Here is a 144,179-nt window from a genome sequence, read left to right on the forward strand (position 1 = left end):
GTCATTTAAGCATCTGCCTTCAGCTCAGGTCATGATCCCAGGGACCGAGGAACGAGTTCTGCATCAGGCTCCCTGCTCAGCGTGGAGCCTGTTTCTCCCTCTCTCTCTGCATCTCCTTCCACTTGTGCTTCCTTGTGCTCTCTCTCTCTCAAATAAATAAATAAAATCTTAAAAGAAGAAATTGACCAACTAATGTAGCTATTACCTCTGAGACCTCCTCTGAAGTTATACCAAAATCAGGATGCCAACCCTGCTTCTGCTGCTTCTGCCACAACCTCCTGTTGATGCCCAGGAAACTGCGGAACAGATCCTGGAATGCTGCTGCTCTGTGAAAGGTCAACCAACCAACCAGAGCAAGAGCAACAAGACTGCATTTCTGCCATCTTGCCAACCTTTGGAAATTACCAAGTAAAAGCAAGAAGGTGGCGTCCACCTCACATGCAAATGCCACACAAGTGAATCTAAGTGGCTGACTCAATTTGTACCCAGAGCCCTAGCTGCAAGAGAGTCTGGAAAAGAAAGTTCTTAGTGTTCCAAACTTGAAAAAGAGGAGGTAAAGTGAAACCAGAATGAGCAAATTCAGTTTCTAACACAGAAGAAGGGCACTGGGATTATTTCCAATTCTTTGCAATTGCAAAAATGCTATAATGAGCATCCCTGATTGTGTCCCCAGGTCTCTATCTAAAGAAAAGACTTATAACTGGAATTTCTGAGTCAAAGAGTCAAATGTATCATGTTTGTTAGCTCAGGCTGTCAAAATGATACTGCAGACTGAGTGACCTAACAGAAGTGTATTTTCTCACAGTTCTGAGGCCAAGAGTCCAAGATTAAGGTACTGTCAGGGTTTTGGTTTCTTGTGAGACTTTTCATCCTGGCTTGTAAAGTGCATCTTTCTCATTTCTAAGTGGCTTTTTCTCTGTACCCATGTGGAGACAGAGGATGCTCTGGGATGTTTTCCTCCTGTTATAAGGACAACAGTCTTATCAGATTAGGGCCCCACACTTGTCACCTCATTTAACCTGTATTACATCTTGATAGACCCTGTCTTCAAATATAGTCATGTGGTGAGGGGATGGTGGTGGGGACACACTTTAGCCATAACGTCTATGTACAATTGTTATTTGAGAAATATCACCAAATTTCTCTCCAAAGAAGTTTTACCAAATTTATCAAATTTTCCAAGCAATAAAGTTTGAAAAAGTAAACTTTGAGATCCTGCACAATTATATAAATAAAAAACTGGAACTTACTGTAAATTTTATCTATATCTTTTATCTTTGCATTTGAGTATCTTTTTATAGGCTTGAAATCAAGTTTTGTATATATTATATATATATATAAATCAAGTTATATATATGTGTATATGTGTGTGTAAATATATATATATGTATACATATATATATATATTTGTGTGTGTGTGACACTAGAAAGGACTAAGTCAAAATGGCCAAGAAAACCTTTAAAGTTGAAGAAGAAAAAGAACTTATAGGTCATCATGTGGAATAGATTTACTCAGGATGAGTGTAGGATTCTGAGTATAAAGAAAGGCAGGGGACCTGATGCCAAAAGTGTTATATATTAAAAGGAGCAATAGAGAAGTAAGTAGATGGTGTTACCAAGAATGGGGGAGAGTATGCTGTATCCAAATGGCAAACACCTCAATGGAGTTTGATATGCAAGATCACATAGTGAACAAATACTCTTTAGATTCTTAGGAAAGATGGTATGCCAGGGTTTCTACCTTCAAAGGCTGCATGGTCAGGTGGTTCACCGATATTGTCATTCTTTGGATGTAGCCGTTTGAAAGAGAGAGAAGCATTTTCACTTTAGATTTCTACATATAAAATTCTCATTATCTTTTTAAAACAAAATAAAACAAGACAGTTTTACTCTGTAAGCTCAAACTTCTATAAAACATTTTGGAAGCAATATTCTGCCTTGTAATGACAACTGCAGTATTTTCAAGAGGAGATGGCTGAGGTTTTAACAGACTTAAACTCAGGTTTAAGAACCTTGAAAACTGTTGCCTCTGTTCTCAAAGTATATTAAATACTAACTGCACATTTTCTTTTTCCTGAAGATATTAAATGTGGGAGTTTCAATGTACTTCTTTTCTTTTATATATTTATTTTGCATCATCATTATTTACAACCCAGTAGGAATTTTAAAGAGTTGATTATTTTAAATAAGAACACTTTAAAATTTTTAAAGTATCTAATGTAGATATTTTAAAATATTTCTCCAGGCCAAAGTGTTGATCCTAAGTCCCGATACACAGGAAATTGCTTGACAAGTTCCTTTTTGAAATAAAAACACAATTTTAATTAAGAAAAATCAAAGAAATAGAAGCTTACCCTGGGATCATGCCACATTACAAAACTCATATCTTCCAAAGTCTGCATCATAATGAAAAGGGGTGAAAACTACTCTTGCTCTGAGCAGTTTTTTGATTTTTTTTTTTTTTTTACTTTTTGTTATTCACAGAAAGTGAGCATTTGAGACAACTTCCAGAATAACTGCATGAGCTCTGCAGACCTGCTTCCCCACTCCTGAGAGACAACTTTAAATGGTAACTCACCTAAGGGCATGTAGGAAATGCAGAAACATTTATTCAAGAAAATCTAAAATCTGTCAGAACAGTGAGAGTCTGTTGCACTTGGGACACAACCTCCTCTCTCTCTTTTCTCCCTCCCACCTCATGGTGTTGGAAGCTCTATTCTGTATGAGTGTGTACCTCAGAAGACAAGAATCCCTCTTTCCCCAGCTACAGTTAAGATCTTGAGTATCTCCCTGTGAAGGACAGGCCACCAGCATTTCCATTCCTCCCCTCCCCTTGCTCATGTTCCAGAGGTTAAATCTGAGATACAGTCATTGTATGGGGGTCCTTCCCTCCACCCAGCTCCCACACGTAGGGTGGAGGCTCTGCTGGTCAGTAATACTGGACTGTGATAATCCTCCTGTGGCTTAGACATAGAACAGAAGTTTCACCCCCAGAAGACAAAGACCTCATTATTCTTTCAATCCATAAGAAACAGCATTTGAGAAAATCCAAAACACATTCATGATTTAAAAAAAAAAAAAATCCAACCAACTAGAAACAGAAGGGTATTACCTTAGCCTGATAAAGGACATGTATTAAGACCACACAGCTAACATCACACTTATTGGTAAATTTTGAATTCCTTCTCTCTAAAATCAGAAACACAACAAGGATGTCTGCCGTCTTGCGTCTAGACAACACACTGCAGTTTCTAGCCAAGTCAGTTAGGTGTGATGGATGATTTTATGTGTCAGCTTGCCGGGCCATGAAGTGTCCAGTTATTTGGTCAAAAATTATTCTGTGTGTGTCTGTGAGGTTGTTTATGGATGAGAATCACATTCACATTTGTAGACTGAGTAAAGTAGATTGCCCTCTGTAATGTGGATGGGCCTCATCTGATCAGTTGAAGGCTTGAATAGAACAAAGGACTAAGTAAGAGGGAAATCCTCCCAGTGGGCAGAACTTCAAGCAGTGCAGCTGGTCATTCATTTTGCCTGAAAGGAGCAATGGCCAGGGATGTGATTATATTCCAATTTGTTGCCTCTGGCTAGTGGTTTAAATGGTCAGAGACTTAGAATGAAGTTGATTAGAATATTGATGACAAAGAAATTTGGAGAGAAGATACGTTGCCAGACCTCTCTGAATGGGCAAACTAGGTAAAGATATTTGTGTCCCATCTAAATGCTCACCAAATGGTGACTTAGCAGAGGACGTTTTAACAATCAAATGGACAAGAATGGCCATTCTGTAGTTACCAGTCAGCCTCTTTCTTTAGTCACCCTTGTCACCAAGGAGAAATTGGACTGACAATGGAGGTAAGGAAGAATGTAAGTGGAATACAAGAGATCCCTTAGGACTTCTCAGCATTGCCATGCTCTGTGGTTAAGACCAGTGGCCAACTACAGCAACCTAAATGAGGCAGGACTAGTAATGGCCCAAACTCTTCAGAAATGAAGATTTGGGTCACTCCATCATGTAAAGAACTATGATCAGCTGGGGTGCTTGTTGAAGGCAAAAGGAATACCGAATGAGTTACAGAAGATAGTAGTTATAAGTATCAGCTATGCTCACACGATCTGTTACAGAAATGAAGATTCTAACTGACATGAGTATTTCACCCTTATTCCTTGTTCTGTTTTGGATATATATGTATGTGTGTGTGTATGTGTGTGCATGTATATACATATATAAAAGAATAAAGATGTTTGCCATTTCTTTACTCTCTTATTTCCTTATTATATAACACAAGATGTATTGACTTTATATCATAGTAGTTAAGCATTATTAATTTTACATCATATTATTTACATCATGGAATATCACAGAAAAGAGTAAACATCACCCAAAGACTTTACCTCTTTTTCTGGGAGAGGGACATTTTTGGTTGTATGTAAGACAGTTGTAAAATGGTGGGTGGAATTATGACCTTGTTATTTCTTGATTTGGATATGAAGTATGCCTTAAAGAGATGTGAATGGGGCCGTGTCTGGGTGGCTCAGTCAGTGAAGCATCTGCCTTTGGCTTGGTCATGATCCCAGGGTTCTGGGATTGAGCCCATATTGAGCTCCCTGCTGAGTGGGCCTGCTTCTCCCTCTCCCTTTCTCCCTCTCCCCCAACTTGTGCATGCTTTCTCCCTCTCTCAAATAAACAAATAAATAAAATCTTAAAAAAAGAGAGACAGATATGAATGGGTGTTAAATTGGCAAGGAATGAACGTGTGATGGTTAATTTTATGTGTCCTATTGACTGGGCTATGGGGTATTCAGATATGAACTTTAACATTATTCTAGATGTTTCTGTGAGGGTGTTTCTGGATGAGATTACATTTGAATTTATATACTGAGTAAAGCAGATTGCTCTCCCTAATGTGAGTGGGTCTTACCCAATCAGTTGAAGGACTTAAAGAAAAAAAAGTTGAGTAAGCTGGAACTCCTGCCTGACCACCTTCAAGCTGGGACACTGGCTTTTTCCTGCTTTTGAACTTGAACTGGAACACTGGTTCTTTCTGTGTCATGAAGCTGCTGATCCTCAGGCTGGAACTATACCATGGGCTCTTCTGAAACTCCACCATGCTGATAACAGATCTCAAGACTTGTCAGCTTCCATAACTGTGTGAGGCAATTATTCATTATATCATTGGTTCTGTTTCTCTGGAGAACCCTGACTAATATAGTAAGCAAATGAAATAAAAGGAACTATATTGGAAACAAAGGTAAAACTCTCTCAATTTGAAGACAACTTGATTGTGCATATTGGAGATCTTGAAGAATTCACTAAAAAATATTAAACTGAATAATCAAGTCAATCAAGTTTACAAGGCACAAGATTAAAAAAAAAAAACTCAGGATGCCTGGGTAGTTCAGTTAAGCATCTGACTCTTGATTTTGGCTCAGGTCATGATCTCAAAGTTGTGAGATCAAGCCCTGCATCAGGTTCTGTTCTGAGCATGGAGCCTGCTTAAGATTTTCTCTCTTCCTCCCAAAATAAGTAAGTAAATAAATGAAAATTAAAATAAATAAATTTAAAAAGTCAATCATTATTCTATACAATAGCAATGAAAAATATGCAAATCAAATTAAGAACACAATTCCATTTATAGTATAATAAAGAATAAAATGTCTACAAGTAAATTTAATAAGAGAAATGCAAAACTTATTGCTAAAAACTATTAATTATTTTCATGGGACGCCTGGGTGGCTCAGTTGGTTGGACGACTGCCTTCGGCTCAGGTCATGATCCTGGAGTTCCGGGATCGAGTCCCACGTCAGGCTCCCAGCTCCATGGAGAGTCTGCTTCATTCTCTGACCTTCTCCTCACTCATGCTCTCTCTCACTGTCTCTCTCTTAAATAAATAAATAAAATCTTTAAAAAAAAAACTATTTTCAAAGAAATTAAAGAAGGCTTAAATAAATGGAAAGAGGGGCACCTCGGTGGCTCAGTGGGTTAAAGCCTCTGCCTTCAGCTCAGGTCATGATCCCATGGTCCTGGGATTGACCCCCACATCGGGCTCTCTGCTCAGCGGGGAGCCTACTTCCCCCCTTCTCTGCCTACTTGTGATCTCTGTCAAATAAATAAATTAAAACTAACTAACTAACTAACTAAATAAATGGAAGGATACTCCATGTTCATGAATAGATTTAATACTATTTAATACTATTATATGATTCCACTTACATGAAATGCACAGAACTAGGCAAATTTATAGAGACAAAAAAGTACATTAATTGTCATGGGCTGGGGGCTGGAGATAAATGGAAGTGCTTGCTAATGGGTGTACGGATATCTTTCTGGGGGTGATGGAAATGGTCAAAATGTGAATATATAAAAGCCATTGATTTTTATAATTTAGATGGGTATGTTATATGGTATATGAATCATATCCCAATAAATCTATTAATTTTTTAAAAAGAAAAAATATCTGAGTCTCACTTGTATGATATGGCATCTCTGTGTTCCATAACGCCTTCATTTAAGAGTTACCAAGCACATGGAGCACCTGGGTGGCTCAGTCAGTTAAGCATCTTACTCTTGATTTTGACTGAGGTCATGATCTCAGGGCCCTGAGATTAAGCCCTGCCTCGGGCTGTGCACACAGTGGGAAGTCTGCTTGAGATTCTCTCACTGCCTCTCCCCCAATCTAACCTTCCTCTTTTTTTCTCTCCCTTCCTATCTTCTTATCAGGAAGATCTCTTTCTCTCTCTTTTTAGAATGAATAAATAAATCTTTAAAAAAAAGTATTACTGCCTGATGATTCCCAGACCTGTACCCCTGGGGCAAATAATACATTATGTGTTAACAAAGAAAAAATTTAAAAAAAAATTAAAAAATTAAAAAAATATATTACCAAGGACATATGACCTATTGGAAAATTTTTTCTAAAGTTCCCTTAAAGAAAATCTTCAAGTGAACTTTTCTTCTAGAATTGAAATGAACTGAAGATAAATTCCCATTATGCTAGGTACCCCTTAAATGAAATTCCAAGATAGTAATGATCTGTCTAATGGGTCTGTCCATAGAAAAGGAGTATGGTAGATCTGAGAACTGAACATTTGTTAAAACATCTACATTTTATTTATTCATTTATTTTTAAGATTTTATATAATTATTTGAGAGAGAGAGAGAGAGAGATGAGCAGGAGTGGTGACAGGGATGGGGTGCAGATGGAGATGGTGAGACAGATGGAGCAGGGAGCCCCACATGGGGCTCAATCCTAGATCTTGAGATCATGACCTGAGCCAAAGTCAGACACTTAACCAACTGAGTCCCCCAGCCTCCTCAAAACACCAAAATTAAAAAAAAAAAAAAGTTTGGCAATAGTTTACTTTCTAAATCAGTTCATTCATCCAATTAATTAGGTAATAATTACTGAACAATTATCTCACAATGCCTGACTTCTTATGCCTCTTACCTTTGTATTCTAGTTATGTTAGTTAATAAGTTTGCTTCTTGTTTTCAATGTAAATAATTCCTACCTTTCCTGATGGGAAGATCATTGCTTTACATTCAACAGAAAAGCAGGCCATTATCAGTCATGGAATTATATGCATATTCCATGTCCTTTAGGTTTTGATGAGTTAAAGATGATTGGGAGGGAGACAAACCATAAGTGACTCTTTTTTTTTTTTTTGAAATATTTTTTATTTATTTATTTGAGAGACAGAGAGAGCATGAGAGGCGAGAAGGTCAGAGGGAGAAGCCGACTCCCCATGGAGCTGGGAGCCTGATGCGGGACTCAATCCCGGGACTCTGGGACCATGACCTGAGCCAAAGGCGGTTGCTTAACCAACTGAGCCACCCAGGTGCCCCCTTAAGTGACTCTTAATCTCACAAAACAAACTGAGGGTTGCTGGGGGGAGGGGGCTTGGATGAAGGCGGGTGGGGTTATGGACACTGGGGATGGTATGTGCTTTGGTGAGTGCTGTGAAGTGTGTAAACCTGGCGATTCACAGACTTGTACCCCTGGGGATAAAAATATACGTTTATAAAAAATAAAAAATTAAAAATAAAGATGTTTAATATCATGATGCCTTACTATTCTAACATATTTATTTGTTTCTTTGCCACAATAAATGACAGAGGACTTGAAATTGCCAGTGTTCCTTAAAAGTAAGGGAAACCTTAAAATCAAAAACCAAACCCATATATTCTAATCAAACCGCAAAGCATTATGTTACATTATGGGAACTAATCCACACATTACTACTTGGATGCCTAAGTGAAATTATGAAGAAAATACGGCAATCATATGCTACTGCTTACATTAATAACATTAATAGTAATGAAACAATTAAGATTTGTATATGTCTTTATTTCACAAATTATTTCACATATATTAGTTTCTTTGATCCTCGTAGCCTTTGAAGTATATACTAATTATCCCCACTTTGTAGATGAGAAAATTGAAGCTAATAATTTAAAATACTTGCTTGAATTTTTTAAGCCAGTAAAGAATTCTCTTTAAAGAACTGTACACTTGCAGAATAAATGGGTATTAATCACAGACTTAGGTTATTGCTTTCCATCACCTTGTCCTTGCCTCATGTTAATTACCCAGAATTAACCACATATAGGTTGTAACTGTCATTTGTGCTATTCATCAAGTATTTCTGACCCTCTGCCTCTTGAACACATGATTGTACTTCATGACCCCCTTGGGGTTAGATGAAACCATGTGACCAGTTCTGGCCAATTTGTTGTGAATGAAAGAAATACAAGTCACTTTTGCACCAGAAGAGATGGGATGGAAAGCCTACAGGTACATGGTAAGAATAGTTGATTCCATGTGCATGAGGTTATAATTTCCTTTGTTGTGAAAATAAGTTTTTTCATTTTGATCAGATGAAATGCTATGTGGAATGCCATGATGGTGAATAAGATACTTTGTGAAGTCCTCAATGATGGTATTGGCAAAAACAATGGCGGAAAGGAAAACTCATCCAGGATTTCTGTTTCAATGAGAATGAATCTCCACCTACTCCGTAAAAGTCATATAGCCAGTGTAATCAGCTTACCACCAGATGACTGGCTTGCCATTGCATATCACCAAAATGGTACCATATTGAGGATTGGATGTTGGTTTGTGCTTTTGGCAGATTAGACACTAGTCAGATCAGCAACACTAGTCAGGTCAGCTTTGGTAAAGTTATATCCATGTTATCAAACTATGCATAGATTCCATTCCTGCCACCATTGCCACTTAAGTTCAGAGGCCCATTAAGAAAGATGGCTAGGGAGAAAGGATGACTGACATTCCTAAGGTCTATAGTTTTTCTACCTGATCATTAAGAACCTCCTCTGCAATAGAGGTCCTTTGGTACACATTTCACATTCACCAATATTGTCATAGTCTGTGCCCCTTTGGAAAGTCCATGGACTTTCCTAAGCTCCCTTTACATCAGTTTTCTAATATTCTTTCCAAGTCCTTGACCATCTGACAAAACCATTTACAGCTACCCATGAATTAATACAGACTTGTATTTCTGGACATTTCTCATTCCAGATGTAGTAGATGACAGATGACCACATTTCATACCTGAAGTTCTGATCCCTAGGAGGATTTTCCTCTACCAGTGCTCTTTGAGTCACCCTTGAGTGGGGCTATAGTGTTGTAGCTGCTACTTTGAGGTACTACTAGATACTAGCACATCACAAAGATTCATCTGTAGACCAGACTCAGGATTGTTTTTCCTCAGTCAACTGGTTGTAAGGAGTTTCCCAGAATGCCATTTTTGTAGGTCTATCTCCTAGAACCATTCCAAGTACAAATTCTGTATTGTTCAAGGTCTAGTCAGGAGACAGGACCCCATGATCATTTAAAAAGGGAAAGTTTAATATAAAGCTTTATTAGAAAGAGATTGGTGTAAGGAGTGTTTCAAAGAATTCTAAAGTAAGAATAGCAGATAAAGATGTGACGGCTACCCTTAGGGTTGAGGTAAGTACCCAAGAAATTGTCCTCCACTATTAGGGCTAAGATTCAGATATCAGTGGAAAGAATACCACAGCGGCTTCCTAAATAGTGAAGTCAGCAAAGTGCTTCATCAATGGAACCTGCTGGAAATCCATGCTCTGGGAAGTACTAAGACTCAGAACTTGTTAGGCACCAAGAAAGGCTGCTGGATATTGTTGGAGTCAGGGACTTGAGAGATTCCCCTCTTTAGGAGGCTAGTGCATTTCCATATTTAGTTCAGACTGGGTCAGCTCTGGACTGGGTACAAGACAAAGGTCAGGGGACGGCAGACCTCTAGTGCCCCTGGTGTATGTCCATGCCTGGGACTGAGGAGAGGCAACTTAGCCTGGGGCCAGGCTCACAATGTCTGGGTTTCTAGACCAAGCCACCACAGCTGTATGAGTTTGATAGTGGGAAAAACACCATCAAAGCTCTGCCCTGCAGGAACCTTACACTAGAGAAACTGTGTAGGGTCTGAGTGAAGGAGGAAAATCAGCTCTCCACAGGACATTGGTAAGACAGCATACCAGAAGCAGGAAGAGGAGAAGCCTTTCTCCTCCAGTGCCCCTCCAGGCCCTCTACTGACGAGGCTTGACATCATGCTAGGTGGCAAAACAGAAATACTGAGAAGGCCTAATACCGTCATTCTAGAGCAGGCAACAAGAGTTGATCTGGAGCGAAGAGGCAAAATATTAACCATCAGCACAATAACTTTATTTTTATTTCTCAATTTTTAGTTATTTTTATAGCATCTTGTAGTTATTTTCACCCTTTATTTATTAAATAATTCATATTTTTGCATACTGCTTAAAGTTCTTTAGGCTGTAATCCTCTTAATAGTTTTATATAGTGATTCTGGCACATGATAGGTGGCTTTCTTGAACGTTTTTAACTTGCATTGTGATCTCCTCTGCAGTAGAGTTTTATCTGTAGAAACTCTGTCAGAAGTGTTTTGAAGAGAGAGTTTGTGTTCAGTTGTGCCAGAATTTTCAGAGATATATCATTAATTCAGAGACACTAGGAATTTTCTGAAGTGTGACTTCCTGGACCTTGGTTAGAATTTTGGGGGAGGGGGAGATAGCTTTCCCACAGGAGGCCCAAGTTTTGTTATTGAGTGCATATTTTACAAAGTTTCACTTCCTTTATTCTTTCATGATAATGCAAACTTTCAGATTACAGAGGCCAGTCCTCCCGGGGACAGTCAGAGCATCAGCTAATTTCAGTCTCATTCTCTCAAGAACCAAGAATCCCCAAATGTCCTTATTATTCGTCTTTTCTGCTTTTTTTTTTTTTTTAAGATTTTTAAAATTTATTTGACAGAGAGAGACACAGCGAGAGAGGGAACACAAGAAGGGGTAGTGGGAGAGGGAGAAGTTGGCTTCCTGCTAGAACAGAGAGCTGGATGCGGGGCTCAATCCCAGGACTCTGGGATCATGACCTGAGCCAAAGGCAGATGCTCAACTGACTGAGCCACCCAGGTGCCCCCTCTTTTCTATTTTTTTTTTAAGGCAACATACACAACACCGTCTTTCAGTGAACTACAAATTATACCACTTACTACTTACCTTGGATAAGTCACTAAAGCTCTCTATTTACAGAGAGGTAATGTTACAGAGGTAACATTGTCTGACTCAAAGGAAGTAAGAATTAGCTACTATTGATACTATTATCAATGAACTTGTGGAAACGGGATGCTCTGGAACCTGTGACAAGCTTTGAAAGAGAATCAAAACCATCAAGTTTTAAGGCAAAACATGTTGTCCTTTTTTTCACTTAGGAAACAAGCCCTTGGCTTGCTATGGGGTTTTAACAAATACTAAATACCTAAGCATGGGACATCATGTGAGTATGTGACCTGAGCAGCTCATCATGAAATAAGCACTATAAAATATTAACAAAAAATCATAAAATTAGATAAGCCTTCAGCAAACCATACTCATGTAGAAATGGTACATATAAAAATTAGTCCCCAAAGTATACATTGCATGAGCATTTGGCTCTTGCTACCAACCACAGGCATACTGTTGGGATCACACAGGGAGTTCTATTTGAGCAGTTAACTAGGGGTAAAAATTTCAAATCTGGGTTATAGATGGTCCTTTATCATATTCTGGAATCAGTGTACTTCTGTGAAAAAGGGCAATGGAATGGAGACATCCTCCCCCATGGTATATAACAATGCCCACTGTGCTACAAAGGAGGGAGGCTGGGATTAAGATTCTCTATTGCTCCAAGGACAGAGACTAAGGGTTGTTGGATGGGACTTAGAGGGTAACAGGTAGACTCTAGAAGTCAAGGTGTATGTGGCTTCTTGGAATGGTCCCAGAATAAAAGCATATTTGTAGCCCTGGCAGTGTTTTCCCAAAACTCCATTTGATGTATTTATCTGATCAGATAGTATGTTTGATAAGAATTCTTGCTCTGTCAATGCTAATACTATTTTGTTCCCAGGCACTCCTAAGCTTCTTCCACAGCCAGTATGGTGGGGATGATGTATGCTATGCACCAGCTTAACAACATGGTTTTCCCACACACTAAAGGACAACTGGCTACTTCCATGGCTAAGTGTTCATCTCACCACAGCTGCAAATACTTCTGGTCCACCTGCCGCCCATCTGGAGGATGCCATGATTTGTCCTTAATGACAAAGATACATTGGGTTTGCTTTTCCTGCTCAGTTTTTCCCAACAAGATCATCCATGAACTCACTAACTGGTTGCTTTCCCCTCAGATTTTACACATAACATTTTTTTTCTAATCAATTAAATTACTGTCCAGCAAAAAAAGCAAAGCCGTTGGGTAATATCCAAGGGGTGACCTGTCGTATCATGAATCCCATTACCAGAAACAGCTAACTTTATGGATGGCTGAATGTAATATTAAAGACTTGATTATGGCCTCAGGAGATCCCAACTGGAAAGGATGAGAGAGAGGAAGGTTTTTGACAAGATGTATGTTCTAAGAAACAAAATTTAATATATGATACTATTTATCCTATAATCAGAAAAAGAGTCTAGGAACCAAGGGGCAGGACTGGGTAGGCTTCCTCTTAATATTACACCTGTACTTAAAATTTTGAAGCATGCTGGTTGATAGGCTTTGGTACCCAAATAAGAATTCTCCCACTAAAGAACCCAGTGATGATCCCATTTAATGGGAAGTGTAGACTGTTGTGTGGCAGTTTGGGATTTTTCACGCCATTGAATAAGCAGGCATGGCATGCTGGTAATTAAATTCAAAACTTTAGTCCGTAAGTTGCAAAATATCAACAGGATTGTAGAACTGGAGGAGGAATAGACATATTAGACTTGGAGCTGTACCAGTCATGGATAGGTTTGGTTTTTCTTCCTTTGGGGAGTTAAGGACTATTCTCCCAAGTGCTTGAGGCATAACTGAACTATATTCTGCGGGAATGGACATGGGTGGGAGGAGAAAGTACATGAAGAAATATGATATTAATGTTAGGCAGTCAAAGGAGTGAATTCTGGTGGTAGGGATTTTTTTTTGTTGTTGTTCTTTTTTTCCTTCTGACCAGCATCAATATGGCCTTTCTATGTTTAGAAAATTCTTTGCCTTAGAAATCTCTGTGGGATTTGGCCAGGTGCACCAAGCAGATCTTTCCTCCGGGCTTTTGATACTAGAACTATTAACACTGGAGAGAGGACTGTGGGGCATTTTTGTGGAAGTAATAGCAGAGGTGCTTCTCTGTGGCATCCAGGGATCAGCAACGGTGGCAGCAGGGTCTGCACATGAGTTCTGTGGCATAGTTTTTTTCTGAGCCCATCTTTATGCTTTCTGGCAATTGTGTGAGTCATGGTATCCTTAAGCATTTCCTGGTTCAGACTGCAGTTAAAAAACCTTGAATCTCTCACTGGCCAGAATGAGCTTAGAGAGGAAATAAATAGTCTTTTAATAACTTGTATTCCTTTTAGACATTAGCACAGAGCCGTTTTAAGCAAGTATATCTGATACTGTGGCTTATTAATAAATAATGTGATCCTCAACCTTAAAATATGAGAGTTTGCTAAGAAATATAAGGCATTTACATGCAATAAATACAATCTATAAAACGACATAAAATTAAATGCTAAATTGGGAACAGGCAGTGTTAACTTGGAAAGTCTTCTAGAAAGAGATGGGACTCTTGTAAATTCCTGAAGGATGAGTAGGAGATGGTATTCTGGGAACCAAAAAGTATAGGAAGACTATATTCACTGGGCAGCTGACCAGCCTGACTTATGAAGTGCATATGTGAACTGAAAGCAATGGGAGGTACATCTGAATGGTTAAGAGGTAACATAATATTAAGGCCATATCCTCTAATCAGAAGTAGAGAAAAGCTCTATTTCTGCAAATATTAAATCTATCTTTCAATTTTATTAGAACTCTAAACATTGGGTTAAATATTTTGCCAGGAGTCAAGTCTGACTTAGCCTCCTCCCTACCTACGGGCAAACTTACTAGACATTCTTTCCAGGACCGATGAAGAAATGAGCTGGCTGGGACTTAGAGGAGTTAAATAATAAAACATGAAGATAGTCTCCAAATATATCAATTTGGGGTCAATTTTCCTTTTTTTTTAAACTTATTTTTTGAAAAAAAAATAATAAGCAGTGAAAAACTAATTATAGCTTGGCATTGGCCGTGCAAAGTTTGAAGATTATTTCTTGGTGGCCAGGTCCCCTCGCTGTCCTCGACTCTTAGACACATTTCTGCTCATTAACTTGAGGAAGACGTCCAGAAGTAAAGGCACATTTGAAAGTGGCTGAAAATAGTTTTTAAATACAACTTCCTTGGCTTGACAGTGAGATGACCACACGGTCCGGTCACTGGGTCAAAAATCAATTACAAAAACAGAAGGGAGCTTTTCAAGTCTTTTATTTTTGCATTAGCCTTGGTAAAAGAGGGACTCCAAAACCACAACCAAGAAGAAAAACAACCATTTAAAATACGGGAAATACAGTACTGGCTTTTTCTCTCGGCGGGATGGGTCGGCTGCCTTCCAGCCTGCTTGTGGATCCCCCCGAAGTTGACGGTTCGCTCTGTAGCTTCTGCCCAGACCCCCCGCCCCCGCGGAAACCCACGCTCGGCCGTCCCCGAGCCAGGGCAGGTGAGGACGCCCTCCTCCAACCTTCGCGCGCTCGGCTTTCCTCCCCCGGACAGCGGCCCTTTCCCCACCCTCGCCAGGGCCCACGAGCCCCACTCCCCGCGTCTCCAGCAGGCCGCGAGCCAGGTGGGGACGAGGCGGCCCCGCACTGGCCCCGCCAGTTCCGCGTCTGCGCAGCGGGCGAGGGGCTGGAGCGGGGCCGGCCGGGGAGGTGCAGGATGCGCGGGAGCCAATGGGCACGCTCGGGGGAGCCGGGCTGGCAGCCGCGGCGGGCCGGGCGCGCACTGTCGGGATGGAGGGCGACCGCCTGGCATCTCAGGCGCGCTCCTCCGGCCTCCCGGCTGGGGGCGCCACGGGGGAGAGCCCGGGGGTCGACGCCCCCCTCCTGGGCGGCAGCGGCTCTTCCGCCCTGCTGCAGGCCCAAGTGCTGGATCTGGACGAGGACGAGGACGACCTGGAGGTGTTCAGTAAGGTGAGGACGGCGGCGGAGGCGGCGCGTCCCGGGAAAGTTCCAAGTCAACTCCGGGAGTTGGCACCGTGGTGCGGCGGCCACCCCCAGCGCGCCCGGCCGGCCCCGGCGGAGGCTCCGAGCTGGAGGTGGGTGGGGTCTCCGCGGCCACCCAACCCGGGCAGGCAGCTCGCCGCACTCCGGGCTGCGTCCCGACCGGGCCGGGAACCGCGGGCGCGCCCTCCTCTGCACTTTGACCTTCCATTCCGCACGGCCGTGGCTTTGTGGAGTCGGCAAAGTTGTGATTTTGTCCGCTTTTTTCTCTTTCTCCTTTCCTGTCTGACGCGGACACCTCATCCGGACAGTTTCCAAGCGCGGGAGGCGGTGGCCCGAGAGTGCCCCTCCCTAGCCGCTTCTTTTCGAACGCAGCCAGCCCAGAATTCGGGGAGAGAGATCACCCTAGTCTAGAGAAATTATTCCTGATTTAGTGGTACTGATTGTGGGTTTGAGACTGAACTGATTGACACCGGAGGTGTGAGCCTTGCGCCCAGTGAGACCAGGTGGCAAGGAAGTCCCCTCTTCAAGAGCAAACGGGTCCTGTGTCCGGCAGGAAGCTCCTCGGCCGCGGAGTTGAGGATTTTTTCAGTGATCTATTGGTCCCCAACCCACCGCCAGCCGCTTTCGTTTTCCTTTCCCCGGGAAAATCCGGGACCAAAGGGCCCTCCTAACTTGCAGTAGAGTTGGAGAGAAATTCACTCGGGTTTAGTGGTAGACTTGTGGTGCCTGTAGACTGGTGGTTGTGATTTCTTTTTGGAAAAGGAAAATACCTTTCTTAGAGGGCTGTTAAAATGTCAACCCAGTTTTTTATCATTGCTGCTGGTAGAACACTCCAGATGAGAACAATGTATTAATTACTAAGAAGCCTGTGCAGTGGTTAAATGTTACCTTGAGGTGTTAGGGAAAGCGATCTTCCTAACTAGTGCTATTTTTTGGGAGAGTAAATTGGAGTTACAAAGTGAACAAGCATACTGTGACCCCGAAGAGGAGTGTGTAAAACTCCTTTCTCCCTTTAGGGTTAAATGAAATGGTAGGCGCAATCAGATTCTCGATGTTCAGACAGAGTAACAGTTTTGTGCTCTTGAGAAAGTTATTTGACCTTTCAATGTGTTTAAATTGTTAAACAATGGAATTATTTTATGTTCACTTGTAAAAAAATTAACACTGCCGTTTTATATTCCACACATACTTTATGTTCAGATCCGGGACAATTGGCCTATCCTTCACGTTGCCTTCTAAGATACCATTAGTCTTTGCATATTAGTGTAGGGTTCTGTGTTGTGAAACTTCCAGCATGGGGGAGGGAGATGGTTGGCTGGGAGTGGCAGCTGTGTATCAGAATCATCTAGGATTGTTTCAACCCAGTCCTGCTCTTTGTCCTTCCCCAGATTCTAAGAGTCCCAGTTCCCTCTTAAGAATCATGGTCTTAATGAGCTCCTGCCCAGAGGCAGATCTAAGATGAAGCTCGTGGAATGGGAGCTTCAGATGTTTATGGGCTTAGGCCTCTGGAAATGTTGAGAGTTACTGGGAATTGTGGATGTTCTAGGTGGGCAGGGAATGGCAGATCGCAACCAGAAGCATTTCTAAGTTAGCATTTCTGGTTAATTGCCTAAAGCTATGTCAGAAGAAAGGCATCTAGATCTCCGAGGCTTAGAAGAGTTGTTGAGATTTCTTTTCTCATTCTAAATTGGCATTTGTTTTTCTATTTGCTTTTGTTTTGTAAGTTTGGATTCTTTTTAAAAGTATGTCAACTTCAGCTCCATACACCATACACCTGGATCTACCCCACCTGTTCGTGCTTTATACCAACCTGTGTTAGACACTTGGAAAAAAGTTAAGAACCACGTTTATAGAGACTGGCCATGTAGATTAAGGTATATATGTAATGTTGATTAAGTCTGAAAAGGGTACTTGGAAAAATTTTAAGTTAGCTGCCTGCTTATAAGTTGAGTTTTACAACTATTAACCACAGTTAGTTAGACAAGCAGATTTAAGAAAGTCCTCTCCATTTGGCCTGCTCTCTCTACCACGCCCTTTCTAGCCTGCTGCTCTGTAGAACTTTCCCACTGACCCACAGTTTACCCAGGAGTACCTGAAACAATTACTTCTAAAGGATACTATTGCTACCCTCTAATACTTTCAGATCAACTACTTTAATATTCAGGCTAACATTTGTCTTATTCCCTTAGATTATTTCTGAATGTCTATCATCATAATCCCCTCCAGAAGCTTTTTAAAGAGTAGAATCTTTGGCTTATTATTAATTCTTTTCTTCCTATAGTATCTTATAAGTGCATGGCAAATACATGTGAAATACTTTTATGTAAGATATTGCACTGAGTGTCTGGAAAAAAAAAAGACATGATTCAGTTCTTGCTGTCAATCTTGGAGTCCAGGTGGAAGATGTGACAGAAACTCTAAATGGCAATATAAATCAGGAGAGATGCAAAACAAAACAAAGTATTGTTTGGAGTTTTCAGGTAATCCAGTAGGAGGAAAATGATACCAAATCTCAGGAGACTGTAGGGAATGCAAAGGATATTGATTAAAAGAGTAAATATAGATGTTGGAAGGTAGGAGAACATGACCAATGATTCAAAAACAGAAAAAAGAAAAAGGAAAAAAATTATAACAGTAGTGTAAGAATAGTGTTAGGACCGGGCCAAAATGTGGCTTGCAAAAAATTTAGAGAAGAGAGTCTGGTTTCTATTTAAAAAAAAAAAAAAAAAGGAAAAAAGTTCTTTTTTGAAAATAATATGTTAAAATAAAATAAATAGTCTTTATTTATTTTTTTAAAAGATTTTATTTATTTATTTGACCGACAGAGATCACAAGTAGGCAGAGAGGCAGAGAGAGAGGGGGAAGCAGGCTCCCCGCTGAGCAGAGAGCCCAATGTGGGGGTCGATCCCAGGACTCTGAGATCATGACCTGAGCCGAAGGCAGAGGCTTAACCCACTGAGCCACCCAGGCACCCTTGTCTTTATTTTTATTAAATACTGTAATGTGTAGAAGGAGTAGCAACTGAAACATAGCAAAGGTAACTAGGTCACAGTCAAGCAGTACAGTACCTATCTGGTACTGGGTAAATGACAGATCCTGTTATTGGTCTTTTTAAAAGGTATTCGAGACCATAAAATGAGATCTGTATCATCTAGTATAAACAAGTGATTTACAGATATAATTAACCTCCTCACCACTAGTCATGTTTGAAGGGATAGGGATTGTAGGCATGGTGCAACAAAACTAAGAAAAATAATTCTTTTTTTAATATAATGGACAAAAAAGTTCTGGAAGGTATAGGCAGGCTTAATTTCAATCTTCAGCAAAACTATCAAACCTATAAACTATTTAGTATTTTGTTTATAAACACTATGAAAAGAAAGAGGTAATCTGGTTTTGTAACAATGATAGAAAATAGTATGGTGATCAGTCAGAAATATAACAAGTATGTTTATTTGAACAATGCTTTTGAATCATTTTTGTGAAAAAGGTTATTTTCAAAAGAATAATAGAATTTAGTTGTTGAGATAGCCAGCTTTTATATATATTGATCTCTGTCGGTCTTGACATTATGATAGAGGGACATAATTGTACTATTCAACAATTATGTCAGATACTTAGTAGAAATATTGGAAGTTTAGTTATTAATTTTTCATATTTGTTCCCTTCACGGTCTCTGTTGGGTTCCTATTGTGTGTCTGTATCAGTCATGGCCCTGTTAAGAATCAGAATTCTCTATGATGACTTAAATGAAGAGTATTTAATGAAGAACTTCTTAACAGGATTTGGGACAGGGTTCAGGAACAAACAAGGTAATACTGAACTACTGAGAAACTTGCAGAGGCAAAAAAGCCATTGGCACCCAGAGTTTAGTGGGAAGAGAGTGTAACTGTATTACAGTGTTGCTGGAATCCAGGGAGAACTGGACCTGTAGATAAGGGGCCACCACTTCCACGGGAGCTGTACATACAGAGAGGTGTCTGTAGAGGAGTACCCCTGCCAGAAACGTGGTGCCAGAGTAAGAAAGAAATCGTATATTCCCTGAGCTCCTCTTCTGCTGCTCTTGGGTCTCCTGCTTGTTACCCCCTCCCACCCACCCACCCAAAGCGGCTCAGGTGATGTCATCCATAGTGAGAGGAGATGGTGGGAGCTGGGAGATTGGGGATAAAAAGACTAACTAGCACAATACATAGTACAAAAGTGTGGCAAGTAGCTTTGGATAAAGATAGACACATCTATATCTCCTGTCGCATATGCTCTTCTATACAGTGACCTGCCGCCTTCCTAACTAGAGGTGGGATCTCTTCCCCCTCCTTGAATCTGGCTGGGGTTGTGACTGCCTAACCAGTAAGTCTGGTGGAAGTGCAGCTTCCAGGGCCGGATGATCAAAGGCCGCCGTGCAGGCTGTGCTTTGCCCAGTGGGACACTGTACTGTTCGGAGCTGATAGGTAAGAAATGTCTGTTTGAAATCCTGGCTCCGCCGCTTCGTGGCTTGTTTCCTTGGGCAAATTACTTAACCTCTCAATGCCTCAGATTCTTCATCTGTAAAATGAGGGCAGATAATAAATATGAGAATTAAATGAGTTACTGTATGTAAAGAGCTTGTGAATAGTTGGTGGCCTTTAGCAAACACTCTTGACTGTTGATAGCTGTACACAGGTGCCTACTGCAGCAGCCACTAGCCACATGAAACTTTTGAGTGTGACATAGGCACACACATGTGTATACATACGTGTCTAATGTGTGCATGTATGAATATGTATGTATGTATATGTTGTGTGTGAGTATATAGTATGCAAGCATCTATGAATGTATGTGAATATTTGTGTGTATATGCCCAACTGTCCAACTCACTTAAAATCTAGAATGTGGGATTCCAGCAGTCAGGTCATGTGTTCTTTCCCTATCCATATCCTGATTCTGCCTCAGTGGGTTTTATTTTGACAGTTAAAAAAAGTGGAACCCATAAAGCAAAGTAAAGTAGGCCTGATCTAGGACGTTTATATTCTTTCCACTAGAGGTTCCACCATCTACCATCATAGCCCTCTTATATGTTAAGTACTCTTACATTCCTTCCAGAGGAGGAGGTGGAGTGAAGTAGAAAGAAAATAAAAAATCCTCAAGTTCTCCTTATGAGAGAGCATAGATGGTTGACAATAGAATTTAAATAAATAATGAAATTTCAAAGTAAGTTTAGGGAGACCTTGTATGGGACCATTATATGCATAAACATTCCTAACGGTTTTCAGGGACTGAAAGATCAGTGTACACAAATGACGTGATACTGAATCTAAATTAGCATCATATTTTCAAGGTCATGTGAAATATTAATTGTACTGTACTCTGAATTGTCCATGCCACTCCCAAAGTTTCATCCCTGTATGAAACTCTCTGTATTTTATTTTATTTTAAAAATGTGTTTATTTATTTTAGAGAGAGAGAAAGAGTGAGCATATATGCACAAGCAGGAGGGGCAGAGGGAGAGGGGAACAAAGAGCCAGATATGGGGCTCAATCCCATGAGCCCCTAGACCATGACCTGAGCCAAAACCAAGAGTTAGAACCCAACCCACTGTGCCACCCAGGCACCCTGCGTCCTCTGTATTTTAAAGGGGAATCAATTATATCAGAAAATGTCAAAGGGATGTCTCAGCTGCCAGTGCTAGTCCCTTGTTATTAATTCTTTGGAATGCTGTGTTGAGATTGAGCCTGAGATCTTGTCTGAGCTCAGCAGAAAGAGGGCTTGGATCCATCTACACTGCCCTGGAAACAGTCTTGCCACACATTTGCCCTTGTGAGGGAGAATAAACAAAGGGGTTTCACTGATGATATGTTTTGGCAACCATGACATATGAAGAAAGGCTGGGGAAACGCAAAAAGTAGTTTGGCTCAGAAAAGACTTGGGTTAATTCTTTATGAAGAGCTGTTATGATCTAGGTTGATTAGATGGTTGTAGTTTTGAAGGATGGAACTAGAATTGCTGGGTCAAAAAAATGAGGAGACAAGTTTTGGGTCAGTTTATGGAAGAATTTTCTAAGTGAAGGTTCCAAAAGGGAAAGGATTACTCAGCATGGTCATGAATTCTGTCACTAAAAATGTTTGAGCATGAGCCGGAAGACTGACTGTCCCAGAGGAGAGAAGGGTGTGGCGATCGGACTGTCCCTTTGCACTATTAAGAGGCTGTTACAAGCAGAATTTTAACTTATGCTAAATTTAACTACAATAGTAGTGGGAAGTCTTAATTAGATGGTCCTACTTGTCTCTTCACCTTAATTCCCAAATCACATTATCTTCTGCCATTCCCTAGTTTTTATACTTCTCTTCCCACATTGGTTATGGTTTCCGTTTACATCTCTGCTGATGATGTGACAACTCCTTAGAAAGCCAGGATAAAATGCTTAGTGTTACTTTCTGTTTATTCCTTCCACTTACTCTCCATGTGTCCGACATACCTAAGAAGTCCCCATCAGTTTACCTTCTTGGTATCTTCACTATCTATGCCTTCTTTCTGTTCCCAGAACAGAAAGTTGTTATACAGTTACTACTGAGAACCATTAAAATAGTCTCATAATAGTCTCATAAAGTCTCAGTCTTCTTATCTTCTGCCTCTAGTCTATCCCATATGCTCACAACCACACTGACGTTTCCAGAGCACACAGTTCTAATCATACGGTTGCATTTTGCATTCAAGACGCATGATCAGGCTACCTGCAGCTCTCCTGCCTCACCACTCTGTCGTCCGCAACCTTGGTCGACTGAGTCCGAGTCTTTGAGTCTGTTGTATCACCCGGGAGCTCACTAGCAACGCAGTCTCAGAACCCACTTCCCAGATATAATGAATCAATCTGTATTGTATGTTACCAGGAGTCTGCATTGATTTGTTTGCACCTTAAAGTTTGGAAGTACCATTCTAGAAGTACTGATCTAGGTTGGTTCACTTGTCACTACATGAGCTTGCTTCGAATTTTTCTACCTCTGTGTAGTTATTGTTGGGTTGACAAAGCAAATTCCTTTCTATTCCTTATGGCCTAATGTAAAACTGCCTCTTACCTAAGAGCGTCTTCATTCTTCAGCTAGAATTAATTTCTCCACTCTGTGCTCCCCATAATGCTGTTCTGAATCTTGTAATACTTACTACATTACCTTATGAATAGGTGTTTATTTCTCATCTTGATTGCTTGTCTATCTCCAATAGAGGAAACTTCTTGATGGTAGGAGAGTAGGAACTTTAAATATTTATAGGATAAATGTGTTATTGAGTGATATGGCCTATGATTTTTTTCTTGTGTATAGACCCAATTATTACGGTAATTTGCTAATGATCTGTTTTTGGTAAATTCAATTTGTATTGTGTTGGTCCTTCCTATCAGGATACTAAACCAAATAGAATTAAAACAAATTGGTCTTAATAAATGGTGAGTAAATGTTACTGCTAGATGACACAGGGCTATGTTGAATGTCAACCCTGGACAAAATCTCCTTTTTGAATTTTATTAGAAGAAATAAATGCAAAGCAAACCAAAACAAAGCAAGAACAAAACAACAACAAAACCCCCTCGAAGCCCCAAGGGAATCACTTAAGAACCTTTTTTACTAGGAAAAAATAACTTTTAGAGCTAATAACACCTATCTCAATCAAAAAGCTTGGTTGCAAGCAATGGAAACTAATTACAGCAGGAAAGGAATGAAATGGTGCATATTAGGTACTCGCAGAGTAGATGTGCAGGCTGAACATGGCAGGGGCAGAAAGGGATAAACATTAACAGAAACTATAGCCAATGTTGTATTTGGAAAGGGGATTGGATATTGTATAGTGAAAAGAAAAATAAAATCCATGAGAACCTTTACGAAAGTTTTTTATGCAGGCAACAGTATTTATTTATTGATCTGTGACAATGGGGAATATTATTAAAATGTTTTGGGAAAATGATGTCAAAGGGCACCAGATTTGAACATAATATACTCTAAAAATGTTTTATTGAGTTTTAAAGTTGCAATTTTATTTCTGCATCCTTGAGGTTCTGATAGAATGCTCTAGTATTAACTCTTAACTGGTAACCTCCTACATTTTTAGAAATGGCCAGTGTGATCAAAAAGAAACACAGATTCAATAGCTGTGTGGTTGTAGTGTTCAAAATTTATTTTATTTTAATATTTATTTGTATCCCACACTTTCCAAACAGGATATAAGACTAAAAGCTAAAGTAAACTTTCATAGTTATTCATTTTAGGAATGTATATTAAAGTTTTCTCAGTAAACAAGTAAAAATTTATATACTTGAAGGATTTTCTGTTTTAAATGGAATATTTTATTAACTGACACTGTATATACCAATCATGCTAGATAACACAGTTTTGTTAACTATAATATTAATAAAAAAGGATAGTCAGGAAATCAAATTTAGTAACAAATACTGACATAAAAATCAGTAAAATGCACAGAACAGAGGATTCTGTGCCAGTTAAAACCAATAGTTTTTAAAATTAAAACTGAATTATATGTATGCTTATATATATGTCTTTTATTTTGAAAATGCTATGGTATGGAATACTCTTTTTTACTTTTTAAAGTAACTTCACTGAGATATAATTTATATACTATAAACTTCACCCAGAAGTGATTTTTTTAATTAAATTTACTGAGTGGCATAACCATCCCTGTAAACAAGTTTGGGAACATTTTTATATCCCCCCCAAAATCCATCACGTTATTTATAATTAGTCTCTGTTTCACTCTCAGCCATGGACAACCTCTAATCTGTTATTTCTGTCTCTACAAATTTGCCTTTTCAGGAAATTTCATATAAATGGAATCAGACAATATGTGGTCTTTTGTGTCTGGTTTCTTTCATTTAATTAACATAATATTTTTAGGTTCATTTTTCCTGTAATTTTATTATTTTTTAGTCATGGCTCTAATTTTTTGGTATAAGAAATAGTTTTTATTTTGAAATGAAAAACAGAGCTTAATCATTTGAAATGAAATGTTAGGAATAGAAATCCTGTTTAATATTGAAATGAAAACCTTATTACACGTGATCAAAAACAAATGGTAAACTCTTTGGATAAGAATCTTCAAAATTGGGGAAAAAAATCCCTAATTTGTTCTTCTGCATTAACTTTGAGAAAGTTGTGTGTGTGTGTGTGTGTGTGTGTGTGTGTTCGTACACACATATATAAATATATATTTAATCTAATTGAACATCGAATAATATTTTCATCAGCTTTCACTATTTATGCTGTAATATAAGCAACAAGATCTCAGTGACTTACCTACAATAAAGGCTTATTTCTTTTTCATGAATCTGTCAACTGTAACTGAGCTATGAGTGTGTTCCATGTTTTGAGTCTCTTTCACATGTCTTCTTCATTCTGGGATCAAGACAGAAGGAAAGACCCCTAACTGGGACATGTGATTCCTCTGGCAGAGGGAAAAAAAATAGGAGCACTGGTGAAAACAGGTAATGGCTCCCAAATCTGCCCAGACACATGCCATTATCCAAACTAAGTCACTGAGCAAATCTATTGTGGTGGGAAGCTATTTTCCTTCCAGAAGGAGGCACTGAAAGTTACCTGGCATTTAACCAGGAGATATAATCCTCTCCTAGGGAGACAGAGGGCCACTGGGAATAATCATACCATCTCCCACAGTGGTCTTGTGGCAAAGCTAGAGGCAAATGACAGGGTAGACCTCTCTGAATAAGGAAAAACACGTTTTTTTTTTCCCTATAGGGTATTGAATACAAAAAAGAAAAGTTTTCACTAGGTAAGGAGCATAACTAAGAGAAATTCTGACACAGTAAATGGTAAAGTGAGTATTTTGTTGTTTATACCTTCACCAAAGCCTGTGTTTGTTCCCACCACTTACCACCTTTCTGGTCACTCCAACTTTCTGAGTCCTTTCCTGTCATAGGCCTCATTGATTCTCCAGATTGGATTCCTTTTCTCTTAGTGTCTTTTCATCACTGGCTCCTCTTTTTTTTTTTTTTTTGTAAGATTTTTAAAAATTTATTTAACAGAGAGAGGCACAACAAGAAAGGGAACACAAGCAGGGGGAGTGGGAGATGGAGAAGCAGGCTTCCTGTTAAGCAGAGAGCCCAATGTGAGGCTCGATCCTAGGACCCTAACATCATGACCTGAGCCGAAGGCAGAGGCTTAACCACTGAGCCACTCAGGTGCTTCTGCCTCCTTTTCAATATTACCTCCTGAAAGACACGTTCCCTGACAGCTTTATCAATTCTTTCTCCCTTCCTTAACCTTTAATCCCAGGAATCCCCCCCACAACACACACACTTTTATTTTGGAATTTATAAACTTGTTTATTAATACTTACTCAAATGTGGGATTTTCCTGCTTCATTCTCTATGTTTACTTGTATTTTATCTCCAACCCTCCCACTTAACTAAAGTATAAGCTTCATAAGAGCCAGGAAGCATGCCATCTTGGCTGCTGTTTAGCCCCAACCAGTGCCTGACACATGGTTGACATTCAGTGAACATTTGGAAAATGAAGTAAATCTTCTACACTGGGTTCTTTTTGTGTGTGCATTGGCTGGTGGTGATGGTAGTGGTGATTGGGTCTTGGCTCTACCAGTTGAGATAAGTGATTTGCGGAGAATTATTATGATCCCCATGCTACAAGTTTATCTATAAGATACAGATGATGATGATTGCACTTATTTCCCATCATGTTGTTGGCAGGATTAAATGAAGTAATGTAAGTGGATGGTGCTAAGGCACAGTCCCTGTCCCTTAGAAAATTTCAGTGTTTGCCATTATTAAGATTAATGTTTTTAAGTTGTAGGCTCATCCATTTTGCAATTTGTAATGAGATGGTCAGAGACTCACAAATATATTTGTTACTATATGGTTTTTACTTATTATAGAGAGTGCTACCAGAATTGGGGTATTGTCTCTTAAATGCTATATTATAGGCTTGATCATTTTATTATTCTTTCCTCTATTGCAGGCTTTGCCAATACTGTATTTTTTACCAATTGAAAATTTGTAATAGCCCTGTGTCAAGCAGCTCTCTTGGCACCATTTTCCTAACAGTGTTTGCTTACTTTGTGCCTCTGTGTCACATTTTGAAAATCCTTGCAATATTTCAAACTTTTTAAGCATTATTATATTTGTTACTAACCTGTCATCAGTGATTTTTGATGTTATTATTGTAATTTGTTTTGGGGTTCCAGGAACAACACTCGTATGAGATGGGGAACTTAATACATAAATGTTGTGCGTGTTCTGGCTGCTCCACTGACTGGTCGTTCCCCTATCACTCTCCCTTTCCTTGAGCCCCCCTATTTCCTGAGATGCATCAATATCGAAATCAGGCCAATGAATAACCCTACAGTAGCCTCTAAGTGTTAAAGGGAAAGGAAGAGGCATATGTCTCTCACTTTAAATGAAAAGCTAGAAATGATTAAGCTTAACAAAGAAGCATGTCAAAAGTCAAGATATTCCAAAACCTATGCCTCTTGCACCAAACAGCCAACCTCTGAATGCAAAGGAGAAGTTCTTAAAGGAAATTTAAAGTCCTACTCCAGTAAACATATGAATGATAAAAAATGAAACAGTCTTATTACTGATATGAAGAGAATTTTAGTGGTCTAAAGAGGAGATTAAACCAGCCACAATATTCCCTTAACCCCAAGCCTAAGCCAGAGCCAGGCCCTAACTCTTCAGTTCTCTGAAGGCTGAGAGATGTGAGGAAGAGGAAGCTGCAGGGGAAAAGCTAGAACCTAGCAGAGGTTGGTTAGTGAGGTTTAAAGAAAGAAACCATCTCCGTCATATAAACGTGCAAGGTGAAGCCACAGGTGCTAATGGAGATGCCGCAACAAGGTATCTGCAGGGTCTAGCTCAGCTCATTAATAAAGGTGGCTACACTGAACAACTATTTTCAATGTAGAAGACACAGGTTGTTATTGTTTTTTTTTTAAAGATTTTATTTATTTATTTGAGAGAGAGCATGAGAGAGGAGAAGGTCAGAGGGAGAAGCGGACTCCCCATGGAGCTGGGAGCCCAATGTGGGACTCAATCCCGGGACTCCAGGATCATGACCTGAGCTGAAGGCAGTCGCTTAACCAACTGAGCCACCCAGGCACCCCAGAAGAAACAGTTTTCTATTGGAAGAAGATCCTACTACGACTTTCATAGCTAGACCGAAGTCAACACCTGGCTTCAAAGATCCAAAGAACGGGCTGACTCTGCTGTTAGGGGCTCGTGCAGCTGGTGACTTTATAAGTCGAAGCCAATGCTCATTTACCACTCTGAAAATCCTAGAACCCGTAAGAATTACAAATCTGTACAAATCTGCCTGTGCCCCAAAAGTGGAACAACAGAGCCCGGATGACGAGACATCTGTTTACAACATGGTTTACCCAATATTTTAAGCCCACTATTGAGACCTCCTTCTCAGAAAAAATATTCTTTTCAAAATATGACTGCTCACTGACAATGTACCTTGTCACCCAGGAGCTCTGATGGAGATGGATAATGGGATTACTGTTGTTCTCACGCCTGCTAACACAACATCCATCTTGCAGCCTGTGGATCAACGAGTGATTTCTACTCCTTAAGCCTTATTATTTAGGAAATACATTTCATAAGGCTGTAGCTGCCATGGTGATGTATCTGATGGATCTGGGGGCCAAGAAAGTCAAAAACCTTCTGGGACGGAATGCCATTAAGAACATTCATGATCCAGGGGAAGAGGTCACAATGTCAACATGAACAGGAGTCTGGAAGAAGTTGATCCCAGCCCTCATGGGTGACTTGGCAGTCTCAGGACTCCAGTGGAGGCAGAACAGCAGATGTGGTGGAAACAGCAAGAAGACTAGCAGCAGCAGGGGAGCCTGAACATGTGACTGGATGGCTGTGATCTCCTGATCGAATGTTCATAGCTGAGGGGCTGCTTCTTACGGATGAGCAAACAGTGGTTTCCTGAGCTGGACTCTACTCCTGGTAAAGATGCTGTGAAGACAGTTGAAATGACAACAGAGGATTTAGAATATGACACACACTTAGTTGATAAAAGCAGCAGCGGGCTTGAGAGGACTGACTCCCATTGTGAAAGAAGTTCTGCTGTGGGTAAAATGCTTCAAACAGCATCATACTCCGCAGAAAAATTGTTAAAGGAAGAGTCAATATTTTCAGTAAATTTCAGTGTTGTCTTATTTTAAGAAATTGTCACAGCCATTCCAGCCTCTAGCTGCCACCACCCTGGTCAGTCAGCAGCATCAACATTGAGGCAAAACCCTCAGCCAGCAAAAACATTACAACTCACTAAAAGCTCTGGTGATGGTCAGCATTTTTTAGCAAAGAAGTGTTTGGTAATTAAACTATATGGACTGTACATTTTCTAGACATAATGCTATTGCACACTCAGTAGACTACTGTTTAGTGTAAACATGACTTTTCTATGTATTGGGAAACCAAAAAATTCATTTGAGTCACTTTATTGCAATATTCCCTTTATTTGGGTTGTCTGGAACCAAACCCTCAATATCTCTAAAGTGTGCCTTGTGTGTGGATATAGCTCCCCAGTTGAATGACTCATGATATGTAGTATTTGTCATGTTATTTGAAAGTGCTAGAGGAAAAGAATATTCCTGGTACAGCTGTTTTAACTATCTACTAGTTTTCTTGATATATTAGAAGTATGTATTAAGGCTCTTAGGAATGCTTTTAATGTTGTTGGTGTGGCTGATATCAGGACAACTCAACCTTTTCCCTAGAAACCATCTACAAAGATGAAACTTTGATTAAGGAGGGTAGTTAAAATTTATTGTGTGTCAGAATCCATTTTAGTCATGCCTGTTAAAGTGTACAGTCAGTTTGCTGTGCTCCTGAGGGACCATTTTTATTTATTTATTTATTTATTTTTAATTTTATTACATTCCTAAGTTGGGTCTGCAGTGTTGTCTGCCCCTAGAACTTATTTTCAACTTCTTCAATTCTGGTCAGAGTAATTCTTTTTCCTGGTTTGCCCCTCTCCTACTTAGTCGTCACTAAATCTAGAATAGGTAGTTATTCTACCTATTCTGGTTGATGTTCTACCTATTCTGGTCTGGTTCGAACTGGCTGATACTGTGTTTAATATGTGTATCCAGTACCCCAAACTCATTTTGAGGCAAGTTTAGTAGACTTGTCATTTGTGGATTTAACATTGAGGGCTTTAAATATCTTTGGCATGCAGTAACATGACATATTCGTGAAGCATACATAGAACTGTACCAGTGGTTTGGATGACACACCATGTGGGAGCGTTACCTGTCTTTTAGCCTTAACATTTTACTTTTTATTTACCTGTCATAGCTTACATATGCAGTGATATTTACTAAGGTGAATAAAAATATTAATGTGTGTGTGTGTGTGTGTGTGTGTCTGAGTATTAGAAAGCCCTTAAAAGAATACAAATGCTAAAAATCTAGAACTTACTTACTTTTGCCTACCTACAAACTGTCAATGGAACTTTATTTTTATTTCTAAGTTTTATGAGAAGACTTTAAAAGAAAATTACTGGATAGTTTTCAGTAATCCAAAAATATAACCTTATCCTCTATGAGCACACCTTTTATAACTTTTTTTGTTAAGATTTTATTTATTTATTTGAGAGAGTGAGCGAGGAAGCTAGCACAAGAGAAGGGGGGAGGCATGCATGAGCGGGAGAAGCATACTTCTTGCTGAGCAGGGAGCCCGACACAAGGCTCCATTCCAGGACCTTGGGATCATGACCAGAGCTGAGGAGAAACACTTAACAGACTGAGCCACCCAGGTGCTCCCCCTCCAAAGTTTTTAAGTGATTTTTTACTCTAGAGTATTTTCATACGTACAAAAAAATATACAGATCTTCCTTCACTTATGATGAGGTTACATCATATGATGGGGTAAATTGAAAATATTGTGAGTTGAAATACATTGAATACAACTAACCTACCAAACATCATAACTAGCCTAGCCTACCTTAAACATGATCAGAATATTTACATTAGCCTACAGGTGGGCAAAAATCATCTAACACAAAGCCTATTTTATAATAAAGTGGTGAATATCTCATTCACCTGAGATACTGAATTTGCTGAATATTGTCCTGAAAGTGAAAAACAGATTGATTTTATGTGTAGAGCATGTGTTAAGTGTTAAGTGTCTTGGCTGTTTACCCTCATGATCTCATGGCTAACTGGAACACTACTGTCCAGCAGTATGAAAGAATATTACGTAGCGTGTGTATCGCTGACCCAAGAAAAGATCAAAATTCAAAATCAAAGTATGGTTTCTACTGAAAGTGTGTCACTTTCTCACTATTGTGAAGTCAAAAATCATGAGTATTGCTATCTGGTTTAAAAAAAAATGTGGAGGGGGGATTAGAAAATACTCAACAGGGTTGTGGTAAGGTTTACCTAAGATATGCATACAAAGTCTTCAAGCAGATGATGTATGTATCACATTTATTCCTCTTTTTTTTTTAATCCTCTCCTTAATCCTCTGTGATCCAAGGTAAGATCTGACCTTTCTGCCAGACTACAGAGACTTTTTCTTTTAATATACCATGTTTTGGGGGGAGGTGGACAGAAGGAAATTTTCTGTCAGATAGAATGATGTGAAAAATTACATGATTAGTATATAGCTTTATAGTTCACAAAACCTGAGGTAGTCCAAGTACATTCAAGGCAACAAAGTTAGAAAATAGAAATGCTAGAAACAGAAAAGTGGATGAATCAATTATCATATATGCATACAAGGGGATATATCCTACATAGCCCTGGAAATTATGTCAAATAAGATTAGAGTGTTGTATGCCCCTTTATAGAACATGACATGGGCTGGCTTTTCCCCCAATCACATTTTCAACAGTGTTCCGCAGAAGGCCTTTCTGATTTTTTATTATTATTATAAGCAGGCAGATTGGAAGGAGCTGTAAACCAAAACACAGCTGGTATGTCTAAATTTAGGCCCATCAGGATGAGTATCCCTCATAACACAGTTTCTCAAACTCCTTCCACTTTAAGTTGCTTTTTTACCAGATGTCTCTTGGTGTGTGTGTTTCTTGCGCATCAGCAAATTTTATTTGCGTGGCCTTTTCATGCCACTCTTCTGATTTATCACACTTCTCACATTGATTTTTTTCCCCTCTACTTGTAAAAAGAAAATAGCTGTTTGTGCACAGATGGTGGGTATGATTTAGTATTATAAGAGTAATTCATGTTATATTTATGAGATGTTTCCAAGTAGCCTTTTAGTGGGAAGTATTCAGGAAGGACACCTTTTAGAAAGGTCGTCTCTCACCTTTTAACCTGTTTCTTTTGGTGTTTATCTCCTGAGTACTCAAATATTGGCAGGCCGTTGTTTGTTTTAAAATTCAGGGATGTTTTTTATTTATATCCATCGTAGAGCCTCGGAACCATCCAAGATCATTAAAGGAGGGAGGCAAAAGCATTTCTCAGAAATTACTGGAGCTGATTGTTAACCTGTAAGAAAATGAAGGAATGGAGGAGCAAGGATGCAATGCAGTAATCATATCATTCCCCCTTCCTACCATTCCACCCTTGCTTCCTTCCTTAAATTTTTATTGTGTGCAACTCTGTGTATAGAAATGCTGTCAGTGGGCGCCTGGGTGGTTCAGTGGGTGCCTGGGTGGGCGCTTGGGTGGCTCAGTGGGTTAAAGCCTCTGCCTTCAGCTCAGTTCCTGATGCCCGCGTCTTGGGATCGAGTCCCTGCATTGGGCTCTGCTCAGCGGGGGGCTTGCTTCCTCTTCTCTCCTGTCTCTCTGCTTACTTGTGATTTCTGTCAAATAAATTAAAAAAAAAAAAGAAAGAAAGAAATGCTGTCAGTTTGCCAGGGCTACTGTAACAAAGGACCGTAGATAAGCGGTCTGAAACCAGAGACATTAATTTATCTTTTTCATAGCTCTGGAAGCTAGAAGTCTGAAGTGCATGTGTCAGTGGGGTTGGTTCTTTCCGAGAGCAGTGAGGAAGGAATCTGTTCCAGGCCCCTCCACCTGGCTTGTAGATGGCTGTCTTCTCCTCATGTTTCTCAACATTGTCTTTCCTCTATACATGTCTCTGTGTCTAACTTTGTTCTTTTTATAAAGACACCGGTGGGTCATGTTGCATAAGAGCCCACCCCAGTGGCCACATTTTGGCTTAATAAACCTCTGTAAAGACCCTATCTCCAAATAAGGTCACACTCTGAGGTATGCGGTGTTAGGTCTCTTCAACATATGAATTTTGGAAGGACAGAATTTAATCCATAACAAATGCTTATTCTAAACCAAATGTAGCAACAAGGAAAACTTACACTTAATTTGTAATTGGTTGTGTCAATAAATTTCAGTGTCATGCTAACACAATTCTAATGTCCATTTAACTAAGTAAAGTCATTTAAGAGGTTTCTCTCATGATGGATGTGTTGGTTTGGAATAAGGGTAGAGGACAAAGACTTCTTACAGTAATCTGGCTTCACTGTTACACATTATATATTATGTTCACATCTGGGCTTGAAACCATCCCAAGATTTTGGTGTGTGTGCCTGTGTGTCTTCACTATGCTAGCTATAAGGAGGGTATTCAATGTTATTTAAGAAGTAGAGATCTACCACACAGATCATTTCCCTTCTGCTTTAATCTCTTGAAGAAAGAAAATGAAATGGTGTCCTTTCATTGTCTAGAAGACCAGTAGATAATGGACATCTATCCAAATGCTAAGAATGAATGAACATATAAATAAAGTTCAGGGAGGCGGGCAGGGAGAGAAAAAAGAGAGAGAGAACTAATGAGAGAAAGAAGCACATATTATTGTGGAGGTGAGACCTTTGTTTGGAAAGAACAAATTTTAATGATCCATTTCTCCTGAAAAGCATCCACCACAAAAGGTTAAATGGAGGGCTTTTTTGGTTAATTGCTTCTTTGGATCTTCTCAAACACTTATTTTCTTCTCTTATTCATGTCCAAATGTAAATCTTTTAAACATTGTCATTATATTTTCTTTCCCCTTTTTTGAAGTGAATATAAAAGTCTTTGGATAGTCAGTTTTATTGAGGTTTTAAGAATGTTTTTGAGTGATTCATAGTAATTTAAATCCTTCTACTGAATCTTGGATGTTGCTAAATTTCAGCCTGTAATTTTCTTCCTTTGCTCGATATCGAAGCATATTTTTGACACCACACTATGCTCATTGGAATTGTGAGCTTTTGTAAATTCATGCAGATCTTTCCCGCTCTACAAAAGGATGCATTTTAAGCAGAAGAAATAGAATGCTAAATTATGTAGTAGGTATAAGAAGTGGGCTGTGGTGAGTTAAGAGGGTGACTACAAAGAATACCAAAGCACATGGTTGTGTGCAGTGTCAGGGAAATTTAAAGTACCCGTGCCTGTCAAATTAAAATTTGTCAGCTTAAAAAGCTACTACAGGACCCCTCCCCCATCTGAAAGTAGAGCATTCCTACGAAATCTTTTGTAAGCTGAGATAGATTAAAGCGAAGAAGCAGTTACCATTAATCTATATGGAAAAAATTTTTAAGCTTTCCCAGACCCAAAACACAACCTCTCTTAGGCTTTTTCTGGCACCTTAAGATGCATTTTGCTAATGGATGCACAAAATAAATGGAGATAAAGCACTGATGTTCACAGACACAGTTCAAGCGGTGGAGTTTGAGGCCCTGATGCTGAGTGTAGTTCCTGGGGAAGGAGCTTGGTGGCGCCACTCTTACTGCGTGGGGTGCACCCCGCCTTTCTCAGGGTTGGCTGCAGAGCCTTCGCTGAGCACTGTTTTTGCTTTTCACCATTTTCCAGAAAAATGAAAATCTTTGGATTGCAAAAACAGATACTTAATGTAGTGAAGTGGCTGTACTATATACAATATATACTATACAGAGATATTTTTATACCTGCTGACTGCATATTTATTTGGAACCTCTAAATTACATTTTTAATGACTCCTTAGTGTTCCATTGTGTTAGCATTCCATAATTTATCTTGACAATCCAATTTCCATGTGATCCCAGGCATTTTAAAATTTCCTATTTAATTAAGCATCTTTGATCAATTAACAAAAAATATCAAATGTTATCCAGGGTCATTTGCCCAAATGGCCCTAGACAATTATTTTAACTTATTACAGTAATTCTTGCTGCCTTTGAACATATGCACAGTGTTGACATTAACAATTTTAATATTTTTCTCAGTAAATGTTTATTTTAGAATCTGGAAATGCAGAAACTCATAGAAAAATACTAAACTCAACAACCATCCCAACACCTGAAATAACTTCTGTTAACTTTTTTGGTATAGCTTATAAGGTTGTATCCTCTGTCTCTCACGCTTTTTTTCTCTTACCCTCTCCGTCTTAAACGCACATAAACACACATACACACCCAAGAATCTAATTGTACACAAATTTTATATCCTGTTATTTTCTTTTAATAATATACTGTGACCCTTTTTCCAACATACTGTATTCTGTTGCTTCTAGAATAATAATTTTAATCACTTTATTGTGTTCTATCACATGGATAGACTTTATTCTAGCCTATTAATAGGGAAATACCATAATTTATTTTGCTAAACTTTATGGCAAGATATTTATTGTCTCTTATTTTGTGTCTCATTAGTACAACTGTTATGTGTCTATTCCTTGGTTTAAATCATGCCTAAGTGTTTTTCTTTTCATAAATCATTTTGTAATCACAGCAACCTGAACCTTCTAAATTTAAACAAACCTATTGTTCTTACCTCTCACTTGGTGTGTCTTACCATAATATCTCTTGTATTATTGCATTGAGGGGTTATCCAAATGCTGCATTATAGTTCACAGAACTAACTTTTTGTGTGGGAAGAGCCTTAAGAATAGTGCTGTGGATATTACTGATGCTTCAAAAGGATTTAAGTTGATTTGTTTTCAGGGGTAAAATAAGTCAGTATTACGATTTCAGTCTTTTTTTCATTCCTAGTACTACAAAAGCATTCCTTCTCTTAAAATATTGGGGTTTTGCTACATTTTTATATACTAATAAATTTAGAAGTTGTACTGTTTTAGCCTTTGAGGTGGGAGAGATTTTGCAAATTTTCAACTCCAGGTCCTCAATTTAACCTTGAAAGGTTGAATTAATTGTTCGAAGTTATTTGCTTAGTCAGTGGTAGAGAAAGGACTAGAACCCACGTTTGAGCCTCCTCTGTAATGATTTTTTTTTTTTTCCATTTAGGACTGGCTAACTCTGTTGCTAAGTTATGATAGACTTTGTTGCTGAATTCATCTTTAAGTGTGTTGGTTAAATTTAATCTGTTCATAACAACAGACAAAATTTTTTATTCTAACATCTATACATATTCTTAATTTTGGAGGAAAAAAGTAGTATGTAAAAGAGAAAGCAGAGAGTTGGAAACATGTCATTTTTACTACTGAAGAAATAACTCAAATGTCATATTGATACTGTTAGTTTTATGTTTGCATATGAATAAAACATTACTGGTAGAATTTACTGCATGTTATCCTTTTGTTTCATTTAAAATTTTTTATTAAAAAATAACATGCAGCCCTTTCTTTAAAAACAAACTATTGATAGTGCCTGAGGAGGCAGTATGTCCAAAGAAGTAGCCAGTGGCTTTGAGTCTGAGGAGGGAACCAGTGTGGTTGTGAATGAGAACAAGACTGCTTTGGTTCATGGGGTCAGGGCTGAGAAGACAGTTGGCCTGGATGGAAGATTGGTTACATGGAGGGGGATTGAGCATTAATAAATATCTTCCAGTTACTGGGAGCCAGGCTTCTCTCTGCTGGAGAAAAGAGTTACAAATATGGAAAGAGGTAAAGCTGGAACAGTCAAATGGTGTCAAATTTTAACTGGAGGTATTGGTGTGAACTCATAGTATTTACTTTCTATCTGTATATCTCTAGATCCAGATGTGTATTGCATGTGTGTGTATGTGTATGTGTATTGTACATATATTTCCTATCATTCACATCTTGGTTTCCAAATTCCAGTTTCCTCTAGAAGGAACCAGAGTTTCTTAGAGAAATATCTGATTCTATAGCTGGGTCAGGGAAAATAGAAGATAAACCCGAAACATCTTGTTCTGCGAAGTTATGTTATGTACAGTGCTCAAGGAATAATGAAGACAAATCAAAAACACACAGATGCCCCTAAGGGGTTCCACTAGGCAGGTCATGGACACTTAACATCAAAATAAATTATGACATTAATGGATTATAACCTATTGAATAATATAGGAATCTGTGAGTCTATACTTATATAGTTAATTGTGTAAATAAATAAATACTCCTCATTCTCCTTAGGAGGAAACCTAGTGATAATGTCAAAATTGAAAAAAAAAAAAAAGGAATACATGTGTTATTTTGAAATAAGGAATGTAACAAGGAACAAAAACAGCTAATAGAGTTCTGAATTTGCTTCTGAAGAGTGTGAACTGGGAATAGCAATTCTGGAGCATGGGAAGCTGCTTTTAAATTTTAATTTGCTTTGTCTTATTTTAAGCTTTGTAGAATTATTTGACTTTTTAAAACTATACATATACTTTTTATTTTGAAATAATTTCAAACTGGGAGAAAAGTTGCAAGAATACCACAAAGAACCTAGATTTCCCAATGACTGCCATTGCACAATTTTCCTTTCTCTCTTTCTCTGAGTTAGTTGAATACATTGAAGACATGATATTTTATTATTCCTGAATTGGCCTGCATATTTTTTGAAAACAGGGACACTCTCCTACCAAAGTACGGTATACATACACAAATCAGGAAACTGATAATGACACAATACTACATTCTAATCCACAGACCCTTTCATATTTCTCCATTTGTCCCAATAACATGATCAGAGAGAAAAAGCAAAGGTTCTCCTTCTTTAGTATGGAACCCAATTCAAGATCACATGTTGTAGTTAGCTATTATGTATCTTTGGTCTTCTTCAGTCTGGAACAGTTGCTCATCTTCCTTTTTTCCATCAGAGGAGTTGAATTTTTGAAGCTATTTTATAAGCAATGTCTCTCCCTCTCAAACATACACAGTACCTGTATTTTTCTTCTGATCAGTATAATTATATCACCATTTTTAGTTAAATTCAGGATTAAGAACAATTAGTGGGTGTTCACAGTCAAGCCATATAGTGAACCAGGATTACGTTTTCATTCTTGTACATCTTTTGCTTTCTTGAGAGTTTATCATTCATTTATTCCTTCATTCATTAACTTCCTCTCCTTCCTTATCCCACACTCTTGCTTTTTGCCCATCCTGGCTTCTCTGCACCCATCTCAGTTCATCTCTAGAATCTAACATGACATGCTTCCTCTCATTATGTTTAAACATATCACATATTCTGTCACCTCCCTCTCTCCTTCCTCCTCCCTCCCTCTCTTTCTCTTTTTTTTTTCCCTCCCTCCCCCCTCCCTTCCTTTTTCTTCCTTCCATCTTTTTTTTTTTCCTTCCTTCCTTTGCTCACTCCTCTGGTCTTTCCTTCTGTCCCTCCTTCCTTCTTCCCTCTCTTGCTTCATTCTTTTTCCATTCTTCTTCTCCTTGCCTCCCTGGTGACTGTCTTTCTGACCAGGTCTGTATACGATTTCTCTAGTTCTGCTGTAAAGCTATCAATCTGGAACATTCCTTCACACTCATTTGAAGAATTTCTTCTGGTTCTCTTTTCTGTTGAGTCTGCTGTTTTTAGATTGTTTCTTCTTCTTCTTCTTTTAAAGATTTATTTATTTATTTGAAGGATAGGGGAGGAGCAAAGGGAGAGGGAGAGAGAGAATCTCAAGCACACTCTCTGCTGAGCACAGAGCCCTATTCTGGGCTTGATCCCACAACCCTGACATCATGACCTGAGCCAAAACCAAGAGTCGGATGCTCAACTGACTGAGCCACCCAGGCACCCCCTAGATCCTATTTCTTATTGCTCTGTGCCCTTATTTTAGAAAGTTAAAGAAGCTTCCAAAGAATGGGTGCACGGGAAGTCAGTTTTGGGTATCCTTTATATCTGAGATGGTTTTAATCTATGTATACTTGAATGACAATTTGCCTGGCTATATAGAGTTCTAGGTAGAAGATATTCTCTCAAAATTAGGAAGACGTTTTATTGTCATTTAGTTTCCTGTGTACCATTGAGAAATTTGGAGCCATTCTCAATCCTGAGAGTCCTGTTGTATTTTACCTATTTATATTCCCTTTGGAAGCTAAGATCTACTATGAAATGTCACAGTAGTAGATGGTTGCACAACACATCCTACCCCACCAAGACCCCATTCATTTTGAGGAGGTATGAGAGGCCCTGTCAGCCTGGAAACACTTCAGTTCAAAGCCCATTTTTCCTTCTTCATTTTATGAAGTTAGTTTTATTAAAGCACTGCCTGCCTGGATCCTGTAATTTTTAAAAACACTTCCTTCTCCTTTTCCATCTCTTGTTCTTGTAATTCAGCTTAGTTCTTGACTTCTAGCTTTCAAACTTCCTGTTGAGTTGTTATCTTATTATATTTCAATTTTCATGAGCTTCCTTTTTAATTGTCTTGCTGCTGTTCTCTGAATTTTTTAAGAATATAGCTCCTGTTTTTATTCATGAATTAGATATCATTCTTATCTCTGATGATTTCATCTATTTTTTGTAAGCATTTTTTTGTTTTGTTTTGTTTGTTTGTGAGTCTTCCACATCAGAGGCTTTCTGCGTACTTAAATATTTTGTAGTCTCTACATCAGGTAATAAAAAGTGGAGGAGATACTCAGCATGTATGGTAGGGGCTTCACTGCAGGGTGATTAGGCAGAGACCTGGCTAATGCATCAGGGATTGCAACAGTTAGTCTTCTCTCGGAATGGTGAAGGGAGAGGAACCCTCCGATCGCTGTGTGGAATTTTGCACATTGCTGCCAGCATCCTTGCGGCCAGCTGAGGGAAGAGGGCTGGCCATCTTCCCGTCTAGTCTACAGGACTTTCCATGGCTATCTCTTCCTCGATTCTGCTTGGCAACCTTGAATTCAGAGACAACCCAGAAAGTAAACTTGAAGTGGGATTTTAATAGGAAACAAGAGATAAAAATACATGTTCAATATAGCAGATCTAACCAGGAGTCCAGTCATCCTTTTTGTTCTTGATATATTTCATTAGTATTCATGGTTTCTAAGAAAAAGAGGATTTTAATCTATTTCTTCTATAGATGTTAATTTTTGAATGTGTTTTATTCCTCAGGATGCCTCACTGATGGACATGAATTCCTTCAGCCCTATGATGCCAACATCCCCTCTGTCGATGATAAACCAAGTCAAGTTTGAAGATGAGCCAGATTTGAAAGATCTCTTCATAACAGTTGATGAACCTGAAAGCCATGTTACTACGATTGAAACTTTCATTACTTACAGGATTATTACTAAGGTAAACTTTTAATGAACACTTTTTTGAATACAGTTGCTCTCTGAACTTTGGAAGTGCTTTTTGTTCACTATGACTCTCAACAGTACAGAATCTTAGCTGAATTGACTTATTTTTTTTCAACCATTTTAGGTAAGATATTGCATCTAATCTATCCTTCACTTGTTCTGTATGAAATTGGTGGAATTCAAATTACAGCAGTCACTCATCTTTTTAGCAGTTGAGCATCTTGAAATAAGAACATTTAGTTTTTAGTTTCAAAAATAATAAAGAAATATCTTTGTAAAGAAATATCTTTGGAAAAGAAGAGTCTCAGTTTGCTAATAAACAACATTTTGAAAACATGATACAGTATTTTGTTGTAGCATTTCTTTTGAGGATTACAAAATACAGCTTCATTTGTTTTCCAAATAAGAGCAAGTGGCTGCTTTATAAGATACTGTTAGTTGTCCAGTAATTAAAAGGCAGAGTAAATCTAGAACCCAAATTTCCTTAATCCTAAGAGAAGGCTGTGGAAAAGACACTTTACTTCTGACAGAATTAAACAACCAAACAGTTTAATTAAAAAAAAATTTTTATGTAATAGCAGCCTTTGAGAATTATATTCATAGGTTGTAACATTTTCTTTTCTTTTCTTTTTTTTTTTTTTTTTAAGATTTTGTTTATTTTCGAGAGAGAGAGAGAGTGGGAGGTGGGGGACAGAGAAAGAGTCAGAAGCAGACTTCCTGCCAAGTAGGGATCCTGATGCAGGGCTCAATCCCAGCACCCTGGGATCATGATCTGAGCCCAACGTAGACACTCACCAACTGAGCCACCCTGGTGCCTCTATAATATTTTCTTTATGAAACCTCACCCTAATCTCTTTTGTAGCTGAAAAGGGTTTGGACCATCTTCCTGTAATCACTTCTTCCAATGCAAACTCCACCTTGCTGCCAGTTAGTATTTCGTAAAAGTGTATATATTTTATCTCTTCACTCAGATTCTTAAAATCCTTCCTTGGTTCCTCATCTCCTGTACAACAAAGTGCAAATTCCCTTGAATGACATATAAAGAGCTTTTTAGTCTGATGCCAGCTTACTATATAAAGACTCATCTCCTAACTCCCCATGTTTAATACTCCTGGTCTCTACTCATCTAGAGCTGTTTTTGTTATCCGAATGCTATAGGGTATTTTCTTTTTTAAGATTTTATTTATTTCTTTGAGAGAGAGAGCAGGAGTGGAGTGGAGGAGCAGAGGCAGAAGATGACTCCACACTAAACAGGAAGCCCTACTGGGGACTCAGTCCAAGGATCCTGGGATTATGACCTAAGGCAGATGCTTAACTGACTGAGCCGCCCAGGCACCCTTCTAGGGTATTTCTTACTCTCATGACTTTGTATATGCTTTTCCTTGTTTGCTATGTCCTTTCTCTTCTAGAGGAAGAATGAACAACTGTTTATTTTTCAGCAACTCAAAATGATGCCTGCTCCACTCCCCAACCCCCTGCACCTGCAGGCAAGAAGTCCTCTTTCTTTGTCCTGTTTTCCCATGTTGTTCTAATTGAATTCTTAAAGAATGTAAAACATTGGAGTCATTATAGCAAAGAAATTAAAGGTCTATATTTAATCCTGCTAAGCCTCAGGTTTTTGTTAAGTCTATAAAACAGAAATGATAATCGAACTTGGTTCTGTAGAGTTGCTGTAAGAATTGATTTAGGATTGGTAATCAATGTAAAACACTTAGCAAAATGCCTGACACATAATAAATGTTCATTACTCTCCTATCTGTATGTGGGTAGATCACTATGTGTTACTTGCATTTATTCCAGGCAAGTCTGTGAGCTTCTAAAGAAGGTAATTGTATCTTAAGTTCTCCATATTTCCAAACACAGTCCTTTGGATATAGTAACTAAGCAATTTAACTTTTTGGTGCATGGATGAGTGAAGAAATTTATGGTATCATACTTGTATCAAGAGGCTACAGAGCAAGACAGCACGGAATTGAATCTTGATGACTCCCCTTTCTTGCTAGGTGTCTTGGGCTATTTAATTAACCTCTCTATGCTTAGTGTCCTCAGTTGTAAATAAGATCATGGTACTAACCCTGTAGGGTCTTTGTGAATATTTAATGTGTTTATACAGACATACTGCTAAGTATAGAACCAGATTTCTACTGGTATTACTATTTTAATTAGAAGCACCCATTGTTATCTTCTTTCCTAGCAAAGAATTTGTGCAGCTGAATTATTTTCCCATCATTATTGGTTTCTCTTAGACACTTTTTTAATAAGCCACCCTGTGAATTTTACTCTAATCAGAGACATATAATTCTGATGAGTTATCCAAAATTACATCGTACTTTAAATGTACTGCTCTTATAGTAGTAGTAATACTGATAATATCACAGTGCGTTTAACTAACACTTATTGTGTGATTACTTTGTGCTGGGCAATGTTTTAACCACTTTATACATATTAACTTATTTAAAGCTTAACAATGATCCTAGGACCTAGATGTGAGCTACCCCCATTTTGTGCATGAGGACACAAACCTTGCCAAAGGTTACACACCATAATGATTACCTGAGCTGGGATTTTAATTCCAGACCATTTACTTTCACGCTATATGGGTTTTCTGTTCTGTTTTTGTGCATCTCTGCACTGTTATGGCAAACTATCTTTCATTTCACTTTTATGAAATACACATTTATACAATACGTCCCTTTGTTCTACTTCTGATTGTTTTTACTATATCCTAGTATTTAGACTGAATCTATATATGCTAAAATATGCCTTATAGATACAAATACCTAAACATTTAGTAGATGAATATCATGTTATCAAATATAGTCTTTTCTATGTTATTCACTTATTATCATTTATTCACTTTCTCACATATTCAGTGAAGTTTTATGGAGTGCCAGTTATGTCCCAGGTACTGTGCTTGTGTATTGAGACAACACCAGCAATCAAGACAGACATACCCCTTGGCTTCATGGAGCTTTCAGCCTAGGGGGGTGATGGATATTCAACAATTACATGCTTAATTAATATAGTCATAAATGCTGTGAGAGAAAAATACAGGATTTTTTGAGCACAGGGACCCTGTCTAGTTTGGAGGTTCAGAGGTGGCTTCCCTGAGAAAGTTTTAGTTTTATGAAAATTTATATTTATGACATGAAGATTATAAGGGTGAAACACATATACATGGGAACCTGTGTACACTGACAGTATCCACTTAGGAGTACTTAAGAATGATCTGGCTATAAATAATGATGAGTTTTAGGAAGCCCACGTTCCTGGCATCTGTTCTCCTTGTGGGAAATTACCCTTTATTCTCCAGATTAGACTATCTAAAGTGACTGCTGTAACGTACTTTTTCTTTTGGAGATCAAGAGACATGCCTTCCTTTAATACATATAGAACAAGAGCAAAGATATTTAACAAGGGTCTTCTCCCTCACATCCTCATCATGAAGACAGACTCCTAAATGTCTCACCAGTGTGGAGTAGGTGTTGAAGGATATCCCTGATCCTAAGACTCATTTTCTCACAAAAACAATTTTCTGTATCCTCAGAGCCTAGAGTAACTGCTCTTGACCAAAGGTCAGTGTTTGTTGAATGAGTGCGTTTTGGGGTATACATCACATGAGTCCATTAGTCCTAATCTTCAAGTACTTAAGCTTTTAAGGTCAGATATAAAAAATTAAACACCATTTACGATATAGCTTCCATGGAAAACTGTATCCTATATTAGAAACATTATTTGTACTTCAGATTAACTTTTTGGAACACATGTTCTTTCTGAATTGGAGATCTGTCATCAAACCCTGTTATTCCTACAGTTGGGAAGCTACTTTCTATCTTCTAGTGGCCAAAATTGACCACTTTAGATAGAGCAATGATTTTGTCCCTGCTGTTGGGAAATAAACCATGATCTGAGCCCAGCTGAGAATACTTGTTTTCCCTTCCATATCTTATTCTTATAACTCTTTGGGAATAGAATAAATTCTTAAAGTAGCATGAAAGAACACACTGTACTTATCTTCTGTTTTCTTCTTCTGCTTTTGCAGTATGTTAGAAAACTCTTCTAAGTCAATGACTGAGTGATGGGGACAGAATCAACCAATTATTTGACTTGATTTTGCATCTTCCTCTTGCCAGAATTTATGTCAGATTGTTCTGTTTACTTAAAGTGTTGAAAATTCTTGAGGACATATAAAGCTCTTAACTGCCCAATTTTTGAGTATTTTAGTGTTGGTTATGCCAATTTATATTTTTGGAAATTGGTAGTAAACCTATACATATGTGCCATGCACAAGAAGGTGTTCAATAAGTATTTTTTAATGAGTGACTATAAACCATGTTTTGTGTGTGTATATATGTATGCATATGTGTGTATTTGCATATATATGTACACATACCAACTCGTATATATGTTTTTAAACTGTGTTTCTACTAGATTTAGTTTTCCTATTTTTACCATTTCCATAACTTGTACCCATAGTTAAGATTTCATAGTGCTTTGTGAACATTTAGTTCCTTAGACTTCTGCATCTCATTTACCTCCACTTTTTCCCAAGGAAATGTTTTGATAAAATATATTGTATGATATTCTAAACATTCATTTTAAAGGAGTAAACTTTGGAAAGTTTAACTTTTGTGAACCTTATTTCATGACAATTAAGACCGCATCTATGACTTGAACTACTTAATCCTACCATCGCATTCCTCTATATGGGTGACTGATATTTCTGGTGAGTGCGAAGTATGCATGCAGTGTGTTATTCCATCACCACTCCTCCAGGAAAATTTCAACCTTAATAATAATATATATAATTTTTAATATGCAAAAAGTTTAGTTAATACAATATTGTATGAGTGAGTGTGCATTAGATAATCATTTTTTATTTGGCTTGGGATTCATGCAGTGGAAATGAGGTTGATATTGTACCCACGTTCTTCTTGTCATATATGTTGGCATAGTTTTTTGGTTTGTTGAGAACAGATATTTTATTTTCTTAATTTTCAGGATTTTAGGCAAATAACTCAAAATCCCTTGAGAAATGACAGGAAGATTTTCTTTTCACATCAAATCCTCATTAATAACATTTTTTAAACAGTGGTAAAATCACTCTGTAAAATGTTAGAATTTTCATATACTAAAAGCAAATTTTACCAAAGCAATTCATTTGAGAAAATTCCAGGAAAACATTTTTTTCTCAGTTATTATTTTCCAAATTACAAAAATAGAACTTTCCTCAAATTCTGAATTCTAATCATCTTGAGAAAAATATATTTGAAACCTAAATTCAGAACACACTTTCTTGTTAGCAAAAAAGTCATGCCAAATATAATCATAGTTAAAATCTTGTGGAAGGCAGATGGCTGCTGTAAGACAGATTTTTCAGTTTGGATTTTAAATTTGAGCATGATGTTTGCTTTCTTTCTGGAAATACTGGAAAGTTTGCTTTGTTTCATCTGCTACATGAATTGATGATTACAAAAAAAGTACAGGCTGACAAACACTGAATAATTAGAATTTGTTAATTTTTCTTAGAGACCCATTTATTTCAGAATGTCTAAAATAACATTGGGCAAATGTCTCCCGTCTTATATTGCGTGTGCTGTTATTTTCTCCTTCTTTGTTCAGACTTCTCGTGGGGAATTTGACTCCAGTGAATTTGAAGTTAGGAGACGTTATCAAGATTTCCTTTGGTTGAAAGGAAAACTTGAAGAAGCACACCCCACTCTGATTATTCCTGTAAGTCTGCATTTTTTTTCCCATATGGTGGCTACCATTTTGTCTTGTGAATCATTAGAATGCCGAAAGGCTAATGTCAGACCTCTGAGTTCACTGAAAATCATTGATCTTAGAAACGTTTGCTCTTAAACATTCAATCTATGTACAGATTTGTTTTTCTAAACTGTTCTAAATATGTTAAGATTTTGCAGGTTTGGGTTCTGGCATTGTGAATCTTGGAATCATCACATGCTCGAATAGTCTTCCAGAAAGGAAGAGTATAGAATTCCTTATAATCTCAGGCCACATAATGCTTAGATACATCTTAAAAATTTTTTGCCTCAGCCATTGCCTGAGAAGTTTATCGTGAAAGGAATGGTGGAACGCTTTAATGATGACTTCATCGAGACACGCAGGAAGGCACTGCAGAAATTCCTGAACCGAATTGCTGATCATCCAACTTTAACATTTAATGAAGACTTCAAAGTGTTTCTTACTGCACAAGCTTGGGTAAAGAATTTTGATTTATACTCATATAATCCTTTTGTGTCTTTGTGTATAGCAGGTTGTACGCTTCCTCTTGTTTACTTTTATAAATCAGGCAGCAGCATCCTTGAATTGAGATAGACTATCAGACATTAGAGAGATATCCTTCAGATCTAACCCTGTGTCAAATTTACATGTAAACATCACAGACATCTTCTATCTTCCTCACATATACATATTCATATTTCTCTTGGTAGCTGGTTTTTTTAATGTCAGGGTACTCCTTGCATATATAGCTAATACTGAACACATACAAATATGTTTCCTTTGTAACTGGTTAGGACTTTTCAACTTAGGCTAAAAGTCTTTATTAAGTGGATAGATGGCTGGATGGATAGCCATATAGAAAATATGATTTTCTTATTTTTCTTTCAATTACCTAATGAAGGGGACTGTATCTATTTCTAATGCAGAAATTTATATATTCATCCTCTTTTTTCTTTTCACCTATGGAAATATAACTCACAAATAAGAATAATGGCTAGGGATATTGGTCAGTATTAAATGATTGCTGACCAATATTGAGTCTTATATCTCTCAGTTGTTGCCAAAGTGATAGAGGCTAGAAGGTGGTTCGTCTCAGTCTTGACAGATAGTACTTATTTGGAAGCCCTTTGAGACTTCTGTGAAATGAATTTGTGGCCTGACTCCAGAACCTTAGAAACTGCTAGAAACAGTCTCTGTAGTCACCATTCACAGTAATAGTTTGCCAGTTGTGACTTGCGCCATCTCTGATAATGTTGACTCTATCGAGTGACGCTGTAGCACTCCTGAGAGATGTGTTATCTGGTCAAGGGTGGCATCTGTCGTCGTATGCATGGAAAATCATATTGACTTGGAAGCAAACAGTTTTACTTTTTATGTATTCTTCTGTGTAAGACCTTCAGGAAGGAAGATCTGGATAAAGATAATATATTATTCAACATTTGGATAAATAGCAGTATTTTTATCTGTGGATTTGCTGGTCAGCATTATTATTTATAGATTTTTTTTTCTTGTGGGTAACCTTTTATTTGATCCCAAATCTGCATTTACAAGTGGTATAACCATCACAAAAATCCCTTCGTCTTCTTCCTGGTGTTCTTTTTTAATATGCTGTACTTCTAAAGGGTTACTTTTGTGTGGTGTCTCCTTTTATTGCATTTCTTCTTTTCGCAAGTCTGTAGCCCTCTCTCCCAGATTAACTGAGAAGCAGCTAGCTACATATATTCTTAAAAACTTTCTCTACAGCCTGCCAGATCTGAGAGATAGTGTCACAGTTTACCCAACTTCAGTTGATTGAAGAGCTATGGTCAGAGAGTATCTATTTACAAACTACTGTTTGTAACATTACATTACAAAGACAAAGCTAGTCAGTGCTTAGCAGTGAAGACTCTGGAATCAGACTGAGCCTTGTCCAGCACTTAGCTTGGACTTAAAGCAAGCCCCTTAACCTTCCTGTGCTTGTATATTCTTCTGTAAAATGAGGATAATAATAGAACCTACCTCATCGTATTATTGTGAGTTATAGATTTAAAAATGTGAATATAGTGCCGGGAACATCCTAAGCTCTCAATACATGTTAGCTATGATTATAACCAAAGAATTAATGAAATTTCCATTTTTTTTTTTCAGGGAGTAGTTGAGATCCTAAGAAATCTTCTCTCAATCATTTTTCCATTAAATTCCTGTTATAAAATATAGATTACATCTCCTGTTGTCCCCTTATCTTCTCCAGTATCTCTTTAAGCACAGTTCCCTCTGTTAAACCTTGTTCTTTTAAAGATCCATGCTGAGAGGAAGCATGTACACATGTTTTACTTGCATACTTTGAAAAGGAATATTATCAAGAAGAATAGACTTAGAGGAAGAAGTGTACCCCAATAAAACTCAGCTGCTTCAAACTACATTAAAAAAAAGTATATGAAACATTTTTATTCTCTATTCTTCTAATGAGATTTCCTTTGTTTGGTAATATTGGAATATTCGCCTCACCACGGATATTTCATTTGTTTGTCTGTCTGTCTGTTTCTAGGAACTCTCTTCTCATAAGAAGCAAGGGCCTGGATTACTCAGCAGAATGGGCCAGACGGTCAGAGCCGTTGCGCTGTCGATGAGGGGAGTGAAAAGCCGCCCAGAGGAATTCATGGAAATGAATAACTTTATTGAAATATTTAGCCAGAAAATAAATTTGATAGATAAAATATCTCAGAGAATTTACAAGGAAGAAAGGGGTATGTAGCATCCCTGGGGATGTGATCACAAAGTTGTTTAATTTCCAGTGGATCTTCCCATTTGCTGGTGTAGTAAAGCTACATGATGTTAGCATTTCTTTTGGGTTCTCTCTTGAGATTTCCATCTCTCTGCTTACAGCCCTCATCTCTTCTTGCATGCCCTTTGTTTTCTCCATTAGGGTCTTTCACATACTAATCATTGTTCATTAAATTCCTGGTCTGATCTCTTCAAGGTCCTTGCCATGTCTGATTCTGATGCTTGTTCTTTCTCTTTAAATTATCTTTTTCACCTTTTATTATGCCTTGCCATTTTTTTCTTTTTCTTTTTCTTTTCAATTTTATTTATTTGACAGAGAGAGAAGTCACAAGCAGGCAGAGAGGCAGGCAGAGAGAGAAAGGGAAGCAGGCTCCCTGCTGAGCAGAAAGTCTGATGGGGGACTCGACCCCAGGATGCCAAGACCACAACCCAAGCCGAAGGCAGAGGCCCAACCCACTGAGCCACACAGGCGCCCCATTTTTTTTTTTCTTAATAGCCAGATATAACACTGGGTAAAAGGAATTGCAATAAATAGGCCTTTAATAATGCACTAAGGCATGGGGAGGAGAAAGTTCCTGTAGTTTTAAATACAGAAGAGTTCTGTAGTTCTCACTATAGAAAAAGATGTTATACTTGAATGGTTCTATAGTTTTGTGATCAGGTCTCAGTCTTTTACAGAGCCTATGCCTCTGAACTGTGAATTTCACAAGAGTTTTTCAGTTTTTCCCTCCCTGCTTAGCTGGGACAGAACGGTCAGAGTGGGCTGGAGTTGAGTATTTCCCTTTTTCTGGTTAACACATTTCCTCTGAGGTCAGGCCTTTGTTGAGAAGAATGGAGTGCTCTGGCTATTTCAAAAGGGGTTCATTTTCCTCTACAAGGAGCAGGAGTAGTTTTTACTCAGTATCTGCCGTGGGGACCTAGTCAGTTGGTTTGAGAATCTCTGGATTGATGGCTTATGTTTTTTTATTTTCTGGGTCCCCCATTAAATAGTAGATTCCATCAGGACCAAAAAGGGAAAAGATTTATTTTATTTCTAGTATCTAGACAGTACTTAACACATAGTAGGTGCTCAACTAAAACCTGTTCAATGATTGAAAAAATAAATGAATTAATGTATCATTTGGTGGTAGGAGAATTTGCTTCATCAAGAATCGATTGGTTATTAAAAGAAATATAGAAAAAATTGTTATAGCTGAATGTACATTTCACTTTATCATTTTTTTTTCTGTATGCATTGGTACTTGATGATGTCATTATGGTAACTAACTGTAGTTTAATAATTTGAGACTTTTTGCTCTGCCCTTGTTATTTACCATTTGTCTTTTTCTTTTTCTTTTCTGAGATGCTCAGAAGGAAAGCTGGATTTTATGGTGAACTTCATAAATATCAGTTCTCATTTTCAGGGAGTAATTGCCACTGGCCCAAACTTGAGGGATTTCTTAGTCTTTCCAATGTGAAGCCCACTTGTCAGATTTTATTCAAAGTGATGGATTGTTTTCATTTGTAGCCTTGGGAGCCTAAACTATGTAGGACATTTCATTCATATTCAGATCATGAAAATTTGTGATCATAACTAGTGGTTTCTCTTAAAAAAATTTTTTTTTTTAATTCAAGTTTTGGGATGCCTGGATGGTTCAGTCTGTTTAGTGTCTACCTTTGGCTAAGGGTCCTGGGATAGAGCCTGGTCAGTCTCCCTACTCAGTGAGGAGTTTGCTTCTCCCTCGCCCTTTGCCCCACCCCTGCTCATGCACTCTCTCGAAGAAATAAATAAAATCTTAAAAAAAAAATTTTATTCACAAGTTTTTTCTTTGTTCTTATTTTCTTTTGTGTTCCCCAGTTTATTTGCCATTTTGTATTGACCACATGCCATGCTGTTTCTCTGTGCTGGAGGCTGAAGGTGGAATAGGATGGTACCTGTCCTTGAGCTTAGAGTCTAGTTGGGGAAGCAGATATATTAATAGATATTGCAGTGCAACTCATTAAGTGTTTGCTTACAAATGTGATCTGAGTGCTGTGTAAGCACAGTGTAGAATTTTAGGAAAGCTCTCTATATAAACATAAATATTGCAAGGTTTAATGATACACACTGATATATACAAAAATTGAGAAAAAGAGATAAAGGAGAACATTTTTCTTTGCTAGAAATATTAGATTAGTATGACCGTTACTTAAAGCGTAGGCCTAGATCAGGAGGGTGCAATTTGCAAAGTCTTAGTGGTCATGAAACTAATACCTTTATTCAGTGACAACTAACATTTCCACTGTTTTTAAATTTTTTTTAAAAAATATTTTTCAGTTTACTCGATCATAAAAACTTTTGATATTTTATTAAAACTTTTGATATTTTAATAGTTTAATTTAGTTTAATTTAATGTAATAACATATTTCAACTAACCCTAATGAGTAGTAAGATGATAAAATATAGAGAATTTCATCGTATGTAATAGATATTAGACAAAAAATTGCTCACTGCTTATACATTCTCTACCATAAAAAGCTATCATTGAAAGATGATAGTATAAAAGCAAAAATGTAAAAATATTCAGAATTTAAAATGAACTCCAAATTTTTGAGTTAATGGCTTGTCAAGTACCAAATAATCTTTTGTTGTTCATTCGTTCTCTCACTAATATGAAAATATTTATTGGATATACTGTGTTTCAGGCTTTGAGATAAAAGAAAATAATGAGACTCAGCCCCTGTTTTAAGGAGCATATGGCCTAGGACCATATGATTTATGCAAGCAATTACAATAGAATGGGATTATACAAGCATAAAATTATGATAGACATTAATAGAAGTATAAAATTATGATCGGCTCATTGAGGACAAAACGTCTACAAATCTTTTGGAACAGAATCAGAAGGAATTTATTTGTGCTAGGATTTAAAGGATTAGAAGTAGTTTTCCAGAAGGTAGGAATGCCAAAGGGCAAGGCAAAGGGATATGCGTAATGATTGAATGAGGAGAAATCATGAGCTATTCAAGAATGAGCAGTCATTTTGGCCTGAATCATAATAGCTGGATGTGGGGAGGCCACGCAGGGACTGATCATAAAGGACTTTCCAATTCAGTCAAGAGGCCTCAGTGTTTATATGTGATGACAAAAATTAAAAGAGGGAGAATATTTAGAAGTCCCTTTGCAGTTGTGTAGTTACAGATGCTGAGGAGCTGATGACAGTGGAAGCAAGAATAGATAGGTAGATAGATGGCTGGGTGGATGGGTGAATGGATGGATGGATAGATATTAAGAAATATTGGAATTGGTGATTGAGTAGCTCTGTGCAGGTATATGTACAGGATGATACCTGGATTTTTTGTTTAGCTCACTGGAAACAGTAACTTTACGTAGGACATGTATTCAGGAGAAGGGTAGAAAAGACAAGTTCATTTAGGTAATGTTGCCTATGAGACACTGAGGTGTAGTTGTTTTGGTGGACAGAGGTCCATGATAGGGAATGGTGATCATGTAATTTAAATTCCAAGCCAGGATACTTTGGGGAATGAAGAAGGATGCTGTTACTGATTACTCTTAGACAGTAGTCATTCAAGAACTGGCCTGAGTAGATGGGAATGACCTCTCCACTCAGTGAAAGATGATATCCATCTTTTTCTCTTCATTTAGAAGAACATAGGCACAAGGAGAAAAAGGACTTGCTTACTGTTTTTAATATAGGGGTTTTTAAAACTTCTATCCATTGAAGAACTTACTTTTTGTTTTTAGAATATTCTGATGAAATGAGAGAATATGGCCCAATTCATCTTCTGTGGTCAGCATCAGAAGAAGATCTGGCTGATACTCTGAAAGGGGTTGCCAGCTGCATTGATAAATGCTGTAAGGCCACTGAGAAACGGATGTCTGGACTCTCAGAGGCCCTGCTTCCTGTCGTACATGAGTATGTGCTTTATAGTGAAATGTTAATGGTAAGAAGGCCTCGTTGTAATTTTACCTTGGTCGCTGACCGGATTATAAGCGTTACAAAGGCAGTTTCTCTTTCTGTTGTTTCACCACTATCCTTCTGTCTTAGCAGAATGCTTTGCATATACAGATACCCCATAAATATTTGTTCACTATGTGAGTGAATGGATGAATAGAGTATGTTAATAAAAGGCAGAATACTCCAAAGCAACAATGATGTGTAAGATTACGCATAGATTTGAAACATCCTCAGTCAAGATTTACATAGAGAATATGATTGGCTTTTCCAAGCTTTTAAATTTTTACCTTGATATTTTTAGTGTTTTAGAAATATCTTTTCATGACAGAGTTGCTTACCCCTTACAGGTACGTTTGATTTTGCAATTTATTTATCATTATGTACAAAGTACTTGAGTGGATCTTGATATTTGTTCTGTTTTCTGGATGCTTCTAAAAAGAAATCGTTCAAGTTAAAATGATTTTCTTTTACCAGTTGCAAAGGCTTTTCTTCCTCTTATATCAGAGTTTTACATTTAACCTCCTCAATTCCAGCTAAGGTCTCCAGATATCTGGGATTTAGCAATTCTATCTGCAGAGCTAATGGTTTTCATCCTGTATTATCCTCTGCTCCCAGTACCTTGCACAAACTGGTGACCTCAGGGTTCTGGTGTTTCAGTGTGGCCATGGGGGAAGGGAGTCTGCTTACATTCAGATATATTGCATTTCTTCTGCCATTTCTGATTGGAGCCATGTTTTCATGTACTCTTGGTTTGGTGGTGGTGGTGGTGGTTGTTTTTAATTTCACCTCTGTCTTAGTAAGAAAAGGTCTCTTAGCCTTTCACCATAAGGTCTGCCCCGTTCGTGTTTATCACGTTTAGGTTCTTCTTTCAGAGTATTAAATATTCTGTAGATATTTCAAGTTGCTGCTGTTACTTGCCTTTTTAGGGGTCTTCTATCAACAAACCCTTCTTGCTTCCCAGAAGCCTCTAATGTTTCACTGTGAAGGAGTTTCCTCCTTGTCTCCATCAATCTCCTTGGCTACATTTCATTGTTTTGCTTCATTATTGATATCCCCCTTGTGGGGCTCTTCAAAGAGATCTGATTTGTATAATTAAAAATAGTATATTCTTCTCCCTTAATTAGATGTGGTTTTCTCTTTATCATGTCAAGATGAAAATTATGTAATTTAAGTCATGTATCATTGTAGGTGTGGAAAAATTATAATAGTAACCAGAAAGAATTATTTTATGGGTTCTCATTTGATTATATTATTTTGCAGACTCCAAGGGTATAATCAGTAGCACTTATGTTACAGTACTGGTCTGTTTTATACTGGAAGTTTTTCTTCAGTGTCAGCTAAAATAATGAAGTGCGTGCCTTGACAAAAGGATTAAATTTGTGTAAATTTACTATTTATCTTCTGAAGCAAACTCTTACTTCAACTATTTCTACCTATGTGAAGCCCAGTACTTCACATTTATAGAAACAGACCTTACCTAAATAAGACTAAATTGCAGTACATGTCATTTGGGTTAAAGAAAGGAAAGGGTTCCTGATAGTAATAGCAATGAAACATTGAAATAAATACAAAAGATATGTGATAATTAGCTGAATTTTCTATTGATTTCTTTGAAAATAGGAGAAACGTTCATCTCTTTTGAGTGTTTTAAGTAGTGTGTAATTCCACCAGGCTCAAAATTAGACTGAGTAATTTTCAGGATGCTTTTTATCCTTAATGCCTCTCAGTTCCCAAATACAATAGTCATCTTGTCTGGCCTCCATTTAACTGCGTTGTAGGTAGGCTCTTCCCTTCTTCTGAAAACCCCTGAAAGACCTGTGCCTCATTAAAACTCTTTTCTTGTATGTCCTGTGTTTCTACTCTTTCTGTTTGAGTTATTTCCTTACCTGGAGCTTGCTTTTATTTTTTCCTTAATCTGTTTAGGCCAGTTGTGTTTATTATCACAATTTTATTATTTAAACTAATACTGTGAAAACCAGTGAAAGATGAACACAAATAAAATGTGTCCTTGGGTCCATAATGCCTAAGTAGCATCTCTTGAAAGAAAAGTGAGTCATTCAGGGAAAGACATTGTAAAAGACTGGCAAGCATTAAAGGTGAATTCTGCACTCAGATTCCTTCACAAAGGTGTTTTAAAGTTTAAGGACACAGAAACATGACATCATGGTTATTCAAGAAAACAAGATGGAACTCTTCTCAGTCAGAGAAGAGACTATGATTTCTCATCAAAAGCTTGGCTCATTGATATATTTTATGCTAAAGCAAAGTCTCAAAATGTGAGTGTACACTTCAGTTTTCTGATTCCCCACTATAATTACCTATTTGATTTAACCATGCCTTTGGAATTGGTTAAGTGGGCTGCCAATTATTATAGACATTTTAGGTGACTGTCCCAGCCACTTCACACCATAGCATATACTCTCAGTGCTCTCACAGATTTTTTAGTTTGATTATTTGTTTTGGTTTTTGTTTGTTTGTTTGTTTTTGCTTTTTGAAGAACTGGGTATGTCTAGAGTGTTCCTAAAATACCTAACCCAGTAAGATGTGCATTGGGAAAGACGAATAAAAGATTTATGGAAAAAAGACCCTCTTAAATGCTTGTTTTCAGTTTAGCTCTTAGAGATTAAAAAAACTTTCTTTAAGTCATTGTATCCCCAAATGACTGATGATTTGGGGAATAGATGCTATTTATATTCTAAAGTGTATATTTTTTTATCATACAAGTATTATTAAACCTAAGTGCAACCTGTTCCATCCTTGTGTTTTAATATGAAGGGTGTTATGAAAAGGAGAGACCAAATCCAAGCAGAACTGGATTCCAAAGTGGAAGCTTTGATGTATAAAAAGGCAGATGCTGATCTGGTAAGTTTCGAAGTTTCTTCTTATTAGTCATATAGAATTCATTGGCTGAAATTTTTATTAGCAGTGTGGAATTCCATTGCATGCATGTTTTTAAGGATTCAGCAAATGATACTAAACTTTCTTCTAAAAATCGATTCTACATTGAGTACCCATTGAGTTGGCAAGCTAAACAGTGATGCTTTTCTGCTTTTCTATCTTATATTGTCTCTTATGATGAGTAAAGTACGAAGTTAATTTTTTTTTTTTTAAAGATTTTATTTATTTATTTGACAGAGAGAAATCACAAGTAGTCGGAGAGGCAGGCAGAGATAGAGAGAGAAGCAGGCTCCCTGCTGAGCAGAGAGCCCGATGTGGGACTCGATCCCAGGACCCTGAGATCATGACCTGAGCCGAAGGCAGCGGCTTAACCCACTGAGCCACCCAGGCGCCCCCGAAGTTAATTTTTTTTAATTAGAGTGTTAGAGGAAGGTATGGAAAGTACTTAGCATTGTTCCAGAAGGTTGGTTGACAAATCCATTTTTTGCGCGTTTTATAAGGTGTTAGTACAAAATAAGTCAGTGTTCCTATATACTTTTCCCTAGTTCTTGTAAAAAACTTTAGAGAGGAAGTGTCTTTGGTTTCATATTTCATCATTTCCTTGCAGAAGATTTTTATGGAAAATTTCAAACATAAAAAGTGATATAACAGGGGCGCCTGGGTGGCTCAGAGGGTTAAAGCCTCTGCCTTCGGCTCAGGTCATGATCCCAGGGTCCTGGGATCGAGTCCCGCATCGGGCTCTCTGCTCAGCAGGGAGCCTGCTTCCTCCTCTCTCTCTGCCTGCTTCTCTGCCTGTGATCTCCATCTGTCCAATAAATAAGTAAAATCTTAAAAAAACAAAAAGTGATATAACAAACTCGTATACCCATCACTGGGCTTCATTAATTTCCAACATTTTGGCTGCCTTTCTTCATCTGTCTCTTTCCTCACCTCCTTTTTTCTGAAGTGTTCTCATGCTGATTTGACATTATAGTATCACCCCCAGTATTTTACTATTTATAGTTTATTGTCTTTGCATATCTTCAGAGTATCATTTTGAGCCTGGAATTATTATTCTCATTTTAAAATTGAAGAAGAGGCTTTGAAGGTGGAGTGACTCTCCCAAGTTCATATAGTTCTCAAAGCAGAAGTAGGCTCAGAGGTGTTGGTATCACTTGTCTTCCTCAGACTGTGCTGCCTCCAAGAGAGCAAGTATAAAAGTGGGAAAAATTGTGAATTGCTTTGGTTAGCTTCTACTGAATTCTCTATGATCCTTTTTTAATGTAAGGATTTTGTTTAGTATTGAGTACAATATTGAGTATGCCTATGGCAGATGTGTGGGGAGCTCTTGAAACCCCCCATTAATACTAGTATCGTAGCCCCCATCCCATCCTGGTTTGGGGTCAGCCTCTCTCTTCTCAGCTTTAATGTCCTCCCTGACTTTAATCATCTAACAAGAGATATGATTTCATACTTACTGGTTTTCTTTGTAATCCTTCTCTCCCTCCCCACCTGTCATCTAAGCACCTGAAAGGCAGGAATTTTTTTATTTGATTCCTGAAGTGTTCTCAGCCCCTAAAACAGTGCTGGAAATGTGGTAGCCACTCAATAAATATTTAGTGAGTAAATGAATGAATAAAATTGCAGTGATAGCTCTGATTCACAAAAACATACTGAAGATTTAAAGCAAGAAGTCTCGATAAATTCAGACTTTGTGTAGAACATTGAGACTTCACCAAGAAGTGACTATGAATTATCCTCATCTCCCTTAAACTGTTTTTGTTTTTCAAACTCGAGTTCTTTCTCCTGGATGGAGAGTGAATGGGCAGTGGTGGACTGCAGTGGACAGAATAGGAGAATGGCATCTGAGAGAGAAAGTAATGGGAAATGTAAAGCCAGTGGAACTAATGCTCAATGGGGAATCATTTTGCCATTACCTCAAGATGAGAAAAAAGAGGAAACCCAAGGTTAACCTTTTCTTCACAGCAAGGAATGTGTGTGTGTTTGTGCGTGTGTGTGCGTGTGTGTGCGTGTGTGTGTGTGTGTAGATTTAAAGAGTCACTTGGAAAGAACAAAAGAGGGAGCACATGTACAGAAATTATAATTGTATCTTTTGAACTGTGGATTCTTTTTATTTGTTAAGTAATTTTTAAAGATACTGAAATTAGCAATTAGATAAAATTTTCCCTTGACTAAATACTAAATACTAAATACTAAATACTAAAGTACAGTATTTTAAAGTTTCAGGAGAATAGTTAAATGGCTTAAAAACCAAGCATCTGTTCAGAATGGTTTATATTCATATTTTAAAGTGAAAGGAAGAGTAATTGAGATTGTTCCAACCACAAAGATATAGGAAAAAATAGTTTGGGCCCAAATATGGCTAGGCTTTCCCAACTCAACTAAAAAAACACATTTTTTTTTTCATTTGACTTGCAAATATTTTGTCTTTTGCTCTATAAAAATTTCCTTGATATCTCATTATAACCTAATGATCCATCTGTATTTATGATTTCATTTTATGTGTATGTGTCATATCTACTATAAAGTATTTTTTACCTAGTTATCTGCTATGTTGTAAGATTGGAGAAATTTGAAACTTTAATTATCTGCATTATACTCTGTAAGATATTTTAAATTAAGATTTGAAACAGACACATTTAACAGACATTGCAAATGTGGTGGGTTTTTTTTTTTTTTGTTTTTTTTTTGGATACCCATCAAAACAAACAGATCCTTCCTAAAATGTATGGGGACTAATTTAATGATTTATGAATGGTACCGTTTACATTTTCACGCAGCTTATTTGTTTACAGACCTCACTTCCAAATCGCTATGTGTTATGACGGTATCTTTGGGAGAAACCTTCCAGGGTGACTCTCAAAATGAACCTGCCACAATTGGTCACAGAACAACCGGAGGGAAGTTGCTTAGAAATATGCAGGATAGGGTCACCATGGAAACGCGCCCTTGTGAGGTCCTTCTAAGGAGCCATCCTTTGCAGTCACCATGACGACCCTGGCAGAGAACTGAATATAGCAATCTAGCCTGGTTGTTTACCATGGCAACTCAAGCAGGTCCACTTTGGAGACAACCCTGGGGCCATTTCTATGGAGACCTGCTGAGGCTGCCTTTAGAGGCCCCATCAAAGTCACCTTTGGGTGGGATGCTATATGCAAACCCAGCAAAGCAACTCATAATGAAAAGGTCTGTGAAATTAAGCTTTACCAAGAAGGGCAAAAACTTGGAGAGTTATAATTATTGGGTAGAAATTAGCAGAGTTGTAACATTTCAGAGGTCCTTTTAGGCGTATCAGGTGATCATTATGTGGGCTTTGTGGCAAACGAAAACAAGGTTCTGGACTTCTACCTTGCCTGTAATTTTGTAAACTCTGTAAATGGACAATAGTATTATTTTTACTTTCTTTCATAACACAAATATGCCTACAAAAATTATGTGTTTTCCTGCAAACTAAAACAGTGCTTTAGAGTGAATTCTTTGATTATCGGGGTGGTTGTAAAGTGGCAGCTTCTTAGAGCTTGTGGTTTGTAGTTCTTATCTCATAACAATAAAGTTATTATATTAAGTTATTACCTAAACTCAGCAAAGACTTTCAGAATACCCATTTGAAGGTCAGTTCAGCTGTTTATCTATTTAGAGTTTTGACATTTAGGCTTTGAAATTAGGGAGACATAGGATCCAATTCCAACTCATCTCATTAAGTCTGTGACCTAGGGCATGTTTCCTCACTTCTTTTAGCCTTGTTTTATCATGTATAATTTGGGGGAAAATTATTAAAATCTTTCTAATAGATTTGCTTAAGGGTTAAATGATACAATGGAAGTAAGTTATTTGACTCCTAGTAAGCACTCAGTAGTTGTTAGCTGCTGGTTTTTTGATGACTTTATAGAAGTAATATTTGAGGTGGCTCATGTAAAATGACTTCAGAATCGTTCCTTGAAGAGCAGGGAGCGTGTTACATGTACAGCCAGTATTATGAAAAGAAGTAAAAGCTCAAAAAGCATGCTAAACTTAGAAAACTAGGTTGCTGTATAGAGAGCAGGTATAGGGGAGCTGAAGAGATGCATCTGTAAGGATACGCCACAGTCAGATAGGAAGGGAGCCTTGTTGTCTGGCAGGATGAGGACAATGGACTTGATCCTTTGGGCAGCATGGATCGAGTGGGAGCCTGAACTGAAGAAGTAGTAAGGGAGAGAGGGGGATAAATCTGAGAGAGCTGTAAAGTGGAAGATAGAATCTAGAGCAGTTAAAGAATGAAGGGAAGCCAGTGTTTCAAGTTGTTAGTGACTCTTTGCATCTCTGGTTTGCAGGGAGGGCAGATAATGAATGGCTTTAGAGACTGAACTGTAGCATATAAAATGGAGGAGAAAATGAGAGATGTGCAACTTTATGTCCTGATAAGATGACCTTTAAGGTCGAGATATTCAGTGAAACCTGCTGACAAATGTTGTTGAGGACCTACCATAAGAGAAACACTTGCAAGCAGTGGGGAGATGGCAGTTAAGAAAAGCAGACCCTCATTCTATTGGATGGAGACAAGAATAAACATTAATGAGTTAAAATTCAAGTTGATTGTCCTATAATGATAAGTGTGGAGAAGAGGGAGTGTTGGGGAGCAGTGAAGTTTAAAATAGGGGGTCAGAGAAGGTCTTCCCAAGAAGGTGATCAAGTAAAACCTGAAAGGGGTGAGGTCTTGAGCTACATAAATATCTGGGAGAAGAGCATTTCAAGTAGAGCCAGTAAGTACAAAAGGGTAAATATGCCTGTGCGGTTCAGAAAAAGCCTGGAGACTAGGGTTGCTGGCATGGAATGAGCTAGTGGAAGAGTTATAGGAAATAAGGTCAGAGGGTCAGATCATGCACTCTGGTCTGCGTGAAATAGGAAGAGAACAGTTGAAAGAGGAGTAACACCCATGAGATATAAGTTCTGAAACAATTACTGTGCCTGGGGAAGACAAGAGATGGTGCGTATGTGCTGGGTGCATGGGATAGGAAAACACCAGCTCTGGAGACTAGCTCTTAAAATCCACTGAGACATCAAAGCTTGGACCAGGGTGAAAGTGGTGTGAAGTGGTCAGATTCCAGATTTTTGCGAAGGTAGAGCTGTTTGCTATTTGGACATCTATGGATTGTGAGTGGGCAAGTCCGACTCCAAGGTTTTGGGCCTGAGCAACTGGAATTGGCCTGAATTGAGTTAGCAGATAGTATATAAAGCCATGAGATTTGCTGAGGTCACTAATAGATGAGAAAAAGAGAGGTCCCAGGACTTAATGGGACTGAGCCATGGCATATTCCCATATTAAAAACCAGAGAAGGGGGCTCCTGGGTGGCTTAGTGGGTTAAAGCCTCTGCCTTCGGCTCAGGGTCATGATCACAGGGTCCTGGGCTGGAGCCCTGCATCAGGCTCACTGCTCTGCAGGGAGCCTGCTTCCTCCTCTCTCTGCTTGCCTCTCTGCCTACTTGTGATCTTTGTCCATTGAATAAATAAATAAAATCTTAAAAAAAAAAAGAGAGAGAAGGATTAGCCGGTGGGGAGAAAGAAAGGAAATTTATACGCTTTGGCTGCTGGTAAATGATTGGACCAACACTATGAACTCAACAGATTTATTAAGGGTCATTCAACTTTTTAGCCACTTCTCCATTATGAGGCATTTATAAAAAGAGCTTGATACAGAATAGTTAAATAGAGATAATGAAGTACTTCGAGAAAAATCGAGGGTTGTATTATGTGCCCCAATAAAGAAGATGCTCAGTGAAATAGATACTGCTCCAAGTAAGAGAATTTCTGACTATGGAGATAAAAGTATAATAGTAACTGAGATTATGAGGAAAATTCAGATATTTGAGGGAATTGTGGTTTTTGCAGTTTCGTTATTAAGTTTTCAGAATCAGAGCTTCTGTTGGAGAATGCTTATTCACTTCGCTGCTTAACTGCAAGATAAGTCAGGTTCATCTGTTGTGCTAAATAATGCTGCATATCCATTTTATTTTTGTTTTTATTTTTGAATGGATGATTTATAGTTTTCCACTCAAAGCAGCATTCAAATATAAATGAATATGAATACATTTGACATTTAGCAATATGTGCATAGAGTCTGAGAGTTGGATCTAGATATAATGCCATAGCTGTTGAGCCGTGTATTTATGTGAGCAAAAAAAAAAAAAAATGCATTTTCATAAGATCATTATGATCCAGATTTGCATATAGCCACATTCAGTAGATGCAAACAGATACCAAATTTATTCAAGCTGGTCTTTGCTCTGTATGACTTGCTATTTTTGAACCACTATTTTACTCTTGTCCTCAAAGAGCGGCTATTAATCTTCAAGTGTTCTTAAAAGTGTACTAAATGCTGCACAAAGCGAGACTGGCTTTCTTCTAAGCTTCTAGGAAATGAGAGTATTGACATAACTTCTTTTTTTATGCGGTGGGGAGGGGGCAGAGGTCCCTTCTACCTTTTCTTGGATATTTATTGTCTTCCGTCTCTCCCCTGACCTTTTTACAAATTTATGCCTATATGCCTCATTCCTGTATTCCTGTATGCCTCATTTCTTAGTATCGGTTTTCCTCTCTCTGCTTTTTTGTCCGTTTGCATCTTTGTGTGTGTCTCTCACATACACACAGGTACACACATGTGCATGTACCACACTCATCCAGTGGTGAAGGATGTAACACTAGCCAGTGGAAGGAAAAGGGACTATTTTCTTGCATATTTCCTTTTATCCATTTATTCTAGAAGGCATCCAGCAGACTTTTCCTTGTTTTTCACAAGCCAGAGTTGTGAAAAGTCCGTGATTGAGACGGTTACTTAAAGTGGGAATGTGGCCATCAGAATTGACTTAGATAAGCCAACAGTATGCTCCGTGATACACATGCCAGAAGAAAACCAGGGCTCTTTCAGGTAGTAAGAAGGGGAGGGGAGAATGGATTCTGGGTGAACAACTAATAGACATGTGCCACAAATACACAGTGTAGCCCGTATCGGAGTAGTATACCACAGCTGGGGGGGGAGTTAGGGACGGCAGGGTGGGGGAGGCTACAATCCGAATGGCCCTCAGCAGCTTCTCCTCCCAGAACAGAGTCCCCTCAGAATTCCTCTCCCTCTATACCTTCACTGGCAGGCCTCTCATTCAGGGCATCATTGATTTGCGTGGGGGAGGGGGAAACCTGTACTCCTATTTATATAATCCTATAAAGGAGGCTAGTGGCTATTTAAGTCAATGGTAAATGTCATGTCTACCTTATGAGTAAGAGTCTGTTGAGTCTGGGATCTCCATCTGAAATTATACCATATTACTTTCCCCCCTCTAACATTTATTTTTATGTTCCTGGCACTTCTAAGTAGAGCCATCCCTGCAAAGTATTTCACACAGGGTCTCAAACCCAATTGCACAGCTGCATGTAATTTCAAGCACAGTACTGTGATCCTTTGTAATTTTAGGCAAGTTACTTATATCCTCCTTCTTTAATTCCCTCAACTGTAACAGTTGTGGGGAGTATCTTCCCCAGAGTGTTGTTAAATCAACATCCGAAAACTCTTAGTCCAGTGCCTAAATGGTGTTAGACCGTAAATATGTTTATGAGCAATATTAGAAGAACTTTCTTTGAAGTATGTATTGGATGTTTCATTATTCTGGAGCAGAGTTCAAGTATGGCTATAGTTTCACTTCTTGAACCTTCACAATGTCAAAAAATATGTATTTTTTAAAAAGAGGCAGCAGTTAACTTGGCTGAAAAGTGACTGTTCCCAGTGACCTCATCTAGCCACTCTAGGTAATTGACTAGATACTTTATTTATTTATTTAATATTTTATTTATTTGACAGAGATCAGAAGCAGGCAGAGAGGCAGGCAGAGAGAGAGAGGGGGAAGCAGGCTCCCCACTGAGCAGAGAACCGGACGCGGGGCTCAATCCCAGGACCCTGGGATCATGACCTGAGCCGAAGGCAGTGGCTTAACCCACTGAGCCACCCAGGCGCCCCTTGACTAGATACTTTAAAATGTATCTGAATTAGTACAATCAAAAAATTGTGTTTTGGACTGCAGAGGGTTATTGTAACTAAACTGTACTTTGTATTGTGCCATTGATTTATAATGAAGGACATTTTAAGAAGGAGAACCATAAATCCCTTTATGAGAAGCATCAACATCACTGACTACATTTTATTTTTCATTTATGAGGACTCTTGAGAAAAGTTTCATCTTTATGTCTCAGCATCAGCAATAGGATCTAATTTCTCCTGAGCCATTAGCTTTTTTTTTTCAGTATATACACATCAGGTTTTATGCCTGATCCTATCACACCCTTTACATCACTTCCTAGGCTATTAAGAACCCCAATTCAGATCCAGTTCTATGTGGCAAATAAGTGTGTCTTTTGTGTGTCACCTTCACCCCTGGCTTTAACCGTGTTTTTTCCCTACTCTTATTTTTCCTTTGCACTAGTGCCTTTATCAACTTATGAGGTTTAAGCTAGTTGTAGATTATAACTTTTGAGGCCATCTCAAATCTAATATGGAACAAGTGAGAAACAGCAATAAAAAGAATTAAACTATTTCAAATCAACTAAAAGATCAACACATTTTTTATAATATATTTGTGACAAGAAGCATTTTTTAGTCTATTTTTTTTTGGAACCGACGAACACTAGCACGTCTATTGAACGCTTGCTGGCTCATGTTAACTTTTACCAAGAAAATTAGTCAGGAGATATTTGAAGGTGAAGTCAAAAACTTGAATTACTTCCAGAAATTTTTACCTATGGAATTTTCTTAGAGAATGTATTACATTTTAATGTTTACTGTTTTGAAAAAAAAGAACACATAAACCTACAGTCTTGATGAATAAGGCTTGTGTATATTTGTGGTGGGTGAGGATAGAAGGAAGGAGGAGACCATGGAAGACCGTAAAAAAGCAGAGGCAGTGTAACATTGTGGTAGATGATTTTCTAAAGGAAGATTGTTAGCTCCCTGACTTTCTCTAGGAACATTTTCCCCCCACTGTTTTAACTGCAACAGAAAAAGTAACAAATGGATAAGTGAAAGAAGTGGTTTTACATTCTAGCCATTTCTTCTCGGGGATTTAAGAAATTCTACTAAGGGTGCCCTTGTGGATTTGTGGTTTGGTCTGTGGAGTTCTGCGCACCGTAGATATAATAGTTTGAATAGCTGTCCCATATAGAAACTCAAAATAGATTCAATTTCCTTTTAATTTGGACTTTTTGTTAATAAGAAATATGTCCTAAGGGCCTATCTTACATATCTCTTTCACTCCCGGCCCTGCCTGGGCACTCAATAAATATTTGATTATGCTTAGAGCAATAACACACTGAGAGTCTGAAGCCTGGAGAGAGCTTTGATTCACTTTTACTTAACTTGTGACCTTAATCAGACATTAATTATTCTTTACCCATGAACATGCAGAAATAATACTTACTTTGAAGAAAATTTTTTTGAAGATGAATTAATGTTTATAAATCTAGAGCTTGTGTCAGTAAAAATTTTGGTTAAGTTAGAGGAAGAAAGTATAAAAGAATAATATGCTAGGGAAGATATAATGGTACCATGAAACATGTTATTTAAAGTATGAATCATTTAAATAGGACTTCTAAAAAAAAAAAAAAAAAAACACTGTATTGCCACAAAGAAATTCAGTAGTTTTTCTTCTAGCACAGTGGTGGATCACTAAATTAAGTGCATTTTGATTTGTTAAATTTCTAGGTTTTGGAAAGGAAACATTTTTTCCTCTATTAAATCATAATCAATAGGGCAGTAAGTTTAGGGGGAGATAACCTGTCAAAGCACCATTCAACTTTCAAAGAGGTTCTAGACCCAAACTAGTGCTTTCCATTGTATATGCATATTTTGCATCTGTTTGGTACCTGTTGTGTGCCAGGCACTGTGCTGATCATTTGCATGTATTATTGAATGTATAATATTGTGAGGTCAGTAGTAGTTTATTCCCATTTTGTAGATGAGAAAATCGAGGCCTAGCTTGTCAGTCAGCCAAAAGTTATTAGCTTCTTCCTCCTTGTCCAAGCACTTGGCTATGGGGAAGTTGCAGGGATGGGGACCGAAAAAGCCCCTCTCCTAAAAGGTGATTATAGTCTACTTGGGGGATACTGAAAATAAAGGAAAAAGCAACAAATGACTATGATAATTTGATAAACAGATTAAATAAATTCAATAATAGTAAACTTAAATTAAATAATTTAATAAATAATGAAGAGACTAAAACTGGATGATGTGATAGAGAATGCTAGGAAGGGAAGGAAGACCTTTCTGAAAAGGTAACATTGAGGACAGGTGAAGGCTGATAAGGGGCATTCATTCCAAAGATCTGGACCCCAGTGTTCTAAGAAGAATCCATGCAAAGCTCTGAAATGGATATGGGCTCTGCATGTTCTGGGAGCTCAGTTACAGCGAGTGTAGCGGGAGTACAGAAGACGAAGGGGCAGAGGTTGGGGACGAGGACCGAGCAAGCTGGATAAGAACACGTAGGTCTTGGGTTTTATTCTAGTCGCTGTGGGGAGCTACTGACAAGTACCAAGAAGGGAAGACTTCTTGGTGTGGTAAATTGGGTGCTTTGAAGTTTGGTATTTTTTAAATCTTAATTGACTTATAGAAAATTGTAAGGACAGTTCAAAGATCTTTTTTTTACCCCCTTGAACCATTGGGAAGTCAATTACAATCCCTATACTTAGGACTCCTTGATGGTGCACGTTTCTTACACACAAGGATACTCTCCTACATAGCCATAATACAAATAGCAGTATGAATAAATTATCATTGGAACATGACTTTCATCTAATGCTCAGACACCATTCAGATTTTGCCAGGGTTCTGCAGTGTTATTGACAGCATTGAGTTACATGTCTTCTTCAGTCGGCAACAGGTCTTTCATCTTTCCTTGACTCTCATGACCCTTTCACTGTAGAGGCTAGTGATTGTTCAGAATACCTCCAATACCAGCTTGTTTGATTTGTTCCTTATGATTAGCTTTAAATTATCAATCTTTGACAGGAATATTGCTCAAGTGATGCTGTGATCTTCTCATTGATCTCTGTCAGGTAGCACAGGATTTTTATTTGGCCTGTTAATGACATTGTCCTCTTGGATCAGCTGACGAAGGTGTTGTCTGCCCAGCTTCTCTGCTGTAAAAATCAGTCATTTCCCTTTGTATGTAATAAACACTTTGTGCAGGACTACTTTGAGACTATATAATTCCACCATTACTAATCATACTCTAAACTTCCAATTGATTCATGTGTGTATGTGTGTGTTGTGTATGTGGTTGTGGTTTTCTGTTAGTCAGTAGCTCTATTACTATCCCTATGTATTTTGATATGCAAATTTACCCCAATTTACCTAATAAGGCAGTTTTCAAGCTTTTTTTTTTTTTTTCCTTTTTGACATGCTCCCATCATTGTTTCTCATACAACAAAATGTTCCAGGCTGTTGTACTTTTCTTGCCCTCAGTCCTTTTTCTAATAAGCCCTGGTTACTTTTAGTTGAAAAAACTATATTTAGAATACAGTATCTTGGCATATGGGCGCTTGGGTGGCTCATTCAGTTAAGCATCTGCCTTGGACTCAGTTCATGATTTTGGGGTCCTGGGATTAAGCCCTGCTTCAGGCTCTCTGTTCAGCAGATAGTCTGCTTCTCCCTCTCTCTCCCTCTGTGATCTCTCTCACTTTCACTCTCTCAAATAAATAAATAAAATCTTAAAAAACAAAAAAAAGAATATGGTATCATGGCATTGGGTATGTTTGTTGCTAGTGAGGTGTCACTAAATCCAAGGCCTGAGTGGATAGAGATAGGGAATATATCTGTGTGTAACCACACACACACATATTTATATCTGTATTTATTTGTCCAATTATATATATTAAAAATAGAATTCATACCAATGTCTCTAATTCAGATTCAGTGTCACAAGGCCTTGCTCCATTTTTAATTTGCTTATTTGTAGTTCTCTTTCTGACAATGAGAACCAGTGCCCATTATCCTTCATCAATCCTCTTTGATCAATCCTTTGTTTGTAACCAGTCTTACGTGGGTCTTGTCATCTTCTTTCCTACCTACCTTCTTCTTTCCTACCTACCTTCCTTCTTACCTACCTCACTCCACATGGGATTTTGTATCTTAAGCTTGGCCACACCCATCCAAGAGCATCTTTACACTCTAGAATTCTGTTTCCCCATGCCAGCCCCCCACCCCCCAGCTCCCACAATAAGGCTGGGTTTTAATTTTCCATTCCAGACCACTTTTTGCAGGGATTACTTTATCATCTTGCAAATGCTTTGGTATCCTGCTTTGGGCCACCCTTACCTCTCTTCCTCCACCAGCATGGACAGCCGCTTTGCTCTGCCCCACCAAGTAAGTTTCAGGACTGAATTGTTCAGGAAGAGAAAGGGAAATGGAAGAACTTGCAGTTGCTTTCAGATACCCACTCTGTTTCCTGCCTGGGAAACAAAAAGACCTGCTGAGTCCAGTACAATAGGAAGATGATGATGGCATAAACTAACGCAGTTGTCATGGAGATTTTGATATGAAAGGTTAAGCGATTTGTGCACAGTTAATGCAGCTAGTTCACCAGCAGACCAGACCTATAACCTGGCTCTACACACCCAGGTCTCTTGTAAATACCATTTTTTTTTCCCCTGATGGGTGGGCCAGAAGCCAAGAGAATCTGAAGACAAATAACAGTTATTTTCTACTACAATTAAAAGAGAAAGGAATTTTAGGAATTCAGTGCTTTCTCCTTTTATCCCCTCCTAAAAATCATATATAGAAATCATGATACTTTGGAAATTGCAACTTGAAAACACTTTGGAACATATAGAGTTGTTGATGATCTCAGAAACTTGAAATTCTTTTTGTCTTCTTTTAAGGAATTATGATATAGAATTTTATTTTACCAGGTCAGTATGTTATGCGAAAACTAACATGATGATGATGATGGTAACACTTAGTATTTCTTGAGTACTTTCTGTGCTTCTAAGTGCTGTCTGTGTATTATCTCATGTCTCACACCGTACAGTGAGGGAGGTACTCTTACTTCCTCATTTTACAAATGTGAAAACCAAGGCATAAAGTTCCTGACACAGTGTTGTACGTGTTGGAGTTATCGAAGCAGGACTCCAGAAAGTGTGCTATAAACTGTATTCCAATTAGATTAGGTTAGATATAAAACTGTATTCTAGGGCAACACGTGAAAAGATGCTTATCAACATTGCTTCAAGTAACTAATATCAATCAGTTAGAGTTTGCATGTGTGATAAATTCTATTTGCCATTTCTGCTGCAGAACATTAATGGTGATTTTGAAATCTTCCGTCACAGTGAACTGGCAGTTTTCACGGCATTAATTTTATAGTAAATTGACCTGCTTTGCTTATCTCTCACTAAAAAGAAGGTGTGAAATGAATTAAAGAGGCACAATTTCTTCCCTGATGTGTGTCAGTGGTTCTCAGTAGCCATGTGGCCTGAGAATGGGGTATGAGTTCAGGATCAATAGGGCATTTTTCAAAATATACAAACATGCAGATGTTCTGCCCTGCCAGGAGACCCTCTGATCTAGAAGCTTTTAATTTAAAATGAGTAAGAAAGAAGAAAGAGAAATGTGTTCAAAACAAATCTTTCATGTATTAAAAGAGCTGGCACAGAGTTTACACCAGGAAAATGCTGGACACCTTATGGAGAGTCCATAAATGAGGCTGTGGAAAGGGCGTGGACACATACATACCAGATACGGTCATCATGATCACGTGAAGAGATGCAAATGTGAATCCCCCAGGACACACGTTTCCCAATGACGATCACTCACAGACAAGGTTTTTGTCCAATGTCAAATTTTTAGTTATAACATTTAGATTAACTTAGTTATACACATTTAAGATCGCATGTATATATGAAGGTGCGGTTTTCTAATATTAAGTAATATTAGAATTAGTAATAATTAAATGAATTAAATAATATATTAGTGTAGAAGTATCACCTTTTTCCACTCACTTGCATCTTCAACATTTCTTTTGAGTCATGAGTCTCTTTTCATTGGAGAAGGTTATATTTTCATACAGTTCAATAATCAGGAAAAGGAGTCCAGATTCTTTATTTCTGTGCCTTACTCTTGAATCCTTACGTGATATGTCCCTACAGATATTATTTCCACCATCAGTACTCATTTAGATGACTTAAGAAACTTCAACATTTCATTTCTCCCCAAACATGTATACTTTTGATCTCTCATGTAAGAACTTAGCATGTTGTTTAAAAAAAAAAAACAACTAAACTAAACTAAAATGATTTGAATAGGTAATACCTTCACATGGTTCAAAATATATAAATTTTAAAACTCACATTTAGTAAGTCTTCTTCCCATCCCTGTATCCTTGGTCCGTCAGTTCCCACCACCCACATTACAAGTGCATGCTGTCGTTAGTTACTTTTCTGGCCTCCCGTGTTTCTTCATGGATGTACAACAAATACAAATATACATCCTAATTTCCCTTTTCTTAATGAATGTGGTAATATGCTATAAAGTTTTGGCACTTTGCTTTATTAATATAATACACTGTCTTAGACAGCATTATAGTCACTGGACTTTTATAGCTACATGGTATTCCATTGTATGAACGTATCAAAATTAACTTAACTCCTGCTCACACCTGTTTACTTCTAATCTTTTGCTGCTATAAACAACCTTTCCATGAATAACCTCATACAAGTGTTTTATAAATGCACCGGTAGATCTATAGAATAAATACCTAGAGGTTAAATTGCTGAATCAGAGGCTATTCAATTTTGAAATTTCCTTACTAAATGTGGAATCTTGGACAAAGGACAAAGGAGCTAACTTCTTGTCCTTGATTGAGTTTATTAGTTTGTAGGATAGAAATAACAGTACCTAGCTCACAGGGCCAAATGTGTTAATATATACAAGGTGCTTAGAATAGTGTCTGGTCCAGAGGAAGGTGCAAAAGAATTAGCTGTTGCTGTTATTGTTGTTGTTGTTGTTATTATTACCACCAAATTGCTTTCCCTGGGGAGAATTGTTTACATTCTCACCAGGATGTTTTTGATTGCCTGTTTATTCCTGTACCCTCCACCCTAGGCTTATCAGTGTTAAACTAGAATGCTCCCATCTGGTAAGTGAAGAGTGGTAGTTTTAATTTGTGTTTCTCTTATGATGAGTGGGATTAAGAATTTTTTTATGTTTAATTGTATTAAATTTACCTTTAATTTATGTAAAATAAATTCCTTTGATCCACCTGTTGGTTAAGCCCTACAACCGTACTGTTTCAATAATGAAGGTTTTAGAACGTATTTTATATTTTATGGGACTAGTCTATTTCCACTTGTTGCTCTTTTTGTCTATTTGCAGTGTTTTTAAAAGTAGACTTTAAAAATACTATTTGTAATGATCAATGATCAAACACTTGAATTATGAGTCATTTCCTAGAGATAATTAATGTGTTGTCATATTAAAAAAAAAACCTAATCCCATTAGTGGCCTATTAGTGGATGGATACATATCCAAAAGTACCATTAACTGAGTTTGTTTCAGGCTAATATTTCTCCCAATTTTTTTCATTTTTTTAATGAAAAATGAACTAATTCAGAAATATTCAATAATATGAGAGGCTTTTTAGGAAAACAGGAGCCAGTACTAAAGGATACCTGTGTAGGAGAGAACAACTAACTTATAGACTTGAGCATATCTGTTATTCCAGTTATATTAGTCAGAGCTTTCCAAAGCTGTGCTGAACAAGATAGTACCCACTAGTCACATGGGGCTATTCACAATTATATTTGGATTAGTTAAAATTAAATACAATTTAAAACTCAGTTCTTCGATTGAACTAACTGTATTTCAGGAATCATGTACAACTATTGCTACTATTCTGGGCACTCCAGAATAGAACATTTATGTCATCACAGAAAGTTCCATTGGCTAACTCTGTTTCAGAATATGTTACAAGAGCTGTTTTTTATGTATAGTAATTTGGTTGATTTGGTCAAAGAGGGAAGGTCATATCTAATGTAGGTTTTAAGTTTGGTAGAAATTCAGATGGAAAAGAGATGAATGTCTGAAGGAAACATCAAGAGAATTCACTTGACTAAATGTGTAATGTAACAATACTTAGCAAGATAACATGTAGTCACTAGACTTTTTGATCACATGCTTCATCACTTAAATATTTCTGAGCACACCACCTATTATATGTACATTTTAAATCCACAAATTATCAAGTCATACTACTAGACTCATGTATTTTTTTGTATTATAAACTATGCAAATAAGTTAAAAGCATTGAATAAGAATTAAATATAAGGTTGTCAAGAGATACATACTTCCAGTTATAAAATAAAAAAGTCATGGTGATGTAATGTTCAGTATAGTAACTATGGTTAACCACACTATATTATATATTTGAAAGGTGCTGAGAGAGTACATCTTTTTTTCTTTTTTTTAATTTTTTATTTTTTTTTTTTTATTATTTTTTTTTTTTTAAAGATTTTATTTATTTATTTGACAGAGAGAAATCACAAGTACACTGAGAGGCAGGCAGAGAGAGAGAGAGAAGGAAGCAGGCTCCCTGCCGAGCAGAGAGCCCGATGTGGGACTCGATCCCAGGACCCTGAGATCATGACCTGAGCCGAAGGCAGCGGCTTAACCCACTGAGCCACCCAGGCGCCCCAATTTTTTATTTTTTATAAACATATATTTTTATCCCCAGGGGTACAGGTCTGTGAATCGCCAGGTTTACACACTTCACAGCACTCACCAAAGCACATACCCTCCCCAATGTCCATAACCCCACCCCCCTTCTCCTAACCCCCCTCCCCCCAGCAACCCCTCAGTTTGTTTTGTGAGATTAAGAGTCACTTATGGTTTGTCTCCCTCCCAATCCCATCTTGTTTCATTGATTCTTCTCGTACCCACTTAAGCCCCCATGTTGCATCACCACTTCCTCATATCAGGGAGATCATATGATAGTTGTCTTTCTCTGCTTGACTTATTTCACTAAGCATGATACGCTCCAGTTCCATCCATGTTGTTGCAATGGCAAGATTTCATTTCTTTTGATGGCTGCATAGTATTCCATCATGTATATATACCACATCTTCTTGATCCATTCATCTGTTGGTGGACATCTAGGTTCTTTCCATAGTTTGGCTATTGTGGACATTGCTGCTATAAACATTCGGGTGCACATGCCCCTTCGGATCACTACATTTGTATCTTTAGGGTAAATACCCAGTAGTGCAATTGCTGGGTCATAGGGCAGTTCTATTTTCAACATTTTGAGGAACCTCCATGCTGTTTTCCAGAGTGGTTGCACCAGCTTGCATTCCCACCAACAGTGTAGGAGGGTTTTCCTTTCTCCACATCCTTGCCTGCATCTGTCATTTCCTGACTTGTTGATTTTAGCCATTCTGACTGGTGTGAGGTGATATCTCATTGTGGTTTTGATTTGTATTTCCCTGATGCCGAGTGATATGGAGCACTTTTCCATGTGTCTGTTGGCCATCTGGATGTCTTCTTTGCAGAAATGTCTGTTCATGTCCTCTGCCCATTTCTTGATTGGATTATTTGTTCTATGGGTGTTGAGTTTGCTAAGTTCTTTATAGATTTTGGACACTAGTCCTTTATCTGATATGTCATTTGCAAATATCTTCTCCCATTCTGTCAGTTGTCTTTTGATTTTGTTAACTGTTTCCTTTGCTGTGCAAAAGCTTTTTTTTTTTTTTTTTAAAGATTTTATTTATTTATTTGACTGAGAGAGGTCACAAGTAGGCATAGAGGCAGGCAGAGAGAGAGAGAGAGAGGAGGAAGCAGGCTCCCTGCTGAGCAGAGAGCCCGATGTGGGACTCGATCCCAGGACCCCGAGATCACGACCTGAGCCGAAGGCAGCAGCTTAACCCACTGAGCCACCCAGGGGCCCCAACTGTGCAAAAGCTTTTGATCTTGATGAAATCCCAATAGTTCATTTTTGCCCTTGCTTCCCTTGCCTTTGGCGATGTTCCTAGGAAGATGTTGCTGCGGCTGAGGTCGAAGAAGTTGCTGCCTGTGTTGAGAGAGTAGATCTTAAAAGTTTTCATCACAAGAAAAAAAATGTGTAACTCTGAGTGGTGATGGATGTTAACCAGACTTATTGTGGTTATCACTTTGACATATGTACAGATACTGAGTTGTTATGTTGTATACCTGAAACTAATATAATGTTATATGTCAGTTAAAAAGAAAAGATTTACATGCAGATGGAAGTTCCTTTGTGTAGCTCTGAGAGCTGTTTTCTCATGCACTGAAGTTCACTGGCCCATTTTGGAGTTAGGTAGTGTTTTGAGGGTTGGATCACAAGTTAGAGAACCCAGGTTTCAGAAAGAAGTTACAAAAAAAGTCACTGAGACCTCAAAAGCCTTACTTTTTTCTTGTTGGTAAAATGGGAAAAATAACGTTTGCCTTATAAGTGAGAATTAAATGAGATAATATGTGAGGTATTGTTTGGTTAAGCAATGAATAAAATAAAAGTCTCTTTTGACAGAAAATTATAGAGCCTATAAAGGCTTGTAAAAGACATGTTTAGATTTTGCATTGAAATAACTTTTAATCTCAGTACAACCTAATGATAATAAAGCATATTGCTTTACTAAGCTTAGATTATGCTTTTCAGAAACAAACACAGGAAATTATTACATTGGTCAAAGATCTTGATTTTTTTTTAATTTTTATTTATCTACTTGACAGAGAGATCACAAATAGGCAGAGAGAGGGGGAAGCAGGCTCCCCGCTGAGCAGGGAGCCCGATGCGGGGCTTGATCCCAGGACACTGAGATCATGACCTGAGCTAAAGGGAGAGGCTTAAACCACTGAGCCACTCAGGTATCCCCTTGACTTTCTTTTTAATATTTAAGGAGATACATCATTTCTTTTTAAAAGGTTTATTATGAACAAGACTCATGGAAAAACCTAGAAAGTGATAAATCCTCTTTAGTCCAATATGTATTTACTATACCTCTGTTGTACAGAAGATTCAAAGGAGATCACTACTTTTTAAAAAATAGGACCCTTTAAATAATTGGCTTTGTTGCCTCCAGTGTTACAGGAAATCATATTCTTTATTTGAGAGATGTTAGTGGTGCTGGAGATGCTGAATTGAAAGGTGATGTGTCAACTACATTTGTGGGTGTTTATGATTCAAATTGACATTTAAAAAAATGCATTGTGTTTTCCTGAACATGTTCCATTTGGATAATAAAATTACCAATGGGTTTCAGGGAGAAAGGTTTCTACTTTTTAAGAAATGTGTGTATTGTAAAGTATATAAAAAAGGTACTACTTAGTAATCATATGTATGCCTGAGCAGCATTGTATAATCAGTCATCTGATTTCTCCAGACACATCTTACCTCTCTCACGAATCAGAAAATAATATAATTTTATTGTTAAGAGCCCTCTTATCTCTCCCCTGCAATTTAATTAATACTTGTTAAGAAGACATAGCTGTCAGATTAGAATTGGATTTTTGAATTTTCTATTGTCTTCTGATGGAGTGGCAATCTAAATCTTTTTATTTAGGTATATTATTTTCAAGAACTTTTCGAAATGATAATTTCCCAGCTTTTCTGATGATGAAGAGAAATTTTTAGCATTTGAATAAATAGATTGAATGGTTGATTTTTTTTTCCATAAAAGGAAATAATAGAGAAGCCATTTTAAAAAAGAAAACAATGAAGATATTTTTAAGAAAGAATAGCTATTATTCTCAAATTGTTTTGTTCAAAATTTTGGTGATGTTATTACTTTAGGGTTAGGGTACCGGCTCATTTTAATTTTGTGTGGTATTTAGAAGTGTAAAGAAATAATCATTGGAAAGGCAGTAGGGAAAAAGGCCTAGATTCATTACTAATATTTCACTTTTCTAAAATCATCCCTCCATTCTAAAAATAATTATCAAATTCCCACCTAGTGTAAACATGGGGGGGATGTAAAATGGTAAAAAAAAATAGACACACGGTCCTCATGGTACAAACTTACATTTCAACATAGGAAATTTTTAAAAAAAGATTAACTATTGTTAATCAATGTTAAGGAAATGAACAGTGGTCTGAAATAGACAACAGCAAAAGAAGCCACTTTGTACATAAATATTCTTCTGGAAAAGATTATCTGAGAAACATATTTAAGCTGAAATTAGAGAAAAGAGAACTAGCTAGAAGATGTAAAATAGAATGATTTGTCAGATACTCACCATTCATTTAAGTCTTTTTGTATATCTCTCAATAAAGTTCAAAAATGTCTTTTCCAAAAAGTTCTTCTACATTTTGTGATAAATTTATTCCTGAGAACCTTATTTTTTGTGTGTATCTGAAATCATAAATCTAAAAAATTTTTATTTTACAACTTTGTATTTGGCTCGAGTAAAGAAATGTAATTCACTTGAGCATATTTATCTTATATCCAGCAATCTTCTAAATCAGTTTTAATTTTAATACTTTGTAGACTCTTTGAGATTTACTAGGTAGGATATCCTTCCTATCATGGGTGCATATTGATAGTTTTGTTTATTTTCTTGATATTTAATATTTATTCAACCATTATACTTTATATTTCTTTTTTTATTTCATTTCTTACTGAGCTGGCTAAAAAATGCATTATAATGTTATTAGTGATGGGACATTCTTCTATTATTCCTGATTCTACCATAAATGCTTTCAAGATTTTTTTCGTTAGTAATGATGATTGCTATCCCCCCCATTTTTAATCAGATTTATACAGTTCCTATTCTCCACGATAGGAAGTTGATTCATAAGTGAGTGGTGAATTTTATTAGATAGTTGTCTGCATCTACTCGTGTAAGTGTATGATTTTTCTCCATTATGCACTTAATGTGATAATTTACACTAAGAGGTTTTCTCACTTTAACCGTCATTGGATCCCAGGTAAATTCAACTTTACCATCGGTGGGTTTGGTTTTGACTTTGTTGTAGGACTTTTATATCTCTATTTATTATTTATTTATTTTTAAAAAAAGATTATTTATTTATTTATTTATTTGACAGAAAGATCACAGGCAGGCAGAGAGAGGGGGGGAAGCAGGCTCCCTGCAGAGCAGAGAGCCCGATGCAGGGCTTGATCCCAGGACCCTGAGATCATGACCTGAGCTGAAAGTAGAGGCTTAACCCACTGAGCCACCCAGGCGCCCCTATATCTCTATTTCTAAGTAAGAATGATTCGTCATTATCTTGTACACTTCAAACATACACAATTTCATTTGTCAATTACATCTCAGTGAAACTGGGGAAAGAAAAAGAATGACTTGTCATTACTATTGCTTATGGAGGGAGTATCAGTTTTTGTATCAAGTCTTTTTAACCTCAAAAATTATTCCACGTTGGACTGAGTTTTGTGATATTGCCATTACTTGTTAATGAAGAAAAAATTCTTCCAATAATGCTTTTGGAGCAGACCCCAAGAAGCTGTTTCATTGTTAGGTTAGGGACTTAGTCATGATACTGGAGAGACTCTTCAATTTTAATTGTGCTGCCTGTATGGTCTTACTACTGTGCTTGCAAATGGAGACAAGACAGGGTGAGGGAAAGGTGCGTTTACTTGCCACTAGTTCTAGATTATAATGTAAGAGATAAGCAATGAAAGATGGATGATTGAATAGTCAGCTAGGGTAATTCTTGGAGAGGTCAGTGAAATCGCCCCTAGACCGCTATTTAGCAGGGATAGACCACAGTGATTGAAAAAAGTTTGACTGGTATTTTCTCCCATCAGCCTGGCAGTTATTCCTAGAGAAATAGACTGTGAGGAAACTGCTTTCTCAGTCTGTAATTTTTATAAATGATACTTTGACAAAATTGTTGGTAATCATGGCAATTAACTCCTCTAGAATTACCATGCCAAAGTATATTAATTATTTATTAAATATATAGTTCAGCAGTCAAGCAGATTTGCTTCTAACACATATTTTAATGTAGTGTGTAATTCAAACATTTTTACCCTAAGAGTTTACTTTCTTCGATATAGAAAAGTTGGAAAGTATACCCCAGTCATCTGAGAAGGACCCATTAATTGCCAGTGGAAGCTGAACATTTTTTTAAGCTCTGACATTTTAAAGTTTCATTTGAGTATCACTATTCCATAATAGGTTTATGTTTGTATTAATTTAAAACTATTTGTATATGATCTCCATAAAATATCTATCCACATAAAATATCATAAAAGATTATGCCACATTTATTCATGACATTAGCAATAATTAATACTCAGGGCATCCCTGAGTATTAATGTGTATATAGGAATTCCAATTTCAGACACATAGATTAAGGCATTCCATATTGATCTCATCATGAAATTGTATCTGAACGGAGAACATTTTCTGACATTAGGTAAAGAATCTGTCTCTATGAAATCAGTATGCCAAAAAGTGAGTGAGAAAAGAAGGGAAGTATTTCACATGGGGGCACCAGTGCTAGCATGTCACTTGGCACAGTTAGAATTCAACAAGTAGCTGTTGACTGAACTAATGTATTTTCTAGGAACTAATAACTAATCTCTGATAAATAAGAAAAACTAAAGGCCGAAGAAAATGTTTGGAAATATGGCGGTCTTCTTAAGTTGCTGATCAGGTGTTGTTAGTTACTAGGAGGAGACTCTAAAGTGCCTTCAGAGTCAGGGGAGCAAAAGGTCCATTTGCATTTTTTGTTTTAGGATTTTATCATTCTGTGATTAACAAGATATGAATGTTCCTTGGTTAAAGTGGGATACTTTATTAAGATGAAATGGCAACCTAATTCTTTAAAATGGAGGTGATGCCTGGACTTTTTCTGATTTGGAGGGGTTCCTGATGGAATGGCCTTACATAGACATCTGGGTACCAACGCTCTCGGGTATATTGGGGCTTGTGGGGAAGCTTTCTGAGCTATTGATAGAGTGTCTCTTTGTTTCTTTTATGACTGTTGTTTCCTTTTTTATGCAGGTTCTCAGTAAGGATTCTCTAAGATAGTAAAAATGAGTGAGCTGGCAGACTCAGGACATTTCTGACACACCAGTCCTTCCATGGTCACTTTGGGGTGCCGCTCTAACCCTAAGGTGCACTAAGTGCTTAGTTCCAGGGTTTTTACCAACATATTATTCAAAGAATCCTATTAAGTAGGGACTTTCTCCTCATATTACAGAGGAGGAAACGTGACTATTAAGGAGCCTATTCTACATGTGTGTGATTGTGAAATTTTTAAAACTCGGGAAAACAGGAGGAGCCCAAACCAATGTATTAATGCCCTAAGGCAACGAAGAAAAGTAAATGTTACTTCTGCAGAGTGGAGCTGCCTCAGTGGACGGGACATGTGGAATCTGGGTCACAAAAGCATCTTGTCATTAGGATGTGGAGAACTTGTCACCGAGGCAGGCACACTCCAGGTACATGTCCTGCTTCCCACTTGCAGCAGATCCCTGGACATACAGAAATGTTCTGGAAATGAGGATATTCAGTGTAAATGACATTTGAATTACTTGTAAAATGTTTTACAGTTTTCTGAGGACCTTGAAAGCATAGTGCTATAAAATAATTTATCGAATCAAGAGATATGGCCAAAGAATGGAACCAGACTTATATATTCATATATTTAACGAGGAGGATTAGGCACTCATTTTATTGGAACAAGTGTTTTAATAGTTTTCAAATGAACCGCATCATTGTTTTCTGTTCTAGAAGAATTCTAAGGCAAATTAAGCATCATTAACATATTACACTAAAAACCTTGGTAATAAAGAGAAGTCTTGTCTTGTCCAGAAGCTAGGCAATGTGCATCAGCTGCACTGAGATGCAGAGCACTTCTCTGAGTGTTTTCCAGAAACATACAGCTCTCATTTTTTGTTATTTAAAATATTCATCTGTGTTTGCATATAATTAGCATTTCCCTATCACCTCCCTGGTTGCCCAAACCACCCAAATTACTACAGCAAAGTCACTTTCAGAGTTTCAGAGCTTGAGTGTGATCTTGAACTCCAAAATTTGTTTGTCGCCCTACATACGACTGAGTGGTTTTCAATGTTTACATAGAAGTGTACGTCCCTCTCTTTCTATAAGACTGTACCTGTCACTTTCAGGCTTTCATTTCCTATCTGGAACCTGTTCTTCCAGTTAATCTTCACAGCAAAACGGACTTTTCTCCCAATGCCCACGTATTGTCAGTTGACAAACCCTACTGATTCTGTCTCCCAGCATTTAAGTTTTCTCCTCTCAGTGACCCTGCATCAGGATTCTGATCGTTACTACTGTCCCTGGGTCCTTTCGGTTCCTCAGCCTCCTTCAGTGATTTTACTTGTCTTCTATTAAGGAAACCCATCAGGACCTGAAAACTACCAGCCTCTCCTTTCCTCATCTTTTTAAATTCCCCTCCTCATGCTCTAGGTACCAACTTTCACAACCCACCTATAATTTTTCAGATGCTCCCAAGTAAACATGCTTCTAGGGCTGTAAACAGCTATTTGCTTTACATAAAATGCCTTTATCTGGCATTTCTTTATCTTGTTGATTGTTTAATCCCTCCCTTTGGGTATGAGTCCCTCAGGGCAAGGTCAGTTTCTTGACTCTTCATACAATATCCTCTTTATTTCAGGTGTATATCATAGTGATTCAGTATTTTTATATACCACAAAGCAAGCCCCATGATAAATCTAGTTACTTACCATCTGTTACCACACAGAGTTATCACAATATTATTGACAGTATTCCTTATGATTTATTTATTTTATAGCTGCAAGTTTGTACATTCTACTCATCTTCACTATTTCACCCAACCCTCATCTCCTCCACCCCTCCACCCATGGCAACCAACTGTTTGTTTCCTATTTCTATCAATCTGTTTCTGTTTGTTTGTCTTGTTTTATAGATTCCACATATCAGTATTTGTCATTCTCTGACTTATCTCATTTAGCATAACACTTTCTAGGTCCATCTATTTTGTCACAGATGTCATGATTTCATTCTTTTTTTGTGGGTGAATAATAGTCCATTGTATATCTACACCACATCTTCTCTATCCATTCATCTGTATGTGGACACTTGGGTTGCATCCATTTATTGGCTACTGTAATTAATTGAACATAGGGGTGCATATATCTCTTTGAATTATTTTCATTTTCTTCAGATAAATACCCAGAGGTGGAGTTGCTGAATTATACAGTAGTTCTATTCTTAATTTTTTGAGGAATTAAAAATTTTTTGAGGGATCCGTAGTGGGTGCACTAATTTACATTTCCACCTACAGTGTTCAAGGGTTCCCTTTCCTCCACATCCTGGCCAGCACTTGTTATTTCTTATCTTTTTGGTGATAGCTATTCTGACAGATGAGAGAGGTCATACCTCTTGTTTTAATTTGAATTTCCCTGGTGACCACTAATGTTGAGCATCTTCTCATGGGCCTGTTGCCATCTATATGTCTTCTTTTGGAAAATACCTATCCAAGTCCTCTGTCCATTTTTTAATCAGGTTTTTTTTTAATATACATTGTGTATGCTCTTTATATATTTTGAGTATTAAACCCTTGATAGGTCTATGATTTGCATATATCTTCTCCCATTCAGTAGGTTGCCTTTTTGTTTCGTTGATTGTTTCCTTCACTGTCAGAATCTTCTGGTCTGATGGAGTTCCATGTGTTCATTTTAGCATTTGTTGCTCTTGCCTGAAGAAATGGGTCCAAAAAAATATGTTTATGATCAGTGTTAAAGAGTTTACTGCCTACTATTTTATGCTAGGAGATTTTTATAGTTTCAAGTTTATATTCAAGTCTTTAATCTATTTCGAATTTATTTTTGTATGTGGTGTAAGATATTCATCCAGTGTCATTCTTTTGCATGTGGCTGTCCAGTTTCCTCCATACTGTTTATTAAAGAAACTGTCTTTTCCCCATTGTATATTCTTGCCTCCTTTGTTGTATATTAATTGGCCATCTAAGGTGTGGGTTTATTTCTGGGCTCTCTATTCTATTCCATTGATCTATGTCTCTTTTTTTGCCAGTATCATACTGTTTTGATTGCTGTAGCTTTGTAGAATAGTTTGAAATCAGGGAGTATGACACTCCTGGCTTTGTTTTTGTTTGTTTTCCTTCAAGATTGCTTTGACTATTTGGGGACTTTTGTGGTTCAATACAAATTTTAGGACTACTTGTTCTAGTTCTTTGAAAAATGCCCTTGGCATTTTGATGGGGATTTTGTGGACTTGGGTGGTATGGACATTTTAATAAATATTAATTCTTCCAGTCCATGAGCATGGAATATCCCTATATTTATTTGTTTATTTCTTTTATAAGTGACTTACAGTTTTCAGTGTCCTGGTCTTTCACCTCCTTAGTTAAATTTATTCCTAGGTATTTTATTCTTTTGATGCAATTATAAATGGGATTATTTTTTAAATTTCCCTTTCTGATAGTTTGTTATGAGCATATAGAAACACAGTTGATTTCTGTATATTAATTTTGTATCCTAACACTTTACTGAATTTATTAGTTCTAATAGTTTTTTGTGGAATCTTTAGAATTTTCTATATATTGTATCATGTCATCTAGAAGTAGTGACAGTTTTACTTATGTCCAATGTAGATAGTTTTTATTACTTTTTCTGTCCTAATTACAGTGGCTAAGACTTCCACTGCTATTTTGAATAAAAATTGTATAGTGGGAAGCTTTGTCTTATTCCTGATCTTAAAGTAAAAACTTTCAGCTTTTCATCATTGAATATAGTGTTAACTATATTAACTGTGGGTTTGTCACATATGGCCTTTATTATGTTGAGGTACACTACTTCTGTATATAATTTGTTGAGAGTTTTTATTATAAGTGGATGCCAACTTCTGTCAAATGGTTTTTCTGCATCTGTTGAGATCATCATATGATTTTTATCTTTTGTCTCTTTAATGTGGTGTACCACATTGATTTGTAGATATTGAAACATTCTTGCATCCCTGAAATAAATCCCACTTTATCATGGTATATGATCCTTTTAATGCACTTTTGAATTTGTTTTACTAACACTTTGTTGAGATTTTTTTACATCTATATTCATCAGAGATATTGGCCTCTAATTTTCTATTTTTGTGGCATTTTTGTCTGGCTGTTCAATCAGCCCTCAGTTCTTCAGGAAAAATTGCTCTGTATATATGTATAGATCTGGTGTGCCCATGGAGGAGGTAAGCTCCGGGTCTTCCTACACTGCAGTCTGGGATGCCCTTTATCTTAGTTCCTAATACAGACTAGATGGATGCTGAGTGAGTACTACTGGATGAGGGAGTGCCTAGGATGAAGCCGGTCCTCCTTACCATTGTTTCTTCATGATGCCAATGCAGTTAATTGGTTTCCTTTTTTCCTCTCCTCCCTTTTTCTATAACCATCCCTGTACATCACTGACTTTGGAAATAGAGCTCTGTCCTGGTCAAACACTTTTAGTGATTTGCCATTTCCCAAAGAATCCATTTCATGCTCAATATAATTTATACCCTCAAGCAGTGAAACTTTAATTAGCCTATCCAGCAGTGTTTCTGGTTTCTTCTTGTCTACCTCCAGACTCCAAACCTACCTCTTATCCATTCCATTATCATGGTAGCATGCCATCTTTGTGGTTTTGTTGATACCTTACCTTCATCCAGGTGTTTCTTCCCCAGTCTCTGCCTTCTGAATTGACAGTTAAAACGTCCCCTACTCCAATCAGAGTCAATCCTCCGTTCTGTGTCGTCCTATATCATTCCTCAGTTGTGGTATATATATCACATTCTGCTTTGTATTATAGTCTTTGGTTTTTATTGCATTTTTGCCTTCATATATTCTAATAGATTACAAGCTCCGTGAGTTAAAGCTGAATCATTTCAACATTGAAAGCCATAGGCAAGCTAGCTTGGTGCTGTTAATATGGAAAAAAAAAAAAAAAACATGGGCTTTGACTTAGGCAGACTGTAGTTTGAATCTCCGTAATGCTATTAAAAAACTGTATGATCTCTTTCATTTTTTTCTCCCAGTTTCCTAACGTGTAAAAAGAAGATAATAATACCAAATTTGCAACATTATTATGCAGATTAAATGAAATAATATATGTAAAGTATATAGCTTAATGCAATGGCCCATGGCAGAAGTGCAATAAATGGTTATTATTCTAGTTGCTGTTACTGGTACTATAGTAGGGAGTCACTATTGGACAAAGACTTTGTTTTGTTTGCCTGAGCTCTGCTATTAATGGTTTTCATTTAATTGTGTGGCTAATTTCTAGCTGAATATAACTGAAGCTAGAAATTACCCATTAGCCTTGCTGTTAAATATAAATCTTATTTTTTTTCCCACTATCTTACAATCTTGTACTATTTATTCTGGTATTATAACATTTTCCTGGCAAAAAGGGTTGCTTGCTTCTTCTGTTTTTCCACTAACAGAGGGCCAAATCACTTCCAGGATTTGTGAAAACAATTATTCAAGCTTTAATCCTTTTTAATTCAGTCTTTTCTGTGCTATTATATAGTAGTGAATATGAATTGAATTTCCTGCTTTTAGAGTTATTGAAACCTGCTGTGTGGCAGGAAGGGCTTCCTTGGCCTGCTAGGTTCTGGCACATCTTACTCTCCCAAATGGTTATCTTTTGTTGAGTGTATATGTTCTAAGCCCGGATGGCACCATCCAAATGCACAGTTCCTTATACCAAAGAACTTGCCAAAATTGAAGTCAATTAAGGGAAAGGACATACTATGCTTTTGCTAATTATTAGGAAAGATAGAGTCCAGCTCACTCTTCATTTGAACCAGATGCTTTGTGCTTATTATCAATTTGAGATTCCTAGAATTGAAATGATGGGAAGATGATTTAGTGTGGGGAAATACCTAATGTCTCTTTTCTCCTTTTCCAACTGAAATCATGATGAAATCATCCAAGAAAGAAAAATTACTCATGTAGAGTGACAAAAAAATGACAAGAGTTGATCATATAGATTTAAAGCATATACATCATCTTCTACCCTGGTGAGAACAGATAAAGAAATAGCACTAGAAAATGACTTAAGACCAAGACCCTGGCACAAGAATGCAATACTCCCAGAGAGCAAAATTCTGGAAAAGGAGAGGGAATCGATTTCAGTTTCACCCACTGTTGATGATGTTGATGACGATTATGATGGTGATGGTAGTGGTCACAGTGGTGGAGGTGGTGCTGGTAATACATAACATTTAATAAACAAATTGCCAGGCATTGTGAAAGAATTAGTGTTTATTATTTTATGCATTTAAAGTCCCGGGGCACCTGGTGGCTCAGTGGGTTCAGCCTCTGCCTTTGGCTCAGGTTATGATCTCAGGGTCCTGGGATCGAGCCTGGCATCGGGCTCTCTGCTCAGCAGGGAGCCTGCATCCCCCCACCCCTCTCTGCCTGCCTCTCTGCCTACTTGTGATCTCTCTCTCTCTGTGTCAAATAAATAAATAAAATCTTTAAAAAATATAAAATAAAATCCTTATGTGTAGGTACTGTTATTTTTATATCCATTTTACAGTTGAAGTAACTAGGGCTTCAACAGCTAGTGTTACCCAATGCCACATAGTTTATAAAGACAGAAGTGAGACTTAAACTGAAATCAGTCTAACCCGGCTTCAGTCTCCTTAATCACAGTGCCGTGGTGATAAGTCTGTAACCCTTCTTTCTGTAGGTGAGAGTAAGGTCAGAGAACAGGACAGGACTTCTGTAACTCTCAGCTGGAGCAGAAGCACCAACCAGCCAGACCACCAGTTCCAAGGGCTTCTGTGAGTGGAGTTGTGGATTGATGAAGGGAAAACTCCTGTAAACCCCTTATGGCAGGGACGTCATGTTAAACTGTCAGGAAGGGGAGAAAGATAAAATATATATGGCTTAGATACTCTATTTCCTAAAGCCTATTTTAGGAGAGGGTCTGCCAGTGATCTCATTCTAGTGCATAGCAATTTTAGACTGCAGAAGCTATGGAGAGGAGAGTAATAGTGAGCTTACCGCTGGTGTAGGTGCCTCCTGGTTCTACATAGGAGAGGCATTTTGCTGGTAATTTCCATCTGGTTATGAAAAATAGCACAATTTCACCCAACAACCCAGAGGAGTGAAGTTCTCTAACCTGCCCCTGAGCTTTTTCCAGCAGACCCAGATCCTGTTTGAAATATTTGGACTTTCAGCAATTTTACTCTTATCTTATCCCCTCGCATCCACAGCCCACCATCGAACATCCTTTTAATATAGCCCATTAACACCGCTTTAGACAGAGTCTCTAAGATTTAGTAGAATAATCACCCCAAAGAATACACATACTCTAAAGTAATAAGTGGCCTCACTGAGATAGTTCACAAACAAAACGAGTAAAAAAATATCTCCTTCTCCTGCCCCTGCAAAAAACAGGTAAGTTAACCTTACTATTAACATAGATCTCCCATTGGTAATGGAAGATTTTATATAATACCAAATGTCTATTCTTAGGAAATAAAAGCAAATATAGCTGCAATGAAACAAGGACATAAAAGCAAAATTCCATAGCAAAAATAATAATGATGATAATGAAAAAGAGTAATAACTCACATGAGCAATTTGAAGCAAAATAACATATTTTGATTCTAAGACACATTTTCACATTTTAATGTCTCCGAAATGGGGATCTTCTTAAGTAATGGCCTCTTTCAAATACTTTTCAGTACACCACAGTGGTAAGGTATGATGCCCCTTTGAAAATATGAGAGAGATGTTATCAGTTCTGCTTGAAGTTTCCTGGCCTTGGGATCAAACCGCATAAAATCCATCAACTTTACCACCAAGTGCGTGGCTCCGTAGGATCTGTTCACCCGTTCCTTCTGTGACTTCATCTGCTAGAACCTTCCCTTTGTTGTTCACTCCACTACATGCCACAGCCATGCTAGTCTCTGTGTTCTTCTTGGGCCTTCCAGGCATGCTTCCACTTCCAGTCCATTGCCCTGGGGTTTCCTCTGCCAGGAATGATTTTCCTCCTGAGAGTCTCATGGTTCACCGTCACGCTGACTCCAGATATTTAATCAAATGACACACCCCCACTGAGGCTTGCCCTGTCATCTTATGTGAGCTGTCATCTTATGTGAGCTCCTCCATTTCGTATCTACCTATCTGCTTCCTTTTTTCTCTTTAGCATTAATTCTCAATTGATAGTTCCTGTTTCATTTATCTTGCTTTTGGTTTGTCTCTGCGGTTGAGTATAATTTCTGGTACAAGCAGGGATTTTTGTCTGTTGTCTTCACTGCTGAATCTCCAAGTCCTAGAAGAATGCCTGATACAGAGAAGGTGCTTAACATGTGCTGAATATATGAATAAATAGGTACATAAATAAAGTCTGTATAAGTATATGTATTAATATGTAAACACACCAAATATAAAACAATAAATTGATGGATTACATGCTCAGAAGTTGGTGGATGAGAGGTAAATATCACACTAAGCCTGTCTGATGGTACATGGACTAGCAGGCATCTAGAGATACAAACCTGCTTCTGTTACCAGCTCCATGATATTTGGCAGGTTAATCCTCTGGGTCTCCAGGTGGGACTGCATAATCCTCGTGGATATTATACCATGTCAGTTAATTGAGCCTTCTAAAAACAACTGAAAAATGAGGACCAGGAATGGGAAGCTGGCGAATGACACCATACCTCTTAACATAAATATTATCACCACACACAATAGTGGTAATGAGACTTAGTGCAAAAGAATTTTGAGGTAACTTGTTCAATTTCCTCTGTTTTATAAATAGTGAAACCCAAGCCAAGGGACTTAGCCAAGGTCAAATGCTAATTGGTGGCAGACCTTAGAACTCTACTCAGCATCTCTGACATGTACCCAGTCTTCTTCTTCTGTAACTGGTTAGTACAGAGGGTGAATGCCGGTGACTTTCCAAACAAAGAATTATTCTTAAGCTGTCTTGACAGAATGATTGGCTTGGATCCGATGAATTCATTTCAGTAACAAGAATCCGTAGATTGATGCATCTCTCGTTGTTATCTAATTCAGCTTACAGAAGAGATCGGAAAACTTGAAGATAAAGTGGAATGCGCTAATAATGCCCTGAAAGCAGACTGGGAAAGATGGAAACACAATATGCAAAATGATATCAAGTCAGCGTTTACAGAGACGGCTGAGGAGAATATCCACTATTATGAACAGGTAATTAGTGATAAATGATATTGCTTCATTTTATGAAAGTTACCCTTTCTTTAACTCTCTATCTGTCCTTTGTGGACAGAGTCTATTAAGGGACCAAGGGTCACATTCAAAAGACTCCTTGGTGACTTGGTGAACCCACCCACTGAAACAAATGTGTGTATGTGGAGGAAGGATGAAAGTCTTCCTTCTTACACAGCATGCCCCGAGTGCCTAATTAGAGCCTTGATGTGGGAAAGAAATAGGATACCCTTTTGCTTTATTTGTTTTCTCCACATTTGCTTGTTTGGGAAGGATTTGAATTTTTCAAAACCACTTGGTGATGCTTCCTTCTGATTCTCCTATTTTATTTCCTCCTCTTCTCCCTCTTTTATGGTAGGAAGGGTTTGCAGCATGAGAAAAGAACCAGAGGTTTGAAGGAACAGAGAATCAAATCTTGTGTCCCTGCTGATACCATCTCACCTCTGTAGCTGTTTAACACCTCAACAAAAGAGCATGCGCTTCTATTTTTTTTTTTTTAGTTCAGTTTAGTTTAGTTCAGCTTTTCTCTCTCTCTCTCTCTCTCTCTCTCTCTCTCTTTCTGTCTCGTTTTTAGTTCAAGATAAAACCTAGGCACCATTTTGCTTCTCAAATGACTATTTTTAATTATTTTTTTACAACTAACAGTTCTCTAAGGTAATTTTATTTTAAATGATTTATACTATCACTTTTTTAAAAAATTAAATTTATTTATTTTCAGCATAACAGTATTCATTATTTTTTCACCACACCCAGTGCTCCATGCAATCCGTGCCCTCTATTATACCCACCACCTGGTACCCCAACCTCCCACCCCGCTGCCACTTCAGACCCCTCAGATTGTTTTTCAGAGTCCATAGTCTCTCTTGATTCACCTCCCCTTCCAATTTCCCCCAACTCCCTTCTCCTCTCTAACTCCCCATGTCCTCCATGCTATTTGTTATGCTCCACAAATAAGTGAAACCATATAATAGACTCTCTCTGCTTGACTTATTTCACTCAGCATAATCTCTTCCAGTCCCGTTTATGTTGCTACAAAAGTTGGGTATTCATCCTTTCTGATGGAGGCATAATACTCCATAGTGTATATGGACCACATCTTCCTTATCCATTCATCCGTTGAAGGGCATCTTGGTTCTTTCCATAGTTTGGCGACCGTGGCCATTGCTGCTATAAACATTGGGGTCCAGATGGCCCTTCTTTTCACTACATCTGTATCTTTGGGTAAATACCCAGGAGTGCAATTGCAGGGTCATAGGGAAGTTCTATTTTTAATTTCTTGAGGAATCTCCACACTGTTCTCCAAAGAAGCTGCACCAACCTGCATTCCCACCAACAGTGTAAGAGGGTTCCCCTTTCTCCACATCCCCTCCAACACATGTTGTTTCCTGTCTTGTTAATTTAAAAAAAAAAAATCTAGCATATTCTAAACATACTCTTCTTGGAAGGTTCATTTTGAACACACATCTTTAACCTTATCTCTGGCTGGATTAATAACTATATGAAATTGGTACATTAAGAATATTTTATGCTTTAGTGTCTATAGTGTGTGTCAGTTTAATACTATAAAATATTGTATATTTTGAAAGATGAACTAACTGATAATGATATTTTCATTTAACACAAGTTTCTTAAGCCCCTACTTCTAGCAGACAGTGTGCTGGGCCCTAGAGGGACAGTATGCAAGACAGACACTGTGCCTTTCTCATGGAGGCACAGTCACCAAGGGAACAGACAATTAATACAAAAGATTATAATAAAGTATAAGACATTCTAGCATAGAAAGGCATTGCGAAGGCATATAACCTGATCTAGAAGGAATGTGGGAAGTTCTGCAGAGGATGTTTTTAAGCTGAGACCTGAATGATGAATAAGGTAGGCAGACAAAGATGTGAAAAAGGGTTCCAGTCAGAGAAGATACCTGCAGAAAATCCTAGAACATGTTCAGATAACTGAGGTTCTTTTTATTTTGGAGGTTGGTGAAGCACAGGCTTTATGTTCAGTTGAAGAAAGAGGTTTTTGTAGGGAAGGAAAAAGTTTTCCTGAACCCTCTTAGGGTTCCTGACTAGGTCTGAAAATTATAAGGAGAAAGATAAATTTACAGGAGAAGAGAATACAAATTGATTTAATGTAAGTTCTCTAAGACACGGAAGCCTTCCTAAGGACACAGAGTCTAGAAGAAACAGACCTGAGTATTTTATGCAAGGTTTGTTGAAAGGTGGAGAGTCGTGTAGAAATATGGTAGATTAAGGAGTATGAGGTATGTATAATAAACCAGGGAAAACTTAACAAGGCCTGTTTGTTAGGTGTCTTCTTTGTGTTCCTTCCCTTTAATAAGGATGTTTCTTTCCTCTGGATATAAGGAAAGCACCTTTCATGTGAGGGTTTTATCACCTGCGTCGCAGGGTAAGGGTTGTGAAAGGTCCAAGTGACTTTCCTGCCTCTGCCATAGTTCTCCAGCTCCTTCAGCTTAAAGGATTCAATACAGTCAGGTACGATATTTTGCTGCCATGTGTCCTGAACCCCACTGGGCTAAAGAGGGCCTTATGATATAAGTCTTTAATTTTTCATCCTGAGGAAAATAGGTAAGGCCACTGAAGACTTTTCAGCGGAGAAATGACAGGATCTATCAGACTTGCCTTTGAGAAAGGTCACTCTGGCTTTTATGGGTCAGAGTGCAACACAACTGGACGTGATGAGACCTAATTGTTAGGGAACTGTTGCCGCGCCAGAGATGGGACCTGACATGGGGATTTCATGGCAGAGGCCTAGAGCCTCAAGTGATTGAAAAGACCATTTTCTCTTTCTCCTTAATTTCTTTTTATTCTACTTTAACAACTTTAAGTAAATTCAAGTATCTCAAAGGGATTTCACCTAAGTCTTAGATTTTGAAATTGTTTAAAATATTTTGTTGAATAAAGCACATTGACCACCATAGACTTTCTTACCACTTAACTATTTAAATCCACAAAAATAGCCTTCCTTCTTCTTTACATTAGGACTGTCCATTCTGATGTAACAGAATTGTTATGACAACCAACCAAAATAATTTATAAGAAAATGCCTTGAAAATTAAAATAAGGCAATATACTCTAAGTGATTATGATTATAAAACATAAGCATATTAGGTTATAAAAATCACATGACAAATGTACTGACTGTATTTTCCTTTAAATGATAGAATCTGCAAAGGTTTTTTTCTAAGTTTGGACTTTATTTTTTTTTTAAGGGAAAATGTTCATAGCAATTCCACTGAACTCCAACTGAAATATTTGGGTTTTGACTATACCTGTCATATAAATTCATATTTTTGTCATTCTCATAGACTGAATTCAGTTTATATAAAATACTGTTTTCTTAGAAACAGTTAAATTAGCATCATTGTGCCATATTGCCATTCTTTTTCTTCACAGAAGTTTATATCAGTATGTTTTTTAACTCTTTCCCCCAAATAAATTATATTTCTAAGTGCTACTAAAATGTATCAAGTTACATCTTACACATGTAACTTTGAAGGAATCATTGTTTTTCTTTAAATTCAAAAGAACCCCACAGTTTCAATTATTTATTGTTTTTTTTTTCTCTGAGTGAATAACTTTTAACTGATTTGCCATATCAGTCCAAGCATAATCAGGAAGTTGGAGCCCTTAAATAATCAAGGCTTCCTAATTAGCACATAGACTGTGTGGCCTGAAACAGTAACTGTCTGCTGTTATCTGTTAACTTCAGAATATCTTAGATATACAGAGAAGTGAACTATTCCAGAATCTTTCCATTTCCTCTTTTAATTTAATCACATTCTCATGGAAACACTTTTTTTTTCCATCAATGTTTGCAAATATAAATCCCCAAAGGGGTTTGTTTCTAGTATGATAGATGAATTGGGGTATAAACATTTGCCTTTGGACTTGTTTTATGAAGTGAAATGGTCACAGCTTGTTTCTAACTTAAAATTTAAATATCAAAGTGACAGAGGAAAATCAGCTTATAGATGTGAGGCATGGGTCTGTATCAGAAGCCAGCTATTGTCATATTGAAATGTAGTACTTAGATGTGTGAATTTACTTGGAGATGGTTGACACCAAATATAAAACAGGTATCTCCAAGTGAACTCTAAATAAGTAAAATGACATTCCATTTTGTCCTATATGAACAATAATTAAGAATAAAAACAAGAATTAACAAAGCCTTATAACAAAATTCCAGTTGAACACTACATCAAAAACTAATGATGTACTCTATGTTGGCCACCTGAACATAATTAAAAAATGAAGCAAAAAAAAAAATTCAGTCGAACATGGGTAATTTCAAAGTATATTGTTACCAAAAAAACAAGGAAAGTTACTTCCTGATAAAATACGGAGGTATGCTAAAACCATAAAAGATGACCTGCTGGATTAAGTGCATGGACACTTTCTAATTGTTCTCTGGTAGGCACAGAAGTGTCTGTTTCTGTGGTTGTTTATGCTGATGGTAATGATGATGATGGTGGTGGTGGTGGAGAGATTTGAAAGGAAGTGGTCCTTGGTAGGTATTGCAAACTGAAAGAATACACTCTTTGAAAGTTCAAGTTTAATATCATAATGAAAAGACCATACATTTGCCAAATAAAGCAGTTTATGGTTAAGTGAATATAAAACTTAAGGGAATGTAATACAACTTATTCCTTTGCACAGTTTACTTTATAATATTAATGTATGGAAGTCCTTGTTCCATAGTCTTATTTTTGTGGTTATAAAATTAATATATATGTACACTAAAAACAAACAAAATGACAACAAACTAGGTACACTGATATATAAATTAAAAATAAAGAGTACCGGTAACCTTTTCTCCTGGAGAGAGTGGCATGTCTAAATACTTAGAAAAATAATTTGCTGTGTTCAGGTCAAAATATTTTAAGATTTCAACATGACTCTTTCTGAATGAGTCAACATAAAAACATGATGACTTACTTATTTTATGTCACGATGATTACAGTGGATATGTGTTATTTTGAGATCCATATTTCTTATTTGTTTACTTTTCTATGTTACATAGACTCTTAACATAATACAATCACATTGATATGATATACTTCTGTTAGCAAAGGTAACAACTAATAGTTGAAACTTTAGGTTATTTTTTTGCTCTCACATATAATATTATTACAAATAATTATGAACATTAGACTTTAAAAACTCTCTGAATAAGAATTTCAAGAAATAGCCAGGTCAAAGGACATTTCATTTCAAATTCTATCAGTTTTATTTAAGAATGTCAGGTGTCTCATGTGAAATCATTCATTTAAGATTCTGTTAACATCAAAATCCCGTACTAAGCACTCCAGAGCATCCACCTTCAAACTTTAAATCTTGCCATTATTACCTTAGAGTTTACTGGGGTAGAATAATAAGTATATGTATTTTTCACTTGATTACTATGACTTCGTTTTTGTTTTTGTTTTTGTTTTTGTATTTTTACTATGACTTTGTTTTAATTGAAGAGTATTTAAATTAGTTTTATTTACTTGAATTGTAATGAACAGATTTAATCAAAGGGTTCTATCACCATGGAATAATATAAATGTATGTGTCAATATGGAAGTGTTAGAAATAAAAATGATTATAGCATAGGACATTTTCTGGAAAATAAATGAAGAAAAACATCATTGCAAGAGTATACCAGCTAGCCCGATGAATAATACAACTAATGTTTTCCTAAAACCCAAGTCCAGTTATTTATGGGCCACTTAAGAATTAGAGAAATTTTAAAAAGACACGTGCACACGTGCGCACACACACAGGTTATACTATAACATATTATAGTAGTCCTACAAAGTAAGTAATGAGCATTGAATGTCCTAGAATTTCAAGTATAGTTGTAGTTATTTAAAAATGTATTCCTTGTTATGTTGGGGAATGGTAAAATAAATTCTAATAAAAGAGTTGTTTGTTTTAAATTCAGGGGTGCACTACGTAGCTTGGAATGTGTTGTAAGTTTTATAAATTTAAAACACCTTGGCCCAGGTAAAGAGAGTTCCCAAGCATTGTGACTCAAGGAGGTTAGTCTTGATAATGATTATAAAACTGCCAGATAAGCAGGATTCTGCGTGGCATTTAGATTTTTGTCCAAAATTTCATTCTTCTTTTAAAAGAACTGGGAATCAGATAAGTGATGGCCTCTGTGCTCATTTATATGAATTAAAAGAAGCCTTAAGGGGGAATAGCTTCCCTAGACTTAATTTCATCCAGCAAAGAGGAACTGTTCTATAACAGGACAGAAACCTGGGGGAAAAGTACCCTTTTCAAATTCTGGGAGGCAAGAGCAAAGGAAAGAAACCCAGGCTATTCCCTAGGATTTAGTAAGGTGGTTTTAAAAAGTTATAGAAAGTTTAGTTGTTATTATGAAGTCACAGACTGGAAAAGAGAATATAAGAGGAATGAACAATTCTAAAGAGTAAAAGTGAAGCAGTTAAAAGATCAGATATGATTATACCGTGGACCATGGACTATAAAAGACAAAGACGCAAGGGACGTAGTCAAAGATGAAGACAGAGGAAATAGTGTCAGGAAGCACATTTCAGGAAGAAGTGAGGTTTGGGGAAAAAAAGTGAATGACTTCCAAAGAGTATCAAAGTCACGTGGAAGTGGGTGTTGAGGAACCTCTTTGGATGCAAGAAAGCTAGGAATTAGTAAGCTGTAATAAAATTAGTAAAGTGAATCTTTAATGGAAACCATGTTATGGAAGCTGGAAAAACAGAACTACTTCAATTCTATTTCATTCCTGTTTTCTCCATCAAAGAGGATGAAAGTATAAGTTGAAAGATTTATAAAGCAAATATAAATCAAAGCTAACAAAAATCCAGTATATTTGAAGAGATAATAAAGCAACAACTCTCCATTTCCACAAAAAGGGAAGTCTGGGTATATTCTCTTTTCCAGTGAGAGATGCAAAAGCCCTTTCTTTACCAGCCCCAAAAGTAGTGCTTACCAAGCCTTAGTTGTAGCCCCTATAATTCTAAACTGACTGAAGTCAGGAAGCTCAACAGACTTCTGCTCACCCAGGAGAAATGCAGACTGCTTTTCTTTCCTAGGTAAATACTAAAATTAGTTTCAGAGAAAGTTTTGGGGAATACTGGAACAATGACACCTTTTTTGAAGGTAGTTGACCTCTGTAATTTCTGATATATACCATATACAATCACATAATAACTGCTCAAGTCTTTGTGAATAGCCTTTCTTGTAGAGAGAAGGGTAGGGGTGCCAGAGACTCTTCCCATAGAGCTATTTAATATCATTTTGACCCCAAGGAATGACAGGTAGTTTTTGAGCTTTCCTTTGACATGTTGGGACAGAGGCATAATAAGTGGCCTATATTGAACCATTTAAAAATTATTTTTTATATTGGCAGTCTCTAGGATGAAACCAAGTAAACAGATACTTTCTTTAAAGTTAATGTGTCTCAGGATGCCTGAGTGGCACAGTCAGTTAAGCGGCTGCCTTTGGCTCGGATCATGATCCCAGTGTCCTGGGATCGAGTCCCGCATCGGGCTCCTTGCTCGTCAGGGAGCCTGCTTCTCCCTCTGCCTCTGCTTGCCTCTCTGCCTGCCTGTGCATGCTCCCCCTCTCTCTCTCTGACAAATAAATAAACATAAAATCTTTAAAAAATAATAATAATAAAGTTAATGTGTCTCATCTCAGCTCCCTAATCATAAGAACAAAGAAGGTGGCTACAGCTGGGAATTAATTCAGTTATCTCAGACAGCGATTTTTTAATCCATGTCAGGGGATTTTTTAAAAAAATATATTCATGCCTCATACCATCTACTAAAGTTGGTACCTGACCTGATCCCTAGGACCCAAGAAGACAGATTTCTTGATGGTGCTAAAATAGCCCTTCAGACGAGTCTACATCTTTGAAACTCAGAAGAACGTTTCAGAATTACATTATATAGATCCCAGGATTAAGTAGATTCCTACTGTGCATAGACTAGATGTCCTGGAAAGCAAATACACCAGCTTAAGAGGCCAAGATGCTTAGATTTCTAATTAGCCTAACCATTTTTATACCAGTTAAAATTTTCAATACATTACATTCTTGTGTCCACATTAACTACTTTCTTACTTACCGGAAGTCACTCACTGGGGGCCTGAATGTCTGGATTAGCTAATTCAGGCTACATCACACCACTTTTCTATGGACCATCCAATTCATTTAGGGGTGGTCATCTTCACCAAAAAGAAAACACCAAGTTTTCATCTTACTGCCATTAAATGGCAACCCATTGAATACCTAGGAGCTTTCCCTTTGTGTTTTTAGTGTAGAGACCAACACTACTGATTATTTAATGAGTCATCTTGTCTTCATCTTTACTCTCTAGGCCATGGAAAAAATTTTTTTTCGTGAACACTCGGTTCCTATTTTAAATGGAATCTAAAGGTGTACAGTAAAAATGATCAGAGCAAGGAGAACAGAAACGATTAACAATGTTATCCTAAGATTTTAAAACTTTGTATTCTCCCTGTTTGATGAGAGGCTTCACCACTGATTACAGAACTAATGTCAATTCTATTTGGCTTAAAAGACTGCTCTATTGTTATCAACTAACTACCTTTTGAACTTATACCTCAATAATTTGATACAAGTTTTTGGTGATACAGGTGAATGTTCCCCTACTATTGCAAAATATTATCCCCTACATTGATGACAGGGTCCTGTTTTCATATTCCAAGTTGTAAATCTACCTCTAACTAATTTTTTTCCAAAGAAGTCTTTCTACTCAAGCCAAAATTATTTTGCAGTAAAATCATCTTCAGCATGTGAAATAATCATATATTTTGTGGAAGACAACTCATTTAATTCACTAAGTCTTTATCTTGGTGTTCACACTGAAATTTGCTCTCTTCCAAATTTAAGTTTTATGCGAACCATATTAAGTTCTGGTTATGCTAGAAGATACCTCTGACTTAAAAAAATAGAGCAAACTAATTATCTACATCTTTCACTAGCTATTCAAAATACTGAATTCAGTCCTAATGATGCATTTTGAAAGTAACGTTGACAAACTAAGATGTAATCAGAATAAGGTTATGGTGATAATCGTCTTAGAAGTGCATCTTCATTCAAAAAAATAGAAAAGAAAAAAGGAATTTGGATGGCAGTCATGGAAGAAGGATTACATGTTTTATTGTTGCTTCAGATAATATATCTAAAACCAACTCTTAGAAATTGTATAATTTGAACTCACACACAAAACTATTTCCTATGTGTTACAATTTTCTAAATTATATTAAATTGCATTTTAAAGAAATAAATTCTTTGCCACTGGGAGTTTTTAAACAATTGTTGAGTAATGTAAATCAGTAACTCTGTGTATACTCGAGTCTCTCAATGCATTTTATAAAAAATTAGTGTTTTGTAATGTTAATGAGTGATAATTTTTTTTTAAAAAAAGATTTAATTTATTTATTTGACAGACAGAGATCGCAAGTAGGCAGAGCAGCAGGCAGAGAGAGAGAGGAGGAAGCAGGGTCCCAGTCGAGCAGAGAACCCGGTGTGGGGCTCCATCCCACGACCCTGGGACCATGACCTGAGCCGAAGGCAGAGGCTTTAACCCACTGAGCCACCCAGGTGCCCCAAAGAGTGATACTTTGAAAGAAAAAGTTCTGTAGTCAAAGAAGTTTGGATAAAATGAAGTTAAACAGGTTTATTTCCTAAAGAAGGTCTTAGCATACTTTATGTGCTTACATGGTTTGTGAATCTGAAGATACAATTTCCTTGACTAGATCAGCATTTCTTTTTGAGGGATTAGCATGTCATGGAACACAGCCTGGGAAACCTGGGATAATTATGTTGATCTCTAAAGTAACGCTACTTAATGTGTGGACTGATGCACAGTCCATAAGTTGTTTATTTAAAAGATTCATAACAAGATAAATCAGAAGTTGAAGCTAATCAATTAAAAGCTTCTACAGCATTTAGACATCACCCTGACATCCAGGTAGTTGATTAGTAGACTTGTTATGTTGATTAAGTACTGGCCAATTAAGTATTGGCCAATATCATTTGGCTTATACGGTGACTCATGTGGCGGGCACTGCAGACTAATCATGCTTAGTAGGATCACTCAATGGAGCTTGGGGATTGAAAGAAAGAGTTGTGTTCTTCACCATTGATAGTCTGAGAAGCACTGCTCTGAAGTCCCATCTATTTTCTAAGAGTCCGCTCATCTCTTAGGCTTAACATAGTGCCCTTTCTCATTTAAAAGTTTACACTTTATTTAATATTCAAGTATTATATAAAGTATATAAAACAGTCAATTAAAAAAACTCAATTATAGAATTAAGTTTAAATGCAACAGGGTGTAATTTTTACTTCTAAAGAAACCTTAAAATCAGTTGTCATTTTTAGAATTCTAAAGTAATTATGTAACTAACTACTGTTGATCCTTGAACAACACAGGAGGTGACGGTTGCCAATCCTTCATGCAGCTAAAAATCTGGGTACAACTTTTGTCTTCCCCAAAACTTAATTGCTAATAGCCAACTGTTGGCCAGAAGCCTTACCAGTAAAATAGTTAATTAACACGTGTTATGTAAGTCATATATATTATTCTGTATTCTTACGCTAAAGTAAGCTAAAGAAAAAAATGCTATTAAGATCATGAGGAAGAGAAAATACATTTACAGTACTGTCCTGTAAAAAACCTGCAGATAAGTAGACTCATGTAGTTAAAACCTATACTGTTCAAGAATCTGCTGTATTCTGTTGTTTTATTAAGTGAGAATTTCTGTTCTGAATTGTACATTCAAAAGCCATAGCTACAGCTCACGTTTTCACCTAACCATAGATATCTTTTGTTAGGTTTCTGTAAGTTTTGAAGGTTTTTGTGTATTTCAAGCTTCTGCTTTCTTAAAATCTTATCTTAAAAATATTCTCATTAATCTCATATTTTGTGATATTATTTCTCAATTATATATACAAATGAAGTTAAGTTTAGGTGTGAAATGGACATTTATGCTGGAGCATAGACCGTCTGTGCCTCTTTCCCATCCTTTAGATTAGACGAGTTTTTCTCTTGTTAAGCTAATCAAGGATTTGAATAGAAGATTACATATTTATAATTTCTAAAAACATCTAGTTTCTGAATCAAGGACTTTCATCTTATTGTGCTTCGTAAATGATAGACCCTAGTCTACAGACCAATAATATGTAATTCCTGTAAAGAAAAGGAGGGGATTTAAGACACACACACATGCACATGTACACACCACATGATATAACATCTTGAAGAAAGAAGGTGATTGAAAAAAATTAAAGTTGGGTATCAGGATGGTTGCTACTAGCTAATTGTAAAATCTTAGTTGTGTTTTCTCTAAACCCAGTTTTCTAATCTGTCAGTAGAGGTGTTAATAATCCGCCCCTTCCCCACCACTATCCACACACTGAACTCATAAATCTTTAGGAGAATAAAATTAGAACACATGTGTGAAATGCTTTATAAAACAATGCACTGAAACATCATAGCTATGCCTTGATAATTTTTTCAGTAATTCAAAGTTAAATGTGCTCCTTTTTAGTTTGCTGTACTTTCAAGGTATGATTAAACAAGTGCAGATAAACTTGGTGTTTGAAATGTCTGGAACTAAACTGGACAGCATGCATATTATTGGTCAAAAACTGATGATAAGGAATAGGAAAGTATGAATTGAAAATATTTAAATTTCAAATTTTGGCTCTTGTATTAATTCTTTTGCTAAAGATTTCTGATGTATCAGACCTTTTGCAGCTCCACTTTTCCCATGTGTAAAAATGAGAGAAAGGGAATAAATTATATCCAAGCTTCTTTCTTTTATTTTTTTCAGCATAATTTTTTTTTTTTTTAATGTTATGTTAGGCTCTTTGTTTCTTTAGCAGATCTTGAGTTAGAGAAGCCAGACTAATAGGACAAAATAATAAAAACTTGGACCACAAGATGGCGTTTGTAGCTAATGAGTCCTTTTGCATTAACTGTAAGTATTTGCAGATTTATAAATCAAGCTTATTACTTATATTCTTGAGAGATATATAAAAGTAATTTTTAGAAAAAATATGCAAATTATGTTATTTCAAAGTTGTTGATAGTTCTAAAATTATAAATTGGCTGATGATTCTTAGAGGCTGAATTTAGACTTTTCCAAAAATGAAATATAATGAGCAACTTTAAGCTATTACAAAATAATAGAAGTTGCTTTCCTCTAGCAATATCATCTCGAATTTCTTTCTGGATTGATTACATTCACAATTTAAAATACGCAGTTCCTGTAAGTTTTCAATACTGTTCTGAATCTTAGGTTTAGCTGGTAAAAACCAATTACTGAAATATTACACATCCCATTACCCTCATTTTAGGCATGATCTACAATTTTTATAATGTAATTTATTTCGCAGTGAAATTGGCCTAGTATAGAGATGTTTACCGATTTGAGCTTCAATGTTTCCTCAAATGTAGGTGATGTTATTTGTGCCCCAGGTTATTTGAGATAGCATTAAAATACTTAGAGGACTTTTAGTCCTATTTTTCATTGTCACTTCATTAAAAAACATGCAATTAGGCAGGGTACTGCCTAAAAGGTATTTTTAGATTAGTGGGAAAAAACTAGAAGCACAACAACTTTTGGCTTAATGTGGAAACTTCAATGGTTAAAGTTTGACTTTTATCACATTTCATAATGAGAGGTTTCATTGTTACTGTTTTACACAGATTTACAGTTACTTTATTATCATAGAGATATATAAGTAGTATTTTAGAGATATATAAGTAGTATTTTATTATTTTGACTTATGTGATAATTTGGGTGAAACTAAATTTTTTATTAGCTGTTCCACAAACAAGGTGGTAGCATTACTGGTGGAGACATCAAACTTTATATTGACATTGCATGTTGGCCAAGAGCATGGCTATGGACAGGCACACCTTGTAACTTTGAGCTGAGAGAACTCAAAGACTTTATCTTAGTGAGCATCAGTGTCCTCCTCTATAAAATGCTAAAAATAAGAGTATATCCATCACAGATTTGTTTGGGTATTAAAATATATCTGTATGTATGTGTGCATGCATGTATGGAATAGAATAGGAAAAATGAAAGAAAATTCCTAGAAGCAAAATTTAGTATTCCCTATAAGTGACTAAAAATAAACTATTTTAATGCTTTTATGGTCATAAACATCCTTCTAGGAGTCTCCTGCAGCTTATTCCTTAAGCCACAACTTACTCTACTTGAGACTGAAATTGTCATATAGGAAATGTTTCAAAGCTGATAGATTATGATAGAGAGATAGATAGATAGATTAAAACATACATAATATCCTTGGCTTGGCCTTATTGAAAATAGATTTCAATAAATGTAGATTACCAATAGAGCAGCAATAGTAGTCACTGAAAATATTTCTCATTAGTTTATGAATCATCTCTTTGGAAATTATTCATAATGAATATTATGAAATAATATATAAATATATAAAACTAATATACAAGTAATATATATAACATAATGAAAATCATCTTGTAAATATCAGATACTGAGGAAAGAGGTAAAATTTTATGTTCGATGCATTTCCACACTGTGTCAAGCCAAGGAGAGCAAGACAGTTTTATAAATTATGTGCACTATCGTTTCCCAACTTCTTCCGGTTAGCCCCTGGAAACATTCACTTTCAGTTCTGGGCTCACAATTAATGGACTTATGCAGTCCAAGCCCCTTATTTTATGAAGGAGTAAACAGGCCCAGAGCAGTGAAGATACTTGTTTGAAGTCACACGGCAGGACAGAACCCCTTCATACATCATGAGCCTGAGAAAATACGGATTCTTAAACATGCCAGCTTTCGTTGGAAGCTATCTTGTATCTATAGAAACACCATTCTTGTCATCATTCATTCTCTGGAAAACTTGGTCACATCTACTTGTAGGATGATTACACATTTACAAGAACTGAAGAGACATTTCTCTTTTCTTTCTTTTTTTTTTTTTTTTTAAGATTTTTTTAATTTACTTGACAGGCAGAGATCACAAGTAGGCAGAGAGGCAGGCAGAGAGAGGGGGGAAGCAGGCTTCTCACTGAGCAGAGAGCCCAACATGGGGCTCGATCCCAGGACCCTGGGATCATGACCTGAGCTGAAGGCAGAGGCTTTAACCCACTGAGCTACCCAGGCCCCACATTTCTCTTTTATAATGGCAGATTCTCATCAACACCTTTGCTGAAGTAGCATACAGATTTACTTTCACCCCAGTGTTGGAAATTAAAACTTATTTCCTATTTCCTTATTTCTGTCCATGTGTTTAAGAAGTTTTTAAGCATGTGTATAGGAACAAAAAGGCTTTTGTTTACCTATTGGGTCTGTTCCCCCAGCTCTGGCTCACCTTCCTCACTGTACAGCTTCATTTTCCAGTCCTGCCCTTCAAAGAGAAGCTATAGTTTTGGGGCCTGTGGCTACAAACTGGGGCCACCTCGGGAAGACATGCTTAGTTAATGAGGATTTATGATACCTTTACTTTTTGGTCACCCACCATCCTGCCCAGTAGCCTGTACAGCATATTTATTGGCTTGCTTTTTCTGCAGTGAGGCACAAGAGGCAGTGGGAAGAAAAGTACTGAAATCCATAGGTACAGTTTTCTTAACTACAAGAAGCAATTCCTTGATTTTGTCAAAATATTGTTGTATCAAATAAAATGATAATGTGTGGAAGATTAGGACACATTACTCAATTCACAGTGGAATTCCTATTGTTGATTCTCTGATGATAACATGAGAATTTTAAACTAGAATGAGCTGCTGGGTCCTGCTAAAAGGTCAGGCCGACAGTGATGCTGGGTATTTTTGATTGTTACTCCAATTTTGATAGATATTAGCTTGCTTCACTAATTGTAATGATTTAAAAGTGGAAAAAATCAATTCCTTGCTAGAAAGCAATAAGAAGCCAAATAGCAGAAATATCTTTTTAAGAAAACACAATTTACAATTATAAGCAAGTCTCATGCTAGGTTTTGAGATTATGTTGCTGTTGTTCTGTTTTGTTTTGTTTTGTTTGCAGTAGAACTTCAGTATTTTTTTAAATTATTTTTATTAACATATAATGTATTATTTGCCCAAGAGGTACAGGTCTGTGAATCATCATCAGGCTTACTCACTTCATACCACTCTCCATATCACATATCCCCCCCAATGTCTATAACCCAACTAGCCTCTCCCTACCCCCCTCCTCACAGCAACCCTCAGTTTATTTTGTGAAATTAAGGGTCTCTTATGGTTTGTCTCCCTCCCGATCCCATCTTGTTTCATTTTTTCCTTCTCTATTCCCCAAACCCCTACTGTGACTCTCAAATTCCTCATATCAGGGTGTGTGTGTGTGTGTGTGTGTGTGTGTGTGTGTGTGTATAGGAATACTATGTTGCTGTCATTTTGATGACTCTTAATCTCCAGTGATCACAGTCCTGGACACAGTAGATACTGAACTAAAGTGCTTAACTACATGATACAAACAATCCATTTCTTGAGACTTTGCTTGGTTTTTCACGCTTAAAACCAGAAAGAGAAAAGAGATTTTTTAAAGAGTTTTAGGGATTATCTTTTATTATTTTAAAATAGATGAACATACATTAATTGGATAAATGTACAAATTGGATAAATGTACAAATGGACATATTAACAGGGTAATATTAAATATTGGCAGAGGGGACAGTTGACATATTTACTTAGGGGAAAAAAAAAATCAAAATTCCAAAAGAGGTCTGGTAACATCAGGACCTACCTAGTTCAGGTTTAGAGAGCAATAGAAGCCAGGATGTCAATTAATTAATATTCAGGTTGAAAACTGCAGTTTTTGTGACAACCAGTGTATTTGTATATGTAGTTCAATACATTCATTCTCTCTAATCATCTGCATTTACTGAGCACTTAATGTATCCCTATCATGTATTAACTAGGTCCTCTTCAAAGCGTTTGTGTGCTCCTAGAAATACATAAAGAATTTCCAAGAGGTATGGAGGGAATCAATTTCTACACAATCCACCTGCATATACACACTTCCCTAAAATTTTTTTGGCTTAATGCTCCCTGCATTCATGCATTTTCTTAATCATCTCTCCTTCCAGAATTGCCCTTTTTTCCACTAGGTAAAAGAAAGGTCTCTCATCTTGATGGCCCAGTGACGTGTTGAATGTATCCTGGTGGTCATTCAGGAGATTAGTTACTTTCCATTTGTTGATGAATAAGTATTGGCTGTACTACTTACCAGATTTGTAATATCACAGATGTACTTAACCTTTTGTGCCTCAGCTTTCTCATCTGTGAAATAAGATATGTAGCAATCATTGTAAGGTGGTAATATGAAAGTAATGTGCAATAAGGAAGCCATTGCAATGCCTGAGCAAGGACTCACATTGATACATATTGCTGTGTCATGTTATTTCTACATGTAACATTCTAGAACTCATATTTCAAAATACATAAATTGTTTTTCTTCCTGTGGTTTGGTAGATGGTAAAGAGAGAGTTCCGTAGCTAACTTGTCTTTTTTACTAAGTTTCCCTGTCCCATTTAGGACTTAGTTGAGAAATGAAAATGTTAATTCACAACACTAATCAGTGCGGATATCTACTGAATATCTTCCTCAGACATTTATTAAACTGGGATAGTTGAAGCAGAATAGGACAAAAAGAGTTTCTTCACGGGAGAATTAATGCCGTCTTTGGTGTAATTTGGATCACTTATTTGACAGGAATTCTAAATAGAGCAGACTGCTCAGAATTACATTTTGAATTTTACCTTGCGGAGTTAAGAAGTTTATTCAAATGATAGTTTGGCAGGAGTTATCAGAAAGATGTGGTATCTCCTGAAAGCAGTAATTGCTTTGGGCTGCCCGGCAGGGTTACCAGATAGTAGAATTGTGTATGGATTTGCAGAGGAGGCCAGAGGGCTCTAGTAGAAATGACATTCACAAGGGAAACAGGGATTTTCCCAGAGGCAGCATGTGGTCTGCCCTCTATTGTGCCACCGGTCCCCATGTTTTATATTGTAGCTAGAGGCTTAAAGTGATTTGTATTTGGTATTTTTCTGTTTCCTGCTTTGTTTAGATATAGAATTTGGTGAAGGAGATTTTTGAGTATATGTAAAGCTGAGGTTTACTTTCTTTTTTCCCTATAAATTTCTATGTACAGCTTTAGTGACATACAGAATTTTTTATATGCTGTGTTTTTATTTTCATTCAGTTCAAAATACTTTCTGTCTATATTTCCTTCTGAATTCTTCTTTGACAGAGGGTTATTATATATGTAAGTTTCCTGTTTAGATTTCAGATATTTGGATATGTTTCAGATGTTCCCTCTCTATTGCTGATTTCTAATTTAATTCCATTATGTCCAGGGAACAAACTTCATGTGACTTGACTCTTTAAATTTACTGAGACTTCTTTTGTAGCCTAGAATATGGTCTGTTTTGGTAAATGTCGTGTGTGCACAAGAATAAATACGCATTTTCCTTTCTATAGGTGTCAGTTAGGTCAGCTTGATTGATAATAGTGTTCCAGTTTTCCGTATCACTTCTGATTTTCAGTCCACATGTTCTATCAGTTCTTGTGAGAGAGGTGTCTCAAAATCAATTATAATTGTGGATTTGTCTTTCTCCTTACATTTCTATCAGTTTTTGTTTCATGTATTTTAAAACTCTGCCATTATATAGATATAAATATTTTAAATTATGCCTAGATAAATTGATGTTTATCATTTGTGAAATAACCTTTATCTCTGATAATAGTCTTTGTTCTAAAACCTATTTTATCTGATATAGCCACTCTAGCTTTCTTTTGACATGTGTTTCATAGTATATATATATATTTTTTGCCCTTTTAATTTAAATGTATTTGTATATTTTTCTTCTAAGTGGAATATTGGTGGGTCTTGCTTTTTATTTAGTAGGACAATCTGTGTCCTACTAGAATATTTTAGCTTATTGACACTGAAATTGATTATTGATATGGCTAGATCTGAGTCCATTATTGTGCTCTTTGTTTTTTATTTGCTCCATCTCTTTGCTCCCATATTCTTCTCTATGCCTCCTTTTGGATAGTAGACAGTTTTGTATGATTTCATTTTAGCTCATTTGTTGGTGTTTTAGATATGCTTTTTATTTTTGATGCTTATTTTCAGGTTTATTGTTTATAGCTTAATCTTATCATCAAGTATATTCAAGTCATATTATACCACTTCACCTGTCCTTTAAGAACCTATAATCATATTTCTCATTTTCTTTTTCCTGACCTTTATGCTCTTTTTGCCATATATTTTATTTGTACATGTATTATAAGCCTCACAAGGTCTTGTTACTATTATTATTAATAATCAAGTAGTCAATTGTATTTTAAATAAATTTAAGAAATATATTTTTCTTATTCCCTATAATTGTCATTCTGTATTCTTCATTCCTTTGAATGGATTCATATTTCTATCTGGTCTCATTTTCTTTTTGCCTGATAATTTTTTTTTTTTGAAACATTTCTTGTAGTATGGTCTGTTGGTGACAAATTCTTAGCTTTTATATGTCAGAAAATATCTTTATTCCATCTTTGTTTTTGAAGGATACCTTTGCTAGGCATACAATCCTATATATTTTTTAATATTTTTTCTTTCAGTACCTTCAAAATATTACTCTGCTGTCTTCTTACTTATATTATCTTGGATGAGAAATACTTATCCCTATTTTTCCTTCTTTTATATGTAACATCATTTTTCTCTGTCTTTAAAGATTGTCTTTATCACTGGTTTTGAGCAATTTGGTTAGAAATTGGCTTGATGCATTCTTCCTCATGTTTCTCATGTTTAGGCTTTATTGTGTTTCTTGAATTTGTGCATGTGTACTTTATCAAATTTGGAAAAAATGGCCATTTATATTTTCAAAAGTGTTTGTGCACCTCACCTTCTCAGCAATGCTAATTACATATATATCACCCTACTGCAAGCTGTCCTCTGGCTCACTGATGCTCTTTTCCTTTCTTCTCATTGATCTTTTTTCTTTGTGGGTCCGCTTTCAGATGCTTTCCATTTCTGTGCCTTCACCTACACTAACTTTTGTCTTCTGCATTGGGCTTACGCATTATTAATTTCATTCATTATATTTTCTCATCTCACACATAGTAATTTTCATCTCTGGAAGGCTAGTTTGTGTCTATTCTTCATTTATTCCATACCTCTACTTAACTCTGAACAGCTAGGACACTTTTATAATAACTCATTTAATGTCCTTGTCTGCTAAATCTAACATCTTTTTCAATTCTGCGTCAGTTTCTTTTTTTTTTTTTTTCCAAATTTTTATTTAAATTTCAGTTAGTTGACATGCAGTGTAATATTGGTTTCTGGTGTAGAATTTAGTAATTCATGACTTACAGACAATACCCAGTACTCATGATAAGGGCCCTCCTGAAACCCCATCACCCATCTAGCCCATCCCCTCTCCACCTTCCCACTCTAGGAACCTTCAGTGTGTTCTCTATAGTGGAGAGTCTCTTTTCTAGTTTGTGTCTCTTCCCCCTCCCCTCAATGCTCCTTTGTTTTGTTCCTTAAATTCAACATATGAGTGAAATCACATGGTATTTGTCTTTCTCTGATTGACTTATTTCACTAAACATTATACAGTCCAGCTATATCCACATTGTTGCAAATGGCAGGATTTCACTCTTTTTATGGCTGAGTAATATTCCATTGTATATAAATTTCAATTGATTGATTTTTCACCTCATAATGGGTTATGTTTCCTTCCTTTTTATACTAGTAATTTTAGTTAGATGCCAGATATGAACTTTGTTGCATGTTGAATATTTTTCTATTCCTATAGCACTTAATTTTAAGTTGCTTAGACAGAATTTGATCCTTTAGGGTCCTACTTTTAAGATTTGTTAGGTGGTACTTGAGCATCTTTTAGTATAGGGCAAATTATTTCCCAATATTGAGGCAAGGCCCTTCTTTATATTCTACCCGATATCTCATGAATTATGGGATTTTCCAGTCTCTTTTAGTGAGATCCTGTACTATTCCAGGCCTTGGGAGAACATGGACACTGTTCACTCTACTCCTCACTGGTGGCTTTTTTTCCAGGCCTCAGGTAGTTTTTACTTATCAGGACTCCACTGAATACCCAAGGGAGACCCACCACATGTCTCCAGAGTGCTCCCTCTGCTCTCCTCCTCTGGTACTCTGCTCTCCGAACTCTCCTGCATTACCTTTCCGTAGACTCTTAGCTCCATCTCTTCAACTCCATCTCTTCAACTTCCTGGTTACATCTAAGTTCAGCTTCTTCCACCATGGCCTGGAAATGCTCTAAGGCAATAAATAGGTGTATTGGTGTGCTAAGACTGCCATAACAAAATACCAATACTAAGTGGCTTAAAATACTAAGTGGCTTAAACAACAAAAAATTATTTTCTTGCAGTTCTGGAGTTTAAATGTGCAAGATCAAGATGTTGGCAGACTTGGTTTCTTCGGAGGCTTTTCGTCTTGACTTTGCAGATGGCAGTCTTCTCCCAGTGTCCCCACATTGTCTTTTCTCTCTGCTGTCGTCTTCTTGTATAACCAGTTTCCTCTTATAAGAATACTACTCAATTTGGATTAGGGCCCATCTTCACAGCCTCATTTCAACTGAATCACCTCTTCAAAGGCCTTATGTCCAAATACTTCCACATTCCTTAAGTACTTCAACAAATGGATTTTTATTGTATTAATTTTATTTTTTTAAATTTAACTTCAGTTTTTAACATAGAGTGTATTACTGGTTTCAGAGGTAGAGGTCAGTGATTCGTCAGTCTTATGTAACACCCAGTGTTCATTACTTCCCGTGCCCTCCTTAATGTCCATCACCCAGTGATCCCATCCCCCCACTCCCCTCCTCTCCAGCAACCTGCAGTTTGTTTCCTGTGATTAAAGGTCTCTTGTGCTTTTCCTCCCTCTCTTGTTTCATCTTGTTTTATTTTTTCTCTCTTCCCCTATGATCCTGTTTTCGACAGATGAATTTTGAAGTATCTTGGAATGTGCTTCAACAAATGAGTTTTGGGGACACAGTTCTGCCCATAACCGTAGGGTAATCATAGAGCTCAGATTGTTTTTATCATGTCTCTCAAGGACCGCTGTCCTTTGTTGCCTGATGTTCAGGGTCTTAAAAACTGTCATTTCATATTTTTTTTTTTTATCTATCTATCTATCTATCATCTATACTTTTTTAGCAGAAGAGTAAATCTAGGCCTTACTACACCATTTTGGCTAGCAACAGAAGTCCTAAGCCCAAGCACTTAACCAGTGGACTCCTTACATTGCCCTTCTACAGATATGAACAGAGGTTTACGGGCTTACTCCTACTAGGAAACATGCATTAACTCATTCTAGTCTGATTTAGATCCCACTGATATTTATTTTCATCATACCCTGCAACTTCATAGACCCTGAAGTTGATTATAGTTGCTTACTTATGTCCCTTTGCTAAATCACAATTTTTATGAGATCAAGGATTGTGCCCCAGAACCTACCGTAGTGCCTGATATTAGTAAGAACTCAAACATATTTGTTGAGTGAATAGATATTTTATGTCAACCCCTACGTCTCAAATTATGTATAGTTTGGGTGTTTATAAAAGACATAGATCTAAAAGTTGAAAGAAAGATCGAATGCGAGGTATTTATCTTTAATGCCTTCTCATGGGTATAAGCATTTAGATGTGAGGACATCTCCTCCTTCTCCAGCACCATGCCAGAGGAGGCCCCTCTGCCTGCCAGGTGGCCCCTGTCATAGCTGCCTGGCTTTCTCTCTATTCCCTGACCTCTCCTTCCTTCCCCCTATTTTAGTTTGTTATTTCTTCATCCCAATGAGGTAGATACTGTCATTGTACACGCAAAGTAGAAAATCAGAGAGTTAGTAACTTACTAAAGAATAAAGGTAAACCCCAGAACTGATTCATCACAGTAGCTGATATTATGCTTCATGGCTTATACTTGGCTTCCAGTATGCTAAAATTTTTAAATCAAAAATATCCCTTAAAGTCTTGATAGACTTATTCTTATGAGACCTATATTATACCAAGCCTGACTTTCAAAATACATATATCACAAAATAAATACTCAACATTTTACCCAGTAATTTAGTCAGTTTTTTTTAAATTTGGCAATTAAGTCTTCCACAGTATTTTCTACTGTTCTCATGCAAATATATAATTTTCTAGCCTTATTATTCATTTCCTCTTCAAACTATCTCAGAATCAAATCACTGCATATACCCTTTATAAAAACCTTGTTTGGCAAAATGTTTCCCATATTCTAAATCTTCAGTTTGAAAAACTGTTGTATATACACACATATATGCATATGGGTGTACATATATGTGTATGTGTGTGCATACACATACACGCACACACACACATAAGTTCATAAGTCCATACTCTCTGGAACACAGTGCATTTATAATTTGGGAAGCTTAAAAACAATCTTTTTTTAAAGATTTTATTTATTTATTTGACAGAGAGAGATCACAAGTAGGCAGAGAGTTAGGCAGAGAGAGAAAGAGGGAAGCAGGCTCCCTGCTGAGCAGAGAGCCCAATGCAGGACTCGATCCCAAGACCCTGAGATCATGACCTGAGCCGAAGGCAGTGGCTTAACTGACTGAGCCACCCAGGTGCCCCTGGGAGGTTTAAAATTTTGAGTTTGTACTGTGTTTGGCAAATTGCTGGTTGTCACTTAGTACTTGTCAGATATGGACATATTAAAGCTATAAAAGGATTAGAGGATAAAGAAGTGATATGAAAGTAGTTTAGAGAAGTAAGCCAGTGTTAATCAGTCCAACTTCAGTGTATTATATATAAAAAAGATATATATGTATTTGTATATAGCAATCTATCCACATTTGCAAAAAAACCCCATGATTTCTTTCCTAATCAATATTAGCTTATACTGAATATATGTTAGAGTAGGTTTTAGAAGAACCCTAAATATGTGCAAACTATTAAAATTATGCTGTGGATAAGCTTCATACAGATAACTGAGACTCGGCCTAGGCAGGTCAGCACTAGGCAGTATCACAAAGGTGGCCACATTCCTGTTGGCGTGTCCCCACCACCTTCAGTCTCGTCTGATCCTTTTTCATCTCCTGTGGCACATGAATGACCAAGTTTCACCACCTAGTCCCAAGAGACCATCATAATACAGTAACTGCTAATTTTTACTTTGCGCTAAGCATTCTGCATAGGGATTTATACAGATTACGGAACTTTGATTTTTTACATTTGCCCTAGTGGTTCAGTATTTTCATTAATGTAATTTTATAGCTGGAGAAACTATAATAAAGATTCATCAGCTTGCCCAAACTCAAACTTGTAGTAGGATTCAAATCTGATAGATGCATGCTTATATCCCCACTTCCCTGTGTAGATGCTTAACGCCTGCCTCCTCAGATCCAAATGGTTCATCTTTTCATCCATAATTTAGCAGTTTCCTTTCCTGACAGTGGGGTAATATGGGATTATTTTAGCAAAATAATTCATACTCATTTTTTTAACCTTTTGTTTTCCTCTTATTATCAATAGTATCCCTCATTATAAATTAAAATATGTAGAAAACAACAAGGATTCTGGTGGGAGATTGAAAACAACCAGGATTCTTGTTGGTGGGAGAGAGGAGCAGGGAAGACTGCTCTAGGAACAAATACATAAGGATTTATTAATCCTTTCACTGCTGAAAGTTAACTACTGTTGATCTCCTCATGGTGTATTTCCATTATTCAGTGCCTTGCTACATGGGAATCCTTCCTTGCATCACAGACTGACCTCCACATGGAAGAAACCTCTGAAGATAAACCTGAAGCCCACTGAGGACTTCCGTGTGATCTTTGGGAGACAGCATCTATTAACCAAAGTTACTCTTTCTGGATGGGTTTTGTCCTTTATGAAGTGGATGAAAAATGTTTCACACTATCTGGAAAACCAACAGCTTGAAACTCAGGTATTCCAGATAATTGATATGAATTTGAAGATATATATATATACAGATAGATCGATAAATAGATAGATAGATATATACAGATAGATCAATAAATAGATAGACATCTGTATCTATCTATCTATATATTTAGCTTAGTTTTTATTTTAAATTTGTGTGCCAATAAGTACATACAGAAATTTTTTGCCCAAATGTTTGTTTGTGGAACATGTCATTTTAAATATATTATGAACTCATAAACTTTTAATAAAAAGTTTAATATGAAATGACTGGCTGTGGTGTGTTCTTTTTGTACCAGTAGCTCCAGCCTCTGAAGCAGATTCTGATAAGGATTCAGCATGTTACCAAGCATACTATGAATTTACCTTTATTTCATCACAATTTTCTCTAAAATACTATTCACTTTGACATTTGGATCTTGAAGTAAATATATAAAAAGTAATTTACTATTATTAAACATTAATGATAACTGTTCACAAGTTGGTTTGGTAAGAGTAAAGTAATTGTTTTTCGCAATTGAAAAAAATCACCCAGATACATTGACATTAATCTTTGAGTTATTAATAATCCTACGCAACCTAGTAATCAAGTAATAGTGGCCATACAAAGTGATTTCATATTTAACTTATGGCTATATTTAGAAACTACATATGTTGGTTATTTAATATTTGCTAATTTGTTGAAAAATAGATCTTTCTCAAGACTTTACAGTTTGAGGTATTTGGCTATGCACGTTATATTACATGCAGGACATGAAGTATCATTTGGGTATTAGCCTTAAATAAGTGTCACAAAAACAACCTAGACATTTGTTTTAATCAAAACAAATAGATACACAAATGCAGATGTAAAGCTAAATGTTTTTCATAAATATTGGCATGTATAATTTTTAAACCGTTTGTGATAATCTGACTCCATTTTTTGATGTTAGGCTGCTGGTAGCTTTTAAGCACACTTTCTCTCTTCCTCTCCTACCACATCTGGTCAAGCTGTAAGAAAGCCCAAATGCTCCCTCTTTGGCATTGACATGAGGTTCAAACCATCTGCCCCCTCTCTGCCTGCAGGAACCCACCCCCTGACCCACCATAAAAAGCCCAAACCATTCTTCTTCAGTTCTCTCAATCTGTTTTCAGAACAGCCTGAGAGGCCAGCCCAACTCTCCCCAGAAAGCCTCATTATGTAGTAATAAACCTTTTCATACCCTCGAAGGGTGTTTTTGGCATCACTACACTTGGCATCTAACACAAATTTGGGGTGAGAATCCTTCCTTTTTATTAGGATGGCCCTAACCATATTGTTATGCAACCTATTTTACTACTCCAAGCTGTGTTTTCCCTATCTGGAGGCAATGGAGATAGTAATCTCTTAACTCACAGGTTGTTAAAATGATACAGTAAACATAGAACACCTACCCAGAAGTAGAGGGTGAGGGAATTAGGTGCAGTGGTCAAAAGCTACAAACTTCTAGTTATTACTTAAGTCCTAGGGATGTAGTGTGCTACATGATGACTGTGTGTTAGCAATACTGTATTATATACTTGTTAGTTACTAAGGGAATAGATCTTAAAAGTTCTCTTCACAAAGGAAAAAAGTTGTTATGTGATGAGTGTTAACTGATCTCCCTGTAATAATCATTCTGTAGTAAATACATGTATCAAATCATTATTATACAACTTAAACTTAGAAATGTTAAATGTCAATTATATCTCAATAAAACGGGAAAGAAAGAATACCTGCCAGATAAATGGTAACCATTAAGACCATTAATTATTTAAGTGGGAATCACATAAAAATACTTTATATATTTTTTTAAATAATGCTTTATATTTAGGTACAATACCTTTCTTTTTCCTCTTTAATTTTACATGTCTTGTCTCCCCCCTCCTCCTTTCTGTCCATATGATTGCCATCCCACACACATACTATGCATACCCACACAGTTAACTTTTGTTAAGTACTATGTATCTTTCCTTATATCTTCTTACAGTATTTGATACAGACTTACATATACATACATACACACACACACACACTCCCACGGTTTTAAAATTTGCTTTATAAAAATGAAGCCCTATTATACATACTATTTTGCCTCTCATTTCGTCACTCAACAATGCCTTGTGGAAATGTTCAAAGTCAAGAATAGCTCTAACACATTTCTTAAATGGGTCTATAATATACCATGGTGTGAATATGTAGTAATTTATGCAGACATTTCTTGTTTATAGTTATTTATTTTTGCTTCTAGATTATCATCTAGATAATAAATAAACCCTATACATTTTGGCTATCACTCTAACCACCACCCCCTTCTGTATCTCCAGGCCTAAGGAAACACTAATCTATTTTCTGTCTCTAGAAATTTGCCTAGTCTCATTATTTCATAAGAGTAGAATCCTAGGGGCGCCTGGGTGGCTCAGTGGGTTGAGCCTCTGCCTTTGGCTCAGATCATGATCTCAGGATCCTGGGATCGAGCCCCACATCAGGCCTTCTGCTCAGTGGGGAGCCTGCTTCCCCTGCCTCTCTTCCTTCCTTTCTGCCCACTTGTGATCTCTCTCTCTCTGTCAAATAAATAAATTAATAAATCTTAAAAAAAAAAAGTGGAATCCTATAATATGTGATCTTTAATGATATTTGCTGATGTCTTCAGCAAATATTGTAGCATTTGTCAGTATTTCATTCTTTTTTTAAAACGGCCAAAGATATTCCATTGTATGGATATACCACATTTTGTTTATCCATTATATTTGTTTATTCTTTCGTTGATAGACATTTAGATTATTTTCAATTTTGACTATTATGAATAATGATGCTATAAAATTGGTGTATACATTTTTTGTGAGAACATATATTTTCATTTCTCTTCTTCTTTACATAGGCGTAAGATTTCTGGGTCATATCACAACTATACTTAACCATATAAGGAGTTCCCAGATTGTTTTCCAAACGGGCTACACCATTTTACATTTCATCCAGCAGTGGATGAGGGTTCTGATGTCTCCATATCCTCATGAATGCTTATTGGTTTCTGGTTTTATTTGTTTGCTTGTTTTTGTTGTATTGTAGCCACCCTATTGGGTGCAGTGATATCTTACTGTACCTTTGATTTGTATTTCCTTTTTCATCTTTTCATGTGTTTTTTGGCTATCTGCATATATTCTTTGTAGATATGTCCATTCGGGTCTTTTGCCAATTTTTAAAGTGAGGTTGTCTTTTTATTATTGAGTTAAATAGTTACTTATATATTCTAGATAAAAGTCCTTTATCAGATTATGATTTGCAGATACTTCTTTTCACTTCTTGATAATGCACTTTGAAACAAAGAAGTTTTCGATTTTGATGAAGTTCATTATTTCTGTTTTTTTCTGCTGCTGCTTATGCTTTTGGTGTCATTTTTAGGAATTCATTTTCAAATCTGAGGTTATGCAGATTCACCCCTATGTTTTCATCTAAGAGTTTTAATTTTAGATTTAGGTCGTTGATTCATTTTGAGTTAATTTTTGCATATAATGTGAAGGAAAGACCCAATTTCATCCTTTTATACGAGGCTATCCAGTTGTCCCAACACAACTTGCTAAAGAGGCTGTCTTGTAATTTTCCGACTGGAGAACAAGTCCCTGGGACTCTTTATGTCATCATCCTTGAGGTGGGACACCTGGTATAGCTTTTGAGTTGGTTGTTGTGATGTGTGCTATGATGGTTGTTATTAATATGGAAATATGACTATTGGATACCTCATCATAAAAAGCTTCTTAATAACAACAAAATAACTCTTTTGATTTTTACTTAAAAGAAGGATTTCCCCTGAAGTTTACATACATTTTTCATTCAACACAAGCCTTCTTTCAATAACTGCTTTCCAAAACACAGATTTCCTGCTTTCAGTTAATTTTCTCTGAGTCGTATAATCTTTCAAAAAAAGACAAAGAAGGATTTTAAGTGGATGTGCCATAGCTGTTATATAGTATTGGTAATAGACTTAGTATGTCTTGAATATAATTTAAGTCCATCTTGTAATATTGCTTGTGGCCAGGTATTACTGTTTTTTCTTTTTCTCCCCCCATCCCCCACCTAAGGATTCCACTCCCTCTACCTGTTTTATTCCAGTTACCTAGGGGGAAATTAAAAGTCTTCTTACCTCAACTGGCTCTTCAGAGCACAAGCATCAATGCTGCATCTATCATTTTGACCTGAAATCATAGGGAGAAAGAAACTTATCTCCTGCATTTACAGGAAATGAGGTTGTATTTGGGTGAAAGTCATCATCATAGAGGATGACTCATGTGAGTTTTGGAGTCAGTGGGCTCATGTGTAAGATCCGATTTGGAGATACCACTTGTTGGGTTCACAGGTTGTATTTTTCCTTTTCTTTTTGTATTACTGGCAGCTGATTGGATAGGAAACATATATGCTCCATTTTTAGAGAACTACAAACACACACACAAACACACACTTTAAGTAGGAAATCATCACTGGACATGTGTATAATCCCAAGAAGATACAAGTGAAAATCTGGGTCCTTTCCCTTCCCTTCCCTTCTTCTTTTTTTCTTTTTTCTTTTTCTCATGTCAAGACTACCTTGAAGATAGGAGGCTCTGAAGTGAAGATAAGTCTACTTATTCTATTGACCATCTGTTTCATAATCAATTTCTTTATCTTCTCTTTTCTTTAAACAGGTTTGTAAGTTATTCTCTTTTTTTCAAAACTCAGTTGAATCTGTGCCTTGACCAAGCCCTATTATGGACTGATCTCTTTTTTTATTGTGCTTTGGCTCTGTTACTCAATTTGTCTTTTCCTGCTATTGTTTCAGAATTTTTATCGTTCCACTTGACAAAAGAAAAAAAATCAAACTACTTTAGATCACAGGGAATTGATGCACTTAAATAGCCAAAAAGAAAAACGGTATATTTGGGTATAACTGGTCCTGAACAGGTGTATTTCTCTTTCTGTCTTTATTTCTTGTTTCTCTTGAAAGGGTCAACTTTGTTTATTCCTGTTGCTACATTTACATGAGGCTCATTCTGTGGTTCTCAACTGGGGGATATTTAGCAGAATCTAATAATATAGTATGGTATAATATAATATATAATATGTAGTATCTAGAGATATTTTTGGATGCTATAGTATGGGAGAAGGGCACTACTGGCATCTAGTTGGCAGAAGTCAGGGATGCTACTAAACATCCTACAATGAACAAGACAGCTTCCACAACAAATTTTCTGACCCAAAATGTCAAGACTCCTGATGTTGAGAGATCCTGGACTAGATTAAATGTCTGTTAGTAGCTCCTGGATCATAACTTCCTAACTATGAGGAAGGGAAGAGCTCTTCCCTTCCAGTTTTAATTAAGTTGAAAATTCCTAGGGAAAACTTGGGTTGGGATACAGCCAATGCCCCCCTACACCTTTAGCTCTGTTCCAGGCCAATTTTTGTGGCTAGGAATGGAAATACTACAATCAATACAGCCTAGGTCAGTTTCTCACTTTTATACAAACTACGACAGACAGGGAGGTTATGACCAAAGGAAGATGGCAGCTTTCACTCAGACCACAAGCAGAGTATCAGGGAAGATAAAATAATACCTTACATCCATACTCTCATTTTAAAATGAAGAAATGATTTTTCAAATTCTATACTTGTATATAATTAACAATATTCTGTTCTTATGCCTAAAATTCTTCAATGGGAAAAGACTAAAGTAAAAATACCTCTTTAAAGAACATGAATTAGAGATTACAAGTGTAAATAAACCATGAGCCCAGAACATATAATTACATAGGAAGTCAATCATAATTTTATTGGCTAAGAAATAGCACAAGACTGTGAAACTGGAGTCATTAGTGTACTCGTCTACATTGAAAATACAACCTTTAGATTAGGTTTTATTGAGCCCAGTGTATAAAGTATATTCCTAGGCTGAAATAGGCATTGAGATTCCATCAAAGTACACTGATGTGAAGAATATATTGAGCTGTGATTCTTTTACAAATATGTTCAAATACACGATCATCTTACATGAATGGAGTACTGAGGGACTGCTACACCCAACTTCACTAAAGACCAGTGTTCTCACTATTTCATAATGATTTGAATATTAAGAATAATGAAATTAATCTGCCATATGGAGACAATGAGGTCTTTTAAACCAAGTTAGCCCCTAAAAAATGGCAGCTAGGCACCTTTAATTTAACTGTAAGGGACGATGTCTATAACTGATCTTGCACTTAATAAGTCTGTTCTTGGACTTCACCACCATATTATATTTTCACCCCCTTTAGCAGTGTTGCGCTTAATTCTGGTAACCTGTGGCAGAGAATGGATGATTGTCCATTCAAAAAGCAACTAATTTCTTCATTATGTCTCAAATGGAACTTGCACAAGTACGCAGTATCGGGAAAAAAAGCTTCACAGCTAAAGCAGTAGTATTGTGCCCATTTATTCCCTCTCTACAGACATTTTGCAAAGGACTTATTTGCTGTTTTATTTTATTTTGCCTTTTTTAAAGATAAGATTGAGCCCTATTTTGTTTCTCTTCTGAAAATAAAGGAACAAATTGTGGATTTCTTACAACTGCAGAATGACTAGAGTCACCTGTAAGGTATAGTATGACTACAGTTTTCTGCCCATAACACCATCATTCATCAGGTCCCCGAAGCTTAAGCTTTTGACATACTGTTTTATTTCTATCATCTGGCCGATGTACTTCAATTGGACATCTAGAATCATGACATCTGACAACCAGATCTTAATAATTTCTCAATCAACCTTTCTCATATGAGAAAAGAACAGCTCCAAGGAGCATAATGACTCCTCGTTGCTTGCCCTCTGCATTTTGTAAAAATTAATAAAAGGAAACCTCATTTAAGGTTAAGTCTGGAGGCCAGAACTTCCTATTGCAAGTGCAATAGGAAGCAACTTACCTTGCAAGTAGAAAGTGCTTTAGCTACGACAATGTTACTGTTCCAGCAAGAGGAAGAAAAGATTTCCCTTCTCAACCAGGCAACAGCCCAGGCAATGAGACTGCTATAACTTACCCACTGAAAAGTCACTATTCTTGGCACTCCCAGTCTACTTCAATGGCCTTTTCCTTTATAACAGCCTTGCCAACTTCCCCCTTTTCTTCTAAAGGAGTTTTCCTTTCCTTTGTTCTCCGTCTGTCCTATGGTTTTGTTGTAACTTGCTTGTCCCAGAGTGTAATTTTGTGCCATTCCTGAATAATTTTTTTTTTAAATTCTGATAAAATACTGGCAGTTTTATTTTTAAGGTCAACATTTTCCTCACTCCTTCCATACTCTCATTAACAGAAAATCAGGTCTTTGTCACATCATTCCTGGATTTTAGCAGCATCCCCCCCCTTAATATTTTACTCCCTTGCAGGCTCTTTCCCCCATAGTCTCCAAACCATAGTTTTCTGACTCATTTCATCCTGGCAGAGTTTTCTTTGGGTCACATTAAAATCAGAAAATTAAGGACAATGCACTGTAGTCTATATACAGCCAAACTGAATTCAGTTTATGAATTGTTTAGAAACAGTGTCTTCGTTAAAGTCATAAATGTGCCTCTTTTTTTATGCGGTTATTGGTAATACAATATCCTTAACTTGGTAAAATAAAGTTTAACTGTCTGTAGTCATTTATTTCTTTGTCAGCTGGACTGGACTATAGGGTGCCCAGATAGTTGATCCAACATTATTCTAGATGTTTCCATGAAAGCGTTTTTGATGAGATTAACGTTTAAATCCATAGACTGAGTTAAGCAGATTGTCCTCTTTAAAGAAACTTGGTCCTCATCCAATCAGTTGACTGCCTAGATAGAACAACAAAACTAAGGGAAGAACTCCTGCTGCCTGACTGTCTCCAAATGGGGATATTGGCTTTTTTCATTCCTTTGTATTCAAACTGAAACATTGGGTCTTCCTGGGTCTCCAGCTTGCCAACTGCAGATTGGGACTTGTCAGCTTCCATAATTTATGAGGCAGTTTCTTATAATAACACGCACTCTTTCTATCTGTCTCTCTTTCTCTTTCTCTACACATACACACACACAGAGACACACATGCTATTGGTTCTGTTTCTCTGGAGAACCCTGACTAATGCACCATCATTTTGTCTTATTTTTTATTAAAAAATTTTATTACTTGGGGCGCCTGGGTGGCTCGGTGGGTTAAAGCCTCTGCCTTTGGCTCAGGTCATGATCCCACGGTCCTGGGATCGAGCCCCGCATTGGACTCTCTGCTCCGCGGAGAGCCTGCTTCCTCCTCTCTCCCTGCCTGCCTCTCTGCCTACTTGTGATCTCTGTCTGTCAAATAAATAAATAAAATCTTTAAAAAAATTTTTTCACTAGTTGGTGAAGTACAAAAGCCCGGAATCTATGCTGTGTTCCACCTTACTTGGTCAATCTGATTCTCTTCCTTTAAGTCTATTGTTTCTGCCTTAAGTCCCTCAGGGCCCAACCTTGTGCACTCAGAGTTTTCTCTGCTAGCCAACTATATAATCTCCTTCTTGTGGCCTGATATCAGTGCCTCTATAGCCGAAGTGAAGATGAGAAGATTCTAAATAGTACAATAGAAGGAAATATTTTGATTGGTATTCCAATATATTGTCCCACTATATGATTAATTATTTTAAAAGAAGAGCTATGATCTTTTTAGGTGTTCCAAACCTATCAGAAGCATAAATTAAGTGCAATTTTAAGAGATATTTAATAATAGTTACCAGTTATTAAGTCCCTTTTATGTGTCAGGCAAGCTTGGTTATGATTTCCTTGCATTTTCTCATTCCTACCAATTCAGATCCAGAGGTAATATGATCTCTATTGTTCAGGAGCAGACTGGATCTTAGAAAAATTAATTTATCCATTATGATCAAGTTAGGACATAATGGAACAAAGATAACCCAATCTCCTCTCAACATCTTTGTGTCCTATACCACTGCTTCTCAAACTTTAATGTGTATTAGAATCACCTGGTGATATTGTCAACATGCAGATTCTGAGTCAGTGGGTCTGAATGGAGTTTGGGGGTCTGTATTTCTAACAAGCTCGGGGGGGATGTTGATGCTACCAGCCCAAAGATCACATTTTTAATTGTCAAGGTTCTATCATTACTGGAAAGGTACACACCAGGAGAATGTATTACATGATATAGATGAGAGCCTCTGTTTACTTGAGCCTTAAAGTCACACTTGTCTGGCTCTATCACTTAACAGTTCTGTGACCTTAGGAAAATTACTTAATTTCCTTTACCTGTTCTATAGAAAGATTAATAATGATACCTAATTAATATCGCATTGCATAAAATAATGTATGTAAAGAAAGTTTGGTATATATTCAGGCCACAGGTTAAGCATAAAAAATAAAAGGGTCTTAGGAGAATATAACTTTTCCCAGAACGGTCGATCTTACAGCATAGGCTTCTTCCTAAATAGGAAAATCAATTTCACTGCTACATAATCTAAAATAGAAACATGAAACTATTAGGTGCTGACAGACCCACAGTTATTATACTAATCAAGAAAAGGTTCCCCACTGCAAGCTTTTTGTTTTTTAACCAGATGTAGGGTTATAGCAATGTGATCCATGAGCAACCTAAATTCAGAGAGAAATAAAGGTTATCTAGAAATATTCTTTCTGGCAACACAATTCTGACATCTAGCTTATAAATGTAGAAATAATGTTCTTGTGTGTTTAATAATGGCTTTAGATAAACTCTTAGATCGGTAGAGGTAGAATTAAATTCTGAGCATACTGTAAAAAAGAAAAAAAGGCATTTTAGCATTTAAAATTCTGAGCTTGCTAGTTAAGTATTCTAGGCCCCAATTCCCCATCTGTGGAAAGGGGGAATTAATCTGCCAAGATCTACATTGCTGGGAAGTACAAGAATAAATTATACACAGCTGACTTTGACTACTTTCTTAAAAAAAGAAAGTATTAAATTTTATATCAGCTTCCCCCTGGTTACCCCCAAATACTTAAAACTTATAGTCCATCCATGAATTTAGAATATCCTGAGATAAGGCAAGCTAATGGTCATAGTTGCTAAGGTATATTACCGTAGAAAAGATTCAGAATGTGATGCCTATGTGTCAATATAGATATACATATTTAAGTTCATATTTATATACGTGAGTGTGTGTGTGTGTGTGTATGCTTGTGTGCTGTGTGAATATATAGAATAATTAGTGGAGACATATGAATTAAAAATCATTGGAGCTGGAAGCCAATTGCATACATACTATGCTTATCTTCCTCCCTTTCTTCATGTATTACTATTCCCCAAGGTTTGAAATTGTGTTTATGTTGATGTTCTTAAGGTTATTGAACAATGGGATCCTTAAAATGGGACAAGTGTTTGTGTGTGCTGGCTACCATATTAGCATGTGTAATTCTTTAAGGCTATAATTGCATATGTCAGAAAAGGAAAGTGGGGACCTCCACAGTTCCTGTTTATATTTCTCTTATTGTAAAATCGTGGAGATTGAAGAGGTTGTATTTTTTTCTAAAACATGATAGTTAGGGTGATGTTTTGGTGAGATCAGAAGAACAATGCTTTCTCATTTTAAGAGAAATCATCCCAGAACATGCAATTTAAATAGCTAATCAGAGCTGGTTAAATGAGGCATTTGATAATTACGCATAAAAGATTTTCTCTTTCTACTTGAAGTATTATGATTACTGATGTTAAAATTGAATTATTATTGCTTTTAAGTGGTTAATTTGAACAACCTGAGATTCTAAAATCTTTTGAAACACTTTGCATTCAAATATCATCATATATATGCATCCATTCGTGCAGTAATTCACTAATTCCATAAATATTCCACTGCTAATAGGTGCCAGACACCGTCATCTGTGCTGTAGTAAACAATAATGGTAAATAAAATACACTGGACCTGCCCTCGGTAAGCTAAAAGTCTAATGAGGAGACAGGCATCATGCATAACTAATAAATAAATCTCAATTAATGCATGCATCGGTCTCAGCATTGGCTGATGGGGAAGTTAAAGAGGCTGCAGACAGAGATGTCGCTCTGGAAATGAACTCGGCAGCAGAAAATCCAGCAATGTGGACTTGATTCAGGCTGGTATTCACATCCAAATTGGTCCCATTCCACAGAGGAAGTATTAGAAGCTAGAGGCTTCATGCTGAGGAACAACTGCGTGCCAATTCCAGCAGAGCAGCCGAGGGAAGAAGGCCAGGAGAGGACTGGCCCATGTTGGATGCCAGACAGGTGCCGATGTAAGCAGAAGAATGGAAAGCTAACACTGGCCAAGAAGTAGGATCCATTTGGCTATAAAAAGTAGGAAACTGACTCTACTAGGTTTAAGCAAGGAGGAAATACATCCTCACTTAACTAGGAGGTCAGGGAGAAAGTGGTTGCAGATCAGCTTAACCAGGCTTCTCCATGTCTGCCTCTCTGTAGACTCTTGTAACTGTGTCTTGTTGGCCTGTCCTCTGCCTGCTTTCCTCCCAGCATGAAAACGACAGCTTTTGATTCGCATTCACATACACAATATTCACAGGAAGCTAGAAACTGTCTTCCAATGGTTCTGTTTCTAAGAATATGAAAACTCTTGGGGAGCCTGGGTGGCTCAGTCCGTTGAGTGTCCGACTCCTGATTTTGGCTCAGGTTGTGATCTCAGGGTCCTGGGGTCCAGCCCCAGGTCTGGCTCCATGCTCAGTGGGGAGCCTGCTTGAGATTCTCTCTCTCCCTTTGCCCCTTCCCCCACTTGCTATCTTTCCCTTTCATTCCCTCTCTCTCAAATAAATTAATAAATCTTAAAAAAAAAAATAGAAAAACTCTTTTCCAGAATAACCAGTAAACTTTTCCTTGTGTCTCATTTCTCCAAACTGGAGTTTATACCCATCTTGAACCAATCCCTGTACAATTTTATTGTATGACATTTTGTCTAGGCCTGAATTCCTGAACCAATCTTAAACAAAGGGAATGAGATTACACCTTTTAAAAAAATATATTTATTTTGTTAGAGAGAAAGAGAGAAAGAGAGCACATAGGGAGAGGGAGAAGCAGACCCCTCAGTGAGCAGAGACCCCAACACAGGGCTCAATCCCAGGATCCTGAGATAATGACCTAAGCCAAAGGCAAGCAAAGGCTTAACCAGCTGAGCCACCCCGGTGTCCCCAAGGGAATGAGATTATCTTACTCCATTTAGCCCACTCCTTGGTTTATTATCAAAATTTGTTTTTCTTTATTAGTTAGCACCGGACCATTTGATAAGATCCTTCTCAATTTTTTTGAAAGCAAAGAATCAGATAGGATGTCATACCCTAGTATTAGAGAGTGTCTGATGAGAAGGCAGAGTCGGAGACAAAATTAAAAATGTCAAAGATTCAGGTAGGATATACCTGTAAGCGACAGAGAAGAGAGGAGCAGAGAAAGGAAAGGCTTCCGCCTGCACTGCAGATCTGAACCTGGGAAAGAAGAGGTGCAAAGAAAGGAAACTGGATCTCAGCTGGAAAGGCTTCAGGAAGTAGCACAGCCCTGAGAAAGACCTGGGGCCAGGAGGGAGCCCAAGAGCAAAGATGACTATGAAAAGAGTCCTGCACTGGCAGAAATGGCCCGGCTGTCATCTCTCTACCAGGCCCAGTCACTGGCTGTGAGCAGCCTGGCGAAAGCATGACCTCCCCTTGAACATCACAGTGGATCCCAGTCTGTGGAGGCTGGAGGCTGCCCGCTGACCACACTTCTCGCGGCAGGTTTTCTCTTTCTAGGTGACATAGTTAGCTGCTGTGTGTGTGTTTGTCATACAGTCTTTGCTTCTTTGCTTCTGGGAAGTATAGAAAGATTTTACCAAAACTTATTTAATGACAATTGCTGCTTCTTTTATTCTTTTACATAGAGGCAACTTGTTCTACAGAACAAGCATTTGGGAAAATTCTAACATTGCTAATTTTAGTAAACCGTTGCCATTACAATAAGTTTTGATAAAGTGCCTTACTATTGGGTATGTTTTAAAATGTATTTATTTATGTTAGAAGGAGTGGGGCGGGAAGAGGATAAGGGAGAGGAGAGAGAGAATCTTCAGGAGACTTGCCACTGAGTGTGGAGCCCTACAGGCTTAGGTGCTCAGTCTCACAACCCTGAAAACATGACCTGAGCCGAAATCGAGAGTCAGATGCTTAACAGACTGAGCCATCCAGGTGCTCCTAATCTTAGGTATTTTAAGTATATTTCTTTTCAGTATGTATTTTAAATATTTTTTGTCAAAGCCTTGGATTTATAGACTTAGATTATTCAGTTTGTGGAAAATGCATGGCATATAGCCCAAAGTCTGTCTTTATTTTTCAATTCAAAGAAACGTATAAATTCATATTTTCATGACAATCATTTCCCTTCAGAATCTTAAAATAGTCACATGGAGAGATAAAAGATACATGGGAAGATGGGTACATACATAAATAAATGGATCAGGCCTGCTGCTACTTTTTCATTTGGATAAAAAACCATCAGAACCTCCAGCCTTTCTTATATGGTCTCTTAGCTTTGCTCGTGAAAGACATTCATTGCTCACTGGAGCAATGCATTCTTTTCTGATCTTCTGAGATGGATAATATGAAGTCATTAAATAAAAATTAAGTACTCTTACCCTAGCCCAAATTCCCAGCAGAATTTGCAATTACACACACACACACACACACACACACACACACACACACACATTGTCTCTTTGTTTAGTGAACAGTATCTTTTACCCCTGGGCAATTAGGCACAGTAAAATTCAAGTTGCATAAGAGAAAGACCTCTTTCAGAAAATGGGGGAAAAAAAAGTCTGTTGTAAAAGGGAAGATGAGAAAGAAAATAAGGCATGACTTCTAGAAAACAAAGACATTCTCATGTAATTTTAGAAAGCATTATATTTAGGAATTAAATATCTAGAAATTGTTTACTAAAAAGTTTACCTATGCCAGATTAGCTCTTGCAAATTTGTCTCCTGTAGCCCCAGGCTATGAAGACTGCTGGTCTGTATAATCTAGCATGCTGTTCTCCCCGCCCACTCTAAGTTCCAATCACACTGCGCTCTCCAACCACTTAGTATGTGTTCATGCCTCCACAGTTTTGCTCATGTTTTTGTTCCTTCCTCCTGCCTCTCAAACTTCTACTCATCCTTTAAGACTGACCTTAATATTACCCAAACGTTGATTATTCTATTATCTCCAAGTCACTTTTCCCTTTATCCTTCCATGGCAGTTTATAGCTGAGTTTATTTATTTATTTTAAAAATTCTTATTGAGGTATAATTGACAAAACTATTAGATATTTGAAGTGCACATTCTGATGACTTGATGTATGTATCCATCGTGAAAGATTCCCTTCACTGAGTTAATTAACAGCACATCCAGCCACTTTCACAGTTATTACTTCCTTTTCCTGTTGGTGAAGAAAGTGTAAGTTCTGTCTTAGCAAATTTCAAGTATACAACACAATGTTATCAACTAACCAGCATGTATACATTATATTCTCAGACCTTATTCATCTTAGAACTGAAAGTTTGTATCTTTTTACGAACCTCTCCCTATGTCCCCCACCTCCCACCCCTGGCAACTTTTCTACTATTTCTGAAGGTTTGGCCTTTTTTTTTTTTTTTCCCCTCCCAAGATTCCACATATAAGTATGGAGTACATGCAGTAGTTTTCTTTCTCTGTCAGGTTCATCCATGTTGTCACAAATGGCAGGATATCCTTCTTTTGTAAGGCTGAATAATATTCCATTGCATGTCTGTCTATGTATCTAGCTATCTACCCACCCACCCATCCATCCATCCATCTGTCTGTTTGTGTTTACTTTTTACATTGTTGTCTTGCAGGAAAATTTAGTCTCCACACATGGGTCAGCTTGAACTATAAAGTCCCTGGAAATTTTTAAGGTTTTCCTTATAATAAAGAAATTCACAGGGCACCTGGGTGGCTTCGTGGGTTAAAGCCTCTGCCTTCGGCTCAGGTGGTGGTCCTGGGGTCTTGGGATCAAGCCACATGTCAGGCTCTCTGCTCGGCGGGGAGCCTGCTTCTCCCTCTCTCTCTCTCTGCCTGCCTCTCTGCCTACTTGTGATCTCTGACTGTCAAATAAATAAATAAAATATTTAAAAAAAAAGAAATTCTCAAAAATGTTCTTACATATTTACATAACTCAAGAAATAAATGCCAATACTCATTTTTCTCCTTGAACTTACAGTAATATTTCTCTCTAAGGCCTGGTACTACCTAGATGTAAAGTTGATTTACCAACACATTTATCACCAATTATTAGGTACTGATCACCTGGTGGGCTGCATATGATCAAAGCCTCAGGCGTCCTCACCCTCTAGGTATGCAGATAACAGAACCAAATCTCTCTTAATTACTGGTTAAGAGTGATATCTCTGAAGTTAAGACATGGATTTGAATCAATCATTTTTTATCTGTGTGACCTTGGACATATCTACTAACTTTTTCTGAGTGTCAGTGTTTCGTGTTTGTTTATGTACTGTTTGACTCAGTAATAAATAAGTATCGTTTGAGTATCTATTTGTGAAGTTAATGGTGAAAAAGACAAACATCATCTCTGTTCACAAGCATTCACCAGACCACGCATTTCTACAAAGTATGAACATAGGAATAATACTATACTCTCCACCTGGGGAAACACTTAGGTGTAAAATCTGAAAAATTTAAATAGAAGTGTTACATTTGGTTTTGCATTCTTGATTGATGTTTACATTACATTAAGAAATATTTGCTCTAACTGCTATTTAACAGCTTGCTATTTATTGTTAATATTTAATCTAGAGCAAATATGACTATGTAGCCCCCCTCAAATGTATGCCATGTAACTTTCAGGGTCCTTCTTTTAGGATAGTGTAACTATCTTTCCTTTGATGGGGGTTAACTGTACAGTCATGGAAATACTATTAACAATCAGAAAAAGAAACTTTATCACAGATTTGGTAAAGTTAATTTATTCCTTTTAGCTTTCAGAAATCTTTCATAAAAGTAGATAACAAAGAATCTAATGTATAATCTTGTTGTGAGTGGGTGGTTATACATTGAGATATCTGACACCCAGTTGTTAGAAGATCAGAAAAATGCAAAGCCCAACTGAAAGGCTAATTGTGTTTGGTGTCACATGTGGCAGAGCAGTAAAAGAGGCACACTGTGTGGGAAGAACACTCTTTCTGAAGGCTGAGAGCCATTCATTTTGCAACATGTCCAAACAAAACTTATAGAAAAGAATAAATCCGTTCCACTTTCCTTGCCTTCATTCATCAACTTGATAATTCATTCACCAAAAGAACTTTTTAAAATAAATAAGAGGAAAATAGTTTATTTATCTATTATTTCAACATACCTTTCTCCGATTCTAGTACAAAGAGCAAAGAGATACTTGACATTAAATTGATTCCGTGATTCTCACTTTCCTCTTACTACCTCATTTTCCCCGACTTAACTACTACTTTGAGCTTTCAGACGCTGTTATCAAGCTGGGCACATGGATCTCAGTCCTTCAAATTCAGCTTGGCCTGAAAGGAAAAAAAGGGGTGGAAAGGGGGTCGAGGAGGTACAAAAAACGATCTCACCAACTCCAAATACTCATTGGCACCCTGGCTTTGCAGCTCCATTGCTGCTGTGTTTCTAAGCCTTTAAGAAAACTGTGCCCCCAGGTGAATCTGAAAGGGAACTTGGGTTCAGGATTTGGTATTGATTCTGAGATGATCTATTTATAATAATTTATATTTGATACATGAAAACATGGTTACCTCAATAAATTTGCAAGTTATAAAAATACCAATCTCCCCCGCCCCCCCATTGTGAATCTTGAGTAAAACAAAGCGCTACCAGATCATGGTGCTCTTCCAGGAAAAGAAGCATAGAGTTTGGGATGAAAAATCCTATTTGACGATATAATAACAATGAATATTTTTTGATAGATTCTGTGTCTAACACTTTACATGTGATTAGTCTTTACTTGATATTATGAGACCACAATAATCACTAAATTTGTACAGATAAGAAAGTAAGACTTGGAGAAGTCAAATAGCTCATACAAGCTCACATGATAATTCATGGATTCACACCAAAGCTCTGTGCTCTTAACTACTACCCTAAACTGTCTTCCCTGTTTAAAAGCTCCAGGCTTTTGCTTATTTTTTTTTTTAAAAGATTTTATTTACTTATTTATTTGAGAGAGAGAGAGATTGGAGGATAGGCAGAGGGAGAGGCAGAAGCAGACTCCATGCTAAGTGTGAAGCCCAATACGGGGCTCAATCCCACGACCCTGAGACCATGACTTGAGCTGACATCAAGAGTCTGACACTCAACCCACTGACCCACCCAGGTGCCCCGCTTATTTTTAATAAGCACAAATCACTTTGCATTTCCCTGACTCATTAGATCTATGGGGTGGGAGCAGTGGAGCTCTCCTAGTAAAGTCCTTTGTAAAAGGGAGAGTATGTCAACCCCACTATGTTAGATGTCAGCCACAGCGAATGTGTCTCACTTTAAAAACCTGCTGTGTGGCAGAGAGGACAGATTTGGTGATCTACCAGTTAAGACTTTGAGAACTAACAGTAGACCTGTGTGGAAGGGACTTTATCCTGTGTGAATTCACTTCACTCCCTAGAACATCTGCAAAATTAAAAAATGTATTAGCTGACTGTTAAAGTATTTTCTACCTCTAAAAAGATGTGTCTTTGAGACATTGCATTCAGACTGTAGATCACCTTACCTTTACCCCAATTTCTATCTTAGACCATATTATTTCCCTTCTAATGCTCAGTTCAGCCTGTATTGTTTCTTTCTTCATGAAAAACATGCAGACTCAAACTCTAGACCCAATTAGAAGAGCGAATATGCAAGTGTCAATGCCACTTTCAAATTCTTCAAATACTTCAAAGAAACTGTGATGTTCTTCCAACTTGATCTTTGTTGAGGTCTCTTAATCCACAAAATAACATTCTAAGCAGAAACCTCAAAAACCTTGCTATTAGGAAGAAGTTTTAAGCAAGGCCTATTGTTACTGTAATGCTTACTAACATTTTAATGACAAGAAGTGCTGTGATATACTTTGTAAATCCAGCATAAATGTACTAATCTATTTCTAAAGTATCATTTGAGGGTTCTATGTCAGCTTTACAGTGGTCATTGGGTAAATACTAGACCGGTTTCTTGGTATTGTATATTTAACATAGTTAATATGAGTATTCTATCAGGCAAACAGGGGGTCACTTTAGTTCTACTTGCGATTTCTCACTTTATACTTTTGTGCAAACAGTGCATGTCCCAGATGATTTGTAATCACTACTGTTTTCCCTCAAATAACAAAGACACCTTACATGTAAGGAGCTTTAATACTGTTGTAACTTGAAAGTCCTTTGATAAAAATATTGCAAAAAAAGAAATAATTCAAATCTGTTTTGTTGGTGCCCTCCAGAAACCACAGTACCCAACATAAGACAGCTTATTCCTAGATTGTCTTATGGCTCCAAATACAACCAACTCAACCATTCTTGATTGACATGGTGAGTCAGCAGTGAAACAACCTGTCAGTTTCATCTTATGTAACAGTCCAACCAATTTAACTGAATTGCCAGGGAGTTTGAAACAACCAAGCAATCAACTCGAGCAAAACAATTAAAGTGATTTTACCTGTAGGTATAGTCTAAGTGATTGATATGAAGTTCCATAAATTGGTATGTTTTATCCACACAAAAATTATGTTTTCCTTATTATAAAATATTCCCATTGCTTTACTATGTTTTTACTTGTATATTCTTCTGAAATTAAGTTTACATGGAAATGTCCTGGATTTTTAAAAAAGAAGTATAAAGTGAATAATTTCTAGATTTATCTCTATAATCTATTGAGAAGAGCTTTAAGTTGGCAGTGAAAAATAAAGTTAACACATGGCATTTTAACAAAAACTGTAGCTAATCAAGAACAGTATGAAAAATATGGAGCACAAAATATATACCGAAAACTATGCACCAAAAAAAATAATAAAAAAAATAAAGCAGGAAAGAATATCCAATGGAAAAAAAAGGCAATGTCTTTGATAAATGATGCTGGGAAAATTGGACAGTCACATGCAGAAGGCTGACACTGGTCCATTCTCTTATACCACATGTAACAAAAAATCCAAAATGGATGAAATACTGCAATGGGAGAGAGGAATCCTTCAAAATCCTAGAGGAGAACCCCAGGCAGCAACCTCTTCAACCTCAGCCACAGTAGCTTCCTGCAACACAGGTCTCTTAAGGCAAGGGAAAGAAAAGCAAAAATGAACTACTGTTTCTCAAGATAAAAAGCTTCTGCACAGCCAAGGGAACAATCAACATAACTTCTGAGTGGGAGAAGATATTTGCAAATGATATATTCAATAAGGAATTAATAGCCAAAATAAAGAAAGAAGTTATACATGAGAGACGTAATATTCAAAAATCTGAATAAATATATTTGTTTACCCTCTGAATAAACTGTAACTCAACTATTAAAACAGCTACACAAATTAAAAAACAAAACAACAAAAAAACTATGCCCATGCAATGACAATAGCAATTCTGGTGAAAGCCATCTTTTTTTTTTTTTTCATTTTCTATGAATTATTTCACAGAAATATTTGAGTTTCCATGATTGTATGGACATTATAATTGCTTATTCACTTGTCAGAATGCTGAGCCTAGCAGGTTGTCATTTAAGATCCAAATGATTGTTCCAGCACTTTGAAAAATGGCATTGGTATTTTGAAGGCGGGAGGGAATCAGAGGGAGAGACAAAACATGAAAGACTATGGACTCCGGGAAACAAACTGAGGGCTTCAGAGGGGAGGGGGGAGTGGGGATGGGTTAGCAGGGATATGGATATTAAGGGGGGCACGGATTGCATGGAGCACTGGGTGTTATAGGCAAACAATGAATCATGGAGCACTACATCAAAAATTAATGATGTACTCTATCGTGACTGACTAACATAACATAATAAAAATAAATAAATAAATAAATATTAAAAATAAAAAAAAAAAAGATCCGAATGAACACACTTAGGTATATCCACTTCCAACTGAGGTAGAATATGGTCCTAGAATACAGAAGCAGAATCCAGCCAGAGTCTGAACAACTCCCTGAGTTGAAGAGACAGTGCTGGGTTTGAGGACAAAAGATGCTAGAGTTTGCTTCTGCAAGGTACTAAAGAGGAGACAGTTGCACAGAGTGGGAACACCAGAGATGGGAGCAGGACTCATCATGTCTTTAGCATAGTGTTGATGAGTGCGTGGTGTGAGGAAACTACCCAAGGCCAGGGAAAGAACCACCTGAATGAAGTAAAGGTGACAGGGCCTGGCAGTGACAGAGAGCTAAAAATAGCTCCTTCCCCATGATTCACAGGGCATCAGCTGGAGTTCGCTCAAGTGTCTTTATCAATAATAGGAAATAATTAGTTTTAAACACTTTTGTAGTCTTGCCTAACAAATCTGAAAGGCAAATTCACACTGTATCCAAGTAAACTAACTGACTCATAACAAAGTTCAAGAATATATATGATGATACAAAAGTATCCAGCATCTAACAAAGTAAAATTCATAATGCCTGGTATTCAATTAAAAAAAAATCAGTAATTCTGCCAACTAGGCAAAATAGAAGAAAAATATGACTCATGATGAAGGGGAAATAAAATCAATCAATTGAAAGCCGGAGTTGGAACAGATGACAGAATTAGCAAATAAAAATATTAAAATAGTTGTCATAACTCTATATATTCAAACATTAAGTACAGACATGGAAAGTATAAAAAGATAAAAATTACATTTCTATAAATCCAAACTAAAATGTTTGAAATGAATAATACACTGGATGAGATTAATGACAAATGCAACATTGTGGATATAAAATTAGTAAGCATGAAGATTTGGGAATAGAAACTATGAAGATGAGACACAGAGATAAAGGACTTTTTTTTTTTTAATGAACAGAGAATCTATGAGATATGGAACAACAAAATCTGGAACTTGAAAAGTGGCGAATATACTTGTAGTCCAAGTGGACAAAGGAAGGGGACAAAGACAGAAAAAAAATATTCAATGAAAGAAAATCTGAAAGGTTTTTAAGTTCGATATAATCTGCGAATCCACAGATCCAAGGATCTCAGTGAATCCCAAGCCCAAGAAAAAAGAAGTCAACTACAAGTCTCATCTTGATCCAGTTGTTAAAGACTGGTTAAAAAGAGTAAATTCTTAAAATCATGTATATGACGAACTAATATCCAGAACATAAAAAAACTCCCTGAGGCGCCTGGGTGGCTCAGTCGGTTAAGTGTCTGCCTTTGGCTCAGGTCATTGTCCCAGAGTCCTGGGATCAAGTTCCATATTGGGCTCCTTGCTCGGTGGGGAGCCTGCTTCTCCCTCTGCCATTCCTCCTGCTTGTGCTCTCTCTCTCTCTAATAAATAAATAAAATCTTAAAAAAAAAACCTCCCCAAACTCAATAAAAACAACTCATTATTTTAAAAAATGAGCAAAAACATTTGAATAGACCAAAAAAAATATACTACTATGGTCAATAAGCAAAAGAAGCCATATACCACACCATCTACCATTAAAGAAATGTAGATTAAAACTACAATGAAATACCACCACTCTGCTACTGGAATGGTTAAGATTTAAAGCTGTGAACATCCCAAGTATTGACAGGGATGTGAAGGAACTACCTCTCTCATTTCTTGCCAATGAGAATTAAAAAAAAAAAAAAAAAAAAAAAAAAAAAAAAAAAAAAAAACAATATGAAAAGAATAGAACACAGCCACTTTGAAAAAAGTTTGGCAGTTTCTTAAAAAGTTGTACATTCCTCTATGATCCAGTCATTCTGCAGCTAGATATATACTCAAGAGAACTAAAAGTCTGTATCCATAAAAATACCTGTGTAGGGCTGTTCAAAGTAGCTTTAAGATTAACTGCCAGAATCTGAACACATCAAATGCCCATAAACAGGTGAACAGATAAGCGAACAGTTATATTTTATACCTGTATATAGTATAACTAGTCTATGCAAAATTTATATAATGGAATACTGTCTAGCAATAAAAATGAACTATGTATTCCACAGTATGAATTAATCTCCTAGTTATTTTGCTGAATGAATGAAGCATGTAAAAATAGAGTACTCGATATAATTTTGTCAAATTCTAAGATCTATAAACCAATCCCTAGTGACAGATTAATGTGTACTCTGTAGTGACAAACTAATTTAGGTAGACTGTACAGGAGCAATCAGGAAAGGCCGGAGAGAGGATTTATAAAAAGGTACAAGGAAACCTTTGTGAGCGATGAAAATGTTCATTACCTTGATTGTATTAATTTTGCATGGGTGTATACATATGTCAAAACTCATCAAATTATACATGTTAAATACGTGGCGTTTATTGTGTGTTAATTTTACATCAATAAAACAGCCTAAAAAAATAAGTATACTTAGGAAAGCATACTTTATTCTGTCCCTTGCCACTCCTGTTGACACTCTAACTTGGAGGAGGTGGCCTTGAAAGGTGAAGTGCAGCTCATAGTGGCAAAATGTAAAAAATACATGAATCTTCCATTGACATTACTGTTATTTTATTCTTTGATACAAATGATTGACTAAATATCTTTGCATATAAATATTTTAATCATTTTGGATGCCCTCTTTATTCATTTTTTTACCTTTATCTAAATTCCATTAGCCAACATTGGAAACCTTCTTTAATGGGATATTTCTTTGGGGGCTGTTTTGCCAGTAACCAGATATGTTGTCCCTCCTCATCTCAGTCCTAGAAACCAGCATAAGAAAAACCCACCCTGTGATGACTCACCAACTGACATTTCATTGTGCAACTAACTCTCCAGCACTGAAATCATTTAATCCATGCTCTTACCAAAGAAATTATTCTTAAATTGTGGAAGTTTAAGTTTTTGTGGAGGGGCACCGGGGTGGTGCAGCCAGTTAAGTACCCTACTCTTGGTTTCAGCTCAGGTTGCGATCTCAGGGTTATAAGAGGGAGCCCCTCCTCCATCTCTGCACTCAGTGGGCAGTCTGCTTGAGGGTCTCTACTTCTCCCTCTGTTCCTCCCCCCACTCATGTGCACGTGATCTCTCTAAATTAAATAAATAAAAATCTTTAGGGGCACCTGGGTGGCTTGGTCAGTTAAGTGGCTGCCTTTAGCTCAGGTCATGATCCTGGGGTCCTGGAATTGGGCTCCCTGCTCAGCGGGTATCTATTTCTCCCTCTCTCTCTGCCCCTCCCAGCACCATGGGTGCACAGGTCTCTCAAATAAATAAATAAAAATTTTAAAAAATAAATAAATAAAATCTTTAAACCAAGAAAAAAAACCTTTTTATGAAAAAGGATTTTTGTCATTAAAAAAGCAATCCATCCTTCCTAGAGAAAATTTTAGAAAATATCAAAAAATGAACATTTATGTGTGCATATAGTTACAACTATTATTAATATTTGGCATAATCCACCTGCATTGTTTAATGAAAAATCCTATTTACATGTTATAATAATACTATATAAAATCATGTATCCCGGTTTTTTCCTACCTGATATTAAAAAAGACATTTTTGTACTAAACATTCATTTTAATGACTATCATAAATTCAGTCATTTAGACTTACCGTTGTTTATCATCCATCTGTTGTTAGACATTTACATAGTTTTTAAGTGGCTTACTATTATAAATAGTATTGCAGCATTCACCTTTTACATAAAACCATTTTCTTGAAGAATTGTTTCTGGAATGGAATTATGCTTGAGCCTTGAACAACGCCGGAGTTAGCGGTGCCAGCCCTGCAGAGTCAAAAATCCGTGTATAGCTTTTTACTCCCTGGACACTTAACTTGTCTGTGTCGTATGTGTTCTTCCGCAGGACTTCTTAAATGCTCTGGGTTTGCACGTTTTCTCAGTAGTGGTCAAACAGTCAGTTAAACTCGAACCAGACATTCATGAGCTAAATAATAACCACCTCTTGGGATGGCTTGTGTTGAAATGTCTAGATGTCTACCTCTCTGATTTTAATGATGGTTTCTGAGATGAAACCAAATGGAACATTTGAGTTTGTTTAGTGCGCAGAGAAAGCCTCCCTCCCCGGCTCTCCCTCCTTCCCTCTTGGTCTTACTCTCTGTATATATAGGAGAATGTCATAAAACAAAAATAGTGTCGGTATTTTTTATTTTAAAATGTGTTCGGAATTTTCTTCTACGAAGTTCAGATTTTTTTAAAAGAAAAACTAAGGGGAAAATGTGCTGTTGGAAATATTTGAGAAATCATTAGTGTTGATGGGTAAAGAAGTAGGAACCACTTAGCAGAAGATCAAAGTGAGAGCAAAAGAGTAGCCGGAGGCAGATTAAAACCCTGACTGAACAAACACATTATGGGTAATAAAGTTATATTGATATCAGTGAAAAGACAAATAAAACTTTAATTGAGCGTTCTTTGGTTCACTACTGTGAAATGTTCTAAAAATGTTTAAAAGATGGATCATTCACTTTGAATGAATGATCATTCATTCATTCATCATCCTGTGGACAGGATGGAGCTAAGGAAAAAATCCTGGAACTTATACTGGACTAGAGTAAAGGCTTGGAATAATCCGGGTGGGAGAAACATAAAACCACTTAATATTCAGTGTTCAGAATGCAACTGAAAGGTACATAGTAAGAGGCCATTAATACTATTAGTCTTCTATATATTGGCACATAATGTTACATTAGTTTCAGGTACAACACAGTGATTCAACAAGTCTCTATGTTATCCTATGCTTATCACAAGTGTAGCTACCATCTGTCACCATGAAACACCGTATCATTGACTGTATTCCCTGTGCTGTACCTTTCATCCTTGTATAGCTTTCTCATTCACAACTGGAAGCCTCTATCTCCCAAACCCCTTCACCCATTTTGCGCCTTCCCTACCCCTCTTCCCTCTGGCAACCAGCAGTTTGTTCTTTGTATTTATGGGTCTGATTTTGTTTTTTGTATATACAGTTTTTTTTTTTTTTCAGATTTCACATATAAGTGAAATCATACGGTATTTGTTTTTTCTCAGACTTATTTAACTTAACATAATATCCTCTAGGTCCATCTACATTGTCCCACATGGCAAGATCTCATTATTTTTTATGGCTGAGTAATATCCTGTTGTGTGTATATCACCTGTCAATGAACACTTGGGTTGCATCCATCTTGGCTATTGTAAATAATGCTGCAATTAACATAGGGGTGCATATATCTTTTCAAATTAGTGTTTTCATTTTCTTTGGGTAAATACCCAGTAGTGGAATTAATGGATCATATGATATTTCTAGTTTTAATTTTTTGATGAAACTCCACACTGTTTTCCACAGTGGTTCCACCAGTTTGCATTCTAGCCAATAGTGCACACAGGTCCGGTTTTTTCCACATCCTCACTTACACTTGTTATTTATTGTCTTCTTCATTGTAGCCGTTCTGACTGGTGTGAGATGATATCTTACTTTTAAAGCAGCTGAGAAAAGGACAGAAAGGATTAGCAAACATAAGACTTGTGCCACCACTTCCTATCCTGAGTGCCTAATAAAAACATTTTCAATTAGTTGTGGCTTTCTTTCCCATTAGGCTTCAACATGAGCTTGTAATCCTTCTTATGTTAACACCATGTATGTTCAGGACCAACAGATGGACTTTAAAGCTCTTAAACAGGACTTCCAAAACTGAGGTACAGAGATGTTTCTGTTTTTTCATTACCTGCTAATTTGATAGGAGAATTATTGTGAAGAGTAAATAAAATAGTTCATGTTAAGGTCATTGTCAATTAAATGGTGGGGTTATTAAATGCAAAAATGAGAGTTAAGTTGATAATTAGCCTCTAGTTCTAAAAATGTGGCTAATGCAATAACAGGTGAAACTCCTTTCCCTATAGCCTAGGAGTCCTTATTATATGCAGGTTTTGTTTTTGTTTTTGTTTTTCTTTTGTTAGAGTCACAATGGACTCAATTGTATGTATGTGTCCCTTTAGACTGTGTGCATCCTGAGGAGAGGACATGTGTCTTTCATCCTTGTATTTCTGGCATTGATGTTCTGCCAGGAACACAGAATATATCCAATACTTGTTGAACTGAAATTAGAATAAAAATATGGATGGCTCACTATTTCTTCGATTTTTATCACAACTTCAATTAAGGCTAGGAGTTCAGAATTTTACCTTCCAGCTATGTCAGGCATTTTCCAGTCACAGGGGATTTGAATTTCATACAGTTTAGTCTGGATGGGTTTTTTGGTCCAGTTCTGTAGTTTATAAACCAACCCACAAGATATTCTTCTAAATTATGTAATAATGTGCCTGCATTTCATTGGAGATGACTCCCTAAAGGAAACTATTAATCCAACCACAAACATGTTTACGTTTTAGATTCAAAACCTTAAATAGTGATAGAATCTTTGATTTTTCTCTCTGTGTTCAGTCTTGCTACCCACTGCCAACTGATTTTGAGATTCCAAAGGAAAATCTTTTCATATGTGCCTTCTTGAGAATCGTACATTTTATTTCCTAAGAATTTAGGATTCAACTTGTTCTGCTCTGAGGGTGGGGTGTTTTAGTTTAGAAATATTGAGACAGCAATGCATCAGCAAATTTGTATTGGGAGGAGAGATGAATATTTCAAAGCTCATATTCATACCGCCTTGGGAGGAATTTGTAATCTGGATCCCACAGCTGCTGCTAAGTGAACCAGTGGGGTCGTTTTCCTCTGGCTAAGCCAGTAGGGTGTTCCCAGTGCCTGTCTCCACTGCAAGATGCTCTCTGCATTTTTATTACTTTCTGTAACCTTAACGACTGTGTTTGGAAATGCACGATTTTTTAAAAATCCCCTTATAAATTATGTATGTCTCTGTTGACTTGAAGTCATGCTCATTCACAGGTTCTGCATTTGGGAGAAAACAAAGAGCATTTACATGGGGCTTGAGTCTTAAAATATTTTTCAAGGGAGGGAGCTAAATGGAAAAGCCAATTTATCTGAATATTCTAAGGATTTTTGGAGTGATTTCATAAAATCTGGTGTGTGTGTGTGTGTGTGTGTGTATGTGTGTGTGTGTGCGTCCGTGGGTGTGTGTTCACACCCTTGGGCGAGTACACAATATGTTTCTGAGTGTTAAGACAGGATTATCTTTTTTATCTACCTCTCCCTCGGTAACATTGTGTTGTCTCAAAAATTGACTCTAAATCTCAAAGCTGTAAGGGATAATGTAAGGCTGTCAGCCATGAGAGAGAAGAAGCATCAGATTTTATAGGAGAGAATTTTCTAAAAATAGATAGGGAGGGAGGGGGCAGGTGGTTGGTACCAAATTTTTATATCACTCTCTACCTGAGAGCAAAACTGTGCTTTGCACATAGTAGGTTGTTAGCAAATTTTGCCAGTCTGATATTATATCCTCTATTTTTTCATTGGGGAATTCTTTGGGACTGTTTAATGGTTATATTTGGGGAGAAAAGGACACATAAAGCTATATTAGCAATATACGGTTTACATAATATAAATATACCAGCTCTGAAAACACCTGCTGCTTGTTTCCATAGAAGTTGTCTTAATGAAAAAAGAAATTGTTTCCAAGATTTGCCCCAGATATTAATGTTCTCATCTTAAGAGTTTCTCACTTCATTCTGAGAGGAGACATAGAGTCCTTTGGGCCACACTGTTCTCATCCTTGAGATGCTTGAGCCCTAAACTTGATTTCTTGTTTTTTTTTTTTTTTAAGCATCTTACATCTTCTCTCTGTGTGAGTAATGGCACGGGAATGAACTCATGGTTGAAAATGACTTGTGATTTGGAAAGGTTGGTTTTTATAGCTTTGAAGTGTACAATACAGAGTTGATGTACATAATGAGTCATTTTTTTTTTTTCATTCAACAGCAATATGTTTCCTTCACTGAGTTCTGAATGGGTCTTATGAAGAGGATTTTCAAGTGGCTCCTGGGAGAGCAAGGCAGTGATTATTGACTTTACAAAAGCTACTGTGGATATATGTTGCCCTGTCACCAACATTTCTGGTGATTTAAATTCAGCCCTAAATTGGCTCTGATAATGTTAACCAACAAATTGGATGTGATTCTGGTAGCACATATTCTGACATCTTATCTAAGGGATCTCAGCTGTTTTCCTGCAGAAATAAGTTTGGAGCAGGGCTGCAGTGCAGCCTTAATTACAGGGCAGATGGACCAGCTACAAATGGATGTTCTGCTGCTTGGTGTTCTGTTCCAGAGAAGGGAGCAATCAGTTCAAGCTGGTTTTGACTGATGCTTCGATAGTGGTCTTGGAAGCAGGTCTGAAAAGAGCCACTTTTTAAAGACTGTAAATTCCTGTAATTAGGGTATGCCTTAAAAATTAAGCCTGAAAAGAGTACAGGCTGGAGGATGGAATAGCTTTTCGTTTTGAATTACTAGTTGGGTGGCTATAGCACTCTGTTCTTAAGAGAGGAAGAGGCAGGTCATTAGAGGAGAGGGATCTCAATGCTGTGTGTCAGAACTGAAAAGAAAATGGAGTTTCCTTGGTGCTGGAGAACAGTGTAATTAGCTGGGATAACAAGCATTGATATTTATTGTTGTGGAAGGCCAGGAGGAAACTGAAAAACAAAACTCCTGGTGTCTCTGCTCCACATCTGCCGAACTAATTTGGGGGTAATTTTATCATTTTAATCTGCGTGATGCTCTTCCCCTTTTGCTAAAGTCCCCTGGTGTTTACCAGATGTCAGACATTTAATGAGGCCTCGGAGGCTCCGGGTGGGCTTGACTGCAGATGTTTAGTGCCTACCAGGCCTTAGACAAACCCACAAGGGGATGTTTCCTGGTTTGCCCTGATGCACGCTACTTAAACCCTTCAGAAAATGTTAGTGGCCACTAGAGCCACTAGGGGGAGCTGGAGGCTACTCCATTCACTCTGTTCAACCTCCCCCCACCCCGGCGGGGGTGGGGGGTGGGGAGACTGGCGGGGTTGTAAGAGCTGAAGGCTTCAAGTTCTGGGGCACCAAGGCTTTAGTATTGTTCAAGGCAGAATTAGAGCTCTCACTCTATGGAGGTACTTGAGGCTGTATAAAATGATTAAAAATATAGGATTCCTAGCATCTAGGAATTAAGTGCTGGCAAAATACTGATTTTCTCCTTTTCCTCAACTTCAGTATAAAGATAATATTAATACCAATCCCTTAGATTTGTTGTAAGCGAAACATAAAATAATCCAGATGAAGCGTTTAGCTTGTGTCTGCTATAGTGTTAACAGTGCTCCACAAATGGTATTTATTTTTGATATTATTATGTGATCCCTTGAGTGTTCACTTCCTCTTGGGAATCCTCTTCTGTGGACCTGGGCCTCCAGCTCAGGCAGAGAGCATCTTAGGTCACCTATGCCATAGTCATGGGCTCTGCTTCTCGAAGTAGTGTAGCTCCATTGCTTGAAGCACTGGGTTAAACCTAAAAGTTTGTATCCTTTGAGCGTCTCCCCCATCTCCCCATCCCCCATACCCCGAGAAACACTATTCTACTCTCTATTTCTATGAGTTAGGCTTTTTCAGATTCCACATATAAGTGATCATACAGTATTTTTATTTCTCTGTCTGACTTATCTCACTTAACAAAATGCTCTCAGGGGCCTTTCATGCTCATGCAAATGGCAGGATTTCCTTCTTTCTCATGGCTGTATAATATTCCAATGTTCCAAGGAATATTATTCATATATATGTATAATAAGATATTATGTACTTAATACATGTATAATAGAGTATTATATATTTAATATATGTATAATAGAATATTATATATAATATATAATGAGATGTATATAATATACGAGATATTATATATTATATATAAGGGATATTATATATAAGGGAATATTATACACACACACACACATAATGTCTTGTGGCATCCTTTTTCTATCCATTCATTCACAGATGGACACTTAGGTGGTTTCCACACCTTGGCTATTGTGAACAGAGTTGCAATAACCCCAATTTTATAATTTTTATCTCTGTTAAACCTATTTTGCTTTTGTTTCCCTAATTTCATTGAATTGTCTTTCTGCATCTTCTTATAGCTCATTAAGCTTCCTTAAAACAACTATTTTGGATTCTTTATCAGATAAATTACAAATCTCCATGTCTTTGGGGTTGGTCACTGGAAAACTATTGTGATCCTATAGTGGTGTCAAGCTTCCTTGATTTTTCACATTCCTGGAAGTCCTGCACTGTTATCTTTGCATTTGAAGCAGAGTCACCTCCTCCAGTCTTTCTGATGAACCTCGGGAGAAAAATCTCTTCTATTTGCCCTGCTAGGGATTCTGAGGCTTTTTCAAACCTTTTAATGGACACACGTGCTCCACACTTCTTGCTCCCTCTCGCATGCCTTCTCTGGATCCTGTAAAGCAGGGAGCTAGCTGAATGCCGCCAGCCTTCCTCTTGCTTTCCCAAGGTTGTGCTAAATGCTCAGGTTTGTGTTGTCTCCCAGGCCTGCAGAATCAGAACCGCTTTCTGAGCATGCTTGTGTGTGGGATAGGCTTTTGGTGTTCTAGAGGTAGCCGGTGGGCCAGTTGGGGTGATCTGAAGGTGATCCAGTGGCTTGTCAGCACACCTCCTGATGAAGTCTATAACGTGGTAGTCGGATCTGCACACCATTGATTCTTTCCTTCCGACCCCTGGCTGCCACTCTGCGTGCCTGTTCACTGCTCCCCACCCCTATTCCCATCATGTGGCTCATGACTGAGTACTGGAAATGGGGCAAGAGACCAATGGACCTCTTTGATAGTCTCCTGAACAGCTGAGGTAGCCAGGTGTTTCCTTACATGCTCTCGCTTTTCCTCAAAGGCAAAAACAGAGGTCCGAGAAGCACTCTCTTAGTCCTAAACTGTGTGACCTTTGGGGGCAGAGTGATTTGGGAGGGTCCAACAATTCCTTTTGATGCCAATGTCTCAGGTTATGTTGCTCCACTGGTATACTGGAACTTCTCTGCTGGACTTCCACAAAGGTTCTTTTGTCTGTGGGTGACTAAGACAGCCTTTTCCAGGGCCTCCCAGACTATGGCTTGGAGGCGGTTCTTGGGCCACTTCCAGGTCCCAGCTGGGACAGAAGTCTGTATGGCTATTACCAGATGGAGGGGTGGGCAAGATGCTACCCAGCCACTTGGTGGGTGGTGCTGGATCCCACAGATCCTCAAATGGACTTTTGTCCATGGGAGGATGCCAGATCGTTGTTGCTCAGGAGGAATACCATGAGGGACATCTTATGTGGCTATCTTGTTGATACCAGTCTCACGATCTTTATATGAATGAAATGATAATAATTTAATCACATAGTTGTTCTAGGATTATAGATGAGATAATTCATGAAACTGTACTTAGCATAATCTCTAGTGCATGGTCAAGACTAAATACTTTTTTTTTAAATGTCTATGCTTTTTTACTATGTTTTATTTTCAGTGTTGTTTACTAAACAAATATTGGACATCACTGGTCATAGAAGATTTCTTTTCTTTTCTTAAGATAGAGAGAGAGAGTGGGAGGGAAGGGGGAGAGGGAGAGAGAGAGAGAAAAATCTCAAGCAGGTTCCACATCCAGGTCGGGGGCTGACATGGGACTCAATCTCATGACCTGAGATCATGACCTAAGCCAAAACCAAGAGTTGGGCACTCAACCGACTGAGGCACCCAGGGACCCCAGAGATTTTTTTTTTTTTTTTTTTTTTTGGACAAGAAGGTCTTCCTATTTCCTCTGAACTCATACTCCACCTACTTACAACTTTGAGTCTGATGATAAAGCTACATCTGTCATTTTAAGATTATGGAATTTTGGTTCAAGATGTATGGTCATCATTCTCTTAATCTTAGATGTCTCATTCTTGTAGCTAAGTATACATAGATTTGAAGATGGGCTAGATGTGGTATTTTGAGAAAGAGCTTCTTTTAGCATGAATTTTCTTATCCTTAAAATGGGAATAAAAATAACTAACTCATGGTATTGTATTTTAAGATAAGCTTACAGGGGCGCCTGGGCGGCTCAGTCGGTTAAGGCCTGCCTTCTGCTCAGGTCATGATCCCAGGTCCTGGGATTGTGTCCCATTCTGGGCTCACTGCTCAGAGGGGAATCTGCTTCTCCCTCTCCCCTCCCCCTCCCTCGTGCTCTCTCTTTCTTACTCAAATACATAAATAAAATATTTTTTTTAATTTTTTAAAAAGTAAAATAAGCCTACAGATAAAGCACAGTGCTTGGTGCATGGTGGGGCCTTAAGAAATAAGCCCAACTGCTGGAGGAAGGAAGGTGGAAAGGTGGCTCAGGAAACAGGGGATCAGAGATAATCCCGTGTAGCTTGGCTCTAGGATCTGGAACTTAACTTACTAGAGGGCAGACTATAAACATTTGCATAAATATTCCCTCTTTTCTCTCTTCCTTTAGCATAGGCCCTTTGCCCATTCTTATTTCTCCTTCTCTATGCCACTAGACTCAACTCCAAATCAACCAGGTATCATGTATGTGGATATAAGTTGGTATCCTTGTATTGGTCACTGATGCTTTGGTATTTTCACTGCTGATGGAGAAGAGACAACAATGGCTAAATGCACAATTGAGATTCTGGAGAAAGTCAAGCAGGAGCCTATTACCAGGCTAGAAGGTCGTATGTGGGCCCTTTACAAATGGAGGGAAAGGGCTGATGGTCAGGGTCAAATAA

The 144,179-nt window shown here is 37.2% G+C and overlaps 1 protein-coding gene across 3 annotated transcripts; it reads left to right on the forward strand.

Annotated features, from left to right (window-relative positions):
* The first annotated feature begins 15,316 nt into the window (after nt 1-15,316).
* SNX7 (sorting nexin 7) lies at nt 15,317-111,749 on the forward strand. Of its 3 annotated transcripts, none has more exons than XM_004752538.3 (9): nt 15,320-15,565; nt 39,777-39,959; nt 45,587-45,697; nt 46,022-46,186; nt 48,237-48,435; nt 52,197-52,396; nt 55,186-55,272; nt 87,333-87,485; nt 111,270-111,749. In XM_004752538.3, the coding sequence occupies exons 1-9, from the start codon at nt 15,326-15,328 to the stop codon at nt 111,354-111,356; spliced, it is 1,425 nt and encodes a 474-aa protein (XP_004752595.1). In that variant the 5' UTR covers nt 15,320-15,325; the 3' UTR covers nt 111,357-111,749. The 3 variants fall into 3 exon arrangements, with proteins under 3 accessions (XP_044920827.1, XP_004752595.1, XP_012911569.1); XM_013056115.2 differs by lacking the exon at nt 15,320-15,565 and adding an exon at nt 15,583-15,690; XM_045064892.1 differs by lacking the exon at nt 87,333-87,485 and having other exon boundaries at nt 15,317-15,565.
* Nucleotides 111,750-144,179: the final 32,430 nt, after the last annotated feature.

Source organism: Mustela putorius, unplaced genomic scaffold (genome assembly GCF_011764305.1).
Source record: "Mustela putorius furo isolate JIRA1106 unplaced genomic scaffold, ASM1176430v1.1 tig00003853_pilon_pilon_pilon, whole genome shotgun sequence".
NCBI classification, from domain to species: domain Eukaryota; kingdom Metazoa; phylum Chordata; class Mammalia; order Carnivora; family Mustelidae; genus Mustela; species Mustela putorius.

Coding starts and splice junctions, on each gene's coding strand:
- SNX7 (XM_004752538.3), top strand. CDS start 15,326: ATGGGCACGCTCGGGGGAGCCGGGCTGGCAGCCGCGGCGGGCCGGGCG. Junction 52,397..55,185: donor TTTATAGTGAAATGTTAATG/GTAAGAAGGCCT, acceptor TTTAATATGAAG/GGTGTTATGAAAAGGAGAGA. Junction 55,273..87,332: donor AAAAGGCAGATGCTGATCTG/GTAAGTTTCGAA, acceptor TATCTAATTCAG/CTTACAGAAGAGATCGGAAA.